General features: G+C 43.0%; 1 protein-coding gene across 2 annotated transcripts; it reads left to right on the plus strand.

Annotated features, from left to right (window-relative positions):
- Positions 1–6766: 6766 nt before the first annotated feature.
- LOC141140513 (sulfotransferase 6B1-like) lies at positions 6767–103426 on the plus strand. Of its 2 annotated transcripts, none has more exons than XM_073627791.1 (8): positions 6767–6880; positions 34119–34367; positions 49738–49847; positions 52115–52204; positions 74222–74348; positions 82273–82367; positions 86095–86251; positions 101465–103426. In XM_073627791.1, the coding sequence occupies exons 2-8, from the start codon at positions 34169–34171 to the stop codon at positions 101587–101589; spliced, it is 903 nt and encodes a 300-aa protein (XP_073483892.1). In that variant the 5' UTR covers positions 6767–6880; positions 34119–34168; the 3' UTR covers positions 101590–103426. The 2 variants fall into 2 exon arrangements, with proteins under 2 accessions (XP_073483892.1, XP_073483891.1); XM_073627790.1 differs by having other exon boundaries at positions 101488–103426.
- Positions 103427–144179: the final 40753 nt, after the last annotated feature.

Here is a 144179-nt window from a genome sequence, read left to right on the forward strand (position 1 = left end):
TATAAACGCCGGGGCTTCTGTACTCCCCCGCCCTATTAACATTTTATAGATCTGGGAGAGCCCGCCCTTCCTATCTTTGTCCATACACATTTTTTCTAATGGGAGTAAATTCTCCCTTGATCTAACTGGTTGCGGTAGAGAATCTATAAAGTGACTCAATTGATTGTACCGCCAAGTATTAATAACAAGTAGGTTTTTCTTGTCTTTTAGCTCTTGGAGTGTACATATTTTACCCTGGTACATTACATCTTTTAACTGTATATTCTCATCCAGTAGCCACCCCCCAAACCACTCCCCTATCCCTGGTGCAAAGTAATCTGAATCTTTAAGTGAAATTAGAGGAGAGTTAAACCCCCAGTGCTCCCTTTTGTGTAAGGTGTCCCATATTTTTATTGCATGTCTATTACGTTCGGTATTAATTTCCTTAAGTGAGGTAGAATGAAAATTATTTTATTCAACTTAGTGTCATTAATTTTCTTCTTCATTTTTACCCAGTGTTTATCTGCTTTATCTTTCGCCCAGTCTATTACTCTAGCGAGAGCTATAGCTTCATAATATTTACAGACATCTGGTGCTCCCCATCCCCCTTTACCTTTGGCTTTTATCAGTTGTGAAAATTTTAATCGGGGTATTCTTCCTCTCCAAATGAATCTTAAAAACATTGAGTGCAATTTTCTGAGGTAGCTTTGCGGGAGCGCTATTGGCAACAACGTTTGATGTGCCTGAGACACAGTTTACAGATCACAACAGTGCGATCTGCTGCAGATGTGCTGAAAATGCCTAGACAGCTGAGCTTTGGGGCATGGGCCGGGAGATAACAACTGCAGAACGTGATGGAATAGGGTCGCTGCTCTCTACTCTTTCTTGATGTCGGCCTCCTTGGGGTTGTGCCGCCTCACCTTCAGTTTCCTCCTCTGCTATATCTGGCACCCAAGTCGCAGCAGTGAACTCATCATCATCATCTTCATCTCCTCCATCTTCATCAATACCACTGGAGACAACATGGCAATACGCTGCGGCTTGGGGAACATGAATGTCAATTTGTCTACCAGTGTTCCTCCCTCTCTCTAGGCTCATGTTCCTGTCATCCTCAACCTCAGAACCAACATCTGAATCCAGTAATAGCTGGGCATCATCAAGGGGCAAGTGGCTGACGCTGTGGTCAAATAACTCAGCTCACTCTTCAATGGCTGATGTTGGGGCTATGGCAGGAATAGATGTGGACAAGGAGGCAGGTTTATCCACTCTGGTAACTGCAGGGACTGCACACTTGTCTCTGCTTGTGTGACAGAGGATGAGGAGGATGAGGAAGTTTAGTAAGCCAGTTCACCACCTCCTCTGCATGCTGTGGCTGGATAGCAAACTCACTAAACAGAGGAAATGATGCCCTGCCTGAGGACTAACCACCACGTCCACCTCTGTGAACACATTTGTTGCTGGTCCCCTTACAGTGCCAAGAAAACATCTGTCTCTCCTTGTTGTTCTCCCAGACATTATTGGGAGGGAGGGGTGGTGCTTATAAGCAAATGTAAAGAAGAAGTGGAAATCTGTACGTAGATGCACTCTAATCAATGTAAAGTGATGTTTGGTGCACTTTATGGATACACTATAATATACTGCAATATAATGCGCCAAACGTACAGCGACACACAGAACTATATGACGTTAAACTGGCAGTAACGCACAATCCTATATGGCGTTAAACTGGCAGTAACGCACACAGAAGTAAATGGCGTTAAACTGACAGTAATGCAAACAGAACTATATGGCGTTAAACTGGCAGTAACGCACACAGAACTATATGGCTTTAAACTGGCAGTAACGCACACAGAAGTAAACGGCATTAAACTGGCAGCAACGCACAAAACTATATGATGTTAAACTGGCAGTAACACACACAGAACTATATGGCATTAAACTGGCAGTAACGCACACAGAGCTATATGGCGTTAAACTGGCAGTAAAGCACACAGAATTATATGGCGTTAAACTGGCAGTAACGCACACAGAAGTAAATGGAGTTAAACTGGCAGTAACGTACAAACTATATGGCGTTAAACTGGCAGTAACACACACAGAACTATATGACGTTAAACTGGCAGTAATGCACACAGAACTATATGGCGTTAAGCTGGCAGTAAAGCACACAGAAGTAAATGGTGTTAAACTGGCAGTAACGCACACAGAAGTAAATGGCGTTAAACTGGCAGTAACGCAATCAAATGGACGGTGTTCAACCGTCACTATACTGACGCTATCTGAACTGTCGCTCCTCTAGCTTTACACTAATATGAAGATTACTGACACTATCTCACTACACTACACTGAAACTATATGAGCTGTCCCTACTCTACACTAAGGTATGTATGAATGACACGGTCTCACTACACTACAGTAAAACTATCTGAGCTGTCCCTACTCTAGCTGCACACTATGCAAACCTGAATGATGGTCCTCCTTACTACACTCACACTATCCCTAGACTGACACTAAACTAATATTCTACACTGACAATTGAAGCAAAATAGCACAGCATAGCACACTAACTAATAGCACTGAACAGAGCCCTGTTCTATTTCTTTCCACGCCTAAATCACACGGAAAATGGCTGTCATTGAAAGAATACTTTTATACTGTGGGGCGGGAATGAGCCATGATTAGATTAAGTCATGATGATCCAATCATGACTTTGACAGTGCTCTGTGCCCTGATTGACTGAAGCTTTCACTGCTTCAGCCAATCAGGGCTTGCAATGCACTGTTCAGCGCCGCAATGCATTGTGGTCTGTTTGGGGGGTGAACAAATGGTCGAACGACCTGTTTGTTTTGATGTTTTATGCTCGGCCGAACCGTTCGCCCATCCCTAGTGACTGGTTCCCAAAAAAGTATCAAGAGTGTCAGGAAGTGTCCGATTGTCCACCACAATATCGCAGTCTCGCTATAAGTCCCTGATCGCCGCCATTAGTAGTTAAAAAATAAAAATAAATAAAACTCATAGTTGGTAGAGGCTACAACTTTTGCACTAACCAATCAATATATGCTTTTTGGGATTTTTTCTACCACAAATATGTAGCAGAATACATATTGGCCTAAATTGATGAAGAAATGTATTGGATGTTTTATAACAGAAAGTAAAAAATGTTTTTTTTTTTTTAAATTGTGGGTATTTTTTTGTTTATAGCATAAAAAGTAAAAACGCAGTGGTGATCAAGTACCACCAAAAGAAAGCTCTATTTGTGGGGAAAAAGGAACATAAATTTAATTTACAGTGTCTTGAAAAAGTATTCATACCCCTTGAAATTTTCCACATTTTGTCATGTTACAACCAAAAACATAAATGTATTTTATTGGGATTTTATGTTATAGACCAACACAAAGTGACACATAATTGTGAAGTGGAAGGAAAATGATAAATGTTTTTCAAAATGTTTTACAAATAAATATATGAAAAGTGTGGCGTGCATTTGTATTCAGCCCCTTTACTCTGCTAACCCTAACTAAAATCTAGTGGAACTAATTGCCTTCAGAAGTCACCCAATTAGTAAATATAGTCCACCTATGTGCATTCTAATCTCTGTATAAATACAGCTGTTCTGTGAAGCCCTCGGAGGTTTGTTAGAGAACCTTAGTGAACAAACAGCATCATGAAGGCCAAGGAACACACCAGACAGATCAGGGATAAAGTTGTGGAGAAGTTTAAAGCAGGGTTAGTTTATAAAAAATATCCCAAGCTTTAAACATCTCACAGAGCACTATTCAATCCATCATTTGAAAATGGAAAGAGTATGGCACGACTGCAAACCTACCAAGACATGGCCATCCACCATCCACTGACAGGCCAGGCAAGGAGAGCAATAATCAGAGAAGCAGCCAAGAGGTCCATGGTCCATGTGTAGGAATTGCAGAGATCCACAGCTCAGGTGGGGGAAACTGACCACGGGACAACTCTTAGTCATGCTCTCCACAAATCTGGCCTTTATGGAAGAGTGGCAAGAAGAAAGCCATTGTTGAAAGAAAGCCATAAGAAGTCCCGTATGCAGTTTGCGAGAAGCCATGTGGGGGTCACAGCAAACATGTGGAAGAAGGTGTTCTGGTCAGATGAGACAAAAATTGAACTTTTTGGCCTAAAAGCAAATCGCTATGGGTGGCAGAAAACTAACACTGCACATCACCCAGAAAACACCATCCCCACCGTGAAACATTGGGGTGGCAGCATCATGTTGTGGGGATGCTTTTCTTCAGCAGGGACGGGGAAGCTGATCAGAGTTGATGGAGATATGGATAGAGCCAAATACAGGGCACTGAATTTGAAAACCTGTTATGCCGCGTACACACGAGCAGGACTTTTGGCGGACTCCCAACGAACGGACTTGCCTACACACGATCACACCAAAGTCCGACGGATTCGTGCGTGATGACGTACAACCGGACTAAAATAAGGAAGTTGATAGTCAGTAGCCAATAGCTGCCCTAGCGTCGGTTTTCATCCATCGGACTAGCATACAGACGAGCGGACTTTTCGATAGGAACTGGGTCCGGCGGAGTTCCGACGTAAAGATTTGAAACATATTCCAAATCTAAAGTCCATCAGACTTTCAACCGAAAAAGTCCGCTGCAGGTCCGATGAAGCCCACACACAGTCGAATTGTCCGCCGGAGTCGGTCCGTCGGACCAGTCCGGTCCAAAAGTTTGCAAAAGACTTGAGACTGGGGCAGAGGTTCACCTTCCAGCAGGACAACAACCCTAAACATACAGCCAGAGCTACAATTGAATGATTTAGATGAAAGCATATTCATGTATTAGAATGGCCCAGTCAAAGTCCAGACCTAAATCCAATTGACAATCTGTGGCAAGACTTGAAAATTGCGGTTCACAGATGCTCTCCATCCAGTCTGACAGAGCTTGAGCTATTTTTCAGAGAAGAATGGGCAAAATGTCACTCTCAAGATGTGCAAAGCTGGTAGAGACATCCCCAAAAAGACTTGCAGCTGTAATTGCAGTGAAATTGAAGCTGCAAAGTATTTTCTCGGGGGGGCTGAATACAAATGCAAGCCACACTTTTCACATATTTATTTGTAAAAAATTTAGAAAATCATTTATCATTTTCCTTCCACTTCACAATCGTGCCACTTTGTGTTGGTTTATCACATAAAATCCCAATAAAATACATTTATCTTTTTTGGTTGTAACATGACAAAATGTGGAAAATTTCAAGGGGTATGAATACTTTTTCAAGTCACTGTATGTACAGCGTCGCACGACGGTGCAATTGTCAGTTAAAGTAACGCAGTGCCCTATCGAAAAAAATGGCCTGGTCATGAAGGGGGGTAAATCTTTTCATGGTCAAGTGGTTAAGCAAAAAAAAATAACGTTACATCCAAGCACATAAAATCACCCCCTCCCCAAAAAAAATTGAGACCCCCCCCCCATACGCACGTATGAATGTAAACACAAGCATCGGGGGAGCCTATGCTTGAAAACCTTGACTGCGATACATATGTTACATATCGCTGCATACCCCAGAGAGCAATATTTATAGCACCAGACCTCCTCCATAGCACTAAAATAAAGACCTATATGGGGCTTTGAAACATTGCCTATTGAAAATATAGGGTACTGAAGTTTGTGGCCATTTCACGTGCGAACACAAATTTAAGGTTTGACATCTTGGGTATTTATTTACTCAATGTCTTTTATATTTTACCACGAATTGGGTAATTTCTTGCGTTTGTTTGCCCTAAAATTCACTTTGGTGCATTTGTTACTGAAATTTTTGTTACTGAAAACCTTTACGCAGGGCCGTTTTTAAGGCAGGGCAAAAGGGGCAGCTGCCCTGAGCCCTGTCATTGTTGTGGGGCCCAAAGCAACTGCCTCATACTTGCCAACTATCCCAGTTTAAACGTCCTTGTCCTTTGAAGTTTTAGTCCTGTGCTGTGTCCCAATATCTCAGTGTGAAGTGATGGTACTAATGCTGCCCAGCTCTGCCTTATTTTTGTGTACCGATGACTCACCTGCAGACCCTGTGTTTACATGTAAATATCGTCATTCATATGTAAATAGCGGCAGCATTCATAAATAAATAGCTGTGACTGGCGGCATTGATATGTAAATAAAGGCGGCATTCATATGTATATCATGCCCCCCTGCAGTGAGAAGATGATGTGCTGTAACCTCTAGCAACCAATCAGTGAGCAGTAATACTTTACAGTAATCTCTAGCAACCAATTAAAAAGCAGAAATCATTTGCTGTAACCTCTAGCGACTAATCAGTGAGCCGTAATTTGTGCTGTAACCTCTAGCAACCAGTCAGTAAGTAGTAATGATATGCTGTAACCGCTGGCAACCAATCGCAATTGCTGCCTGATCCGATACAGTAAACTGATTTTAAGTCTAGCTGCTATTTATTGTATGTCTCAGAGCAGGTGGAGAGTGAAATTGCATGGGGGCGGACCCAAGAATGTTTTTGCCCAGGGTCCAATCAATATTAAAGACGGCCCTGCCTTTACGGTAATATCTTGTGACATAAAAAAATTTAACTACCACTATTTTATTCTCTAGGGTGTCTGCTCTCAGAAAATATATATTATTTTGGTTGGTTTTATGTAATATTGAGGCCTAATATGATTTTTTAAACATGTGTGCAGAAAATGCAAAAATGACTCTGACAGTGAAATCTGTGGAGGACACATGTTTCCTGTGGAGAGTGGAGTTCCAGTCTGCAGCCAGATACCATGTACATGCAGATGTGGCAGGAAACATGTCACCTCCACTTCCATGTGTTGTTTCTAATGTCTATGCAATGTTTATGGAGTGGAGGTCACATGCTTCCTGCCAAACGTGGTGCTCCAGTCATCAGCCAGACCCCTCTCAAATAACAAAAGGTAGGAATCTGCAACAAAGTTTATTAAAGTCCTTGTAATGTACAGAGATCACCCAGAGGGGAATGTTTTTTTGAGTTAAGCTTTAATGATATAAATGTATGTAGTACAGATATACAGTATTGTGCAAAAGTTTTAGATAGGTATGAAAACATGCTGTAAATTAAGAATGCTTTCAGAAATAGAAGTGTTAATAGTTTATTTTTATCAAATAACAAAATTGAAAGTAAATGAACAGAATAGAAATCCAAATCCAATCAATAATTGTTGTGTCCACCCTTTGTCTTCAAAACAGCATCAATTCTTCAATTCTCCTAGGTACACTTGCACACAATTTTTGAAGGAACTCGGCAGGTAGGTTGTTTCAAATGTCATGTAAAACTCACCATGGATCTTCTGTGGATGTAGGCTGCCTCAAATCCTTTTGTTTCTTCATGTAATCCCACACAGGCTCTATGATGTTGAGATCGGTGCTTTGTGGGAGCCAAACCATCACTTCCAGGACTCCTTGTTCTTCTTTACACTGAAGATAGTTCTTAATGACATTGGCTATATGTTTGGGGTCATTGTCATGCTGCAAAATTAATTTGGGGCCAATCACACTCCTCCCTAATGGTATGATATGATGAATAAGTATCTGCCTGTATTTCTCAGCATTGATGACATCATTGATCCTGACCAAATCTTTAATTCCATTTGCAGAAATGCAGCCCAAAAACTTGCAAATAACCTCCACCATGCTTCAATGTTGCCTGCAGACACTCATTAATGTACCGCTCTCCAGCCCTTCACAAACAAACTGCCTCCAGCCAAATATTAAAAATTTTGACTCATCAGTCCAGAGCACCTACTGCCATTTTTTCTGCACCCCAGATCCTTAGTCGCTTAGCCTTGTTTCCATGTCCTATGCACAAAAACATAGGAACTGGGGTGCAGCAGGATAATGACTGCAAAGATTAAGCCAATGTCATTAAAGCGACAGTAAACCACACTTTTTTTTTTTTTTTTTTTTTAATCCTCTGCAAGGTAAAGACATAATATCCTAGTATGCATTGCATACTAGGACATTATGAAATACTTACCTTAGAACAAACTCCTCCAGCAGCTGAGAGGGCTTCCATCTTCACTCGGCCTTCTTTCTGGGTTCGAGTGCTCGGGCAGTCTTATTGGCCAAGGCGCAATGACCTCACTCCTGCGTATGCTTGCAGAAGTCACGGACCGCGGCACAAAGCTCTGAAGGGATGGCACGGTATGTCGTCCCTTAGAGTGCATGTGTCGGTGATATCACTGGCTGCATGCAGTGTGAATATCTCTTAAACAGTGCAAGTTTTGGAGATATTCACTGTACCCAGAGGCAAGCCTTATTATAAGGTGACCAGATTTTTTTTTTTTGGCAAATGGTAAACGATTTTATATGTATATTTTCCTCAAATTACATATGCAGTCAGTGATGTATTGTGGGTTGTCAGCGCCTGGGACAAGGCAAGAAATCTGCCCCCCCCTAACCTGCAGATTTTAGCACTCCCTGAGTCCCTTCCACTAGTACAGTAGTACTGACCAACCTGATTCCTACACTGACCTGCCTGACCACTGTATTAACCTACCTGATTCCTACACTGACCACTACACTGACCTATCTGATTCCTATTCTGACCACTAAGCTGACCTATCTGATTCCTACACTGACCACTACACTGCCCTACCTGATTCCTATACTGACCACTACACTGACCTACCTGATTCCTATACTGACCACTACACTGACCTACCTGATTCCTATACTGACCACTACACTGACCTATCTGTGGTCAGTATAGGAATCGGGTAGGTCAGTGTAGTGGTCAGTGTAGGAATCAGATAGATCAGTGTAGTGGTCAGTATAGAAATCAGGTAGGGCAGTGTAGTGGTCAGTGCAAGAATCAGACAGGTCAGTGTAGTGGTCAGTATAGGAGTCAGGTAGGTCAGTGTAGGAATCAGGTAGGGCAGTGTAATGGTCAGTGTAGGAATCAGGTAGGTCAGTGTAGTGGTCAATATAGGAATCAGATAGGTCAGTGCAGTGGTCAGTGTAGGAATCAGGTAGGTTAATGCAGTGGTCAGGCACGTCAGTGTAGGAATCAAACAAAAAAACAGAAAAGAGAGGGTGCACCAGCCTTGTGCATTATCCTTTAGTACATTTATTCAGAAAAACATAATAAAAACTACTCACAAAAGGTAGAAAGAAAATCATGCTTGTAACAATCTCTGACATATGGCAGTCTGTCCACTGATAACAGTCTCCAGGTCCTAGAGAAAGGTCATGCGAACCGTTACTGACTGACGCGTTTCGAAGGTATACCTTCTTCCTCAGAGCCTAACAGTGTTACTCTCTCGCAGCTACTTATACATGTGTTCATCTGGGAAACACATCCCAGATCTACCCTAAAGCCCCTCCCCCAAATCATGGGTGGTGTTGTAAAAGGTGGACCTTAGCTGAATATTTGCAGTCAACTGCATATTTACACACATGTGTTTACACACTAACCATCACATACACACATGTAGAATGCATGCACCCAGCATCAAACTGGCCCGCATCCACAGACAGATCACACACATGTGTCCGTGCTCATTGCTGACCGCATGCCAACAGATATCACAGGCTGCAGATGGGAGATCTCAGAGTGCTATATAAAGAACAACAACAGTAGTAGTAACAACATCACCTCCATCCAGAGACACCCATCCCAACGGCGACTGCAGTTGATCTATCGCCCAGGGGCGCAGCCATCCTCTTGCTCACCACCTTCTCGATCCCGATGTCCGTCCCAGACAGTATTCCAACCTCAAGATACACCACGGTGTCCTATAGCGGCGGGTGGAATGCACGCCATACATTCTCCTTCCCATTGCGGTCCAAAGGGCGGAAGTGTAATCCTGACGTCACCTCCCGTGCGCCCATGGTCGCATAGGATTGACATCAGCGGTGGTAAACACTGTCTTCCATGCTGTTGGAGATAAAATGTAGAGAACAAGGCGGACAGGTGTACCAGTACATTCACTCCTCTATAGCTTTTCTGACCCCATAAGTGACACTGGGAAAAATACCAACATATCTGATCCACAAGAATGAGGGAACCATCAAGAAAATAAAGGGGGGGGGGGAGGGGAGACCTCCACATCCATGGTGCCCAACACACAAGTGAAGGCAGACATATCTATATATGATTATACATACATACATATGCAAATGCACACATGCATATATGTATACTTGCCCACATGGGGTAATGCCATGGTGGGCAATCTAGAAGGTGCAATATAGCACCGAAGCAATATTTATAACTCACATGTGATATAATGCACACACATACAAAGTGTGCATACACATGTATATATAGGGGTAAAGCCTGCAGGGTATATAAAGGTGTTAATATTGGTATTATTAAATGCCATATACAATAGCATTACATTAAAAATGTATGTATGTGTGCCCTTAGCTAAAGGGGTTGACGTGCACATGTATAAGAGCATAAGCAAGACTCACACAACAGTGTCCGTGTATATGCACAAAGGTGCACAGACTCAGGCACTCGCATATTAACAAGATAAAACCATGTGCACACAAAAAATGCATATCAGATACATAAATGATTGTATACATTATTTTAAATCAGTGATAAAAGAATTCTAATTAACCACTTGACAACTGAGCACTTAAACCCCCCTCGTGACCAGACCAATTTTCAGCTTTCAGTGCTCTCACACTTTGAATGACAATTACTCAGTCATGTAATACTGTACCCAAATTTTTTTGTCCTTCATACAAATAGAGCTTTATTTTGGTGGCATTTGATCGCCTCTGGGTTTTTTATTTTTTGCGCTATAAATGAAAAACGACTGAAAATTTTGAAAAAAACCCCGCATTTTTCTTAGTTTCTGTGATAAAATTTTGCAAATTATTAATTTTTCTTCATAAATTTTGGCCACAATTTATACTGCTACATATGTTTGGTAAAAAAAAAAACAAATTAGTGGATATTATTTGGTCTTTGTGAAAGTTAGAGAGTCTACAATCTGTGGTGCAAATCATAAAAAAGTGATCACACCTGATGTACTGAAGGCCTATCTCATTTCTTGCAACCCAAACAAACCAGGAAAGTACAAATACCCCCCAAATGACCCCTTTTTTTAAAGTAGACATTCCAAGGTATTTAGTAAGATGCATGGTGAGGTTTTTGATGTTGTAATTTTTTCCCACAAATCTTTGCAAAATGAAGATTTTTTTTTCCACAAAATTGCCATTTTTTAATAGGTTATTTCTCTCACATGGTATGTGTATACCACAAATGACACCCCAAAATACATTCTGCTACTCCTCCTGAGTATTATGATACCACATGTGTGGGACTTTTTCACAGTCTGGCCACATAGAGAGGCCAAACATGCAGGAAGCACCATCACATGTTCTAGGAGCATAAATTACCCATCTAACTTGTTGACTACCTATTACACTTTTGAAGGCCCTGGAGCACCAGGACAATGACAGTGACACTGACGTGACACTGATGACAGATGGCACTGATACGTGGCACTGATGACAGATGGCACTAACACGTGGCACTGATGACACGTAACACTGATGACAGATGGCACTGATACGTGGCACTGATGACAGATGGCACTAACACGTGGCACTGATGACACGTGACACTGATGACAGATGGCAGTGATACGTGGCATTGATGACATGTGACACTGATAACAGATGGCACGTGACACTGACAGGTGGCACTGATGACAGATGGCACTGATACTTGGCACTGATGACACGTGACACTGATGACAGATGGCACTAATATGTGGCACTGATGACACGTGACACTGATGTGGCACTGATGACAGATGGCACTAATATGTGGCACTGATGACAGATGGCACTAATACGTGGCACTGATGACAGATAGCACTAAAAGGTGGCACTGATGACAGATGGCACTTATACGTGGCACTGATGACAGATGGCACTTATACGTGGCACTGATGACAGATGGCACTTATACGTGGCACTGCGGACAGATGGCACTGACAGTTGGCACTGGGGACAGATGGCTCTGACAGGTGGCACTGGGGACAGATGGCACTGACAGGTACTGTGGGCACTTTAATTTCCCTTGTTTTTTTTCTTACACTGACGCTTCAGCCGTTCGCTCTCCCTCCTCACACGCTGTCTCTGTGTGAGGAGGGAGAGCCGGTGTCTTGCCGAGAAAGTTCCCTTGGCGGATAAGTTCCCCCCTGTACTGCGCAGGCGCAGCGCCTGCGCAGTACGAACTACTGTCAGCCGCCGGAGATAGCCGAAGCTCAAACTTTTCAATCAGCTGTACACGGCGCCTGCGCCCTGGGTCCAGGTTCCTTCCCCACCATCCAAGTGGACCTAGAGGGGGAATCAAAAAGAGCCGAGCGAAGCGAGGCCGTGCCCGAAGTGTGGCGAGGGGCCCTCTTACAGGCGCCATGTACAGCTGATTTTCAGCTATTCACCTTCGGCTATTTCCGCCGGATCCTACTGCACAGGCGCAGCGCCTGCGCAGTAGAGGGGGGTCCTTATCCGCTGAGCGGAACTTTCTCGGCAGAACACCAGCGATGAGAGATGATCTCATATTACATATGAGATCATCTCTCATTGGACACTCAGATCGAGTGCTAAATGGCCGCTGTGATTGCCATTTAGCACGATCTGTGCTAAAGTCCAAAAAAAACCTAAACACTTTTCATCTATAACATGAGTCAGATCATGACCTTAGTAATTTTTTAGGATATTGTAGGAACAATCCTTTCGGCATAGAATTTACTCATGTTATAGATGAAAAGTGTTTAGTTTTATTGGACTTAGAACTGCAAGGTGACCCAAATGGTGATATTTTTCCAAAACGCATTTTAAACCCAGTGGAGGCAATTCGTACTTACATGCAAAAAGCAATCGCCATCCTAGGTGGATACAGAATGTCCCCTATGCACAACTTTGTCGCTTGAAGCCTACGTGTACTAAAAAAGAAGACTTTTTGGAACAAAGTAAACTTCGTACACAGAAGTTTAAAGAAAAAGGCTATGATGCTAGTCATATAGAGACAGCCCTTAATAAATATTTGGCTCTTTATGATAACCCATTAGGAGAAAACAAAAAATCTTGAAGTCAGACCACCCTCGATACTCAACAGGTTTGATTTTCCACCCAGTATACCAACAAGGCTTTTGAAATTCAGAATATTATCAAAAAGAACTGGAATATTCTTAAACATGACCCTGTGTTAGGTGATACACTCCCTGATAATCCTAACATCGTCTTCCGCAAACCCCGTGATCTAAGGAGCTTGATAGCCCCAAGTAGGGTAAAAATATCTACCAACAAACCCATCAACAATTGGTCAACAATATTCGACCAAAAAGGGAGCTACAAGGGCAGTGTTAAAAACTGTGGCACATGCATGTACATGTGGCACAGAAAGAAAACCATAGTAGGGAAAGATGGAAGGGTTCATAAAATCAAACAATTCATGAACTGCGGAACAGAATAAGTAGTCTATGGTATTGTTTGTCTTTGCGGGCGTCTGTATGTTGGTCGAACCCAGCGCCCAATGAGAGTCAGAATAATAGAACATAAATGTGGTATCATTAATTTAAAAGATAAATATCCAGTCTCTCTGCATTTTCTAGAGGCTCACCAAGAGGATCCTGCAGACATGAACGTTTTTGGAATTGAGTCCATTGGGGGAGAGCTAGACGCAGGGAGGAGACACCAGAGGCTATGCAAGCGAGAGGCCTTCTGGATCCTCACTCTTGGCAGCCTCCCCCCTGGAGGCCTCAGTGCAGACCCCGAAATACACAAAATAGTGTGAAAGCGTCAGAGAGCCAACAGAGAAATAGCCCCATGTCTATTTACTTACTCACTATATATAAAATATATTTTTTAAAATATCTCTCTCTTTTGGAGTGCATATATGTGTGTATGTATATATTTACATTTTTTATATATACACATGTGTATTATAGTAGTTCATTCATTTTTTAAACGTTTTAGAAACAATTTTAAAACTTTTTAATTAGAATTCTTTTATCACGGATTTAAAATAATGTATTCAATCATTTATGTATCTAATATGCATTTTTTGTGTGCACATGGTTTTATCTTGTTATTATGCGAGTGCCTGAGTTTGTGCACCTTTGTGTATATACACAGACACTGTTGTGTGAGTCTTGCTTATGCTCTTATACATGTGCACATCGGCCCCTTTAGCTAAGGGCACACATACATACATTTTTAATGTAATGCTATTGTATATGGCATTTAATAATAATACCAATATTAACACCTTTATATACCCTGCAGGCTTTACCCCTATATATACATGTGTATGCACACTTTGTATGTGTGTGCATGATATCACATGCGAGTTATAAATATTTAAAAAAACCCAAAAAGGGTTAACGCTGCGCTAGAAACCCAATAATTGATTGGTAGCTATAAGGGATTAACCTTTACAAACTAAAAACACATTAAATAAAAAACAAGGTTCTGACCCAAATTACCAAAGCAGCCAGCATAAAAGAGTCAGACACATCCTCTAGATAATAGTATAAATATTATGCAGCGCTAAGGACAGCCAATAAATGAAAATACCAAAATTATTAAAAATTATTAAAACATAAAATCATAATTGATACCGTGAAAGATTACCATAAAAATTTATGACCACTGTAGGATATGTGTATAATGAAATACTAAAATTAATAGTGTCAAAAAAACAAAAAAGAGCACATAAAAAGTCCCATCACAAATAGTGCGATTAAAAAAAATTCCATATATAAAGTTCATAAACGGAAAAAAGAAGAAGAACTAATCCAAAATCCGTGATAAAGGAAATCCAATCTCCCAAAAAGTGAATACACCCAAGTGGATATGGGTTTTGGGTTTTTTTACATATTTTGGAATTTTTTGATACGAATACGTTGCAGCTGAAACCTAAGGAATGGATATCTTTGATTTTAGATCCCAATATAATATCAACACAGAAGGTGTGTTTGATGGCAATACAGAGCAGACTGATGAGATAGGTGGTATATTTCTTAGATTGAAAAACCTCCTGGTTTCAGAATTACACACTAATTGGGATATAGCCTACCTTGAGCAATACGTTGCACAAAAAATGGTACCACGAAGTCTCAGGTGGGAAGTAAGCCCGCAGAAAGGTGAAACCGATTTGGAGGGGTGGTTCACCTATTTCAATGATAGAGGAATTTCATTTCTCCAGTTTCTATTGGATAAGAAGCATGACAAACTGAAATTTCTCAATAATGAAATTGGGCTAGTCAGGGAGAAATTGTCTTTACTTAGAGACCATGAAGTATATAAACAGAAATCAGACCAATTAAAACTATTCCTTGAAAAAGAGGATAGTGAACAAAAGAGTAAAAAGAAAAAAAAGTATAACCGTGATTTGGCGGATTATGCCAATAAAGTGGTCTTTAAGTGGCAGATAAAGACTGATGAACCAATGGTAACTGAAGGACTTGCTTCCTCAACACAAGCACCTATCTCTTCATTGCCAGGTGCAATCATTCCTCCAGTGTCACAAGCTAGAGGTAATTATTCCAATGAACTAAACAGATATGCCCCCCAGGGTGGAGATGGGAATGCTACCAGACCTAAATTAAGAAAGGGAAATAAAAATAAAAATAAAAATATAAATTATAGATATCAAGATTCTGTGATACCTGTATGGGAACGACAGAAAGATAATTATACTGGTAGACCACATGGGGTTCCCTATGGTGACCGCGATTCATGGTTGGCTCATGATGATCGTTATCCGCCTTATGGGACCCCACGTGAGAAAAATTATCAGACTCAGAGGAATAGGAATTTTCCATACCCAAGGACACCACGTAGAAATGATTTTAATAATCATAATACAAGGATTTCTAGAGGTGATCCTAGAGATTTATACAATCATTATAGGGATGGGTCAACCAGACAGACCCCTAGAAGTAACAATATCCCTCTTCATAACAGATTTGCTCCCTTTTCCTATGATCAAGTGGACTGTGGAGTTGATCCTGCCATTATGAGACATCCTTATGACTATCCTCCTAGACATAGAGATGATTTTTTAGAATCACCCTCCCACTATGCCACCGTAGAACAAACTCGTCGTTTTTTTCCCCAGGGCAACATCAGATCAAAAAGGGGACACGAAGAAAAAGAGGCATCAGAGGGGGGAGGAGGATCAGATCCAAAAAAAAGGAAACATTGAAAATTGATGGAGTCTTTAATCTGAGTTCAGTCAAATTATCTGTAGGGGAACAAGCTGTTCTTAGCCAGGGTCTCAAGTTTGCACCCCCCCGTATACTAAATAAATTTGAGACATTCATTGATGTCCACAAATTTATTAGAAAAATGAATATTAAACGTCATTTTCTCCTGAACCCAATAGGTAATCGAAGTCAATTGACCCCTGCTAATGTGTATCAAAATAGTACACCGGATGGTGGCTCCCAGGGTCTCAACTCTGGAGGAGTCTCGGGTGCACCGGGCCTTGGAGAAACTGGTAGAATCCAGATTAGACATACCAATTTTTCTAACGCCTCATTGTTCAACCCACCCGGGCTTGTAGCTCCATCGATTCAAGTCTTTAAAGAGATGGTGGTGAAGGATTTGGTTGCTCTCAAGATGCCGAGATTTGGGGGCAACTGTAGCCTCCATTTTAATTTGAAACAAATTTGTGCGCGTAATGATATTATCATACGCCCAGCAGATAAAGGAGGTGGTGTCGTTATATTGAACAAAAGTGATTACCTGGAGGAGATTAATAGGCTCTTGTCGGATAGTGTCACCTATACAAAGCTGAAAGTAAATCCCACATTTAAATACAAAAAGGAGCTTCTTGCTCTTATTAATGATGGATATCAATTGGGTGTTCTGAACAAAAAAGAAAAGGCATATCTGGTGCCCTCTGCTCCGAGGGTACCAGTGATATATTATCTGCCGAAAATCCACAAGAATCCCTCCAGACCTCCTGGCCGCCCGATTATCAGCGGGATTGATTCTATTACAGCCAGAATTGGTAGATATGTGGATAATTTCTTGCAACCCCATGTGGTTAATACCCCTGCTTTTTTGAGGGATACTACGCAAGTTATTAACCTCTTGGTAGATTTCGGATGGAGAGATGGCTGCATTCTTGCAACTGCTGATGTAGCCTCTCTCTATACCATTATATCCCATCAACATGGATATGAGGCTGCTAGATTCTATTTGGAGCAGGACTCCTCTATGCCATCTATACAGAGAGAATTTATTTTACAACTCTTGCGCTTCGCCACAAGCCATAACTACTTCTGGTTTGGAGGCGATTTCTTTTTGCAAGCTGTAGGCGTAGCTATGGGTGCAAAGTTCGCGCCCAGCCTAGCGAACCTCTTCATGGCTCGTTGGGAAAGTGAGGTCATTGATACCAACCCACCCAAGGAGCTACGCCTCTGGAAAAGATACATCGATGATGTACTCCTGGTGTGGGAGGGTGACCTCCCCTCCCTTGAAGCTTTTTTTCACAGGCTTAATCTAAATGATAGAGGTATTTGCTTGCAATATGAGGCCAGTAGTTCTCACATTCATTTTCTAGACCTAAACATCACGGTCAATGAGGGTCAACTTATTACTACTACATATTTTAAAGAGACGGACCGTAATGCCTATATCCCCATGAGTAGTTGCCATCATACCCCCTGGCTTAAGGCGGTCCCTAAAGGCCAGCTCCAGAGAATCAGGCATAACTGTACCAATTTCCCTGATTATCTACAGCAGGCCCAGATTCTAAAATTGAGATTTCTGGAGAAGGGATACCCTTAAGCTGAGATAGATGATACTATTATTCAGGTGGGTAATTTGGATAGAAATACTATGCTCAGTGGGGATAGGATGGCGAATCATGCTTCTGATAATCGATTTGCCTGTTCTCTAGTAACGAGATACTCTAACCAACATTTCTTGGTCAAAAAGATACTGAATAGACATTGGGGCCTGTTGAAGAATGATAGGGTACTTGGCCCTAGTCTACCGGATCATCCAGTAGTTATTTTTAGAGGAGCACCTACTTTATGGCATATGATTGCTCCCAATATTGTAGATCCTCCTAGGCCTATCTCTTTTTTTCCATCTCTGAATGGCTTTCATCCCTGCAGAAAATGTGAAATTTGTCAGCTTAATGCTTTTAGAGGCCGCAGATGTGAGAGTTTTCAATCAACCCAAACTAATCAAATATATAAGATTGAGTCATTTATCACGTGCACTACTGAATATGTAGTGTACATGATACAGTGCCCCTGTTTAAAGCAATATATTGGGCGCACAAAGCGGGCTCTTCATGTGCGGTTATCTGAGCATGTGGGCAACATTAGGCGTGGATTTACTAAACATAACCTGTCTAGGCATTATGCCAAATACCACGATAAGAAGATTAAGGGAACACTTTTTGTGGCACTAGCCAAACTTCAGTGTCACTGGAGGGGTAGTAATAAAATCAGAGCCATTTCCAGGCTAGAAACGAGATGGATATTCGATATGATGAGTTATGTGCCCTTTGGGCTTAATGTAGACTGGGACATTAATTCTTTTATTAATAATTCCTAATTAGTTGTGAGGTTTTATAATTTATTTCTTATACATGTTTGTATTTTTTTATTTTCATCTGTTTTATCAATTATGTATTTTTTATGTGGAGTTAATTACTCAGATGCACCTTTTTGTTTACTTTGTAGAGGTTTTTAAACAATTTTTTAATTATTGATGCATTTATTATGTGGCGTTCTCCCTGGAATTCCTGCCTGTTGCATTCACTTTTCATCATGTCGATATGATTTTTGGCCGCTAGATGGCGGTAATTGTATTATTTTATATGGCTTCCTTTTCTTAAATATGTTTCCTCTTCCTGGATGGTGTGTCGTCAGTTCGGCGCCATTTTTGTATTTCCCATCTTATTCTTATAGCGGCCAGCACTTAAGATGGCGCCGCGGGTCTATTCCTATAGCGGCCAGCACTTAAGATGGCGCCGCGGGTCTATTTATACCCAGAGCGTGGTGACGGGCGGCACTTGGCCCAACCCCCAGACGACGTCCTATCGTGACGAAACGCGTAGGGTGTGGCCTATGACGCTGACGTCACTACGCTGTTCCTCTTTTGCTGAACTGGATGGGAAGTGTATGCACAGCGGGAAGCCTGCGGAGACGCTACATCATTGAGATTACTCTGACACTCGTTTATTTGAACTACTTGTAAGTGCATCTTTTTATTCATTAAATATTATTGATTGGAACGATTACACTATGGGAGCCTTTCTTGCTTTTATTTCCGGAGCCATACAGCCTCAGCCACAGACCCAGATGCTGGTATAGGTTATTGGGAAACCTGTAATCTCCCATATGCCTGGATAGACCTTTGTTGGTCTTTTGAGTCGGTAAGGAGCCTCATATCCACTTGGGTGTATTCACTTTTTGGGAGATTGGATTTCCTTTATCACGGATTTTGGATTAGTTCTTCTTCTTTTTTCTGTTTATGAACTTTATATATGGAATTTTTTTTAATCGCACTATTTGTGATGGGACTTTTTATGTGCTCTTTTTTGTTTTTTTGACACTATTAATTTTAGTATTTCATTATACACATATCCTACAGTGGTCATAAATTTTTATGGTAATCTTTCACGGTATCAATTATGATTTTATGTTTTAATAATTTTTAATAATTTTGGTATTTTCATTTATTGGCTGTCCTTAGCGCTGCATAATATTTATACTATAGAGTTATAAATATTGCTTCGGTGCTATATTGCACCTTCTAGATCGCCCACCATGGCATTACCCCATGTGGGCAAGTATACATATATGCATGTGTGCATTTGCATATGTATGTATGTATAATCATATATAGATATGTCTGCCTTCACTTGTGTGTTGGGCACCATGGATGTGGAGGTCTCCCCTTCCCCCCCTTCCCTTTTTTTTCTCGATGGTTCACTCGTTCTCGTGGATCAGATATGTTGGTATTTTTTCCGGTGTCACTTATGGGGTCAGAAAAGCTATAGAGGAGTGAATGTACTGGTACACCTGTCCGCCTTGTTCTCCACATTTTATCTCCAACAGCATGGCAGACAGTGTTTACCACCGCTGATGTCAATCCTATGCGACCACGGGCGCATGGGAGGTGACGTCAGGATTACACTTCCACCCTTTGGACCGCAATGGGAAGGAGAATGTATGGCGTGCGTTCCACCCGCCGCTATAGGAAACCGCGGTGTATCTTGAGGTTGGAATACTGTCTGGAACGGACATCGGGATCGAGAAGGTGGTGAGCGAGAGGATGGCTGCGCCCCTGGGCGATAGATCAACTGCAGTCCCCGTTGGGATGGGTGTCTCTGGATGGAGGTGATGTTGTTACTACTACTGTTGTAGTTCTTTATCCCTTTCATGACTAAGCCTATTTTTGAAATTTGGTGTTTACAAGTTAAAATCCATATTTTTTGCTAGAAAATTACTTAGAACCCCCAAACATTATATATATTTTTTTAGCAGAGAATCTAGAGAATAAAATGGAGATTGTTGCAATATTTTATATCACATGGTATTTGTGCAGCGGTGTTTTAAACGCAAATTTTTGGAAAAGGGACACTTCCACGAATTTTAAAAAATCCAAACAGTAAAGTTACCCCAATTTTTTTATATAATGTGAAAGATGATGTTACGCCGAGTAAATAGATACCAAACATGTCACCCTTTATAATTGCACGCACTCGTGGAATGGCGACAAACTACGGTACCTATGAATTTCCATAGGCGACGTTTTACATTTTTTTTACGGTTACCAGGTTAGAGTTACAGAGGAGGTCTAGGGCTAGAATTATTGCTCTCACTCTCACGATTGCGGCGATACCTCACATGTGTGATTTGAACACCGTTTACATATGCGGGCGCGACTTCCATATGCGCTTTCTTCGCTGCGCGAGCTCGCGGGGACGGGGGCGCTTAAAAATTTTTTTTTTTAATTTATTTTATTTATTTTTATTCTTATAAATTGTGTTTAAAAAAAAAAATGTTTTTTTTTTACTTTTATTGCTGTCACAAGGAATGTAAACATCCCTTGTGACAGTAATAGGTGGTGACAGGTACTCTTTATGGAGGGATCGGGGGTCTAAAAGACCCCCGATCCCTCCTCTGCACTTCAAAGTATTCAGATTGCCAAAAACGGCAATTCTGAACACTGTACATTTTTTTAAATTCGGCGCCATTGGCAGCCGAGTAAACGGGAAGTGACGTCATGACGTCGCTTCCGCGTTTACATTGAGAAGGCTGGAACGAAGCCACCCACAGCTTCGTTCCAACCCGCCCACAGCCGCCGGAGGCAGCCGATTGGACACCGGGCCTCCCGATCGCACGGGAGGCCCGGTAAGAGCGGCGGGAGGGGGGGACGTCCCCTCCCGCTCCTCCGGTATAACAGCCGAGCTGTATTGGTTGTTATATGCAGATAGCCGATCGCCCGCTCGAAACAACGGTACCGGGATGATGCCTGCAGCAGCGGGCATCATCCCAGTATAACCCCCGAAAGCCGAGTACGCAGATGTGCGTACGGTCGGCGGGAAGGGGTTAAATAGCACTCTGAGATCTCTCATCTGCAGCCTGTGATATCTGTTGGCATGCGGTCAGCAATGAGCACGGACACATGGTTAGTGTGTATACATGTGTGTAAATATGCAGTTGACTGCAAATATTCAGCTAAGGTCTGCCTTTTACAACACCACCCATGTTTCGGGGGAGGGGCTTTAGGGTAGATCTGGGATGTGTTTCCCAGATGAACACATGTATAAGTAGCTGCAAGAGAGTAACACTGTTAGGCTCTGAGGAAGAAGGTATACCTTCGAAACACGTCAGCCAGCAGCGGTTCGCATGACCTTTCTCTAGGACCTGGAGACTGTTATCAGTGGACAGACTGCCATATGTCAGAGATTGTTACAAGCATGATTTTCTTTCTACCTTCGTGAGTAGTTTTTATTATATTTTTCTGAATAAATGTACTAAAGGATAATGCACAAGGCTGGTGCGTCCTCTCTTTTCTGTTTTTTTGTTTGACTACTAGGATATCCCTATCCTGGAGGGCAGCAAGGCCGAAAACTATTGTCCACTCTGAACTTTGGACTGCCTAGCCAGGAGAGAGGTGGAGTAAGAGTGCCTAGGGAAAGTCCTGAAGTCTGTGTAGGTAGTTGCCAGGAACACACAGGTGGGCAGCTGGACTTGACTGGTAGCAGACAGATCAGATGTCGCAGCTGGCAGGAACGTAGTCAGGTCACAGGCAGATTTGGCAATGGCTAGGCAGATCAGGTACAACAGCAGGCAGGAGAAAAGTCAGGTCACAGGCAGGTTTGGCAGCAAGTAGGCAGATCAGGTACAAACGGCAGGCAGGAGAGAAGTCAGGTCACAGGCCGTAACGGTAATCAGGAGTCAACACAGGTAACAAGAATTCAGGTACACGCTGTAGACCAAGCAGCAACCAGCCAGTACTGAGTCTGTGTTTAAATAGGCCGTCTGGTGCCAGTTCTGATCACAGGCGTGCGCACGCGAACTCGCTCACGCATGCGCATTTACTGATGTGCCCATGGCTGTTCTGTGAATATCCTGTTGGCGCCTGCGCACAGGTGTGCACCTGAGAGCATCAGCTGTACTCTGCGGATGACTTCCCTGACATTGCCCCCCCTTACGGCAGCCTCCGGATGCCCAGTTGGTTCCTCTTCAGGGGATGACTGCAGAAGAAAGCATGTATTAAGTCCATATCATGTACATTTTGCTCTGGTTCCCAGGAGTTTTCCTCCGGCCCATAACCTCTCCACTTGATTAGATATTGCAGTTGACCCCTTCTCCTCCTGCAGTTTACAATTGCTTCCACCTCGAGCTCCTCGTCCCCATTGATCATCACTGGTTTCAGTTGTTCTAGACTCCCGATTAGGGAAGGGATCGGGCAATGCGGGCTTTAACAAAGATACATGAAATACCGGATGTATGCTGAAGGATTCTGGTAGAGATAGTTCGTAGGAAACATCATTAATCCTTCTCCTCACAGGAAACGATCCAAGAAATTTAGGAGCTAACTTCTTTGACGGACAGGCCAGTCTCAGATTGGTTGTAGCCAACCAAACCCGGTCCCCTGGTTGCAGAATGAGTTCCCCTCTCCTCTTTCTATCAAAAGCTCTCTTATTATTCTCTTCTGCCTTGGTCACAGTCTCTTGCAACAGCTTGTTGTTGCGATTGAAGAAGTCCACAGTGCTTTGGATGGCTGGTGCCAAAGACTCAGGGACAAGGTCGGGCAAAAAGGTGGGATGGAAGCCATAATTTGAAAAGAGCAGAGATTGCTTGGTAGCTGCATGACAGGAGTTGTTATAAGCAAACTCGGCTAGTGGTAAGAGTGATACCCAGTCATCCTGCACAAACGAGGTGAAACAATGGATGTACTGTTCCAACGTCTGATTAGTCCGTTCGGTCTGACTGTTAGATTGCGGATGATATGCTGATGACATGGAAAGTATGATTCTTAAGGCTTCACACAGTTCCCACCAAAACCTTGAGGTAAATTGGACTCCTCGGTCAGAGACAATGTCGATGGGTACCCTGTGGAGTCTAGCGATTTCCTTAATAAACACTCGAGCAGGCTCAACAGCAGAGGGTGTACCCTTCAAAGGTAGAAATGGGCCATCTTAGTCAGCCGGTCCACTATGACGAAGATGGCTGTACAGTTTTCAGAGGGTGGCAGTTCAACTATAAAATTCATGGAGATCATGGTCCACGGACTGTCGGGCACAGGTAAGGGTCTGGGCAAACCCCACGCCTTGTTTTGGGTGCTTTTACTCCGGATGCAGGTAATGCAGGTGTCTATGTATTTCTTGCAGTCTCTTTCCAAATTATGCCACCAAAATGTGGGTTGTACTAAATCTATTGTTTTGCAAATGCCGAAGTGACCTGCTATGGGGTGATCATGGCAGAATCCCAGAACTGGTAACCAGACTGCTTCTGAGACGAAGACTTGGTTCCCCTTCCAAAGAAGTCCCTCTTGTGCCTGTAACATCTCCTTGATAGGATCAGGGGGAATTGCGGATGCCTGCTTAAACTGTGACATGAGATCAGACTGCAGCAACAGAAAATTTCCTGCTGGTAGGATGGTGTCAGGTACTGGTAAGTCTTTTGGATCCTCAAACATGCGTGACAGAACATCAGGCAAGACGTTTTTTGATCCGGGTCTATAGGTAATATGGAACAAGAACCTCGAAAAGAAAAGTGCCCATCGGGCCTGGCGGAGTTTTAGTCTTTTGGCAGTCCTTAAATATTCAAGGTTCTTGTGATCTGTATAAATCAATATTGGATGAGCGGCTCCTTCTAACAAATACCTCCACTCTTCCAGGACGTCCTTTATAGCAAGAAGCTCCTGATCTCCGTCATAGTTCTTCTCCGCCAGAGCAAGTTTCCTAGAGAAGAAAGCTACCGGATGGATTGAATCCTTGGGACCTTGGCACTGGAACAGAACTCCCCCGACTGCACTTTCGGAAGCATCTACCTCCAGGATATAAGGTAGTGTCGGATCTGGATGACTTAATACAGGGGCAGTTGTAAACTGTTCTTTAAGAGTCTCGAAGGCAGCCTGGGCTTCAGGAGACCAGCGGAAACGAACACCCTGTTTGGTGAGTTGGGTAATTGGTGTGATGATGGCTGAAAAGTTCTGCATAAATCTGGGATAAAAATTAGCAAACCCAACGGACCGTTGGAACCCTTCTTATCAGTGGGCGCTGGCCAGGTCAGGACTGCAGACACTTTTTGAGGGTCGATTTCAATCCCTCCGGTGGAAATGATCTAGCCCAAGAACTGCATACTCTGCCGCTCAAACTTGCATTTCTTGGGTTTGGCATAGAGTCCATGTAAGCGGAGATGGCAGAGAATATTCTTGACATACTCCCGATGATCAGCAAGGGAAGTGGAGAACACAAGAATGTCGTCTAAGTAAACAATAACGAAAATGTCCAGATAGTCTTTGAAAACATCATTGATAAAGTGTTGAAATGTAGCTGGGGCGTTACAGAGGCCGAAGGGCATGACAAGATACTCGTAGTGGCCAGAACGGGTACGGAAGGCGGTTTTCCACTCGCCCCCCTGCCTTATGCGGATGAGGTTGTAAGCTCCCTTCAGGTCAAGTTTAGTTAAAATAGTAGCAGAACGAAGTCTTTGAAAAAGCTCAGGGACCACGGGAAGAGGGTAAAGGTTCTTCACGGTAATCTTGTTCAGGTCCCGGTAATCTACACATGGCCGTAGTGAATGGTCCTTCTTCTCCACAAAGAATATTTCCGCCCCGGCAGGTGAGGTAGAAGGGCTAATGAAACCTTTCTGGAGGCTTTCATCAATGTATTCCTTTAGAGCTGCTAATTCTTTCTCAGACAGTGGGAAGATCTGACCAAATGGAATAGCAGCCCCAGCAAAGGAGCTTGATGGGGCAGTCGTAGGCCCTGTGTGGAGGTAGGGTGTCTGCTCCCCGCTTGCTGAATACATCAAGGAACTCGTGATAGGCCCCAGGCACCTTTTGGCAGAGCTCAGCATCAACGTCCATACACAACAGAGTGGTGTGTGCAACAGTGGGGTTGGACAGACAGTGCTTCTGGCAGTAAGATGATTGGTACTTGATACTGTCTGATTTCCAATCAACCACCGGATTATGGGCCTGTAGCCATGGTAAACCCAAAATGACAGGGTACAGAGGTGAAGAGATGGCGTCTAGACGCAAAAGTTCTTTATGGCCGGTAGGGGTCGTAGTCAGCAGTGAAGGGGTTTCCCGGGTCAGCAGTCCAGACTTTATACGTGAGCCGTCAGCCAAGAATATGGTAAGTCCCTGTTCTTTGGATTAAAGAGGGATACCTTGTTTGGCAGCAAATGCTAGGTCAATGAAGCACCTGCACGCCCCAGAGTCCACAATTGCGGTAGCTGACACGCTTCTCCCTGGAAGCTGGAAGGTAACAGGAAGTGCCAACTGAGCAGAGGTTGCTGGCAGGACCGCCTGACTTGCTGGAGAAACAGAGGGGAATCCACGTCTCTTAGCAGGGCAAGTCCATACATAGTGACCCGCCCCGTCGCAGTAGAGGCAGGAGTTGCCTTGAAGACGTCGTGTCTGTTCCTCAGGCGACAGTGACGGGAGAATCAGGCCTAGTCGTGTGGGTGTTACAGTCTCGGGTGCAAGAGAGGCCAACTTGACAGATGTCGGCTGAACAGGAACTGGAAACTTAGGCATCATCCATGCAGGTTGGGATGGAAGTGCTGACTTCTCCCGCCTGTGCTATCGCAGACGACGGTGGACCTGAATTGATAATGTAGTAATGTCCTCCAGGGAGCTTGGAGCACCCACACGAGCTAACTCGTCTTTCAAGTCTTCCGATAACCCCTGGCGGAATTGATGTCGCAGAGCTGCGTTATTCCAGCCGGTATCTGCACTCCAGCACCTGAAGTCCATTATATAGACCTAGACCGCTCTGCGGCCTTGTCGGAGTGCATGGAGAGAGGACTCGGCAGTAGTGGTTAGTAGAGGGTCCTTGTATAACCTAAGAGGACATAGTATTTAGTTGTATGTCCTTCTTTTCCAACAGACGATGATCCCAAGTTTGGGGCTCACCTTGAAGCAGGGATATAATGAACCCCACCTTTGTAGTCTCTGCAGAAAAAGCCTGTGGCTGGAGTGAAAAATAGAGCTGACAGGCATCGCGGAACGCTCTGAACTTAGTCCGGTCTCCAGAAAATCTGTCAGGGCTAGGCACTCGTGGTTCTGGGGATGTCATCACCGCAGTGGGAACGGCAGAAGAGAGCTGGACTTGCACATGCTCCACAAGATGCACGTATTTCTCCTGCAGGGACTTGACCGCTTGAGTAAGGCCTGTGAGACATTGGCAGACTTCATGTAGGGGAGAGGTTCCTCCTGCAGGCTCAGTAATGGTTGCTTGGTACTGTCACGTACCTGGTGGCGAGCCTGATGTGTAGAGGAAGGCCTCCCGTACAACTGGGGCTCTAGGGCCGCTGGTAGTGGGACAGCTGGCACTGGAGCACGGTGGAGTAAGAATGCCTAGGGCAAGTCCTAAAGTCTGTGTAGGTAGTTGCCAGGAACACACAGGTGGGCAGGTGGACTTGACTGGTAGCAGACAGGAGCATAGCTGGATCACTGGCAGGTCTCGGCAGCAAGAATTCAGGTACATGCTGTAGACCAAGCAGCAACCAGCCAGTACTGAGTCTGTGTTTAAATAGGCCGTCTGGTGCCAGTTCTGATGACAAGCTTGTGCGCGCGAACGCGCACACATACGCGCACTTACTGATGCGCTCATGGCTGTTCTGTGAATACCCCATTGGCGTCTGCACACAGGTGTGCGCCTGAGAGCATCCTGTCATACCTTTGTCTCAGACGGAAAGACAGCTCCTCAGGCATCTGCGGGTCTGGCACTACCCAAGGACACTTCCTACACCTTCCCACTCCACGGATCAGGCTGTCCCCTGCCCCCAGGGATGTGTACAGGCTGCAGCACTCCCCCGTACTTCCTTGGAGACAGGCTTACCCAACAATCCTGCACCACCAAAAAAGAAATACATATAACTCTCCCACTATACCATAATGTTTGGACGTGGACTGTTATGGAGCTCAGAATAAGTAACTATAGATCACAGGACATACCCTCCTACTAGCCACTCCTCCCCATGTACACATGTCAGCCTACTGGCTCACACAGAGTGTGTTCCCGTTCTCTCAGGCTCTGATGAAGAGGTCACCCTCGAAACGCTTCAGCCTTTTTTAAACATCCCCATTTTAACCTTTCAGTGTATATTTTGTCACCTGTTTTTATGAAAGTATTATTTGTATTATTCAGATGGTTATATTTATTTGTTTGTATTCCATTTATACATTATTAAACCAAATTTGTTTTGATGTAAGTGGTTGATCCATCCACTATCCCTCCATCCACTACACTGACCTACATGATTCCTACACTGACCACTACACTGACCTTTCTGATTCCTACACTGAGCACTTCACTGACCTACCTGATTTCTATACTGACCACTACATTGCCCTACCTTATTCCTATACTGACCACTACACTGACCTACCTGATTCCTACACTGACCACTACACCGACCTATCTGAATCCTACACTGACCACTACACTGAACTACCTGATTCCTATACTGACCACTACACTGACCTACCTGATTCCTACACTGACCACTACACTGACCTATCTGATTCCTACACCGACCACTACACTGACCTATCTGATTCCTACACTGACCACTACACTGACCTACCTGATTCCTATACTGACCACTACATTGACCTACCTGATTCCTACACTGACCACTACACTGACCTACCTGATTCCTATACTGACCACTACACTGCCTTACCTGATTCCTATACTGACCACTACACTGACCTACCTGATTCCTATACAGGCCACTACACTGACCTACCTGATTCCTATACTGACCTACCTGATTCCTAATCTGACCACTACACTGACCTAGCTGATTCCTACACTGACCACTACACTGCCCTTCCTGTTTCCTATACTGACCACTACACTGACCTTTCTGATTCCTTCACTGACCACTACACTGCCCTACCTGATTCCTATACTGACCACTACACTGACCTATCTGATTCCTACACTGACCACTACACTGACATATCTGATTCCTACACTGACCTACCTGATTCCTATACTGACCACTACACGGACCTACCTGATTCCTACACTGACCACTACACTGACCTACCTGATTCCTATACTGACCAATACACCGCCCTACCTGATTCCTTTACTGACCACTACACTGACCTACCTGATTCCTATATTGATCACTACACTGACCTACCTGATTCCCATAGTGACCTACCTGATTCCTATACTGACCACTACACCATCTTTCTGATTCCTACACTGACCACTACACTGCCCTACCTAATTCCTATACTGACCACTACACTGATCTATTTGATTCCTACACTGACCACTACACTGACCTACCTGATTCCTATACGGAATAGATTCACAATTTCGGGCTCTTATCTGGACAAATGTATTGTATTGTATAAAACTTACTACTCTGCAATACCCTAAGGATCAAGGAGGCCTCGCTGTCCTCAGTCTTTCACATATTTCTTAGCTGCACAACCACAACATTTTGCAGGTTAGGATTTACCCTCCATAGTGGACCCCTCTAGAGATTTATTAATTGGTCTGCTGATTACTCAGCTTTGTCATATATGGAAATAGGCTTTCCCAACATTCCTCCACAATGTCCTACGGCCCAATTATTTATGAAACTGTGGAAAGCTACTAAACAGAGATTAGGTCTTACAGGTTTCTTATTCTGTACGCCTATTTGGTGTGATCAGTTCTATACAGATAAGCTTAATTACCAAGCTGGGGTGACAGAGGCTGGATTAAAATACTTCTCCCAATTATATGGTGACTCCGGCTTAAAACTTATGACCAGTTGGTGGCAGAATTGACATCATTAAAAAAATTACTACTTTCAATATTTACAGCTGCGTCACGCTGTGACTAGTCAAAGCAGGCTATCCACTATGTGTTCTGTTGAGTCCTCTTTTCTTGAATTTGTCAGGAGCATCTAGTGCTCCTGCTCCTCATTCTAGCATCCAGGGTTTTGGCTATAGCACTCTCCTGCCCTGTTCACACGGTCGGATTTTCTGACAGAAAAAGTGTGATCGGATTGTGTTGTCGGAAATTCCGATCGTGTGTGGCCTCCATCGGACTTTTTCCATCAGAATTTCCGCCGAACAAAGTTTTGAGAGCAGACTATAACATTTTCCGACAACAAAATCCGATCGGTTAAATTCCGATCGTGTGTACACAAACTTGACGCACAAAGTGCCACACATGCTCAGAATAAATTAAGAGACGAAAGCTATTGGCTACTGCCCCGTTTATAGTCCCGACATACGTGTTTTACGTCACCGCGTTTAGAACAATCGGATTTTCCGACAACTTTGTGCGACCGTGTGTATGCAAGACAAGTTTGAGCCAACATCCGTCGGATCATTGTCCGATCGTGTGTACAGGGCATCCTTGTCTGTCTGTCCACCTGCAAGGTGATTAATGTGATCAGTTTCTCAGTGGAAACCATACCTGTTAGCCAGTCAAACGCTCGCATACCTGTAATAGAGAGTGATACGTGTGTGTTCCTGATCAAGCCCCCTGTCTGTCTGCCCTGCTAGATTGGATTTTCCCTGTGTAATACCTTGGACCGGATTTTGGACTATTCCCTATACCCAACCTGCCTTTTACCTGGGCTGTCATAGAACCATGCTACCTGTCTGCCAACCGCAAGTACCTGTTTCCTTTTCTCAGTTTGCGCCTTCCCTGGCGTGGTAGCCAGGCACTATAGCATTGTGTATAAGACCTGGGGGCAACCGAGTACCGGTAGGCCTGCTTGCCTTATGGGAAAAGGGGCTGCTATAGGTAAAGAACACAGTAGCCACCTATAGTGTCTGACCACCTGGGTTGGGGTAGACGTGACATAATCTATTTTTACTGAGCCGTAAAAGAAAGGTATTATATCTAGGATCTATGCACATTTGCTTACTTATGTGCAGGCCTCTGACATGCTGCCTTGTCGTGAGAAGTGGGAAAGAGATATAGGTCCTATTGATGGTGGACAATGAGAACAGATACTTGGGGCTGGCCACTTGGTGTCAGTTTCAGCAGCACATAGACTGTAACACTTGTTTATTTTACATTTATAACCCCAGTACAGCTTCATTCATGGGGTAGGCGGGAAACCCACATTTGTCCTAAATGTCAGACTCTGGGGACTTCATCCATATGCTCTGGAAATGTCCTAAATTAATGAAATATTGGAACAGTGTTATATCAACCATTAATAACACTTATCAAGTTCAATTGATGGTTACTCATAATGACTCAGCACTTAAGTATTGACCATTTATTTGTCATGTATCAAATGCTTACAGTATTCCAGGATGTTTAGTTGTTGTTATATGAAATCCTATTTTGTACGTGTTTAAAAGTATACAGTGTTTTTTTTTTTATCACTCACAAGAACTGCTTTCTATGTTGACTAATGTACAATTGCTGTGAGATTTCCTGTTTTGATATGCTATGTATTTTCCAGTTGAGGCTAGACAGTCAACTATCTGTATATTGTACCACCTTTTACTTTTACAATAAAAGTTACCTGATTTAAAAAAAATAAAATAAAAAAAAAGAGAAAAGGGGAAGGAAGGAGAAAATTAGAAAACAGAAGAGAGGGGGATGAAAGGGGGTCTCTGAAAACCAATGGAAGGGGCCCAAATAAATTGTATCCCCCCTTTCCATTCTGTAAAACACCTTGCTTCCTTCCCACCTAATTTTTTCAGGTTGCTAATTTTAGACTGCTGACTACTGGATTTACTGCTGGTCTCTGTCCAGTTGAGGAGATTTCCCTTCACTTTCTATTCTGTAGATGTAACAGTACGTTAGAGAAAATCTCTACAAGGTGAAAGAAATTCCCCTCTTAGACAGTTGTCACCAGAACAGACTTTTTTTTTGGAAGATTTACTCTAACCTCTCGTTCTGGTAACAAAGCTGAAATTCAGAAATACAGAAATTCAGAAATTGAGACTCCACTGCCAACCTGTACAAAATTCTAATATGGAGCAGCTTACTTTAAAGCAGAGTTCCACTAGTTTTTTTGTTTATTAAAATTCAGCAGCTACAAAAAGTGTAGCTGCTGACTTTTAATAAACACACACTCACCTGTCCCACAGTCCAGCGATGTGGCCACCTGAAGCCTCGGTTCTCTCCCCTGCCTCTCCTCTGTGTCGGCATCACTAGTGTGGGCACCCGGCTGTGAAAGCTTGCGGCTTCACAGCCGGGTGTGCACTGCGCATGCATGAGTCACACTACGCTGTCTTGAATGGCCGAGCAATCTTCTGGGACCTGTGATGTGTCCCAGAAGTTTTCTGGGAGGGAGGGGGAGAGGAGTCGCCTAGGCGGTACGACCGGAAGAGGGAGCTGGGTAACTGTCAAAACTAGGTACTCACTCCCCCCAAAAAATGACATGCCAAATGTGGGATGTCAAGGGGTTGGGACTCCTTAAAGCAGAAGTTCCACTTTTGAGTGGTACTTCACTTTGATGTTTGACCATGACCAACTGTCAGTCTGTTCAGCTCACATACTTTGTCTTGACAAAGTATTTATACCCCTTGAAATTTTCCACATTTTGTCATGTTACAACCAAAAACGTAAATGTATTTTATAGGGATTTTATGTGATAGACCAACACAAAGTGGCACATAATTGTGAAGTGAAGGGAAAATGATATATGGTTTTCAAAATTTTTTACAAATAAATGTGTGAAAAGTGTGGCGTGCATTTGTATTTCTTTGCTCTGATACCCCTAACTAAAATCTAGTGGAACCAATTGCCTTCAGAACTCACCTAATTAGTAAATAGAGTCCACCTGTGTGTAATTTAATCTCAGTATATATACAGCTGTTCTGTGAAGCCCTCAAAGGTTTGTTAGAGAACCTTAGTGAGCAAACAGTATCATGAAGGCCAAGGAACACACCAGACAGATCAGGAATAAAGTTGTGGAGAAGTTTAAAGCAGGGTTAGGTCATAAGAAAATATCCCAAGCTTTCAACATCTCACAGAGCACTGTTCAATCCATCATCTGAAAATGGAAAGCGTATGGCACAATTGCAAATGTACAAAGACACAGCCGTCCACTTAAACTGACAGGCTGGGCAAGGAGAGCATTAATCAGAGAAGCAACCAAGAGGCCCAAGCTAACTCTGGAGGAGCTGCATAGATCCACAACTCAGGTGGGAGAATCTGTCCATAGAACAACTATTAGTCGTGCACTCTACAAATCTGGCCTTTAGAGTGGCAAGAAGAAAGCTATTGTTGAAAAAAAAGCCATAAGAAGTCCCGTTTGCAGTTTGTGAGAAGCCATGTGGGGGGCACAGTAAACATGTGGAAGTGGAAGAAGGTGTTCTGGTCAGATGAGACCAAAATTGAACTTTTTGGTCTAAAAGTAAAACGCTATGTGTGGTGGAAAACCAACATTATATCACCCTGAACACACCAATCTGACCGTGAAACATGGTGGTGGCAGCATCATGTTGTTGGGATACTTTTCTTCAGCAGGGACAGGGAAGCTGGTCAGAGTTGATGGGAAGATGGATGGAGCCAAATTCAGGGCAATCTTAGAAGAAACCCTGTTAGAGCCTGCAAAAGACTTCAGACTGGGGCAGAGGTTCACCTTCCAGTAGGACAAGGACCCTAAACATACAGCCAGAGCTGCAATGGAATGGTTTAGATCAAAGCGTATTAGAATTGCCCAGTCAAAGTCCAGACCTAAATCCAATTGAGAACCTGTGGCAAGACTTGAAAATTGCGGTTCATAGACGCTCTCCATCCAATCTGACAGAGCTTGAGCTAATTTGCAAAGAAGAATGGGCAAAAATGGCACTCTCTAGATGTGCAAAGCTGGTAGAGACATCCCAAAAAAGACTTACAGCTGTAATTGCATTGAAAGGTGGTTCTACAAAATATTGACAAGGGGGGGGGCTGAATACAAATGCATGACACACTTTTCACATATTTATTTGTAAAAAAAAATTAAAAAGAATTTATCATGTTCCTTCCACTTCACAGTTATGTGCCACTTTGTGTTGATTTATCACAAAAAATCCCAATAAAATATATTTACGTTTTTGGGTGTAACATGGAAAAATGTGGAAAATTTCAAGGGGTATGAATACTTTTTAAAGGCACTGTAACTAAAACACGGTTTAAAAAAAGATTTTGATATCTAAAATAATGTGCAACTGTTTTTAGCTTATATGATTTTTTTTGCAACAATAAAATACTCTAATAAATACATTTTAGAATGAACATTAAGGAATCTAGTGTTCAATTACATACTGTATTTTTTATAGTTTCTTATCTTACGATTACTATATATGTCTGAAAAACATAACATAAGCCCTAGCAAATCTTTCTGCATTTATATTTCACTAAATGATTAAACCTGGTTAAACCTAAATTTGTAACACTATGTGCAGGTGATTGTGCACGTGATTGTGCCCTTTGTCACAATTTACTAACACACCTTTTCCCCTTATATACAGGTAGTTGCACAAGAAATTACCATTCTAACTTTTGTTTGCAAGAGTGAGACATGGCTAAGCAAACAAAAGAGCGGGAAAAACTGATGCACATGTTATTTACACCTGAAAAAACATCACCTGAGGATTTACTGTTCGATTATAAGGGGATTTTGTACCTTCGTACTGTTTGCAGTGAGGAGTTACTAAAATTACTGGAAACATTTGAAGCCAGGGAGGATGACTTATTGATTACTTGCTCTCCCAAATGTGGTGAGTACACCTACTAAATATAACTGTACGATTTTACATTTTAATGAAACCTATTAAGTCCAAACAATAGAAATCAAGTTCCATACCCACAGACATTCACTTCCTATCAGGCACATTAAGATAAAATCACTTTGAGTTCCAAGGGAGAAAAGTGCTATAGAAATATTAATTAATACATCTGCTTATTCAGCTTACCAGCTAGTGTGAGATAGCCCTTACTCAGTCTTTCTTTGGATAACAAGGAATTGTCATGCAAAAGTGGAGCACCTTTTGGATCTTTCCCTAATCGTGCATTGAACACGCCTGGACGGGTCATGGGCTGCCCCAGGACTGCACAATTTTTTGGTTATTAATTGTTGAGGATTATTTTGTTACTACTTTAGCATCTTTGCTGGGTCACTTTGGCATATCATAACATGTGGTAGTCCAGGAGATTCACAATTATTTTTATGTTAGTGTTACAGAATATCTCACTATTTTCACACACACACATACAGTATATATCTTTTTATTTCTATTTATTTTTAGGATGGATTAAAGTCTTTTTTATATTGTGTTATTTATTGATTTTTGCTCTGTTGGACCCAGGTCCTCTACAATAGAAGTTTCTATTTAAAATTCCTATAGGATTTAATCCAATACTATCATGTTTAGCAATTGAATAATATAATCCATGGTTAGTGTCTGCTGGCTCTATTTTGTGTATATTTTGACTTTCTGATATGTTTGTCATTTTGGAGATATCCTCATGTATTTTCTGGGAGATATTAAATGATTGTATGGATTAGGACACCAATGTTGTGCCTTTTTATCATTTTTATATTGTGGTTTTTTCATTTGTAGTGTGATTCATATTCATTTTCGTATTCATTTTGTTGGGGGGTTTTATGTATACAGTTAAAGCGGCACTAAACTCAAAAGAAACGTTTATTATATTGTGGCTTACTAATTCTTAAATGTGATTACTGCATTTATTTTCTTTTTTAGGCTTTCTTTCTTCTATTTTCATCTGGTGATCTGGCTAGTAAGTCTGTTGCTTTTCAAAAGACTAAGCTCTCTTGAAGAAGTATCAGTTACAGCGATGAGACAAACCATTTGTGCCTCTAACACTCCCCTCCCTGCAGGTTAACAATGCTATTGTCCAAAGGTGCCCTGTGTGTTCCATCATCGAGAGTGGGGGGACTGTAAAGGCCTGTACACATGGTACGAAAATTGGATGGAAAAATTCGTACAACGAGCTGTCTGACGATTTTCGGATCGTTAGTATGGTGCTTTCGACAGTCGATTTCGCTTTTTCGGGCAGACAAAAGCTGGATGTGCAGACTATAAATTTTTTGTCAGATGTGAACTCAATGTCTGATTTTCGTTTCATTAGTATGGTTTTCATACGAAGAAAATCGTAAGAGCAAGACTATGCATGCTTAGAAATGAAAAAATACATACAAAACTATTCAACACATTGGGGGCTATTTACTAAAGAAAAATCCACTTTGCACTGCAAGTGCACTTGAAAGTGCACTGAAAGTGCACTTGGAAGTAAAGTCGCTGTAGATCCGAGAGGGACATGCAAGGAAAATAAAAAACAGCATTTTACCTTGCACATGATTGGATGATAAAATCATCAGAGCTTCTACTCATTTCAGATCTACCCCTTAGATTTAAAGTGACTGCACTTTCAAGTGCACTTGCAGTGCAAAGTGGATTTGCCTTTTGTAAATAACCCCCATTATGTCACTTCTAACATTGTATTCTGTTCTATGAAAATTTTCATATTGTGAGTAACCTCTTCACTTTCGACATGAGACTAGCATGCCACAAAAAACGGACATTCGGTCCGACGTTCTTCCGAAAATCTAAGTGTGTGTATGAGGCTTAATACAGGAGGTGTGTTACTGACCAGATCATCAGGTGAAAACACAGGGAAAAAGAAAAATGAATGCAGCCACCACATCTAATGATTGGTAAGCTGCAATATATTACATTTTTGATACAGTATGCTAATTAAAACCAGCATTAGCAGCGCTTCAGAGTCCAAATAAACATAAAGTCCATTATTCCAGTACATCTGTATAATCAAAAACAATCAAAACAGTTCATCCACATGTGTCCCAAACGGCATAAATCCTTATTATTCGACCGTCACCACACCTCATGTGTTATCCCGCTATGGTAATGGACTCACCGGTTAAAAGATAAGTAAATGCCTGTCTTATTCAACCATTCCTGGGGCTCCAAGATCCGTGCTTCCATAAGAAAGATTTGTTTAAAAGGCATTCAGAACATTTAAACAGTCCTTATCGTGATCAGTCAGAACTCTCACCGCCAGATGAATTTCTTGCAGAGCAGCGTACCCGGGTTGAATTCAGCGCTGATCGACAGACTGGATGGCTGCGATGTCATGCCCTTTTTCTGATATTACATTTTTGGCTTTGGGTTTAATGCAGCTTTAATTTGCTTAAAAAATATTTAGCCTAAAAATTCAGTAAATAAAGTGGAACTTAACAAAATAAAGAACCTGACCCTATAAGTTGCTATTATTAACAATTGAATAAAAAAAAAAGTGGTACACCGCGCTAAAGATAAAAAATAGCAGCAACAGACCATGAGATATAACCATAGTAATCATAAATAAAAAACAGAATAGTCGTGACTATTCTGTTTTTTATCTATTATTAACAATGCATTTTGTTGTATTTGCTACTGAGCGTATAGAACCTCTATAACTAATTACTAGGTATGAGCAAAATAAAAAGTTATTTATCTGAATTTTTTTTTGCAAATAATTGGGGGATTTAAGAGGCATTTTTCCATGTTTTGCAAAATGCATTTGGAGTCAATAGGGAAAGTAAAATTAGGGTAGTTGTGGGTGTTTTTGAGGGGGAGTGTAATGGGCTTTAAATAGTTCCTGATGGTTATATATTTTTTGTTTTTTTTCTTATTTATTTTACCTTTTATTTTTTATTTTTACACTGTTTTTTTTTTAAATGTAAACATCCCTTGCAATACAAAAAAGCATGACATGGCCCTTTAAGAGCTGTCAAAACGTCACTTCCGCCCAGCAATTGTAAGGAGACGGGTGGGGGCCTTCTTCCCCTCACTCGTCTCCATACCTAACAGCGGCGGAGGGCACCTGAGCACGGCGGGAGGGGGGCCCCTCTCCCCCCGCCGATAAAAGTGATCTTGCGGCGAATCCACCGCAGAGACCACTTTTATCTTGTAGTGGACTGCCCGCTGAAGAAGAGGGTACTGGGGTTATGGCAGCTAACTGCTGCCATAACAACGATATCCTCCTTCAAACAGCCGGTGTAAAACTGCGGCGGGCGGTCCGTAAGTGGTTAAAAGACTACAGATGACAGCAGTGTAAAACTGGACAAGAGCAGAACAGTTTGAGCAAACTAGGCCCAGATGTACTAGAGATACAGAATACAGATGGGCATTTTACTGCAAAAGAGACCACTGATGATAGAGTCATGTAAAATTGGCCAGCGCAGGACATTCATAATGAGCAAGACAAGGACAACATGTACTAGAGACCTAGAACACAGAGAGGTATTTTTGCTAAAGAATTGGGGGATTCCAGGTGATAAAGCAATGGAAAAATTGGGTGGCAGTGGGATAGTTTTAACCATAGATAGTAGGCCTAACAGGTGTATGTCTAACTTTTATTTTTACTATGGGGATACAAGGAGTTGTAAATGTCAGGTGCTTTATGTGCCAATGTTTTTGCACTTAGTTTTTTTTTTCAAATGATGCTGTGGCACAACATTTATTTTTTGCTGACCAAAAGTAGGGATTACAGCTCACTGCTCTTTTTGACCTGAAGTGCTGGTCTCTACAATGTAGTATTCTGTTTACTTAAAGGAGAAGTACAGCCAAAGCTTCTCCTGTGGATCACAAAATTGCAGTTCGATCTGAAGCCAGCTGTTGGCTGACATCAAAGAGCCAGTCCAGGCTGGGGGAAGATATGGTCGGGATCTACCCTGGACCGGCACCTGGCTCAGCCTCTCAGCACGCCACTGAGAGCGTGAGTCAGCCACTCCAGCCCCACTCCATAGTCCACAGCCCAGTGCTCCACAGTCACCAGCTCACAGAGTACTGAGAACTGAGCGATCAGCAGTCCGCTACTGCATCCACCTAGGAAAGTATGATATCTAACAAAAAACATACTTCTCTTTTAACATGGTTTTCTGTACACTTTGCTGGAGGATTAAAGAGAGTAAATGAGCTGTGTTTTGAGCATTTAAACAGCAAATATGCTCTCAAAAGAAATGAAAACCCCAAAATACCGCCCCTAAAACTAAAACCTTGGAAGCATTGCAGCAGTAAAAAGCACACACTAAATGTAAGAACAAAGCCCCCAGTCAGCAAAGAGTGACTGGTCAAAAAGAGCCATCAGAATTAAAACAAAGATTCCTAACTGGCCCTAATCTTTTCTTAAACAGTATAGTAACTTCCAATACATTGACACTATGGGGTTGATTTACTAAAACTGAACTGTGCTAAATCTGATGCAGCTGTGCATGGTAGTCAATCAGCTTCTAACTTCAGCTTGTTTAATGAAAGCAGTTGTGTACCGCTGGACTTTTTTTCCCCTGCAAGGTAAAGTCATAATGTGCTAGTATGCATTGCATACTAGCACACTATGTGAAACTTACCTTAAAACTAAGTTGTTCCAGCTCCGCGATGTCAGTGCTGCAGCCGCTTCTATCCTCACCCGTCTTGCTTCCGGCATGCGCGCAGGAGCCGCCGTTCACGGCACAGGGCTCAGAAGGAACGGCACGGGTAGCTGGCTGTTCCTTCAGAGCACGTGCGCCAGTGATGTCACTGGCTGAATGTAATGTAAATATCTCCTAAACGGTACACGTTTAGGAGATATTTACACAACCTATAGGTAAGCCTTGCTTCCTCTTTAAGCTTGGAAAATAAAAAACTTGGAAGCTGATTGGTTTCTATGACAAGTTGCACCAGATTTTACGCTCTCCAGTTTTAGTAAATCAACCCCATGGCTGCTCTGAGACACCCTATATTAGGGAGGGGGTTGGCTTATCCAAATGCCTAAAAGCCCCCTTATTTGTGTTTTAAAACCTGGTGGCCATCGTTCAAAGGCTGTGTAGTACATTATGGTTATAAAAAAAACTTACCCCTAGTTATTTGCAGCAAGAGTTTGCTATGTACTATCACCCAAAAGCACAACCAATATAGTTTGCCTATGCAAGCAATATGCAGAACCTGTATAAGAAATGAGTGATTTTGAATGCACCTCTACATCTCTATAAAAACAATAAGGGCATGCATTCAGCTATAAAAGTCCAGGGCTAATACACCACCTCCTTCTCTCCTTCTCAACATCCTACTCTCTTAGGTTTCTATTTGGTTGCAAGAGAAATAAAAAGGCAACATGTCATTACAATAGGAAGCTTTATCCAGGTGTGCCAGACTTACAAGCGTAACAGCATAATACAAATACTATATAGTATCTCACAAACGTGAGTTCACCTCTCACATTTTTGTAAATAGTTTATTATATCTTTTCATGAGGTTAATATATAACCCTGACAGTTTATTGCAAGATTCAGTCTTGTGTTTTACACATGCCATGCTAAATAGGTGAAAGTTAAGCCACCAAAGAGAATGAAAAAAAGAAAGAGTCACCAGTTTATTGCATGCTCACAATCCCAATGCACATCTAGGTTTCAGTAACCACACTAGCCAAGCTTTTAGAAACTTAAACATTTTATTTTTCATAGCTAGCACACTTTCCATATAACACTGTGATGTCCTCTCTTAGATCTGGGGGAATGGTAGTTTCCTATTGTCTGGTAATGTTAATTATCTCTGCAGTAGATGAGCAATTACAGCTCTATTTACTATATATAAAATAAAAACATATTTATATTGATGTGCAATATAGCCAGGGCAACCATATGTATCCCTGTCATCTCTATGATGAAAGAAAAATGCCACAATGTGCCCTGTGGTAGTATGTTCAAAGGTGAAAAGATGTTGGAATTGGGTGTTCATAAGTAATTTATAACTGAGAGTAAATAATTGAGTTGATTTAGCGTGTAACGTTACTCCAAGATTTAAAACTTAATGGCAGTGGATTCCCAGAAATAAGGGTAGTAAGATTGTAAAACATGTTTCTGTTGTGGGATAACATGACAGGCTTATTACATTAAAAGCTTGGTATACTCTAATTGAGTGAGGGATTCCATAATCTTAACAAAAATTGGGTGAAAGGGGAAATCTCTGTCTTTTACCATTAGACATCTCAAATTCCATGGACAACAGTCCATTGGTATACACTCTCATGAAATCTTTGGAATAGAGACATAACTGGCAATAGGGTTAGAGCAGCAAACCCAAACTTTTCAAGACCCAGTCTGATTAGCTAGTGAACTTTGTTGAATGCCCTTTCTGTCCAATGACAGAAGCAGAGAAGGCATCCCAGTGGCATTAGCTTGTTTGATCAAATTTATCAACCTCCTCGTCTCATTAGATGTGTCAGGTTTTAGTGGTAGTGAGTTCCTGTAGAATGCAAACTCAGGGTTCCTCAAGGCGCAGATTCTAAGCCCCAGTCTGCTTCTAAACCAGGGCCCCTGATGGTGGAGATGGACTTGCAAACTGGAATCAGGTGGCGGCCCCCAGGTACACCCATCTGAAGATGCAAAGACCACTCACATGTGCAGAGTACTAATAACAGGAGACAGAAGAAGATCCAGGAAATAAGCTGAGGTCAGGGCGGGTGGCAGGCAAGCACAAGCGGTAGACAGAGCCGGGGCCTGTACACAGGAAGTCAGACACTAAATACAAGTAATATTTGGCAACCGCAAGCACAGAGAACAAGGAAGTTGCTTAGGCAACACAGGGTGCACCTAGCATGTCTTATATAAGGAAGAAAATTAGGAGGCTTGCCAGGACATGATAGAAGGGAAAGGAATATAAACCCACAGTATAGCAGGCGACACCCATGGGTGAACACAGCAGCCAAACAACACATGTAAATAGAATCACATGCCTAGCAGAACCACTGCAGCAAGGAAGTAAAAATTCCACAGGCAGGAAATTGCAGGCTAAGCTGTGACAAGAGGCTTGTTGCCCCTTGACAAAGGCCACCTGATCTGCAGAGATCAGGTTAGGTAGTATGTCCATCTAAAAGGAATTATTTTGGCATACAATTTGATATTTACATTCAAAAAGGATAATGGTCTATAACTAAGGGGGGGACAAGGCGTCTTTGTGGGGGTTTGGAATAATAACCATAACTTGCAGCATCTCCTTGGGAAAAGAGGGTAACTCAGTAGCATGATTAATGCATCTGCAAGATGTGAGGGCCCGAATCTTATAAAACTGTTTGTAGTATTCAAACAGGAATCATTCAGCTCTACAGGCTTTATGATTTGGCAGAGACTTATATGTAAGTATTATTTCAAGCTGGGAGAATGGGTGAGATAAAGGTTGCAGTTACTCTTGTGTCAGGGAGTAATGTTGTAACATATTGATTTTTTTTTTTATCTTCAGTAAGCTGGGGGGGTGCAGGGATCAAGGCAAAGGTTATCTCTGCACCCCCAGCTTACTGAAGATAAAATTTAAAAAAAAAGATCAAACAAAATCAAGGCAAAGGTTATACAGTTAATAGCTACTAAACACATTTTTGAAATACCTTGAGCATTTAATAGTTTCTTGTGGGTGGTTGGGTCTATTATGTAGAATATTTTAGATTTTGATATGCTTTAAATTGAATATCTTGACAAAAAGTAGTTAGAGTTTGAGATATAAAGAGCTGATTACTTAACAGAGAAAAAACAGTTAACAATAAGAATCAACTTGGAAAAATCTTAGGCAATATGTACAGCCTGGAGTGCACCTTAGGTCACTTTAAACAGTGTCACAGTTCCTTCTAGAGTGCCCAATGAGCATTTAACATGAAGCTCTTCCAAAGTAAGTATTTTTTAGAACTGGGAGAATGGGTGAGACAAAGGTTGCAGTTGCTCTTGTGTCAGAGAGGAAAGTTGTAACATATTGATTTTTTTTCTTTTCTTTTTTATCTTCAGTAAGCTGAGGGGGGCAGGGATCAAGGCAATTCCCAGCTTGCTGAAGATAAAAAAAAAATCAATCAAAATCAAGACAAAGGTTATACAGTTAGTAGCTACTGAAGAAATTGGAAATACCTTGAGCATTTAAGCCTAGGTTTACACATATGCGATGCGGGAACCAGCGCATCTCTACCGCAGGCAATTCACACTGCCCTTTGCAAACTGCTGCGGGTGTCAATACAATGTTAATGACACCACATACATACATACAATGTCAATAAAATGTTAATGACACCACATACATACATACAATGTCAATACAATGTTAATGACACCCCCAGATCGGTACCCAGATCGCAGTGCGAACTGTGAACTCGCATAGGAATCGGATCACATGGGTGAGAACACCCATGCGATCCGATTTCAGTGCAGGGGAAAAAAGTCCCTGCACGTTTTTTTCTGCACATCTAATGTGAGTTCAGCCTTACAACTGTATAGCTGAACTCGCATCGCACAGACATCGCATGTGATCGGCACCTGTGATGCAGGTGCGAATCACATGCGATGTCTGAGATCGAATATGTGTGAACCTAGGCTAATAGTTTCTTGTGGGTGGTTTGGTCTGTTATGTAGAATATTTTAGATTTAGTGTGTTGATATGCTTTAAATTGAATATCTTGAGAAAAAGAAAGTAGAGTTTGAGATATCAAGAGCTGATTACTTAACAGAGAAGAAACAGTTAACAATAAGAAACAACTTGGAAAAATCTTAGGCAATAAGTTTGCCTAAGTCTGGGCTGCACCTTAGGTCACTAAACGGTATCACAGTTCTTTTTAGTGTGCCCAATGAGCATTTAACATGAAGCTCTTCCGAAGCTTAGTAAAGTAGATTCAATATCAAGTCCATACAGACTGGATTTTATCAGGTGCTTGTTTTTTGGGAACAGAGGCATCATCATATAGTTACATAGTTAATCTGGTTGAAAAAAGACACTCGCCCATTCAGTTCAACCAACATAGAGAAAACACAGGAAAACACACACACAAACATCTCCGTATATACTATCCTATACCCACAGTCAGGTAGGATACCCACATTTTCAAAAGTTTCAGTCCTGTATCCAGCAGTGAGACAGTAATCATTTTCCCCTGTCCTTAATCAAAAGCTTTGTGGGGTACCCCCACCTGTAGGAAATCTTGTGGTTTCTAAAACTTTGGTCAAAAGGTTGAATCTAGTTCTTGCTTTGGATGGTGAATTGAGAGAAATCTGTATAGAGAAACTTTTTTGTGAGTAGGGTGTTCTATCTGGCAGTTTCTTTATATACCTAAAGCGGAGCTCCACCCGATTTTTCTACACTAGCTGCAGCTGATTACCGCAATGTCCTAATGACAAAACGGCACTTTTTTTTTTTTTTCTGGCTGTACCTTTCTTGTAGAAGATCTTTCTTTTTTGCAGGAAGCACAGGCTGCGGTTAGGGGCGTGTTTAGAGCGGCTAATTAGTCACTTCCTCTTAGCTGCACTGGCTCCTGGGAGCTTGTGTCATTGTTCCCAGGAGTCAGTGCGGCGGCCTGTTACAAGAGTCATCTTAAGATTTCCATAGTGGGAGTGACGTCAACAGCTCCGTTGCCATCACAACGGGGCCGGACCTCCTACGACGCTGCTCGTTGTGATGGCAACCGCAGCTGTTGACGGCGCTCCAATCTCTGTGTAATGCGCATGCGCAAAATCAGGAAAAGAACGGGCGGTGCATGCTGGTCGATCAGCAGCACCGTATCTCGGAAGAGGATGCCTGTGGGCTTCACATGCCCACAGGCAAGATGACAACCATGTAGATTTAATTATCTAAGTTCATTTATTAGGCGAAAACAGACAGCAATGTCACTGAAAAACGGAACAAGTGAGTTCCCTATTGCTATATCGTAATCATTGTCATTTGGCCAAAAAAAAAAATTGATCGGAGAGAGTGGAACCTCGCTTTAATAGAAGTGTGTTTTAGCCAGAATATCCTAAGGATGTACTCAGAAAGGAATTTTGATTTGAGGAGGTGATGTGCCCTGTTGATAATTAGTTCATAACCCTGTGCTTCAGACATGAAAGACTGCAATAACTAGCATAGGTAGTCTAGGAGGGCTTACTGTTTCAGGGGTACCCCTGAATTAGATATTTATTTGCCTGATGCAGTCTACCGCATCGGCCAGTTCAGTTTTCAACCACTGTGTGTCTGTTTCGTAATCATTATGTGCAACTACCAGATCACAGCGGGCCGATGAAAATGTACCATTTTATTGGTTAATCCTGTCTCCAAAGTACTGAATGGACACGTATATATTTGCAACCATATTGGATATACTGTATACTGGTGTAAGGAGCCTTTCACTCAAGGTCAGAAATAGTTTGGTAGGTACTGTAACTGCAAAGCTCTCTAAAGGTACCTGAGACAATGACTTTGTTTGGGATGAGGAACTTATACCCTGTCTGGAGCCTGCAGCACAATCTCTTCCCCCTATCTACTGTCTTTGATTAACCGGTTCAATACAGGGCAATTTCATCCCCTTCCTTCCCAGGCCAATTTTTAGTTTTCAGCGCTGTCGCAATTTAAACGTCAATTGCGCGGTCGTGTGACGTTGTACCCAAAAAAAAATTGACGTCCTTTTTTCACCACAAATAGAGCTTTTTTTTGGTGGTATTTGATCGCATCTGCGGTTTTTATTTTTTGTGCTATAAACAAAAGAAGAACGACAATTTTGAAAAAAACACAATATTTTTTACTTTTTGCTATAATAAATATCCCAATTTTTTTTAAAAAAACACATTTTTTCCTCAGTTTTGGCCGATACGTATTCTTCTACATATTTTTGGTAAAAAAAATCGTAATAAGCGTATATTGATTGGTTTGCGCAAAAGTTATAGCGTCTACAAAATAGGGGATAGATTTATGGCATTTTTTTAAAAAAAATATTTTTTATTTTTTTAGCGGCGATCGCGATTTTTTTTGGTGACTGCGACATTATGGCGGACACATCGGACACTTTTGACACATTTTTGGGACCAATCACATTTATACAGCGATCAATGCTATAAAATTGCATTGATTACTGTGTAAATGTGACAGGCAGTGAAGGGGTTAACCACTAGGGGGCGAGGAGGGGTTAAGTATGTTTCCTAGGGAATGATTCTAACTGAAGGGGGAGGGGACGCACTAGGGGAGGAGACCGATCTGTGTTCCTCCGTTCCGGGAACACAGATCGCTCTCCTCAGAGCTGACAGGCTGTGGATCTGTGTGTTTACACACACAGATCCACATGCCGGCCCGGTTAACGGGCAATCGCGGGTGCCCGGCGGACATTGCGGCCGCCGGGCACACGCACCGGGTCCCGAGGAACGCGGCGGGTGCGCGCGCGCGCCCCCTAGATGGCCGGGAATCCCAGGACGTCATATGACGTCCACCCAGGATGGGAGATCCCATCTGTGGACGTCATATGACTATACGCGGGTATTGAAGTGGTTAAAGTGGTGTTCCGACTGAAATTATACTTTTTAAATAAAAATACCCCTATAATTCACCAGCTTAATGTATTCTAGTAAAGTTAGTCTGTAAACTAAGGTCTGTTTTGTTAGTTTATAGCCGTAGTTTGTTATTTTATAAACTTGCAGCAGGCCGTGGCCATCTTAAGTGTGGGCATCTGAAGCCAGACTGTATTTCTTCCTGGATCTCATCCTTGCAGATCTCGCACATGCTCAGTGCAGCACAAGCAGTGTAATAGGTTTCAGGTCAGGTTTCCATACCAACGGCAGTGTCAGAGGAAGTTCCAGCCCCTTCCCAGAAGGCATTGCAAACAGGAAATGATGTGATGGGCCACGGCTAGGGAGGAGGAAGTGAAAAATGAATACAGCAGATATACAGGAGGTGCTGAGAAAAAAAAATTAAAAAATATCCAATTCGTTTACAGTGCACAGTTTAGTGAGGGATGCTGAAGAGTTGTAAAAGTGGGTGGAACTCCACTTTAACAGGGCTAAAGGCTGAAGGAGGTTCTGGAGGCAATGACTCACCCAAGAAGGTACTATCTCTCTGCCCTGTCAGTAGCTGAGACTGTTTGTCAGACGTGGCAAATCTCATGCTGCCTGGAGAGGGAGAGCACTGAGATGAGCCACATACAAAGGAGCAGGTGCCATCTTTGAAACCAGTCACACCCATTATCAACATGGCAGGAAGTAAGGATGAATTTCACTAATAGTGATTTTAAAACTTGACTTCACACACATTTTAAATGTTATACTGTCTGCCTACCTCATCCTATCTCTCTCACTTCACTTTCATCTTCTACTGCTCTTTTCTCTTTTGATCCTTCTTACTTAGTTATTATTTCTTGTTTTTTTTTTTTTTTGCTTTATTATTCTCCAGTTTTTCTCTTAGCTCTTCTCTACATTTTACTGCCACTGCTCCCTTTTTCTGTGGCCACCTCACATTTTCTCCATGATTTTTCTCAGGGGCTCCTCATCTGCACCTTCTGATCCTTTACTTAAAATTTTCTTTGACTCCAGTCAATCCTTTAGAGCCACTACTCACTCTATTTACACAGTCACTACATTCCTTGTTCACCTTTTGTGTTAAAGCAACAGGTTTTTCAATCCAGACTTGCAGTCCAAGAGGCTGTTGCAGATGAAGGCTATACATGAAGTGTTCAAGGCCAGGACTAGAGGATTATCTTGATAAGGGGGAGGTTGCTTTGCAGATAGTGAGGGTTCAGTCTGCGCAGGCCATGTCTTTCAGCAAGGAGAATTATAGCATTGTGCAAAATGGTGAAATACAGACCATTTATGCCCCCCTACATCCATGTGCAGCTATGGTTCAAGCTGGCAGACAGGGAGTACATATTTGACACAAACATATGATATGTAGCTGTTGTGAACCTCCCCCCATACCATTTAGACTGGAGAGCAGCGCACACTGTGTGCCACAGCGAAAAAGGGGCATAGTTAAAATATGCTGAATATCAGACATACAGTAGCTTAATAGCGTTTGAGCCTACTCAACTATACAACATACACATATGCCACAGTCCTTGGACTCACAAAATACTCCTTACTTACAGTGACACAAATTAGAGTCTTACAGACACACATAAACTTCAGCACTCAAGATCATTTTGAAAAAATTGCAAATCTTTGCAAACTATACATGCCATGTCTCTGCGCAAAATATAAGCAGACAGCTAACATTCTGAACTTCATTAAAATAGTTGGGTACCACATAGCAACCAGCAATTGCAGAGACAAAAATCACCATGCTCATAAATATGTAATATTCTCCACAGGATATAGAGAGCAGCTGTGAGGACTATATTGCATACAATAAAGAATATACCATTCATAAGTAAGTAGTATGTGTAGCGCACCCCCTAAGGAACCGCAAGTGTAAAGGGATTCCCCACCCTGCACAGCCAGGCACGCTGCATCTTCACAGCACACTTGAGTCATTGAACAGTCCAGTGCTTTGTTTTGTGTTTTATTGAGGGTGATAAACTTGGATAGGGATTGGGGTATTATCAGATTCCCACTTGACTTTCAGCAAAGAACTCTTCAGGGACAGAACTATATACAGTCCGTATATACACTTCTCCTCTGCCTCCGGCACAACTCTTGATTGCAGCACTGCAACTTCCAGGACCAGCTGGCACACTGTTGGGTGATCTGACGAAAAGGCTCAATTTAGATAGGTAACAAAATGCCCTTTACAGGCAAAGACTGCAGGCCCCTTGTTTGTGTAGCAAAATTCTAGTGCCCAGCTGTCCTGTGGCTACTGATCCCAGCACGACCTCTTCAGGTACTGCCAGCCTGCCTGGCTGCAGCTGCCCCTTTCTCCAGCCCTCTTGACTAAACTTCCACAGTTCTCCCAGACTGACTCTGCATCCATCCCAGACTGCTTTCTCCCAGTCCTCTCAGTCACGCCTCTCAGTCCTCTCCTGACTGTAACACTCACCAGCCCGACTGGCTGTCTTCCTTCCTGGGGATTTGCCCGGCAGTTTTCCCCTGCTGTCTGGTCAGGACACCTCTGTGTGTTGTGAGGAGGGTCCCTTCCGCACCTAAGTCAAGGCCTGAGTTCACCCCCCAGACTAGGGGGTTACCCTTTAAGGGCCACCAACAGCCTAACACTCCATCTCCAGCTTCCACCTGAAATTCACTCTGCCTCCAGCTGGGCTGACCCAGGGTATCTGAGGGGGCCTGCCCCATGCCAACCCGTTTGTTGGGGATTGGTCAGGGCCCTCAGAATACTCCAGACAGTTCCTCTTCACCTCCACTCCAATTCTTCTGAAAGTTTCCAACAACTTACAGAAGTAGGTGGAGGTCTCAGAGATGCTGCCTGTGAGCCATCCAGTCCTCCCTGAGTCACTCACCCAATGACATTTTGAATGGCACTCCAATGTCCCTTCTCAACACAACTGTGGTACTCTGGGCGGCATCAACATGTTACATAACATTCATTAAATGCCCTTGCATGAATGGGTTCAAAAGGTCCCCACCTTCCATCACCAGAATTTGGGGTCAGTAGATTAGCCCGACTTCTTCTCTTCCCAGGTGTTGGTGGTCACTAAGGATCTCAACTCTCTTTAAAGCGATTCTAAAGTCAAAACTTTTTTTTTTACCTTAATGCATTCTCCCCATCAGGGTAAAAAATGTTCCCCTACCTGTTATGCCCCCCCCCCCCCCTCAGCCCCTTAAACACTTACCTGTCTCCTCTCACTGATCCTGCACTGTCCCTGACTGCAGCTCTTTCTTCCTGATCTCACAGGAGACACATGCAGAAGCAGGAGACAGTCTTCTGCTGCTGTCAGTCAAATCCTGTGAGGAGAGAGCAGGGGGCACAGCTGAGCCACGCTGTGTGTGTCTATGGATGCACACAGCACAGTTCCGGAGCGTGTGTGCATGGGTGCCCCCTTAGCAGCAAAAAACTTAGATATTATCACTTTAAAAGTATTGGTGGTCTGTTGTGTTTTCCCCCTTCCCCCTGAAAAACATTGGTGATCAGTAGTGTTTCCTTCCTCCCCCATGAAAGCTCCTCTTTCTGGCTGGAAATGGTAAATATGAAATATTTTATATTTAACTGGCTAATAGATGAAAAGGTTTTTTTTTTTTTTTGCAACATAATAAACATATAAAGAAGCCTTACGGAGTGAGGCATGTCATAGGGTTTGAAAATTTCATTTAGCTACCTGTATGGATATGTAAAAAACATTTACTGGTTGTGTGACTTAAAGATCCTGATCAGAAGTATTGCAATGTACACAACTGTAAAAGAACACAGTATTCACATGCTCTTTTCCCATTTTCTTTAGGTACTAACTGGTTATTCCAAATACTAAATGAAATGGTGAGCGTACTTAAAAATCAAGAAACAGTGTTAGACCAACTAACACTTGAATTTGGAACCCCAGAACTATTGGAGGTCAGTTTTTAGCAAATAAGTAAAAACTGTGCAAATTGTAAAAACTAATTAGATAAAGTTAGAGGTAATGCAGGAAATGTTAGGAGATGCACCCAAAAAGAAAGTACACAATACAAATGTTACCCTGCTTAAGGCAGCACCATGACATACCTCCTCTACCTTGGGTATGGGTTCTCCGCGGCTTGTTCCTTTTAAACATGCACAATTTCAAGAAGCAAAAGCTATATTTCAAGATTATTATTATTATTATACAGCATTTATACAGCACCAAAAGTTTGTGCAGCGCTTTACATTCTACATTTTATTCTTACTAAAATGTATTGATGTAACACCAACCCAAGCAAACTCCTCCCACTGAGATTTCACTCTAGGTGCAGACGCCAGCATTCTTACTAAGGTAAACAGGAAGTGAAGCCTTGCAGCTTCACACCCTGTTTTCTACAGCGCATGAACGAGTTGCGCTTTCTGAATGGTCCCGTCATATTCTAGGATACTCACAGGTCCTAGAAGGCAACAGATGGGAGGAGAAGGGCAAAGAAATCAACGGAAGTGACGTACGTCGCTGTGGCACCGTGGGACAGAAAAGTAAATATAAAAAAGTAGTTTGCTAAGGAGGTAAATGTTTGCCTGGAACTCCGATTTAATTCAATGTAACTGAATTTGCAGCCACCCTTCCCCAAGAAGGAATGAATGTAGTTTGCTGGGAGGTAAACAACCCAAGCTCAGTCTAGTCTGTACTCACTTGGTGTTCTGTGAACGCAGCATTGCTGTTTCTGCCTTCTGCCATTAGGTGTCACTGGTTCCTCTGGCACTAGAGTGAGAGACCACAGTAATGCTGGGCTATGAATATTCATGTGGCCAACCACTAGGAGGTGTATTTCTGGTGGTGCTTGCTGGAAAGAGCATAAACATTTAGGGCTGACCTTGTGAGGCTCTTCCCCCAGGCTTTGGCCTGGGGAGGTGTGCTGTTTAGTTGTTTGACCTGTTAAAGTGGAGTTCCAACCCGAAAAAAAAAAATTAGTAATGCGTTAAAAAAAAAAATTAAAAAAAAACATTTGTAGAAAATTTTTTTTTTACTCACCTCTAAATGCCTGCTGCTAGGGGGTCCCTCGTAGTCTGCCTCCTTCAGTACCTGGGCTCCTGATGTCACTTCCCTCGGCGCAGGAAGGGAGATCGCCTCTCTCCCTCTCTCTTGTCAATCATCTGGGACACGTGACCGGTCCCAGATGATTGCGAGGCCAGTGACAGCGCGTGGTGCAGCTCGCGCATGCGCAGTGGGTGCCCGGCTGTGAAGCCACAGCCGGGCGCCCACAGTTAGAATGCTGGCGCCGCCGAGCGGAGGGGGGGACGAGCGGGGCTTCGATCCCCCGCATCGCTGGACCCTGGGACAGGTAAGTGTCCAATTAAAAGTCAGCAGCTGCAGTATTTGTAGCAGTATTTGTAGTCCCGTGTATGGGGACTAATATGTGCAGGCCAGGATTTGGGCCACAAGCTATCCTGGCTGAAAGAAAAAGGAAGCATTGAGAGCCAGGATTAGGGACTCTGCTAGAGAAAGGAGCTGGATGAAGCTGGATAAAGCTCAGAGAAGCCTGTTATCCATCTGGATTGTACTGTTTTACAGTGCCTTTTTGAAGTTTGTTTACACAGTATGAGCTGGAAACAAATCTGAAGTCCATAAGTAGCACTTAACCCTCTTTCCCTGTGTATTTGAAGGAAAAAAGTGAAGGGCGCCAAGTGTTTCTCAATTCCCCAATATTATCATTGACTTAACCCTGGGGATAAGGCCAGCCCGCCCTGCCACTTGGGGTTCCTCACTTACCTCCAGGGGTCAGGGGGTGCTTCAGAATGAAAGTTTCGTAAAAAAAAAAAAAAACACATTCTACATTGTTGTTTGCACCACATATAACTGTGTGGACAGCTCCTATGTCATAGTAGCTGTTGGGAAGGGTACCAATCAATATTCCCATATAAGAACCTTGAGCCGTCTCTCTTAGAAGTCAGCCATTCTCTGCACATAGAATCACTGATTCTCTTTAGAGTCTTAGGGACTATTTTAGTGAAATTAAGAGTAATGTAAAATGAAGGTAACAAGTGTAAACAAATGCACCTGTCGTTTTCCTTCCATCATGATTTTGTGTATTAACTGCTGCTCACAATGTGAATAAAGTTGCTGGACTCTGTGCTATTTTAATGGACAAGCCTTTGTATTTCTTTGCTAATGTATTTTGAGTGCAACTAACAGACTTCTTTTTTCAAAATCCTATTAGAAACGTAAACAACAACCTTCACCAAGGATCATGTCAACACATTTGAGGAATCACAATATACCAAGGTCGTTCTTTGAAAAGAAGGTTAAGGTAAGTGTTACCTGAGTGTCTAGCTGTAACCAGAAAGTACTGATATTTAAATACAAGAAATACAACAAAAATAGGCTTTGCGATAGAAATGTCAAATCCAAAGTGATAACACACTGACCAAGAAATTCCTTAATGAGTATGTTTATTGTGAAACAATCTGGCCAGCATCATGCTCATTGCAGCTCAGTGATCAACGGGAAATTGATGGTTGTGAAAACAAAAGGGAATCGGAGAGCACAGGCTCATGGTGCAATAATGACTTTCACTGAATATAAAAGAATAAAATCGATACAATCACAAGTGAAGGTGATTAAACAGCGTCAAACAGTTCCACCAATAGAGAGCCTTAGCGAGGGACACATCAGTGCTTCAGTGTAGATGAGAAGACCACTGGATGGATGGGCTAGTTCCACAGACACAGGCTCATCAAGCAGCTGCCGACAGGCCACGAGTGAGCCGCTCACTGACTAAAGAGACGACCGGTCAGGAGAGGGCTGTGGGGCGCCTCCAACACTTGTCCCAGGGAGAGCTCTGATGAAGCCAACTGATAGAGGACGCTGTAGTGTTCAGAATAACATGTTTTGGAGGGCGTGGCCTCCTTCCTCAGATCCGCCCCCTGTTATTCAGAGAGCCCTTTTGTACCTGAAATTAATTGGCCTGGGTTTTTTAACCCTATAATCAAAATTTATTGAACTTCAACTGAAAAACATATGGGGGATAGTATGACAACTAGATTACATTTAAGAGCAGCATACATACAATATGCCTAAAATATAATTATATATATATAGATATCTATCGATATCTGTATCGATAGATATATTTTATTTTTATTTATTTATTTCAGGTACTTGTATAGCGCCGTCAATTTACACAGCACAGCATACATACAATATGCCTAAAATATAATTATATATATATAGATATCTATCGATATCTGTATCGATAGATATATTTTATTTTTATTTATTTATTTCAGGTACTTGTATAGCGCCGTCAATTTACACAGCACTTTACATATACATTGTACATTCACATCAGTCCCTACCCTCAAGGAGCTTACAATCTAAGGTCCCTAACTCACATTCATATACTAGGGACAATTTAGACAGGATCCAATTAACCTACCAGCATGTCTTTGGAGTGTGGGAGGAAAGCGGAGTATCCGGAGGAAACCCACGCAGGCACAGGGAGAACATGCAAACTCCAAGCAGGTAGTGTCAAGGTTGGGATTCGAACCAGTGACCCTTCTTACTGCTAGGTGAGAGTGCTACCACTACACCACTGTGATATATATATATACATAGATATATATATATATATATATATATCTATCTATATCTATCTATATCTATAGATATCTATATCTATATCTATATCTATATCTATATATATATATATATATATATATATATATATATATATATATATATATATATATATATATCTATATATATATATCTATATATATATCTATATCTATATCTATAGATATATATAGAGATATATCTATAGATATAGATATCTATAGATATAGATAGATAGATAGAGATATATCTAGATAGATAGATAGATAGATAGATAGATAGATAGATAGATAGATAGATAGATAGATAGATAGATAGATAGATATAGATGTATATATAGATGTATGTAGATAGATAGATGGATAGATATAGATAGATATAGATAGATATATATAGATGTAGATAGATAGATATATTTTCCCTTTCTTGGCAATAAAATTAAATTAGAGATAAAACATAATTATATATAGTAATAAATCGTAAATTTTAATAAACTTGTATAGGTAGAAAATAGTAATAGGATTTTTCTATAATTCATTCCTTGGTTCTTTCTATATACATGCATATATATGTACACATACAGATACACATATACTGTACACACACACACACTGATTCTTTTATATATATACATACATATCAAATTGTGTTTTTTAATACATTGATTATTTGTATCGGATAACTTTTTAGTTTCCTTAATTATGATTTTTCTTGCTTTTTAGCCCCTAGTGTGTCATAGAGGGTATTTTGTACGTTAGTTTACTGGTTGAAAAGTAATAAAACTTCAAGATAGGTTGTATTGGGATACAATTGATTAAAAATAATTGAAAACAAAAACTGTAGCCATTTATCGATTACACTAGAAATACATATTTGGTGAATCCATTATAGAGTACAAGTTAATAAAAGATAAATAAAAAGTGAATAGTGCACATGCTTATCGTTATTTCATATAGAAATTATTATAAATTATAAACTAATTGGAGACTTATTATCTGAAAAATTAGTTAAGGATCTGAATGGAATTAAAATAGAGAATAAGATTAGAGGTAGGGTTAAGGATAACCATAATAATTGGTATAGTTAAAAATATGTATACCTGACATATGCTAGATATTTGTAAAGAGAGATATGCATATACACGCGTACACACATAAATACATTTATACACATGTATACACACATCCGCATCACGCACAAACATACATACATATATTTAACAATATATAAAAACACACACATGGGTCCTTCCCTTTCTCCACCCATCAGTAAACCAATGCTGATAGACCCTTGGACACCAACAAGAGAAGAGATTGTAAGCTAAAGGCGGGATAATAAACCCATGAAATGCAATAGCATGTGTATGAAAAAATGACCCCCCCATATAAGTACCAGTGACATCACTGTGATACCATAACAACAATGTGTACTAGTACAGTTGTACACTAACTAATGTACCTGGTGTCAAGATAAACTAGTCTGCCTACAGCACAATAGGACAGACTCAAAATTTGTTGGCAAAGAGGGGTGAAAAAAGAGAATGGGAAAGAAGGGATTTATTAGATGATAGTACTAATCTCCAACTCCTTGTTGAGTCCCCCTGGACTCATAGAGTTCAGGGTGAATATCCAGAAGATTTCACAGTGACATAGTTGCGAAAACCTCTCTCCTTCCGGTAGATGCATTGAAATAGCCTCTATTCCAAACAGCTACAGACAACCAGTGCACCCCATATGGTGAGTGCTGAAGTGGCGCAGCACACTATGCTTGGTGACACCCTTCTCGATGAACCTCATGTGTTCACCGAATCGGGTGCACATAGTAAAGATAGTGCGACCCACATAGCATAGGCCGCAAGAGCACTTCAATCCATACACCACATATTGCGTACCACATGTGATAAATTAATTGATCTGAAAGGATTTTCCATTGGAGTCCTTAAATTCTTTCCGGCCGTGTTTTACGAATATACACGCCATGCAATTGGATTTTTTGCACCTAAAGGTACCTCGAATGTTAAACATAGAAGGAATGTTACTAATTTTAGGTTTAGATTCTTTAATGTTACTTGGTGCTATAAGACTCTTAATGTTTCGTGCCCTTCTAAATACAGTATTAGGTCTGGTGGGCAGTGTCTTGGTTAGAGCTGGATCTTGTAACAATATTGGCCGATATTTCTTTATTGTGTTTTTAATTGGCCAGTGTTGGCTATTGTAGTTAGTGATAAATTTAGTTGTAAAATCTCTGGGTGCTTCAGAGTTAGTGGGATTCTCTGCATCACCTTTTGGTACTTCCAAATACCAGTTGGACGCATTTTGAATATGTTCCTCACTATAACCTTTTTCAATAAATTTCTTCTGTAGGATTTTCCCTTGCTCCAGATAATCTGCTGTATGGGTGCAGTTTCTCCTCAGTCTATGGTATTGACTGTATGGTATATTCTGTTTACAACTTGCTAAATGGCAACTATTCTGGTGCAAATAAGAATTACCTGCGGTATCTTTGAAATGGGTTTTGGATACAATGTTGAGATCCTCATCCCATGATAATAAAAGATCCAAGAATACCAAATTCTTAGGATCAGGAACAAAAGTAAACCGAATATTATACGGATTACTATTGCAATATTCAACAAATTTTGAAAGCACATCTGGGGGCCCCTCCCAGATTATAATGATATCATCAATATATCTCCCATAGTATATCAGATATTGGCTGAAGGGGTTATTCCTCCAGATGTGCCTTTCCTCCCAAAAGACCATAAATAAGTTGGCATAACATGGAGCAAAATGGGCTCCCATAGCTGTTCTGGATTTCTGTAGGTAGTATGAGTCTTGAAATTGGAAATAATTGTGCTCTAATACAAATGCTGTGCAGTCACTGATAAATTGAGCTTGAAGGGGATTCAAATAATCGGTATTGAACAGAAAATATTTTAAAGCCTCAATTCCAGCTGTATGAGGGATTGACGTGTATAGAGAACACACGTCTAAAGACGACCAAGTAAAACTAGACGACCACTTTTGATGTTTTAGTTGTTCCAAGATAATCATATAGTCCCACATATTGGGAAATGTAGCATGTTAACCCATCCATGCTGGCAATAATGGGTCCTCCAGGGGGGTTAACTTTATTCTTGTGTACCTTTGGGATTTGATACTATTTTTTTTCCTTGCTTTTTAAAAGTGAGGTGTTTATAAAACTATGCCCAGCTATTCTAGGTGTATGAATATTCTTAAAAATCGCAGAACACATTTTGAAGAGGAACTAATTGAGGTTAAACAAAGTTTGCTAGAGATTTGGATGATTATGATAAGGGAATTCAACTGGAAAAAGTCCACCAATTTTTTCCCCAATGATGATGATCCCATAGAGTTTCATGGAAATGCGATTAAGGATATACATCCCAGACCTCATGTTCCCAAAATTCCAACAATCGGGACCATCATCCACGCCATCATTGGGTCAAAAATTTGTGGCATATAAGAGAAGGATCTGAGACAGGACAGACATCGGATGGAAAGGGTGGAAGTGTCCACAGCAGAAATTCTCATCAGACCACTAGTCATAGAAATGGTAGAAACAATAATAATAATAAATATAAAAAGAATAAAAACAATAAAAATAAAAAAACAATCAAAATGAACGAGACCAAAATTCTGATAAAAATCCAAAAAATTACAGCAATTGTGTTATAACTTCTGAGGCGGTTCCCCATATTTCTTGTAACGACATAGGTCTTAGAAACTTCTGTTCCAAGAAATTTGGGGAATCTGGTGCTGGCATACACAGCAGGGATGGTGGTGATGTCAGTGCAACTCAGAGATATAATGTTGCAGTGTCAAATCATTTCAAAGCCTTGGAAATAGAAATCCCATCAACTGATATATCTGTAGCAATAGCTAGTATAAATAATGAGACTGATTGAAGGGTCTGAATTTTTTACCTAGTTGTAAAGTAAACCTATTTCAGCTCTTCAAAGATTTTCACAAATTTGTCAGACATTACTGTGAAGCAATTTTTCTCTCTAAAAGACAATAAGAGGCTGATCACAGCTGACACACAGGAATCCACCAATATCACTGAGAAAGATGTCCCATTTGAAGCTTCTTATGATAGTGAAGAGTTAGAAATGTTGGAGATCCTGGAGGATCTATATGATGAGGGGTTAACACAGGATTTTAGTGAGATGGTATCCAACCCCTATAACACAATCCTATATTACATACAAAATTTAGACCAAAATCTATCTTTTACACCCACCATGTAAAGAGTTAGTACATTAAAACTTTCTATGCAATGGTTTATGCAGAGTTTGTAAAACTCAACAGCAGCTCACAACATAATTGTCCATCTAACCTTAATCCACAAGAGAAAAAAGCCTTGGAGTGTCTTGAAACTAATAAGGAGATAATCATGCGTACTGCCGATAAAGGCGGGGGTGAGGTTATTCTCAATAAAAGATTACATACAGGAAGCCAATAGGTTATTGTCGGATACACATACCTATCATAAACTGAATAGAGAACAACTAATGACATATAAACCACTTTTGTATAGTATGGTGAATGAGGCATATAAAGGGGTGTGATAAATAAATAAAGCTGAGAAAAAGCATTATAAAACACCAAATCCCAAAAGTACACAAGAATTAAGTTAACCCCCCTGGATGACCCATTATCGCCAGCATGGCTGGGTTAACATGCTACATCTCCCAATATGTGGAAAATAACTTGCAACCTATAGTGAGATCCCTTCCAGCCTATGTACGCAATTCTTTGAATCACCTTCAAGCTCAATTTATCAGTGACTGCACAGCATTTGCATTAGAGCACAATAATTTCCAATTTCAAGACTCATACCACCTACAGAAATCCAGAACAGCTATGGGAGCCCATTTTGCTCCACGTTATGCCAACTTATTTATGGGCTTTTGGGAGGAAAGGCACATCTGGAGAAATAACCCCTTCAGCCAATATATTATATACTATGGGAGATATATTGATGATATCATTATTATCTGGGAGGGGCCCCAGATATGCTTTCAAAATTTGTTGAATATTGCAATAGTAATCTGTATAATATTCAGTTTACTTTTGTTTCTGATCCTAAGAATTATTTGATATTCTTGGATCTTGTATTATCATGGGACGAGGATCTCAACATTGTATCCAAAACCCATTTCAAAGATACCACAGGTAATTCTTATTTGCACCAGAATAGTTGCCATTTAGCAAGTTGGAAACAGAATATATACTATACAGTCAATACCATAGACTGAGGAGAAACTGCACTTATACAGCAGGTTATCTGGAGCAAGGAAAAATCCTACAGAAGAAATTTATTGAAAAAGGTTATAGTGAGAAACATATTCAAAATGGGTCCAACCGGTATTTGGAAGTACCAAAAGGCGATGCAGAGAATCCCACTAACTCCAAAGCGCCCAGAGATTTTACAACTAAATTTATCACTAACTACAATAGCCAACACTGGGCAATTAAAAACACAATAAAGAAATATCGGCCAATATTGTTACAAGATCCAGCTCTAACCAAGACACTGCCCACCAGACCTAATACTGTATTTAGAAGGGCACGAAACATTAAGAGTCTTATAGCACCAAGTAACATTAAAGAATCTAAACCTAAAATTAGTAACATTCCTTCTATGTTTAACATTCAAGGTACCTTTAGGTGCAAAAAATCCAATTGCATGGCGTGTATATTCATAAAACACGACCAGAAAGAATTTAAGGAATCCAATGGAAAATCCTTTCAGATCAATTCATTTATCTCATGTAGTACGCAATATGTGGTGTATGGATTGAAGTGCTCTTACGGCCTATGCTATGTGGGTCGCACTATCCGTACTATGCACACCCGAACACAGGAGGTTCATCGAGCAGGGTGTCACCAAGCATACTGTACCGCGCCACTTCAGCACTAGTACACATTGTTCTTATGGCATCAAAGTGATGTCGCTGGTACTTATATGGGGGGGGGGGGGGGGGGCGGTCACTTTTACGTATCCTATTGCATTGCATGGGTTTATTATCCTGCCTTTAGCTTACAATCTCTTCCCCTGTTGGTGTTCAATGGTCTATCAGCATTGGTTTACTGATGGGTGGAGAAAGGGAAGGACCCAAGTGTGTGTGTGTGTGTGTATATATATTTTTATATATATGTATGTATGTTTGTGCGTGATGCAGATGTGTGTATACATGCGTATATATGTATTTATGTGTGTACGCATGTATATGCATATCTCTCTTTATAAATATTTAGCATATGTCAGGTATACATATTTTTAACTATACCAATTATTATGGTTATCCTTAACCCTACCTCTAACCTTATTCTCTATTTTAATTCCATTCAGATTCTTAACTAATTCTTCAGGTAATAAGTCTACAATTAGTTTATAATTTATAATAATTTCTATATGAAATAACGATAAGTATGTGCACTATTCACTTTTTATTTATCTTTTATTAACTTGTACTCTATAATGGATTCACCAAATATGTCTTTCTAGTATAATCGATAAATGGCTACAGTTTTTGTTTTCAATTATTTTTAATCAATTGTATCCCAATACAACCTATCTTGAAGTTTTATTACTTTTCAACCAGTAAACTAACGTACAAAATACCCTCTATGACACACTAGGGGCTAATAAGCAAGAAAAATCATAATTAAGGAAACTAAAAAGTTATCCAATACAAATAATAAATATATTAAAAAACACGATTTGATATGTATATATATATCAAGATAATGATAAAAGAATCAACATGTGTGTGTATATATGTGTATCTGTATGTGTACATATATATGCATGTATATAGAAAAAACCAAGGAATGAATTATAGAATAATCCTAGTACTATTTTCTACCTATCCAATTTTATTGAAATTTTTGATTAATTGTTATATATAATTATCTTTTATCTCTAATTTAATTGTATTGCCAAGAAAGGGAGAAATATATTATATATATATATGTATATATATATATATATATATATATATATATATATATATATATATATATGTGGTTATATCTTAAGCATATTGTATTATTGTATGTATGCTGCTCTTAAATGCAATCTAGTTGTCATACTATCCCCCATATGTTTTTCAGTTGAAGTTCGATAAATTTTGATTATAGGGTTAAAAAACCCAGGCCAATTAATTTCAGCTACACAAGGGCACTCTGAATAACAGGGGGGCGGATCAGAGGAAGGAGGCCACGCCCTCCAAAACATGTTATCCTGACAACTACAGCGTCCTCTATTAGTTGGCTTCATCAGAGCTCTCCCTGGGACAAGTGTTGGAGGCGACCCGCAGCCTTCTCCTGACCGGTCATCTCTTTAGTCAGTGAGCGGCTCACTCGCGGCCTGTTGGCAGCTGCTTGATGAGCCTGTGTCTGTGGAGCCAGCCCATCCATCCAGCGGTCTTCTCATCTACTCTGAAGCACGGATGTGTCCCTCACTAAGGCTCTCTATTGGAAGAACTGTTTGACGCTGTTTATTCACCTTCATTTGTGAGTGTATCAATTTTATTCTTTTATATCCAATAAAAGTCGTTATTGCACCATTAGCCTGTGCGCTCGTATTCCCTTTTGTTTACGGATATTTAACCACTTGCCACCCGCCATATAGCAGAATGGCGGCGGCAAAGTGGTTTCATCATCCTGACTGGGCGTCATATGACATCCTCGAGATATTAAGCCGCTACGCGCCCCCAGGTGCGCGCATTGCGGCGATCCTTGTTGTGGTGTGTCAGTCTGACACACCATAACTCGATCTAGGTAAAGAGTCTCTGACGGAGACTCTTTACCACGTGATCAACCATGTCCAATCACGGCTGATCACGATGTAAATCGGAAGAGCCGGTGATCGTTTATCAGCACAGCCCCCCCTCGGATCCCGCCCAGGACCACCAGCCACCATCATGCCGCCCAGGACCACCAGGATGGCCATCCACACTAGACCACCAGGTATGCCCCCCCTAGACCCCCAGGGAAATACCAATCTGTGCCCAGGCAGCTGCCAATCAATGCCCAGGCAGCTGCCAATCAGTGCCCACTCACAATGCCTACCAGTGCCACCAGTGTTGCCTATCAGTGCCGCGTATCAGTGCCTATCAGTGCCACGTAGCAATGCCCATCAGTGCCGCCTATCAGTGCTCAGCAGTGCCGCCTATCAGTGCCACCCATAAGAACCCATCTTTACAGCCTTTCAGTGCCCATCAGTGTCGCCTATCAGTGCCCATCAGTGCCCACCAGTGCCACCCATGAGTGCCCATCAGTGCCGCCTATCAATGCCCATCAGTGCTGCATATCAGTGCCACCCATCAGTGCCGCCTACCAGTGCTCATCAGTGCTGCATATCAGTGCCCATCCTCAGTAACCCATCAGTGCCCGCTCATTGGTGCCACCTCATCGGTGCCACCTTATCAGTGCCTGTCAGTGCCGCCTCATCAGTGCCCATCAGTGAAAGAGAAAACTTATTTACAAAATTTTATAACAGAAACAAAAGCAAAACTTTTATTTTTATCAAAATTTTCCATCTTTTTTTATTTGTAATAAATAAAAACCGCAGAGGTGATCAAATACCACCAAAAGAAAGCTCTATTTGTGGGAACAAAATGATAAAAATTTAGTTTGAGTACAGTGATGGATGACCACGTAATTGTCATTCAAACTGCGACAGCGCTGAAAGCTGAAAATTGGTCTGGGCAGGAAGGTGTATAAGTGCCCTGTATAGAAGTAGTTAAATGACTACTAATGTTATAGGTACAATTATTCAGCACGCAGAAAAGAGATTAAGCAGATTAGTACTGCTCATTAATTCATAAACTGAGGCAGGGCAAATTTCTTTCAATTAGAAGATAGCTGTTACTGAACTGCTTTACTGATATTACCATATCTATATGCAGCCTAAGTAGCTTCTACTATACAGAAATTGCAATACAAAGGCAATACAAAAAAGCAGTGGTGATTTATGTACAAAGTAAGCTCTGAAGAGCAGGGCCCTCCTAACCAAATTGTCTTGCACTATATTGTACTTTCTTTTGTAAAGTAATGTGCAAAATGTTGGCGCTATACAAATTTTTTATAATAACAATAGAAAAGATACATTTTCAGTTTAGTATTATCAAAATAATGCAAAAATAGAATTTCTGTACTCATCAAAAATATTTTTCTCTGCATTCAGTGGAGGATACAGCTCCTCCCAGCGGGGTATGGTGTGATCTTCAGGAGTTAGATGCTAGGTGCAACTAAAAAAAACCAGACACACTGGGAACAACGCAAATAGCATAGCAGCGCAAACAAAAACTACATTTACACACATGGACAGTGGAGGGCCAGGTGCAGTGTCATCTAATGAACACAGAGAAAACAATTGTATTGTGATTACAAAAGTTCCTCTTTTCTCATTCACATATTGGAGAAGGTGATTGTAGTCGTATCGGTGCATTTGCGACAGAAACAAGAGTACTGACTGTGATACTTTTTTTATTTGCACTAACATACATTTTTTTATGACAAAGACCCATTTTAGATAATTAGCAACAGAGACGTCCCATGGTAGTCTCAAAGCAGGGCAGGCAAAAATAGGGTAGAAAAAAAGACTAATTGCCTTAAATAAAACTTGACAGGCCAGTCAAACCGTCGCCTGCAAAACTGCCTAAAACTGACATCAGCTGATGCTGCCACATCCACCTTTTAAAGGCTGGTGAATGTATGAACTCACAACCAAGTGGCTGCTCTACAAACCTCCCAGATACTTTATCTGAAAGCCCAGCATGCACTTACCACTCTTGTAGAGTGTGCTGTAACTGGAAACTATTGTTCTCTGTGATTGATGACGTATGTTTGGACCATAGGTGTGCGCAGCCTCTTGCATTAGGGTGTGCACCCCAAAGCTCAAATACATATGCATGTGTATATGTACTGATGGTGTCAGTAGGGCAGTGGACAGTGTCAGTAGTTTTATTTTTATTCTTTTTAAAGTATTTTATTTTGTAACTTTTTTTTTTGTGATGAAATATCAGGGGTCTAAACAGGGGGGAATATGCACCACACAAGGCGATTAGGGTGTGCCCAGGCACACCTGGCATATATATATATATATATATATATATATATAAAATCAGGAAGAAATATCATATTATCTAGAAAAGGACTAAAAATGAAGCAATAATCTTATCATTTTTTGTTTGTTTTATTCATTATCAATATTATTCGAAGTATGTGTGTTATAATTTATCCATATTCAAATAGTAGTTCAACGTATACAATACAAATGATTTTATTTATTTTATGTGTATCATCAATATCTTAATCATGGACTGAAATGTATGAAAATCCACCTCTTTATAGTCAAGAAATGGGGAAAGGGGTGGGGAGGATGAAAAAGGGGGGGAGGGGATGGAAAAGGGGAAAGAGGATGGGGAAGGGGAAGGGGGGGGTATAAAGGTAGACAAAAGGGAGGGGGGGGTTAGTGTAAGAAATTAAAGGAAAAAGGGGGAAAGGGAGGAAAGGAAAAAGAAAAGGGAAAGGGAAGGAAAGGAAAGAATGTATGTCATTTTTATGTAATAAATTGTTTTTTATATATCATCTTTCTTGTCTGTTATTAGTACCGAGATAGTCCATCACTTTTTTGAGTCTGGGATTAGAATTACGGCCAGCTTCAGCAACTGTTCCATCTTCCCACCCTTATTCCCCATTTCTATATATCAATTTGGATGATGGTACTTTGTTAATTTTGAATAATTAAAATTCTATAGGATGCTATACTCTAAATTCAATATATAATCTCTTTATAGTCAAAAATTTTCAATGCTGCTACAGCCAAAGAGTTAAAGCTGCCAGACCCTCAATGACATTTAATTTTTTTAAGGTAAAATCACATATTTGAATCTGTTATAGTAAAAGATTAATTTATCATACAACAGATCAGTTACTAGAAAATGAATTTCCCCTGATAACCTGAAGATAGACATGTGTAGTCTCGAAGTGCCACCTGGTGGCCAAGTGAGCTAATGTTTTTATAAACACAAAATTGATTATTAAATGAATCCACCAATAAGAAAAAATGTTACACTTTCTGGGCCAGGTGTCTGGAGGCTTTTATGAGTTGTATTGTCTGCAACTGAATAAAATGGCAAGTCAGATACACAGATGGGACACACATCATAGATACATACATCAGATCACACCTCATCAAGAGAGAGACTCATTGCTAACACTTTTTACTGAAGCCTCGGACATACAGCTCCAACATAGCTAGACACCATTTTGGGAAAATAATTCCACCTATTGGTCGGTAGCCATTTGAAAGGTCTGGTTGGCAGCCATCTTAAAGCAATCTATTCACAGTCTTCCGCTCTATTGCTTCTGAGGGTAAATATAACATATTATTCTCCTATGATTTGTGTTTAGGCCAATTGCAATAATCATTGCTGTAACTATTTCTCCCATGATAAAATAACCACAAGAGCTATTTTTTTATTGATTTTTGTTAATATTTTTCTTTTCTGTGGCCGTATTGGTGCACAGTTTTACAGTTTCCCACGCTTATCCTTTCTGTAGGAGAATAATGCCCTGTACACACGGTCGGACTTTGTTCGGACATTCCGACAACAAAATCCTAGGATTTTTTCCGACGGATGTTGGCTCAAACTTGTCTTGCATACACACGGTCACAGAAAGTTGTCGGAAAATCCAATCGTTCTGAACGCGGTGACGTAAAACACGTATGTCGGGACTATAAATGGGGCAGTGGCCAATAGCTTTCGTCTCTTTATTTATTCTGAGCATGCGTGGCACTTTGTCCGTCGGATTTGTGTGCACACGATCGGAATTTCCGACAATGGATTTTGTTGTCGGAAAATTTTATATCCTGCTCTCAAACTTTGTGTGTCGGAAAATCCGATGGAAAATGTGTGATGGAGTCTACACACGGTCGGAATTTCCGACAACAAGGTCCTATCACACATTTTCCGTCGGAAAATCCGACCGTGTGTACGGGGCATAACAGTCAGATGCCATAAAACACAGATTGTCTGCTAGGTAGTTGTCAATTGTTATGCTGTCTACAGGGGGAAATTGAATCCAATGTATATACTCTGCTGTAACAGATTATTTTAGAACTTCATTGCAAATATCTTAGTGTCTATGCATATCCCAATCTGATTATTATATATAGTGACTTCTGTCAAATAAATATTAATTTATTTTTGATAGTCTCAGTCCATATTTACACCCAGTCTTATTGTGTTAATCAAAGAATTTCTGCATGGGCAAATTATCTCAAACATAATTAGTTAGTCATTTAAATTATTTTTACACTTTTTTTGATATTGGAGGCACTGTGGTTTATCTATTGGTTAAACGACCGATATAACTGACTAAACAAATTATTCAGACATTCCCTGACAGCACAACAGCAGATTATTTAACAAAAGCAACTACAGCTGACACCTGGCCTTTAATTGGGCTTAAGACCATTTAATGCTCTACTACACGCTGGAGCAAAGCCAGAAGACAGGCAATGGAAAAAAAACTAAAAAATATCCCTAGGGTTTCACACCCTGAAAAAATACATCTTTCAAGTACAATGATAAATCTTACAAGGTGTGGCCTTGCAAGCTTTGAGCATGATACAGATAAATGCATCTGATAACCCCCTATCCCTCAAGACCAGCAACTGTAAAGCAGGGTGGTAAACAGTTCCTTGAGACAACAGAACTTCTCAGAATATTAGATGTGAAGGATCATCAACTACCATATGAATGATTTTCACACACAAGGACCTGCAAGGCCAATCCAGAGCCACCAGAATCACCTGAATCCTCTCAACCCCTATGTGGCCTGATAGCCGTGTCAAAAATTTTACTGGCAGGTCAACATATATCAGAGTGTATTAATCCCATGGAGCTACCAACAGGTCCACCACAACTGCCCAAAGGCCCCACTCTCTGACATGTCTCCCCCGAGATGCCCAAAAACTCTGGCAGTGTAGGGTAGGGGTACTTTTGAGCATCAGTGATCAGCAGCGTGCAGCCACATGCATGGTGCTTTCACAGCAGGAAATAGCAGGTTGCAGAGTCCCTAGCCTGTGTTGGAAGAACAACATCAATTTGCTTATGTACTGCGACTGTATATATGCATTATACGTGTCTATGCAGCAGACGCTGTAGTATTATAGTGTACTGTGGATGTAACTCTATTGTATGATGTAAGGAAAAGAGGTTCTTTTCTTCAGTGTTCAGTTGTGTTCCTGTTTCCATGCTGCCTGGCTATCCTCCTTGCAAGTTTTATGCTTCATTGCTCTTTTGATAGCCTGGTTCCATGGGAGTTTTCACTTTCTTTGCATCTTGCATATGGAATTGATACAAGGTTTTGGAGATTTTCTGAGATTGGTTGAGAAGAAGATAACTTCCAGATAACTTCCATCTCTCTATTTGGATTCCCAGATAGTAGCTAATGTTCCCTAGCTCTTTGATTTAAAAAAATTCTTTCAGCTTTTGATCTGATTGTAATGTCCTTCTTGTTCAAAACAGGTTATAATTTCATCGACATAGATAGGAATGTATACCAATCTGTCTTCTTGATTCCTGGAGTAGAGACGGGGGTCTGCTTTACTTCCTGGAATCCCTCTCTGGTAAGTGCTCCATTCACTTTCTCATTCCACATCCTTGCAGACTGCTTAAGACAGTAGATGCTCTTCTGAAGTTTACACACAAGGTTGTCTCCTAGCTCAAACCCTGGTGGTTGCTCCATGTAGAGGTCTTTCTTAATGTCTCCATATAGGAAAGCAGTTTTAACGTCTAGGTGTTTTACTTGCATGCCCTTCCCAGCAGCAATGCTAAGAAGCGTTCTGATGGTGGAGATTTTACGACAGGAGCGAATGTTTCATTGTAATCTTCACTGAATTTCTGGGAGTAACCCTTGGCAACTAGTCTGACTTTGTATTTGTAGATATATCCCTTCTGTGTCTGGCTTTACTTTGAAAGTCCACTTACTTCCTATAGTTTTGCGGTTAGGAGGGAGCTCTGTGAGTGACCAGGTTTTATTTTCCTGAAGTGACTTTAATTCTTCTGCTGCCTTTCTCCATTTATCGGCTTCACGTTTTGGCAGTTTTTCTATGTCTTCCTAGGATGTTGGTTCAAGTATGTTGTGTGTTTTGACTGTGTATGACAGCTTGTGGGGTGGTATCCCCTTTATAGTCCAAGTGGATCTTCTGACTTTAGGTAGTTCAGCAGGATCTGGTGGGGAACTTGATTTAGGCACTGTGAGTTCCACCTCTTGTTCTGACTCCTGCACAGGTTTGCTTTGTTCAACCTTTTTTTTTGGTTTGCTGAGCATATTCACTTTACAGCTTTCAGGGATCGGTGTTTCTGGTGATGGGCTCTCATCAAAATAAACACTATGGCTTATTGTCACCTTGTCAGTCTTTGGGTGTATGATTCTGTAACCCTTTGTTTGCTCGCTGTAGCCTACTAGAATGCCCTCCATGGCTTCATTCTCCAGCTTCGCTTCTCACTTGGAATATAGGCATATGCTTTACATCCAAACATTCTGATGTTCCCTCTGCTAGGCTTTGATCCATGCCACATTTCGAATGGAGTTCTTCTAACAGCTCTTGAGGGTAGTCTGTTCTCTAGGTAGGTTGCAGTCACGACTGCTTCTCCCCAGTACTTGTGAGGTAGGTTGACATCCGACAACATGCACCTGGCCATTTTTATAAGAGTGCAATTTTTCCTTTCTGTTACACTGTTTTGTTCAGGAGTGTATGGTGTGGTTGTCTGGTGTACTATTCCTTGTGTCTTCGGTATGAGGCCATGTCTTTGCTTATGTATTCTCCCCCATTGTGGGTGCATATTATTGCTGGTTTCTGTTGGAATTTGTTGCTAGACATGGCAACAAACTTTTGAAGTGTCTCTGATGTTTCATTCTTGTGTTTAATCAGATAAACAGTTGTGTAACTGGAATAATCATCAATGAGAGTCAGTAGATATCTGTTCCCGCCTAACGTGGGAGTTTTCATTGGGCGGCATACGTCAATGTGTATGAGCTGCAAGAGGTGGGTGGTTTTTGTTTGAGAGGCCTGTGGAAGGGGAACATGTGTGGCTTTTGCGTCAATACAGCACTTACATTTCATGAACACTTTGCAAGGCACTATTGTCAAATCTTCTGATAAGCCTCTGCTTATATAGTTCTGTATAGCTTCTGGACTTCTGTGTCCCTGCTGCCTGTGCCATAAGTGAATACATTTGTTGTGTAGATCATTAGAGACTATATTGGCTTGCTGGTCTGTGGTGGTGAGCCTGTATAGGCGATCATCGCGTTTTTCTTTTGTGAGGAATCGGTTATTATTGTGAATTGTGTATTCATCACCCTGGAGCTTAACTGTGAGGCCGTTGTTTGCAAGACTTTTCACTGACAGAAGGCTACCTTCTAGTTCTGGAACATACAGCACTTTCTTTAAAAGGATACTGTGCTTGCCTCCTTGTGGTGTAATTTAGGAAGCCCTGGCCTTTACCTTTTGCAGTGATGCTTTTCCCGTTTGCTAGGAAAACTTTGTCTTTTGCATTGTAAGCAATGTTTTTGAAGAATGTCTCATCGCTAGTCATGTGGCTTGTCGCACTTGAGTCTAAGTACCAGCCACATGGCTTGCCGCACTGTGTCACTTTAAAGGTGACACTCCATGATGTGTCTGTACATTCCTTTGTGGCTACTTTGACTCTTTCTTTTGTGGATAGCTCTAGCTTTCACTGCTCGGCTTTCCAGATAGAACAGTCCTTTTTTAGGTGACTGGTACTTTTACAGTGAAAACAGGCTCTCATTTCTTTGTTGTGCTTTGTGCCTTTGTACATCTTAAGAGCTTTGTCATCATGTTACGTATTTTCTTTCCTTCTGTCATGTTCATAAATTAATTTACCTTTGACATATTCTAGCGTTAGCTCCTGCTTGGGACTGATTTCTAAAGCGTTAATAAGAGCAGGATATATCTCTGAAAGGCTGCAGAGGAGCAGGGAAACAATATGGATATCTTTGACGTCCTTTCCGATGGCACGCAGCTGCTCTGTGATTTCCAGCATAGCTTTTACGTGGTCACACATTTGCTGGCCATTTTCTAGCCTTATCCTATACAGCTTTCTTAGCAGAAACAGCTTGCTGTTTAGGCTTGAACGCTCATGTAGTTTTTGTAATGAAGTCCACATACCTTTGACCATTTTCTCTGTTCTTATGTGGATAAGCTGCTCATCTTTCACTAGCAAGCTTATAGCTTGCCTGTCTTTTTTGTCCCATTACTCCGCTTCTTCGTTTGTGGATCTGTCTGTATTGAGCACTTGCCACAAGTCAGCCTTGCTGAGAAGCATTTCTAACTGGAACTTCCACAGCTGGTAATTTGCATTGTTCAGCTTTGTGATTGCAAACTTCACATCTGAACTGCTTGCCATCTTTCAGCAGCTTGTATACAGTACTCACTGACTTGTAGTATTCTCTCCAGTGCCTGGGCCCATAACCTGTTGGTTGAGTATTAATATGATGCGCTGGAAGCTTCTTGAATACAGGAAAACAACTTTACTTGCATGGAGAATAGCAGAGCATATCTTCCAGTATGGGGAAGGAACCATAAGTTGGTCTAGTCGAAAGCTGGTAACTGTTGCTCTATCTTCAACTAAAGAATACATTGCAGAAGCACACACGTGTCAAGAAGCGATATGGATTCTTCAACTTTTTGTGGATATTGGGGTAGACATGTCAAAACCAATTCTCATTTTTGAAGACAACCAGGGATGTATAAAGCTTATGCAATCAGAAAGGGTCAATCCTAGGACCAAACACATCAACATCAAGTATCACCTACTGAGGGATAATCAAGAGCAAGGTATTATTGACATTCAATACTGCCTGTCAGAGATGACTGCTGATGCACTCACCAAACCTTTGTCGAAGGAACGTCATAGTTATATCCAGAAGAAGCTGAATGTAATTTGACAAAGCACATGCTGTTGAGAAGGGGCGTTGGAAGAAGTTGCTTATGTACTGTGACTGTATATATGCATTATACCTGTCTATGCAGCAGGTGGCACTGTAATATTATAGTGTAATGTGCATGTAACTCTATTGTATGATGTAAGGAGAGAAAGTGCTTTTCTTCAGTGTTCAGTTGTGTTCCTATTTCCATACTGTTAAAACGAAGTTCCACCCAAAAGTGGAACTTCCGCTTATCTGCTTCCTCCCCCTTTGGTGCTATATTTGGCACCTTTCAGGGAGAAGGAGGGAACAGGTACATGTTTTTGACAGGTACCCTTCCCCACATCCGGGAGACGGCGCCGTCTCTCGGAAGTTCGGCCCCCCTCCTCATTTCTCCACCGCCTGGCCAGTTAGAAATTACAGCATGCTTCACACATGCAAAGCAGGGAACCGGCTGTGAAGCCGAAAGGCTTCACTGCCGGGTTTCCATAGTGGAGATGGCGGCGGCAGCACCCGACAGCCGATCTGAAAATCGTCTGGGGTGCCGACATCGCAGGCTCCCTGGACAGGTAAATGTCCATATATTAGAAATCAGCAGCTACAGTATTTGTAGCTGCTGACGTTTAATTATTTTCTCCCAGGCAGAACTCCTCTTTAAGATACGCTCTGCTATCCACCATGCAAGTAAAGTTGTTTTCCTGTATTCAAGAAGCTTCCAGCACATCATATTAATACTCAACCAACAGTCTGCACACACATGAAGAATTAAGCTGTCAGGGTTTTTGCTGCAGAAATGCCCCTTCCTCATCCTCCTTCTGGCTGAGATACAATGTAGTATTCAGGGCAGAAGCCTTAAAAAAACATGCCATCATAGCTCCTCCTACTCCCTCAGGGGGTTGCACCCATCACTGCCTTTCTCCTCCTTGGGTATAGCAGCCATCCATAGCCCCTGCACAGCTCACAGGAGACCGGAGCACTCACTTCCTGTGCACAGAGCGGCCTTAGTATCCCCCAGGCTTGACCAGAACTAATAAAGGGGCAACATGAAACACACATGACTTCCCCACTAGTACTAACACTAATAACCTTCGTAGGAAGAAATCTTTATCACCACTCACCACTAATTTCAGAAATCACCAGACCCCAGGAAGGATGGAGCAGTAAAAAATGGGGGATGAGATGGGAGGGGGGAGGTGGGGGCTGACCAATGGAATACTACCAGGAGCCACAGCTATCCATCATTGTGACTAGAGATGAGTTTGACCCAAATTCGAGCAATTTCCAGTCTGGGAAAATAGCAAACATATGTGATCACTTGCCTCTGTAGCAACCTATCATGCAATTTCGGGTCTTTGAACTGTGGTCAGGTGGTGTAGATGGGCCAATAATGTTTTTTTATTTCAGTGTTCTCTAAAAGAAATCAGGGTTCCCAGGAGCCTTTTGTCAGTATTTGTGGAGACTTGGAGTAGATAGAGATAATGGACAGAGCATTTTTAGTTTTTTAGTTTTAGTTAGATACTGCTATACATTGCTATACAGAGCTTTGTTGTGTTACATTACAGTGAATTCCAGTGTGGTGGGCTACATAGTGTGTATTGTACCCCCTTCCCCCTGTATTCACTGTGCTGTATTGTGCTACATTACTCTGAATTGCATTGTGGTGAATTAGGTATACACTATATTACCAAAAGTATTGGGATGCCTGCCTTTACACGCACATGAAGTTTAATGGCATCGCAGTCTTAGTCCGTAGGGTTCAATATTGAGTTGGCCCACCCTTTGCAGCTATACCAGATTCAACTCTTCTGGAAAGGCTGTCCACAAGGTTTAGGAATGTGTCTATGGGAATGTTTGACCATTCTACCTAATGTCCATTAAGACATGGATGGACGAGTTTGGGGTGTCCTGACCACAGAGTCCTGACCTAAACCCGATAAAAAACTCTTGGGATGAATTAGAGTGGAGGATGCGAGCCAGGCCTTCTCGTCCAACATCAGCGCCTGACCTCACAAATGTGCTTCTGGAAGAATGGTCAAACATTTCCATAGACACACTCCTAAACCTTGTTGACAGTCTTCCCGAAAGAGTTGAAGCTGTTATAGCTGCAAAGGGTGGGCCAACTCAATATTGAACCATACGGACTAAGACTGGGATGCCATTAAATTTCATGTGCATGTAAAGGCAGGCGCCCCAATACTTTTGGCAATTTAGTGTACATAACCCTTTGGGGGGGAGATTTACTAATACTGGCACACACAGAATCAGATGCAGCTGTGGATAGTACTCGATCAGCATCTATGTTTTTTTCGTTTTCAAGCCAGGCCCTGTGCCTTTATAGACACACACACAGCAGGGCTTGGCTCCACACTTGCTTCCTCCTCACAGGCTTTGACTGACAGGTGCAGGAGCCAATGGCTCCCACTGTTGCAGAGTCTCCTGTGAGAAGAGAGAGAGGAGAGAAGAGGCGCTGCAGACCGGCACATAGCTAGATCCTGTTCAGGCTCAGGTAAGTGTTTAAGATCAAGATCAGGCTATGGTAAGTGATTAAGATTGAGATTGGGCTTAAGTAAGTGTGAAATGTTTTTTACCCTAATACAGAGAATGGCTCCTACTAGCAAATTCACCAAGCAAAGAATATGCAATCACAGGCAAGGAAAATAAAAAAGCACTATTTTTGCTTGCACATGATTGGATGATGGAATTCAGCAGCACTTAGTAGCATACTTACCTTTCGTAAATCAACTTCAATATATTGATGGCAAAGAGAGATGGGAGGGACAAAAATTGAGACCTTAAATGAAGCTCCTGGCTGCAAAAGAGTACAATGATTGTAAAGAAATACTGTATTTATCGGCGTATAACACGCACTTTTTTCCACTTAAAATCAGGGGAAAATCGAGCGTGCATGTCATACGCCGATCCCCCGTCAATTGTGAGCCTTTTGGCGGCTCTCGGCGGGTTTCAGACGTTCTCGGCGGCTTTCGGCCATTCTCGGCCGCTCTCGGCGGCTTTCGCCCATTCTCGCCGGCTCTCGGCCGTTCTCGGTGGCTTTCGGCAGCTTTCGGCCATTCTCGGCAGCTCTCGCAGTCCCGCGTGAGGCGGCGAAAGCCGAGTGTGTCCGAAAGCCGCTGAGAACGTCCGAAAGCTGCCAAGAGCCGCCGAGGATGGCCGAAAGCCGCCGAGAGAGCCGCCGAGAGCAGCCGAGAACGGCGGCGCCATTTTTAAACGCCAGATGTACTGCAAACAACACAGGGCAAGGCTGCAATGGGCTGCAGACTACTGATGGACACTGACAACGCTGCAATGGGGGACAATAGGGGACAAGGCTGCAATGGGGGGCAATGCTGCAATGGGGGACAAATCTGCAATGGGGGACAAGGCTGCAATGGGGGACAATGCTACAGATGGACACTGACAAGGCTGCAGATGAACACTGATGAGGCTGCATTGATGGGCATTTAAATGTAAGATTTTTCCTTAAACTTCCCTCCTAAAAGTTTTTTTCCTTAAAATTCCCTCCTAAACTTGGGGTGCGTGTTATACGCCGATAAATACGGTATATAAAAATATATATTTTTTCTCAATAAATTAATGTTTGCTCCCTGTTTGGGCTATGAAAGCTAAAGGTAAATATTCATCATTAATAGAGAGGAAGGACTGTAAAGTGAAGTGAAAAAAAGACAGTTTAAAAAAAATGTTTTTTATCTCTACAGATATTGTTGGTCCTTCGCAATCCAAAAGATGCAGCCACCTCTTATTACAGATTTCATAAAAGCTTGCCTTCGCTTCCCACTTATGAATCTTGGGACTTGTTTTTCAAGGATTTTATAAATGGCAATGGTAATGTATGTTCTAGCATATTAAGGTTCCTTTTTCATTAAAAATAATGACAAATTCATTTTCTTTTCTTTTTTCTTTTCATAAAAGGAAACATTTAAATCAAAACTGATTATCATAAATGTATAACAAGTAGCAGGTGGCCACTGATCATGATTAGAGGAGCTGGTGACTCTGAGTTGTGTAGACAATGAAACCCAGGTCAGATATTTAAAATGAAAACCAGAAGCACTGTCAAACATAGGTATGTAGCGCCACCCCCACAGGATCCGCTTGGTAGATTGGATTCTCAGTTCTCGACTCAGAGAACAACCTCAACCCCAATGACACACCAGGTTAAGCAAATAGACACTGCACTGCTATTGGGAGCACAAATATAGATACCCTGCACGCAACTAAGGTTTGGTGTCAAAAAACATCAGACTGGTTAGTGGTAATTATCCCAACATAATTTCACGGGTTGCAGAAAACAGCAGCATGCACATAAAGCAGTAAATAAAGGATTAGGTTAATCATAGTTCACTAGACAATATACAGTATCTAACAAAAGTGAGTACACCCCTCACATTTTTGTAAATATTTTATTATATCTTTTCATGTGACAACACTGAAAAAATGACACTTTGCTACAATGTAAAGTAATGAATGTACAGCTTGTATAACAGTGTAAATTTGCTGTCCCCTCAAAATAACTCAACACACAGCCATTAATGTCTAAACCGTTGGAGACAAAAGTGAGTACACTCCTAAGTGAAAATGTCCAAATTGGGCCCAAAGTGTCAATATTTTGTGTGGCCACCATTATTTTCCAGAACTGCCTTAACCCTCTTGGGCATGGAGTTCACCAGAGCTCCACAGGTTGCCACCGGAGTGCTCTTCCATTCCTCCATGACGACATCATGGAGCTGGTGGATGTTAGAGACCTTGCGCTCCTCCACCTTCCATTTGAGGATGCCCCACAGATGCTCAATGGAGTTTGGATCTGGAAACATGCTTGGCCAGTCCATCACCTTTACCCTCAGCAAGGCAGTGGTCGTCTTGGAGGTGTGTTTGGGGTTGTTATCATGTTGTAATACTGCTCTGCAGCCCAGTCTCCGAAGCGAGGGGATCTGCTTCAGTATGTCACAGTACATGTTGACATTAATGGTTCCCTCAATTAACTGTAGCTCCTCAGTGCTGGCAGCACTCTGGCAGCCCCAGACCATGAAACTCCCACCACCATGCTTGACTGTAGGCAAGACACACTTGTCTTTGTACTCCTCACCTGGATGCCGCCACACATGCTTGACACCATCTGAACCAATTAAGTTTATGTTGGTCTCATCAGACCACAGGACATGGTTCCAGTAATCACCTGGATGCCGCCACACATGCTTGACACCATCTGAACCAATTAAGTTTATCTTGGTCTCATCAGACCACAGGACATGGTTCCAGTAATCCATGTCCTTAGTCTGCTTGTCTTCAGCAAACTGTTTGCGGGCTTTCTTGTGCATCATCTTTAGAAGAGGCTTCCTTCTGGGATGACAGCCATGCAGACCAATTTGATGCAGTGTGCGGCATATGGTCCGAGAACTGACAGGCCGACCCCCCGCCCCTTCAACCTCTGCAGCAATGCCGGCAACACTCATACGTCTATTTCCCAAAGATAACCTCTGGATATGATGCTGAGCACGTGCACTCAACTTATTTGGTTGACCATGGCGAGGCCCGTTCTGAGTGGAACCTGTCCTGTTAAAGCGCTGTATGGTCTTGGCCACCACGCTGAAGCTCAGTTTCAGGCAATTTTCTTATAGCCTAGGCCAGTGGTTCTCAACTCCTGTCCTCAGGACCCACTAACAGGCCAGGTTTGCAAGATTACTGAAATACATCACAGGTGATATCATTTGCTGCTCAGTGATTGCAGTATTCTAGTCTGCATCTCCCCAAGGTAATACTTAAAATCTGGCCTGTTAGTGGGTCCTGAGGACTGGAGTTGAGAACCACTGGCCTAGGCCATCTTTATGTAGAGCAACAATTCTTTTTTTCAGATCCTCAGAGAGTTATTTGGGATGAGATGCCATGTTGAACTTCCAGTGACCAGTATGGGAGAGTGATAACACCAAATTTAACACACCTGCTCCCCATTCACACCTGATACCTTGTAACACAAATGAGTCACATGATGCCGGGGAGGGAAAGTAGCTAATTGGGCCCAATTTGGACATTGACAAGCTGTACACTCACTACTTTACATTGTAGCAAATTGTCATTTCTTCAGTGTTGTCACATTAAAAGATATAATAAAATATTTACAAAAATGTGAGGGGTGTACTCTTTTTTGTGAGATACTGTATTTACTAGGTTATAACAGCATACAACTCTGGAAAAAGTAGGCTTTATTCACTTTAGAATGCACTCTATAAGAATGGCAGCAATGAAATTTAAGATATATTGAATGCCTCAACTCTCCAAACAAAAATAAAGACACTAGCAGCGCTGCATAAGTTCAATTAAATTAGTCCATGTGTTGTTTCAAATCACAAATATCCTAATCCTTCATAATCAAGGCCAGTTGAATAATAAGAATATTGGTAATCCGGGTCTGTTAATTAAATCCCATCACCACACCTCATGGGGCTCCACACCCCATGGATATTCAACTCACCAGAGCTCAGATAAAATTGCGCCTTCAATATCCCACCGAAGTAAAAAAAAAATAGGAGCCTCCTCCCATCTGAATATAGATATTAGATATTATAGCTGCATATTACAACCACTAACTAGGCAGGACTCGTTTGGCTGCAAAGCTGGAACATGAAACTGTTTATTTGAATAGAGGCACACAGAGATATATACTCAGAGGACAACCCCCCTCCTTTGCATAATGACAAGGGGGGGGATAGACTACATTCAGTAACAGACACACAGGTGTGTTCAAACTTCTCATCAGTAGACTGTCCTATCAGCATAGAGAGCTGTTGGAGGAATTCCCCCAACCCCCCTAACAGCTAATCCACATACACATATACATCCCATAATACTTTTCTCCCAAGGCAGACAGACACAGTAGAACAATGGGATACAGGCATTTAACAAACACATAGCAACCCCCATCCCACCTCAAACCATCGAGCAATGGTCTCTGATGAAAGGGGGACTTTATCTTCATATACTCTTGAGGGATATTGTTCAGAAATATCACTGTCCCAAGTGAAAGAGCCCCCTTCATTCCTTCAGCACAAACCACACATATAAGACCCTGGATAACAGGTAAAAGAAAGTGCTGAGTCTGGTGTGGTTGTACGGTGAATCTGATTAGTGCAGATCAGACTGGGGTTCTCGGTCATCCTGTGCCCCTAATAGACACAGGGTAATTTACACATAGGAAGGGCCAGGGGAGCTGGACAAGGAGTTTCCAGAGCTCTCCAGGGTGAGCTGGGTTCCACAAGCCCCCCCCGCCCAAAGTGACTCCTGTCACATCTTCTTCTCAGTAAACACTCACAATAGGGGTGTACTCCTCATCGGCAGTAGTATACATATAAGGAAAATGGTCTCGTAGCGTGATTGATTCGGTTTGGTAAGTTTATTCAGACAAAACATCCCCCCAATAGTATTGCACTTACAAAGTATAAAATCTTTTAAAAGCATGTAAACAATAGGTCATCAGGCTGAGTGTATCACTCTCACTGCTCCTCGATTGTGTTGGTCACGGGTTGAACTCCACACTCGTACGTCTGAATAGAAGGCCATGTGGATATGCCCTAATGCAGTGATGGCGAACCTTGGCACTCCAGATGTTTTGGAACTACATTTCCCATGATGCTCATGCAGTCTGCAGTGTAGTTGTGCATCATGTGAAATGTAGTTCCAAAACATCTGGAGTGCCAAGGTTCACCATCACTGCCCTAATGTATTTCATCATTTGACTTTATCAGAGAGTGTCTGATGAAGTTATACGTCGAAATGCATTAGGGGTCTATTCTTAGGATGGTGCACATGAATACAGGCCAAGTAAAGTCTGCATGCAGTAAATCATACTGGTATTTAGATGGCCAGTCCCCATGTGCTCAGTTTCTGATAGCAGCAACAGGTTAATGACAGCAATGTCCTCTCACCATTCCCATGGAGCAACAGGAGTCCAGCTGTTTAGATGTCAGCTCACTTCTAGATTTGCCTGGAGTGACTCTGGTCCTGTGCACAGAGAAGCAGCACTGTGCATACCTCGGTCTCCTTGCAGAACAAAAGGAAATCCCTCAGTATTCAGCCAGTGAAAATACAGCTCTTTTTTTCAGTATACTCAACTCACACTGGGAATTGTTGTTCTATAGTCCATTGACTCTCATAGTATGATCCTTCCCCTGCACTATTATCTCCCATGATTCAGTGCTGCCTACCATCATATCTCTTGAGTTCCTTCTGCTTGTATATAACTATTTATAGCAGGCTTTCTCAATGTACTTTATTTAAAGTGATATTAAAGGCTTAGCTTTTTTTTTCTTTTTAAATAACAAACATGTCATACTTACCTGCTCTGTGCAGGAGTTTTGCACAGAGCAGCCCTGATCCTCCTCTTATCGGGTCCCCCATTGGCGCTCCTGGCTCCTCACTCCTGCCGAGTGCACCCAGAGCAAGCAGCTTGCTCTGGAAGCACCCGAGCAGGATCGCTCCCGAGCCGCTGCCCTGTGTGTTCATTCACACACAGAGTCATGGCTTGGCCCCACCCCCTCTCTCTCTCTTCATTGGCTCACTGGCTTTAACTGACAGCAGTGGGAGGTAGTGGCGTCAACTAGTGAGGAGGGGGAGTCTCCGGAGAGCCGAGGCTCTTGGGCACATCGCTGGATCAAGATGGGGCTGAGGTAAGTATTGGGGGGCTGGGGGGAGCTGCTGCACCCAGAAGGTTTTTATCTCAATGCATAGAATGCATTAAGGTAAAAAAACCTTCTGCCTTCAGAACCATTTTAATAATTATTCCCAGAATGTTAGGTGAATATAAACTCCAAAAATTAAAGTGGTAGTAAACCCAAAAACATTTTTTTTTTTAATTGCAGCTCATCAAATCTCAGACGTGGTAGCTGCCTTGGTTTTCCTTTTTATCCTTTATTTTCACCAGGGGATCCATCCAGTAGGTCTGTTATTTTCACCTTCCTTTAACAGACCAAGCTGTCTAGACAATGTAGCAGCTAGAGGGTTGAGACAAACCATTTACCACCGACAGGGCTGCTTACAATGGTCAGCTTTTATTCATTTATGTAAAACCTTTATACCAAAAGGAAAAACAGCAGTTTGCTGTTGTAATTGCTTATATAGGGTTAGCTGGAATTTAGCTTCATATTGTTCATCAAATCCGTCTAGATCTGCTAATCTAACACTACCCTCTCTGCAGACTGACAGTGCTGCTGTCCAATGGTGTCTGCTTTACCAATTCATCCAAAATGCAGACACCCTAATATGGGAGGTGTGTATAGTGTAATACAGGAAAACTTATGCAGACACCATAAGGATTGTCAATCTGCAATAATTTTGTTTTTGGGTTTAATACCACGTTAACGTCTCTCAGTTGCTCCCTCTTTGTCTTAAAATACCACTGAAACCGTTTTGATAAATTTGTTCCACAAGTGCATGTAGCACACCCCACATAGGAGCTGCTGGATCAGGATTCCCCACTGCTACACGACCAGGCACACAGCATTTCCTTCATGCATTCCAACACAGAAAACAGTCATTGGCTTGTATTTTTGTTGTTTTATTAGGGGTTGATAATTGGATTGGGTAGGGAATTTATGGGATCCCCAAGTTGGAAAATGTCCAGAACTATGAACAAGGGGACAACTCCTTCCTTATTTACAAAAGTCCTCTTTTTGCTTCCTCCTGCACAAACGTGGTTCACATATACAGCTCCTGCTGATCACTCCAGAGGGGAACTAACAAGTGTTACTAAACCCACAACAGTAATATCAGTCTGTATATGCAGTAAAGCATGCTTGTTTTACTCACTGTGCAACCTCAGGGGTTAATCCTCTGCATTGTGTAAAACGGCTGTTTGATCCTGTCTTCTCTGATCCTCCCCTTCTTTCACTGTCTCCAATCCATCTCCTGACAAAACAGAGCCTTGGGAGCACTCTGCACATGCTAATTTTAGTGTGCATTGCTAGAGTTTTTTTTTTGGGGGGGGGGGGAGGGTGCATGTGATCAGCACAGGGCCAATCATCACTGTCCAGACATAGGGTCAGGGGTCCTGCAGCCTCATAGGTCAGTCAAAGGAGAAAGAAAACTGCTCCTAAAGCTTTAACCAGACACTGATAGAAGTCACAAAAATTCTATATACTGCTGATGAGAAAAGGTATTTATCAGTTTATATTTACAAAAATAATTGCATTTTCATGTTAGGTGTACTGTGGGAGATATAGTGAATGTAGGGTCACTTTAATGTTAATTCAGTGATTACTCATTACTTGCTGGGAGCATCTGTCCCTTTGTAGGTTAAATGGCACAATGTGGAGTGAACAGCATCTCCTTATGCCTTGTCCTGTAGATCCTGAGCCCAGTTCTACTGCTGCAGAAGATACCAGCCCACCTGGTGCTTGCTTCCCCAGTTCTCCTGAATGGCACATTCCTCCAGTCCTTCCTGACTGGCACACTACCATGGAGATTTCCCAGGGCAGGGATGAAGACTTGAGCAGAATTCTGTCTTCAGAGAGCACTGCTACATCTGGCAGTCTCTCCCCTTGTGTTGTCCCTGTACTGTGCTGATATTACTCACTGTATTACTCACTGCTTGCTCCTTCCCACTGCCTCTTCCAGCATGAATCCCTCCAGTTGCCTCCTTTGGTGGGATCCTTCCAGGCCAGCTTGCCGGAGCCCCAGCCTGAGGCAGAGCAACCCCCCTAGACTAGGGGGATCACCTCAAGGACCACCGACAGCCTCTCCTCAGCACTGCATTTCCATCTTTCACTCGACTCCCCCTGCTGACATGGCCCATGTCTATTTTTGGGATTGTCTCAGCCGCCTGCCAGCCCACTTCTGGGGATTGGCTGAGATCCCACAAATATTCATGGCAGCTCCTCCTAACCCCATCCTCTAGCTCTAGAAGGTTCTCCAACCTTCCAGGTAATAGGGGGAGGAACCAGAGAACTGCCAGGATGAGTCACTGACCTCCAGTAAAGCCTGACCCAATTAAGACTCACAGATTTAGAGCATGAGTACATTTTCCTACACTTCCAATACTAGTATCATATACTAGAGGGTGCTACATGCAAAAATACCTTTCAATCCTATAAGTCTTGTGAAGTGATAACTCCCTGTGCACTGTGCGCTCTGCCTTTCTGCATTCTTATTTAGCATTGTCCCTAACTCTCTCTGACGACTACAGAACCCCCACCCCCCTGGTTATAGAAATGAGGAGAGGGGAAGGTGTTCTGTAGTCCTGTTATTGGGTGACAAAGCTGCTCTTCCATAGAAATAATATTGCATAATATGGCATAATGGAACTTGTAGTTCCGCAACAGCTGGAGGGCCACCAGTTTGAGGACCCTGCCCTATACTTACCTTACCTGTGCTCCTTCAGAGATGCTCCATGCTTCTCCACAGCTGCCACTAAAATTGGCTGTGTCTGAGATCCACGGGAGTGTCAACTTACCTTCCCCGATCATGTGACACTGCTCAGGCCTAACCATTAGCTGCTAGGCACAGGCACCATCGAGGAGGAGCAGTTCAAATGTTCCTCTATATTTGGAAGTGCTGAGTATTCTTGCCAGCTGTGAAGGAGCGCAAGTAATGCAAGTCTTCATAACTTGGGAAAGGTGATTGTATAACTCTAACATAATACTGTTATTGGTTCATAACCCTATTTCTGTTATTTATATGCTTTACATTTCTGTAGTCTTTCCAACAGAAATAATTTAATATAATACTGTCAGTTTATACCTACATTTTTTCTGTGTTTTAGTGTGTTTTGGATCATATTTTGAATTTCTAGCTGAGTGGAACAAACACATTGATGAAGACAATGTAATGGTAGTTAAATTTGAAGATATGAAAACAGTAAGTTTAGTTTTTACAGTCACTCTGATGCTGTCCACGATGAACATTGTGCTGTTCTGTAACACTACATGCACTTTAACATATCTCCCAAACCACTTACAGGTGGCATAATGCGTTTTTTTAAATTGTAATTTTTTCACGATTTTTGGGAAAAAAAAAAAAAAAAAAAAAATATATATATATATATATATATATATATATATATATATATATATATATATACCCATATTTATCAGCGTATAACACGCACTTTTTTCCCCTTAAAATCAGGGGAAAATCGCGGGTGCGTGTTATACGCCGATCCCCTGCGATCCTGAGCTGACAGATCTAAAAAATCGCCGACCAAGATTTGAAAATGGCGCCGCCAGCGCCGAAATACACAGAGCCGCTCAGGATCGCAGGGGATCAAACTGCGAGCTGCAAGGCTGCACTGGGGCAAGGCTGCAATGGACACTGGGGAAGGCTGCACTGACAAGGCTGCACTGACATGGCTGCACTGGGGCAAGGCTGCACTGAGAAGGCTGCAATGATGGGCATTTAAATGTAAGTTTTTTTCCCTTGAACTTCCCTCCTAAATTGGGGTGCGTGTTATACGCCGGTGTGTGTTATACGCCGATAAATACGGTATATTGCATACTGTGACCAGAGCAGTGCATTATTACTATATTGACATGGGGGAATCATCGTGTTTTTGTTTTTTTTTACACTATGATTGCTTATAACAGTGATGATCATATAAGCAATCATTTTATGAATGGCATCTATTCATTCAAAGGCATTTATTGTGTACTATTGTGCTAGCTGTGATTGGTCACAGCTGTCACATGGTACAGATGCACGGTGAATGGTACCTGTCTGTACTCTGTGATCACTGTGACCAATCACAGAGAGCATCACAATAGTACACAATAATGAATGAAAGCCATTCATTGTGTACAACTGTCATGTGATCACTGTGATTGGACACAGCAATCACATGGTACCAGGGCCAGCCTGGTACAATGATTTGTCATCTGCTGTGTCTAGTGGACACAGTGGGTGACAGATCACGATGCAGCGTGGCCCTAGAGCACTTTCAGGGCGCATGACCATAGCTCCCAACTGTCCCTGATTTGGAGGGACTGTCCCTGATTTGGAGCAATGTCCCTCTGTCCCTCTTTCCTCCTCATTTGTCCCTCATTTTGGTCTGATTTATGTAGTTGTATATAAAATGCACTATTTACCTTTCAAAAAGTGTTTCCCAGAGCTAAACCTTTCATCCAAATGCAAAATTTCTACATTTGTAAATTTGCCAATATAAAGGAATAGTATTGGTAATAAAAGCACTTGTGGGTTTAACTAATCTTTTTCTGGGGGTTAATTCTCCTTTAGGGGGTCGTGGTGGTGAGGGGGGGGGGGGTGTACTATGCCTACATACTTTTGCTAGTAGGTGTCCCTCATTCCCAAAAAGTTGGGAGGTATGCACGTGACTGGGAGGACAACAAATTACATCCACCTGGAACTGTAGTGCCCCTGCTCTGCCATAATTTGCTGATAGGCCGGGTGGGAAGCATTTAACCGGTTCCCGACCGGCTCCTGTACTTTTCCGTCGGCAGAATGGCACGGTTGCGCAAAGTAACATACCCGTACGTTACTTTGAATTTGCCGCCGTGTGCGCGCGTTCGCCTGCCGCGATCTCCGTGAGTCGGGTCGCGGGTCCCACGGACTCGATCGCCGCTGGCATACCCGCGATCGCTTCACAGAGAGGACGAACGGGGAGATGCCGTTGTAAACAGCATCTCCCCGTTCCGTCTAGTGACAAGTGTCACACGATCTCTGCTCCCTGTCATCGGAGCAGAGATCAGTGACGTCACACACCAGCCCATCCCCCTGACAGTTAGAAATCACTCCCCTAGGACATACTTAACCCCTCCCCACCCCCTAGTGGTTAACCCCTTCACTGCCAGTGTCATTTATACAGGAATCAATGCATTTTTATAGCACTGATTTCTGTATAAATGACAATGGTCCCAAAAATGTGTAAAAAATGTCCGACATGTCCGCCATAATGTCGCAGTCACAAAAAAAATCGCTGATCGCCGCCATTACTAGTAAAAAAAAATTATTAAAAAAATTGCCATAAAACTATCCCCTATTTTGTAAACGCTATAACTTTTGCGCAAACAAATAAATAAATGCTTATTGCAATTTTTTTTTACCAAAAATATGTAGAAGAATATGTATCGGCCTAAACTGAGGAAAAATTTTTTTTTTTATATATTTTTTAGGGATAATTATTATAGCAAAATTTAAAAAATAATGCGTTTTTTTCAAAATTGTCACTCTTATTTTGTTTATGGCGCAAAAAATAAAAATCGCAGACATGATCAAATACCACCAAAAGAAAGCTCTATTTGTGGGAAAAAAAGGACGTCAATTTTGTTTCGGAGCCACGTCGCACAACCGCGCAATTGTCAATTAAACCGACGCAGTGCCGAATCGCAAAAAACTCTCTGGTCAGGAAGGGGGTAAATCCTTCCAGGGCTGAAGTGGTTAAAGAATTTGTGTATCTTCATTGTAGTCCTCAAAGCATGAAAATTACCTTCCCCAGCTTTATGTTAATTTTTATTTTAATTTTGTTGTAGTAAATGTCCCCAGTGGAAGTGTCTTGCTTCCTGTGCCTTTTTTGACTATAGTTTGTTTATTAGTTTCACAAAAGGAACAAGTTGAATTTCAAGAATCATCCCCCAAAGACTGCAATGAGGTTCAGGGAAAAGTTGGGATTTGAGAATGTTTTATTAAACTGTCCGTGAATTGAACTTGGGCAGATTTGTAGATATTCACCATAAGCTCAGTGAGGGAGGGGATACTCTCTTTTAGTAAATGGGAAGATAATCTAGAAACAGCGGATTTTTTAGGACATCTTTCAGCCTCTGTTCACACTGGGACGACTTGTCAGGCAACCTACTCGCCTGACAAGTAGCGTCCTGTTCTGTGCAATAGAACCATTCTAATTGCGTCGTTCCGACTTAGAAAAAGGTTCCTGTACTACTTTGGGGGCGACTTGCATTGACTTCTATACAGAAGTCGTTTTGCAAGTCGCCGCTGAGTCGTGTCCTGGGTCGCCCGAGGCAGTCGCACTGCAAGTCGTGCTGCCTCAGTGTGAACCGACCCTAAGGCTACATTCACACAGGTGATTTAGGCTGGTGTGTGGATTTTAGTGGCAGGAATCTTCTGATTGATGCTGCAGTTCCAAACGGCTAGGTGCAGTTTACTATAATGACAGGTCGCCGGTGAACCCAGGTATTCACGGCTGTCCACACAACCAGCAATTACCTGCGGTGATCACTACTGAATGAGCTTCAAACTTCAGCTTGTTCAATTTATCTTTGACAATAAAACCTGGAAGCTGATTGGTTTCTATGCAGAGCTGCACCAGGTTTTGCACTCCCCAGCTTTAGTAAATAACCCCCATAGTGTGTCCAGCAGTGATCACCACAGATATTCACTGGCTGTACAGAGAGCCGTGAATATCTAGGGCCCCTGGCGACTTGTCATTATAGTGAATAGGGCCAGCGGCTGCACTTAGCCGCTCAGAATCGCAAATGGAATTTAGAAGATTCCTGATGCTACTATTCGAACAGGCCTAAATCACCTGTGTGAATGTAGCCTTACTTTATGAACAAAAATTGTAACTACTCTACCTATAGTTTAAAACAACCAATCATTTGTTTCTTTTCACTTTAAGGATTGTCTAACTCATCTGAAAGAAATTTCAGAATTCCTTGGATTTTCTCTGACAGAAGAGCAACTTTGTGAGGTTGAAAGACGAACTTCCTTTACATCGATGAAAGAAAAATCTGAGAACACACATGGGAAACTTAATGAAGCTTTCTTCAGAAAAGGTAACAACACTTCTAAAATTTGGGAGAGAATATAATATTAGAATTCATTAGGTCTTGAAACTGGTGCATTGTTAAAGCTGAATTCTTTGTCAAAAGAAGTTTATTGAGTATACAATGTTATAAAGATACATAAAGTAAGTTTACAAGGATCTATAAAGTAAGCTCATTGTTTTACAGTAGGGTTTATATAGGTAAATATCATGAAATTTCAAATATTAAACATTGGGTTCACGTAAACCTAAATTAAAGATATATATCATTTCCTTAGTTACTTTTGTAGGTATTTAAATGATTTATACCTACTATACATATTGTTTACAAGTAGAGTGTATATAGGTCAAATAAATTCTGATAATGAGCTTTAATCGTAAGGTGGAGAAAAGGAAAGAGAAAGAAGAAAAAGGATTGAAAGGTAGAGGTATGGTCCACAAGGTTGTCCCGCTCGTCATTTAAAGCTGAATTCTAAGCAGATATAAAATTATTGCAGCTCTGCATTTATCAATACACGACTCATGATTTTTTTTAAAGGCAAGCAGTGTAAGTAGCTGAAATTGACCTTGTATCAGTTGTTCCAAAACTGAACACAGACTCTCTGCCGGTTCACACTAGACGCGGCAAGACTTGCAGGTCGCCTCACCGAGGCGACCTGCACACGACTGCCGGGGCGACTTGCAAGACGACTTCTGTATAGAAGTCTATGCAAGTCGCCCCCAAAGTAGTACAGGAACCTTTCTTCTAAGTCGGAGCGACTTGCGTCGCTCCGATTAGAACGGTTCCATTGTACAGAACGGGAGGCGACTTGTCAGGCGGCTAGGTCACCTGACAAGTCGCCCCCGTGTGAACCGGCCCTCAGAGGAAGAAACAACGCAACAAGCCAGGCAGTTGTGCAGCAGTGTTATTGTACCAACAAGGAACATGTTGATAGGAGGCGAGAGAAGAGGGACAAGAGAGATGAGACTATCAGCCTGCTGTTTTTTTTTTCACTACCCAATCACAGGTAGAGTTGCCACCTCATCCCCTCAAAACTGAACACATATTAAATTCACAGGTTCTGTGGCTGATTAAGGTGGTAATTAAACTCACTTGGTGCTTTATCTCCATTAAATTAGCTTTAGAACCTGTGTAATTCATATGTGTTCGGGTTTGAAGGGATGAGGTGGCAACCCTAGTCACAGGCTGGGGGAGGCACAAAACCTGCAAGTGTTACCTAACCTCAGCAAAATCAGGTCTTATGTCCTTCCAGACAGGGCTGTGCTGTGTGGCAGAACTGTAAATCAAAGGACTGAATAGACAGAAATGCAAATCCTTTAGCTGGAAAACAGCCACCATATATGTATTTCATCTGTATATCAAGCTGTATAGTTGGAGTTCAGCTTTGGCAAACTATAACAAAGATGAAATCAACCCTCTCAAGACACTTGCAATGTGATACACTGCATTGCTGAAAATGTCGTACACATGATTTTTGGTCCATTGTGGTATATTGGGAAGCCCGTTCAAATGTAATGCAATGCACGTTAACATGCAAACCAACGCACATTCACTTCCATGTTTAATACACTGCAGCAGGCCGGGCTAGAGTGAACAGGTTCTTCCTGACTTTTTGTTTGGGTATGTTTTTTTGCATATACAGGGGGTCCCCGGGTTACAAACAAGATAGGGACTGTAGGTTTGTTCTTAAGTTGAATCTGTTTGTAAGTCGGAACAGGTAAATTTTTTAAGTGTAGCTCCAGCCAAAAAATCTATTTTTAAGTTTTGTAGATAGCATAGGGAAGGGTTATCACCCCTGTAACATTTGTTTTGCTGTCTGTGCCCCTGTTCAGAAGATTTCACCTCACTTTCTGTCCCAATGACAATTGGATTTTGAAAATTTGGGGTTAATAGGGAAATAAGGATAGGTGATAAAGCATCAGTGGAGACACCTTTTACCCATATTAACTCTTACAGGAGTGAATTTCCCTTCCTAGTGGTAGATTTCCTCTCACTTCCTGTTGTCTCCCTCCGTTTGTAAGTAGGAGTCGTTTGTAAGTCGGATGTTTGTAAGTAGGGGACCCCCTGTATATGTGATGGTGATTTTCTGCATGTAAGTAACCTTTAAAGTGTAGAACTGTTTTAAAAATAGTAATTCTTAGCATACTTTGTAATTCTTGACATAGGGGTTGCCATATCTGCTTCCTGCTTAGCTTGAAGCTTCCCATAAACATGAAATGACAGTCACCTGATTTGGATGTTTTGCTGCTTGTCTGTCATCACCCACCCACTGTTAAAGTGGAACTAAACCCTCCTATCGTTTTCAGCCAAGGAAGCTGCCATCTTGGCCTCTGTTTAATCTACAACTGCCATGATGCTGCACATGTGATCAGTTATGACACTAGCCATTGGATGGTTTGACAGTCTGGTTGAGAGCACAACCAGTGGGAGGGTTACATTCCTGGCATGTGCTGGAAATGTAACTGTTATTTAAAACGGTTAAATGGATGGGTTTACTTCTGCTTTAAGGGGAACAATAAATTGGGCAGAAAGCCCCTAATTCAACTACTGGGCTGCTGCTCACTCACGGCTAATCAGACAGTTTGGCCCGATTGCCACTTTTTCTCCTGAAATAATTGAAGCCTGACCCAATCACTGTTTAGGGAAACAATCTGGTGGGCTAAATACCTTCCCTTAGTCTGGGTTTACACTGGAGTTCACAGCAACTTACAGCAGGAGTCTGGTGCATCTCCATTCACTGTTTATGGTCTGATTTTAGCCCGAATTTTCATCTGAATTCAGATATGAAACGGACCAAAAGACGCACTGGACTCCTGTGCAATTCGTACTGGAGCAGCTGCAGAGATTTGTGAACCGGCTCCATAGAGAACCGGCGCATCCAATGCGCATAAGTGTGAAACCAGCCTTATTGCTATTGTTCACTCTAAGATAATTGAAGCTTCAACTCACCTATTTGCCTGCTACAATTAATCTGACAGGTGTGCTAGATTAAACTACTCTGAGAAGGTTAACAATGGTGGCTGCTACTGAGAAGACTTGCGCTGCTCACCTACCCCCTTGTGCCCTCTCTGCCATTCACAGAATTTGTTTTACTACACTTCAGTCAGGTGCAAGGCCTTGCTTAATCCGGGCACAGTGAATGAAAAAAAAACATTGCCGGCAATTCAAAACTATGAAAAATAACAGCGTGGGGGTCCCCCCAATCCATACCAGTACTTCGGGTCTTGTGTTTGTGTCAAAAACACAAAATCTTATGTTTTTGAGAGGTAAAATATACTCTATGGAGGATTTTAAATTGAATCAATCGATCCCTGGTAGAGACCAATTGTTGCATGGGATATTCCCAAATGTCCTCCCAGTCCTCAGAATTCAAAAAACGCGAACAACTAGATGGGTGTGAGGGGAAAATCTTGTGCAGTTTTTGAAAGGTAAAATATACTCTATGGAGGATTTTAAATTGAATCAATTGATCCCTGGTAGAGACCAATTTGGAACCATGCAACCAAGTTGCATGAGATATTCCCAAATGTCCTCCCAGTCCTCAGAATCCGACTCTGGGACCTCCCTGCTCCAGCCAATAAAAGTTTATCAAGGCCTTCATGTATAGTAGGTTCAAGGGCTACAAAGGGGTTTCACCAGGGAGTCATCCCGCAGTAGACACTCAATCCCTGAGACTGTAAAGGAGAGGTTAAGTAGAAAATTGCAAATGAAAAGCATGGTGCAACTGAAGGTATCAGAACATAAAAGAGTTAGGGACAGAAAATTGTGATTTTAAGGAGTCAAAGCTTTGAAGGGTATCTCCTGCACATACGGTATTTGATTAAAATACTTGATTCTCTTTGAAGCCCATGTGTTGGGAGCTGAAAAAATATAGAAATGGTGAAGAGGGGGATTCAACCAGAGGGGTGTATGGGGTGACCAGTGCGATGTCACAGGGTGCTGTGACTGCCAAGCTTTGAGAACAGCCTTCATGGACTGTGTGATGGGAAGGGGACTGAAGAACTTCTATATAATAAATTATGCAATGCCTCATAGGAACCAAGGTAGGTTGCTTGTAATACAACTGCTGCATTAGTCTTGTCCACCATCAACCAATTATGTGCATGTGTGAGCAAAGCAGCAGTGTAATAGGCGTAGAGATCCGGACATGTTTCCTTGTGTCCATGGTCTTTGAAGTACTACCAATCTAAACCTGGGTTGACTAGAACTCCAAAGGAAAGATACCATGGCAGAATTAAATTGAATGAAATATTTCTTTGGAATCTCTTCCAGAGCATGGCAGAGAATATACTGTATAATATAGAGGGGAGCAGTTCCATTTTTATAAGATTGATCCTGTTAATAAGGGAAAGCGGGAAATGCGCCCGTGCTGCCATACGTTGCTTCAGCCACCTGCAGTAGTGGTAAAAGGTTCAAAAAACAATATTCAGAAGCTTAGAGGAGACCTAAGACCTACAAATATTTAGCAGTGGAAGTCCACCTTAGGGGCAAATTTGGGTCAGATACAATGCGTGCTGTGAACGGACACTATTTGGGATTTATCCTAAATGACTTTCAGACCAGTTTTAGGGGAAAAGAGGATATTAAGGCTACTGCCTCCTTAAGTGAAGGACCTGGGTCCTTAAGCAAGAGGACTAGGTCGTCAGCGTATAACGCCACTTTTTCTGTAATGGAGCCTACCTGAATATTCTTGATAAGAGGAGCTCTGCGAATAGCCTGGGCTATGGGTTCCATCATGAACATGAATAGTGCCAGGGATAGTGGGCACCCCTGTCTCTTACCCCCACCAATGAAAAATGGTTCTGATAACATGCCCCCCAACTTAATCTGGGCAGCAGGGGTCTTATACAGTATTTTAATCCAGTTACGAAAGCCCAGCCCAAAACCCATCACTTCTAACACAGAGGACATATCCCCCCAGTCAACAGAATCAAAAGCTTTCACTACATCCAGGACCAGGACTAAGACCTGTGAAGCTCATTTGTAGGTGTGTTAAGACTACGGAAGTTAATGTCTCTGGATTTACCTGGAATAAAACCTGTTTGATCAATGCTTACTAATAAGGGTAACAACTTCATCAGCTTTGTAGCCAAGACTTTTGTCAACACTTTTAAGTCATAATTTAAAAGAGAGATTGGTCTGTAAATGGCACATTTCTTAGGATCCTTTCCTGGTTTGGGTAGGAGAAGAATGTGGGCTTGATACGTGGATGGAGGGAGGTCCTGAGCTTCACAACTGTCAGGTGAACACTCTGCAAAGACTCTGAGCCAAATCTTTAGCATGCAGTTTATACCATTCCCCCAGTAAACCATCAGGTCCCAGGGTTTTATTAGGCGGAAAAGAGTTGATTGCTGCTTCTATTTCAGCAACGGAAAGTTCTCTGTCAAGGAACTCAGCTTTGTCCTCCGACAAGGACAGTAAAGAGAGACATCAGGGGAGGGGATTGGATGATATAAGGATTGAAAAAAAAGTTGAAATTCTTGAAGGATGCCAGAGGGGTCTGTAATGGACACCCCAGCATCTGTGATCAGCTCAGAGACAACCGTTAACTGTTTGGAGTCTACAACTAGATTGGCCAGTAACCTGCCATTTTTATCTCCCAACTCAAACAAACTCCTCGGCTGTAGGGCCGCAGCAGCAAGAGCCTGTGCCAGGTGGGAATACTTATTCCCACCTGGCACAGATTAAACGCAGTGGCTGTCTCCAATTCAGCTTGGTCAAGCACAGTCTGTTGTGCATTATGGTCAACTCTGGCTGATTTAATGGCAGAGATAAACTGCCCACGTGTATATGCTTTGAAAGTGTCTCACACACACTGGGGGGGATGCAATGGGTTTTCTTTTCAAGAAAGCTTGCAGCCGGTAAAATCAATGTAAATGTATTTTTTTTTCTTTATATTTGTCAGTTTTGCTGAAGCAGGTTCTATACACGGTACAAATGCGCCACTTTACAGGCAGACTAAGGGGACACCCCCCCATCCCCCCCCCCCCCCCCCGGTACTATATTTAAAGGAATTTTTCATTTTTATTGTTTCACTTTAAGCATCATTAAAATCACCACTCTTTTAACCACTTCAGCCCCGGAAGGATTTACCCCCTTCCTGACCAAAGCGTTTTTTGCGATTCGGCACTGCGTCGCTTTAACTGACAATTGCGCGGTCGTGCGACGTGGCTCCCAAACAAAATTGACGTCCTTTTTTTCCCACAAATAGAGCTTTCTTTTGGTGGTATTTGATCGCCTCTGCGATTTTTATTTTTTGCGCTATAAACAAAATAAGAGCGACAATTTGGAAAAAAAACGCATTATTTTTTACATTTTGCTATAATAAATATCCCCCAAAAATATATAAAAAAAACATTTTTTTCTTCAGTTTGGGCCGATCGTATTCTTGTACATATTTTTGGTAAAAAAAATCGCAATAAGCGTTTATTAATTGGTTTGCGCAAACGTTATAGCGTTTACTAAATAGGGGATAGTTTTATGGCATTTTTATTAATATTTTTTTTTTTTACTAGTAATGGCGGCGATCAGCGATTTTTATTGTGACTGCGACGTTATGGCGGACATGTCGGACATTTTTGACACATTTTTGGGACCATTGTCATTTATACAGCGATCAGTGCGATTAAAAATGCACGGATTACTGTGTAAATGACACTGGCAGTGAAAGGGTTAACCACTAGGGGGGCGGGAGGGGTTAAGTGTGTCCTAGGGAGTGATTACTAACTGTAGGGGGATGGGCTGTGTGGGTGATGTCACTGATCTCTGCTCCGATGACAGGGAGCAGAGATCGAGTGACACTTGTCACTAGGCAGAACGGGGAGATGCTGTTTACAATGGCATCTCCCCGTTCATCCGCTCCGTGAGCCGATCGCGGGTATCCCCGCGGCGATCGAGTCCGCGGGACCCGCGACCCGACTCACGGGGCTCCCGGCCGGCGCGCACGCGCGCCGCCGGAGGCGCGCACGCAATGGCACGGCGGGAAATTCAAATGGACGTACAGGTACGCCCATTTGCCCAGCCGTGCCGCTCTGCCAACATACATCGGCGTGCGCCGGTCGGGAATCGGTTAAAAACAATCTTTTTAAAGACATTTTTTTGCAAAGATATATGTCCTTCAGGGCAGTACCTAGGCCCCCATACCCTTTTTATGGCCAATAACTTGCATATAAGCCTTCAAAATGGGGACTTTTTATTTTTCGAGTTCGGGTCCCATAGACTTTAATAGGGTTCTGGGTTTGGGTCCAAACTTTTTCCATGTTCAGGTGTGCTGGTGGCAAACCGAACTGAGGGTTAGGCCCATCACTAACTGTAAGTGTACCTGGCTGTGAACTGTTGCTGCATCAGTTCAAGACAGGTTTTCTGTTGCACCCTACTGTGTGAATCATTGTTGTCGACCTCGCTGCACCCCAACTTCAAGCAGAAAGTTAGTGCCTTGGCAACCCTGGTAGTGAGAAGGTTGGTGAGCGTGACACCCTCCCTAGCGATTGGTACCCCATGCACGGGCATTGTGACACAGGGAACCTATGGATCTAGCTTGAAGGAAGTGGATCCAAATAAAAGGTTAAATCTCCTTAGCAGCAGAGATCTGCAGTATGTATAATGAGGCTTACTACGTGCATAGTTTAGGAGATATTCACTATATCCGCATGTGCCGACGTCATCGGCACATGCGCACTGAAGAGACAGCCCGCTCGTGACGTCATCACGGCTTCGGCCAATCACAGCACTAGAGCCCGCGATCCCCGAAATAAATCCAGGAGACATGTCACCGGTCACAGCGGTTTGCAGGGACCGCTGCAACAGCTTTGATCTAAGGTAAGTATTTAATAATGAGCTAGTATGCAATGCAGGTTTTTTTTTTTTTCAGAGTTTATAACCACTTTAACCACTTAAGGACCGCCTAACGCCGATTTACGTCGGCAAAGCGGCACGGGCAGGCAAAATCACGTACATGTACGTGATTTGCCTTCCGCGGGTGGGGGGTCCGATCGGACCCCCCCCCCGGTGCCCGAGGCGGTCCCGTTCTGTTCCCCGGCGATCCGAGATGAGGGGGAGGCCATCCGTTCGTGGCGCCCCCCTCGCGATCGCCGCCGGCCAATGGGAACATTCCTTTGCTGCTGTATGCTAAACAGCAGCAAAGGAAATGATGTCATCTCCCCTCGGCTCGGTATTCCGTTCCAGCGCCGAGGGGAGAAGACATCAATGTAAGTGCACAACACACTACACACACAGTAGAACATGCCAGGCACACAAAACACCCCGATCCCCCCCCCCGATCGCCCCCCGATCCCCCCCCAATCACCCCCCCCCTGTCACAAACTGACACCAGCAGGTTTTTTTTTTTTTTTTTTTTCTGATTACTGCATAGTGTCAGTTTGTGACAGTTACAGTGTTGGGACAGTTAGTATTACCCCCCTTTAGGTCTAGGGTACCCCCCTAACCCCCCCTAATAAAGTTTTAACCCCTTGATCACCCCCTGTCACCAGTGTTGCTAAACGATCATTTTTCTGATCGCTGTATTAGTGTCACTGGTGACGCTAGTTAGTGAGGTAAATATTTAGGTTCGCCGTCAGCGTTTTATAGTGTCAGGGACCCCCATATACTATCTAATAAATGTTTTAACCCCTTGATTGCCCCCTAGTTAACGCTTTCACCACTGATCACCGTATAAACGTTACGGTTGACGCTGGTTAGTTCGTTTATTTTTTATAGTGTCAGGGCACCCGCCGTTTATTACCGAATAAAGGTTTAGCCCCCTGATCGCCCGGCGGTGATATGCGTCGCCCCAGGCAGCGTCAGATTAGCGCCAGTACCGCTAACACCCACGCACGCAGCATACGCCTCCCTTAGTGGTATAGTATCTGTACGGATCAATATCTGATCCGATCAGATCTATACTAGCGTCCCCAGCAGTTTAGGGTTCCCAAAAACGCAGTGTTAGCGGGATCAGCCCAGATACCCGCTAGCACCTGCGTTTTGCCCCTCCGCCCGGCCCACCCAAGTGCAGTATCGATCGATCGCTGTCACTTACAAAACACTAAACGCATAACTGCAGCGTTCGCAGAGTCAGGCCTGATCCCTGCGATCGCTAACAGTTTTTTTGGTAGCATTTTGGTGAACTGGCAAGCAAGCACCAGGCAGCGTCAGGTTAGCGCCAGTAGCGCTAACACCCACGCACGCACCGTACACCTCCCTTAGTGGTATAGTATCTGATCGGATCAATATCTGATCCGATCAGATCTATACTAGCGTCCCCAGCAGTTTAGGGTTCCCAAAAACGCAGTGTTAGCGGGATCAGCCCAGATACCTGCTAGCACCTGCGTTTTGCCCCTCCGCCCGGCCCGGCCCACCCAAGTGCAGTATCGATCGATCACTGTCCCTTACAAAACACTAAACGCATAACTGCAGCGTTCGCAGAGTCAGGCCTGATCCCTGCGATCGCTAACAGTTTTTTTGGTAGCGTTTTGGTGAACTGGCAAGCACCAGCCCCAGGCAGCGTCAGGTTAGCGCCAGTACCGCTAACACCCACGCATGCAGCATACACCTCCCTTAGTGGTATAGTATCTGAACGGATCAATATCTGATCCGATCAGATCTATACTAGCGTCCCCAGCAGTTTAGGGTTCCCAAAAACGCAGTGTTAGCGGGATCAGCCCAGATACCTGCTAGCACCTGCGTTTTGCCCCTCCGCCCGGCCCAGCCCAGCCCACCCAAGTGCAGTATCGATCGATCACTGACACTTACAAAACACTAAACGCATAACTGCAGCGTTTGCAGAGTCAGGCCTTGATCCCTGCGATCGCTAACAGTTTTTTTGGTAGCGTTTTGGTGAACTGGCAAGCACCAGCGGCCTAGTACACCCCGGTCGTAGTCAAACCAGCACTGCAGCAACACTTGGTGACGTGGCGAGTCCCATAAGTGCAGTTCAAGCTGGTGAGGTGACAAGCACAAGTAGTGTCCCGCTGCCACCAAAAAGACAAACACAGGCCCGTCGTGCCCATAGTGCCCTTCCTGCTGCATTCGCCAATCCTAATTGGGAACCCACCACTTCTGCAGCGCCCGTACTTCCCCCATTCACATCCCCAATCAAATGCAGTCGGCTGCATGAGAGGCATTTTCTTTATGTCCTCCCGAGTACCCCTACCCAACGAACCCCCAAAAAAGATGTTGTGTCTGCAGGAAGCGCGGATATAGGCGTGACACCCACTATTATTGTCCCTCCTGTCCTGACAATCCTGGTCTTTGCATTGGTGAATGTTTTGAACGCTACCATGCACTAGTTGAGTATTAGCGTAGGGTACAGCATTGCACAGACTAGGCACACTTTCACAGGGTCTCCCAAGATGCCATCGCATTTTGTGAGACCCGAACCTGGAACCGGTTACAGTTACAAAAGTTAGTTACAAAAAAAGTGTCAAAAAAAAATATATATATATAAAATAAAAAAAAAAATAGTTGTCGTTTTATTGTTCTCTCTCTCTCTATTCTCTCTCTATTGTTCTGCTCTTTTTTACTGTATTCTATTCTGCAATGTTTTATTGTTATTATGTTTTATCATGTTTGCTTTTTCAGGTATGCAATTTTTTATACTTTACCGTTTACTGTGCTTTATTGTTAACCATTTTTTTGTCTTCAGGTACGCCATTCACGACTTTGAGTGGTTATACCAGAATGATGCCTGCAGATTTAGGTATCATCTTGGTATCATTCTTTTCAGCCAGCGGTTGGCTTTCATGTAAAAGCAATCCTAGCGGCTAATTAGCCTCTAGACTGCTTTTACAAGCCGTGGGAGGGAATGCCCCCCCCCACCGTCTTCCGTGTTTTTCTCTGGCTCTCCTGTCTCAACAGGGAACCTGAGAATGCAGCCGGTGATTCAGCCAGCTGACCATAGAGCTGATCAGAGACCAGAGTGGCTCCAAACATCTCTATGGCCTAAGAAACCGGAAGCTACGAGCATTTTATGACTTAGATTTCGCCGGATGTAAATAGCGCCATTGGGAAATTGGGGAAGCATTTTATCACACCGATCTTGGTGTGGTCAGATGCTTTGAGGGCAGAGGAGAGATCTAGGGTCTAATAGACCCCAATTTTTTCAAAAAAGAGTACCTGTCACTACCTATTGCTATCATAGGGGATATTTACATTCCCCGAGATAACAATAAAAATGATTAAAAAAAAAAAAATGAAAGGAACAGTTTAAAAATAAGATAAAAAAAGCAGAAAAATAATAAAGAAAAAAAAAAAAAAAAAAAAAAGCACCCCTGTCGCCCCCTGCTCTCGCGCTAAGGCGAACGCAATCGGCGGTCTGTCGTCAAACGTAAACAGCAATTGCACCATGCATGTGAGGTATCACCGCGAAGGTCAGATCGAGGGCAGTAATTTTTGCAGTAGACCTCCTCTGTAGATCTAAAGTGGTAACCTGTAAAGGCTTTTAAAGGCTTTTAAAAATGTATTTATTTTGTTGCCACTGCACGTTTGTGCGCAATTTTAAAGCATGTCATGTTTGGTATCCATGTACTCGGCCTAAGATCATCTTTTTTATTTCATCAAACATTTGGGCAATATAGTGTGTTTTAGTGCATTAAAATTTAAAAAAGTGTGTTTTTTCCCCAAAAAATGCGTTTGAAAAATCGCTGCGCAAATACTGTGTGAAAAAAAAAAATGAAACACCCACCATTTTAATCTGTAGGGCATTTGCTTTAAAAAAATATATAATGTTTGGGGGTTCAAAGTAATTTTTTTGCAAAAAAAAAATAACTTTTTCATGTAAACAATAAGTGTCAGAAAGGGCTTTGTCTTCAAGTGGTTAGAAGAGTGGGTGATGTGTGACATAAGCTTCTAAATGTTGTGCATAAAATGCCAGGACAGTTCAAAACCCCCCCAAATGACCCCATTTTGGAAAGTAGACACCCCAAGCTATTTGCTGAGAGGCATGTCGAGTCCATGGAATATTTTATATCGCGACACAAGTTGCGGGAAAGAGACACATTTTTTTTTTTTTTTTTTTGCACAAAGTTGTCACTAAATGATATATTGCTCAAACATGCCATGGGAATATGTGAAACTACACCCCAAAATACATTCTGCTGCTTCTCCTGAGTACGGGGATACCACATGTGTGAGACTTTTTGGGAGCCTAGCCACGTACGGGACCCCGAAAACCAAGCACCGCCTTGAGGCTTTCTAAGGGCGTGAATTTTTGATTTCACTCTTCACTGCCTATCACAGTTTCGGAGGCCATGGAAAGCCCAGGTGGCACAAACCCCCCCCAAATGACCCCATTTTGGAAAGTAGACACCCCAAGCTATTTGCTGAGAGGTATAGTGAGTATTTTGCAGACCTCACTTTTTGTCACAAAGTTTTGAAAATTGAAAAAAGAAAAAAAAAAAATGTTTTTTCTTGTCTTTCTTCATTTTCAAAAACAAATGAGAGCTGCAAAATACTCACCATGCCTCTCAGCAAATAGCTTGGGGTGTCTACTTTCCAAAATGGGGTCATTTGGGGGGGGTTTGTGCCACCTGGGCATTCCATGGCCTCCGAAACTGTGATAGGCAGTGAAGAGTGAAATCAAAAATTTTCACCCTTAGAAATCCTGAAGGCGGTGATTGGATTTTGGGGCCCCGTACGCGGCTAGGCTCCCAAAAAGTCCCACACATGTGGTATCCCCATACTCAGGAGAAGCAGCTAAATGTATTTTGGGGTGCAATTCCACATATGCCCATGGCCTGTGTGAGCAATATATCATTTAGTGACAACTTTATGCAAAAAAAAAAAAAAAAAAAGTGTCACTTTCCCACAACTTGTGTCAAAATATAAAATATTCCATGGACTCAATATGCCTCTCAGCAAATAGCTTGGGGTGTCTACTTTCCAAAATGGGGTCATTTTGGGGGGTTTTGTGCCACCTGGGCATTCCATGGCCTCCGAAACTGTGATAGGTAGTGAGGAGTAAAATCAAAAATTTACACCCTTAGAAATCCTGAAGGTGGTGATTGGTTTTCGGGGCCCCGTACGCGGCTAGGCTCCCAAAAAGTCCCACACATGTGGTATCCCCATACTCAGGAGAAGCAGCTGAATGTATTTTGGGGTGCAATTCCACATAGGCCCATGACCTGTGTGAGCAATATATCATTTAGTGACAACTTTTTGTAAATATTTTTTTTTTTTTTTGTCATTATTCAATCACCTGGGACAAAAAAAAATAAATATTCAATGGGTTCAACATGCCTCTCAGCAATTTCCTTGGGGTGTCTACTTTCCAAAATGGGGTCACTTGGGGGGGTTTTGTACTGCCCTGCCATTTTAGCACCTCAAGAAATGACATAGGCAGTCATAAACTAAAAGCTGTGTAAATTACAGAAAATGTACCCTAGTTTGTAGACGCTATAACTTTTGCGTAAACCAATAAATATACGCTTATTGACATTTTTTTTACCAAAGACATGTGGCCGAATACATTTTGGCCTAAATGTATGACTAAAATTTAGTTTATTGGATTTTTTTTATAACAAAAAGTAGAAAATATCATTTTTTTTCAAAATTTTCGGTCTTTTTCCGTTTATAGCGCAAAAAATAAAAACCGCAGAGGTGATCAAATACCATCAAAAGAAAGCTCTATTTGTGGGAAGAAAAGGACGCAAATTTCGTTTGGGTACAGCATTGCATGACCGCGCAATTAGCAGTTAAAGCGACGCAGTGCCAAATTGGAAAAAGACCTCTGGTCCTTAGGCAGCATAATGGTCCGGGGCTCAAGTGGTTAACAGAGGAGTTTTTAGTGTACAAAGTGGAATTGTGCAAGGCTCGCTTCTAAGTTGTGGTGTTACCTTAATGCTGATTTTCACATGACCACGGCCCCCGTGCCTGTGTCCCAGGCATTAAAATCACTTTCGTGAGTGTCTCCAGTGGGCACATTAAGCCCACGTGCTGATGATGCCTAATTTGGCCTGGCATCTAGGCATCAATCAAAAGGTTGATATAGTTTCTGTAGCTGTACTTTTTTGCACCCTATGCACTTTATTTACAGTATGTTTGGTTTTTCATCATAATTGGAAGGATTTTACATGCAGAATAGTGCTGTATATTGCATACTAACAGATACTGTAATTAATAAAGTGATTGTAAACCCTTATGGCCTTTTTCTGTTTTTCTTTTTTTTTTAAATAACAAATAATTTGCTTGGACAGCAAGCATGTAAAACTGGGACGGAAGAAAGGAACAAATTACTTTAAGGAAAACTTTTTAATATTAACTTGTATGATTGCAATAAAAATACATTTGAAATATGAAGCAACTTTAGATATTTTTGCAAAATTGCCCAAATGACTACATGAGGAAATTGTATTTTCAACAAAGGGAAAAAACACATCATAAAAGCATATAGGGGTGTCTGTTTTTTGTTTTTTTGTTTTTTTATGGTCTTCAAAAACGAGAGTGGGGCACTTACAAAGATCATTACAGTTTATTTATAAAATTTGCAGAACAGAATAGTAATTTTGATCTCTGTTTTAACGATACACTTCACATCCACATAATATGGGTAATGTTCAATAAGATGCAGGCTATGGCATGCTTCTCCCTAATATCTATCAGTACTGTCACTGCAAATGACCTATACGGTAAAACCTTGGATTGCGAGCATAAATCATTCCAGAAACATGCTTGTAATCCAAAGCACTTGTGTATCAAAGCAAATTTCCCCATAGGAAATAATGGAAACTCAAATGATTCGTTCCACAACCATTTATTCATAGGTCCTTATAGTTTATAGTATATATAAAAATGTTAGCAATGTAACCAGGTTGTGTAACCATAAAATGTCCATCCACAAATGGAAGCCTCCACAAGGGGATTAGAAGCAAAATCCAGCAGGAGCTACAGAGTATAAAAGAGAAGAGAGGTACCTCCAAGTATAGCAATATGTTGCTAAATGTTGTACCTTCATTAAATGTAACCATATTGCTACACTAAAGCACCTCTGTTCTCTTTTATGTGACAAAACGCTACTTGTATATCAAGAAATTGCTTGTATATCAAGTCAAAATTTATTAAAACATTTTGCTTGTCTTGCAAAACGCTCTCAAACCAAGTTAATCTCAAACCAAGGTTTTACTGTACTGTATACCACAGGCAGTCCTGTGCCTTCATAGACACACATGTGTTTCTTTAATTATTCACCAATTTCTTCATTCTCTGCTGGGCTAGTTCTATTATGAAATCTAGAAATCATTTTTGTTTTTGAACAGGACAAGTTGGAGACTGGAAGAGCCTCTTTACCGAAGAACAGAGCAAAGAGGTGGATGCAAAATTCCAAAAATATCTTGCTGGAACAAAGCTGGGAGATATGATGAACTATTCTAAATACTGCAAGTTTTAGACATTTCAATCAAACTACCAAAATTAAAATAATACACCACTTTCTCCAGCATTACTCCAAATAATAATTAACATAATTCCAACATACTATACCACTAAAAACTACATATAATAGAATATAGAATACTGACATGGAAATATACAGTCAGGTCCATAAATATTGGGACATCAACACAATTCTAATCTTTTTGGCTCTATACCTTTAACTGCAGACTTTCAGCTTTAATTTGAGGGTATTTACATCCAAATCGGGTGAACAGTGTAGGAATTACAACAGTTTGTATATGTGCCTCCCACTTTTTAAGGGACCAAAAGTAATGGGACAGATTAACAATCATTCATCAAACTTTAATTTTTAATACTTGGTTGCAAATCCTTTGCAGTCAATTACAGCCTGAAGTCTGGAACACATAGACATCACCAGATGCTGGGTTTCATCCCTGGTGATGCTCTGCCAGGCCTCTACTGCAACTGTCTTCCGTTCCTGCTTGTTCTTGGGGCATTTTCCCTTCAGTTTTGTCTTCAGCAAGTGAAATGTATGCTCAATCAGATTCAGGTTAGGTGATTGACTTGGCCATTGCATAACATTCCACTTCTTTCCCTTAAAAAACTCACTGGTTGCTTTCGCAGTATGCTTCGGGTCATTGTCCATCTGCACTGTGAAGTGCCGTCCAATGAGTTCCAAAGCATTTTGCTGAATATGAGCAGATAATATTGCCCAAAACACTTCAGAATTCATCCTGCTGCTTTTGTCAGCAGTCACATCATCAATAAATACAAGAGAACCAGTTCCATTGGCAGCCATACATGCCCACGCCATGACACTACCACCACCATGCTTCACTGATGAGGTGGTATGCTTTGGATCATGAGCAGTTCCTTTCCTTCTCCATACTCTTCTCTTCCCATCATTCTGGTACAAGATCTTGATCTCATCTGTCTATAGGATGTTGTTCCAGAACTGTGGCGGCTTTTTTTAGATGTTGTTTGGCAAACCCTAATCTGGCCTTCCTGTTTTTGAGGCTCACCAATGGTTTACATCTTGTGGTGAACCCTCTGTATTCACTCTGGTGAAGTCTTCTCTTGATTGTTGACTTTGACACACATACACCTACCTCCTGGAGAGTGTTCTTGATCTGTCCAACTGTTGTGAAGTGTGTTTTCTTCACAAGGGAAAGAATTCTTCGGTCATCCACCACAGTTGTTTTCCCGTGGTCTTCCGGGTCTTTTGGTGTTGCTGAGCTCACCGGTGCGTTCTTTCTTTTTAAGGATGTTCCAGACAGTTGATTTGGCCACACCTAATGTTTTTGCTATCTCTCTGATGGGTTTGTTTTGTTTTTTCAGCCTAATGATGGCTTGCTTCACTGATAGTGACAGCTCTTTGGATCTCATATTGAGAGTTGACAGCAACAGATTCCAAATGCAAATAGCACATTTGAAATGGACTCTGGACCTTTTATCTGCTCCTTGTAAATGGGATAATGAGGGAATAACACACACCTGGCCATGGAACAGCTGAGCAGCCAATTGTCCCATTACTTTTGGTCCCTTAAAAGATGGGAGGCACATGTAGAAACTGTTGTAATTCCTACACAGTTAGATGACCCAATATTTATGGACCTGACTGTATGTCATGTTGGTTGGCTTGTTACTCTGTATACCCTTTTCTATTTGACTTTATTTAACCTCTTGCATGCACTTATCCAAAGGCTTAAGTAAATAAGAATTCATAAACAAAAAAAATGTTAGCTACACTAATTGTATTTTTTGTCTTTGTTTAAATAATACAAATAAACACATATACTTCAACTTGCATAGTTTATATAACAAAGTCTATGTAAACCTGTAGTTTTTTTCTGTTTGGCATCTTACCTCACTACATGCAGTTTTCTTGAAGCTAAAGTTGGGGGGCATTTTTTTACATTGGACAGTTTGGACCAATGTAAGTATGTACAGTATCTCACAAAAGTGAGTACACCCCTCACATTTTTTGTAAACATTTTATTATATCTTTTCATGTGACAACACTGAAGAAATGACACTTTGCTACAATGTAAAGTAGTGAGTGTACAGCTTGTATAACAGTGTAAATTTGCTGTCCCCTCAAAATAACTTAACACACAGCCATTAACCACCTCAATACAGGGCACTTAAACCCCCTTCCTACAATTTTCAGCTTTCGGTGCTCTCACACTTTGAATGACAATTACTCATTCATGCAACACTGTACCCAAATGAAATTTGTGTCTTTTTTTTCACACAAATAGAGCTTTCTTTTGGTGGTATTTAATCACTAATGGGTTTTTTATTTTTTGTGCTATAAATAAAAAAAGACCGTAAATTTTGTGAAAAATTGCCTTTTTCTTTGTTTTTGTCATAAAATCTAGCAAATTAGTAATTTTTCTTCATAAATTTTGGCCAAAATTTATACTGCTATATATCTTTGGTAAATATAACCCAAATTAGTGTATATTATTTGGTATTTGTGAAAGTTATAGAGTCTACAAACTATGGTGCCAATCACTGAAAATTGAAAACATCTGATCAGGCCTTCAGTACATCGGGTGAATCTCATTTCTTGAGGTAATAACAAGTCAGAAAAGTAGAAATACCCCCCAAATGACCCCTTTTTAGAAATTAGACATTCCTAGGTATTAAACAAGTAGCATGGTGAGTTTTTTAAAGTTGTAATTTTTTCCCACAATTCTTTGCAAAAGGAAGATTTTTTTTTTTTTTTTCAAAATTGTCATATTAACTGGTTATTTCTCTCACAGAGCATATGCATACAACAAATTACACCCCAAAATACATTCTGCTACTCCTCCTGAGTATGGGAATACCACATGTGTGGGACTTTTACACAGCCTGGCCACATACAAAGGCCCAACATTGAAGTAGCACCATCAGGCGATCTACAAGCATAAATTGCACATCTCATTTCTCAACCACCTATTACACTTTTGAAGGCCCTGGAGCACCAGGACAAAGGAATTGCCCACAAAATGACCCCATTTTGGAAAGCAAACACCCCAACGTATAATCTATGAGGCATAATGAGTCTTTTGAACGGTTATTTTTTTTCCAGATGTTTTTGGAAAATGTGGAAAAAAAATGAAATCGCATTTTTTTTTACACAAAGTTGTCCATTTATAAGATATTTCCAACACATAGCAAATACATAGCAAAAATGACACCCCAAAATACATTCTGCTACTCCTCCTGAGTATGGCGATACCACATGTGTGAGACTTTTACACAGCTTGGCCACATACAAAAGCCCAACATTAAAGTAGCACCATCAGGTGATCTACGAGCATAAATTGCACATCTCATTTCTCAACCACCTATTACACTTTTGAAAGCCCTGGAGCACCAGGACAATGGAATTGCCCACAAAATGACCCCATTTTGGAAAGCAAACACCCCAATGTATAATCTATGAGGCATAATGAGTCTTTTGAATAGTTATTTTTTTTCCAGATGTTTTTCGAAAATGTGGAAAAAAAATAAAAACGCATTTTTTTTTTACACAAAGTTGTCCATTTATAAGATATTTCCAACACACAGTAAATACATAGCAAAAATGACACCCCAAAATACATTCTGCTACTCCTTCTGAGTATGGCGATACTACATGTGTGAGACTTTTACACAGCTTGGCCACATACAAAGGCCCAACATTAAAGTAGCACCATCAGGCGATCTACGAGCATAAATTGCACATCTCATTTCTCAACCACCTATTACACTTTTGAAGGCCCTGGAGCACCAGGACAATAGAATTGCCCACAAAATGACCCCATTTTAGAAAGCAAACACCCCAACGTATAATCTATGAGGCATAATGAGTCTTTTGAACGGTTATTTTTTTTCCAGATGTTTTTGGAAAATGTGGAAAAAAAATGAAATCGCATTTTTTTTTTTACACAAAGTTGTCCATTTATAAGATATTTCCAACACATAGCAAATACATAGCAAAAATGACACCCCAAAATACATTCTGCTACTCCTCCTGAGTATGGCGATACCACATGTGTGAGACTTTTACACAGCTTGGCCACATACAAAAGCCCAACATTAAAGTAGCACCATCAGGTGATCTACGAGCATAAATTGCACATCTCATTTCTCAATCACCTATTACACTTTTGAAAGCCCTGGAGCACCAGGACAATGGAATTGCCCACAAAATGACCCCATTTTGGAAAGCAAACACCCCAATGTATAATCTATGAGGCATAATGAGTCTTTTGAATAGTTATTTTTTTTCCAGATGTTTTTCGAAAATGTGGAAAAAAAATAAAAACGCATTTTTTTTTTTACACAAAGTTGTCCATTTATAAGATATTTCCAACACACAGTAAATACATAGCAAAAATGACACCCCAAAATACATTCTGCTACTCCTTCTGAGTATGGCGATACTACATGTGTGAGACTTTTACACAGCTTGGCCACATACAAAGGCCCAACATTAAAGTAGCACCATCAGGCGATCTACGAGCATTAATTGCACATCTCATTTCTCAACCACCTATTACACTTTTGAAGGCCCTGGAGCACCAGGACAATAGAATTGCCCACAAAATGACCCAATTTTAGAAAGCAAACACCCCAACGTATAATCTATGAGGCATAATGAGTCTTTTGAACGGTTATTTTTTTTCCAGATGTTTTTGAAAAATGTGGAAAAAAAATGAAATCACATTTTTTTTTACACAAAGTTGTCCATTTATAAGATATTTCCAACACATAGCAAATACATAGCAAAAATGACACCCCAAAATACATTCTGCTACTCCTCCTGAGTATGGCGATACCACATGTGTGGGACTTTTACACAGTCTGGCCACATACAAAGGCCCAACATTGAAGTAGCACCATCAGGCGATCTACAAGCATAAATTGCACATCTCATTTCTCAAACACCTATTACATTTTGAAAGCGCTGGAGCACCAGGACAAAGGAATTGCCCACAAAATGACCCCATTTTGGAAAGCAAACACCCCAATGTATAATCTATGAGGCATAATGAGTCTTTTGAACGGTTATTTTTTTTCCAGAAGTTTTTGGAACATGTGGAAAAAAAATAAAAACGCATTTTTTTTTTACACAAAGTTGTCCATTTATAAGATATTTCCAACACATAGCAAAAATGACACCCCAAAATACATTCTGCTACTCCTCCTGAGTATGGGGATACCACATGTGTGAGACTTTTACACAGCTTGGCCACATACAGAGGCCCAACAACAAGTAGCACCATCAGGCGTTCTAGGAGCATACATTACATAGATAATTTCCTGGCAACCTATCATTTTTGAAGGTCCTTCATATTTCTAACACATAGCATGTACATACCAAGAATTACAATACAAAATAAATTCTATTGCGGAAAGGGGAAAAAAAAATATTACCTGTGCTTTTAGTGGTGTCCACAGAAGAGAGCACTGGTCCAGGCAGCAGTCTATAGTCAGCACAAGGATATTGTCAGCACAGCCAAAGCATTTGTCCATAGAAATTGTCCAGGCAGAGACAGCCAGCACAGCCATAATATTGGTCCTGGTACACTGTTACCTGCAGACACTCATTATTGTACCGCTCTCCAGCCCTTCATAAAAATTGTCCAGGCAGAGACAGCCAGCACAGCCATAATATTGGTCCTGGTACACTGTTACCTGCAGACACACATTATTGTACCGCTCTCCAGCCCTTCATAAACATACTGCCTCTTGCTACAGCTAATTATTTGCATAGTCCAGGTAGCAGGCAGAGGTGTGGTCCATTCATGCAGCAGGCAAAGGCATGATGGCAGTAAGTCAGCAGCAGGCTGAGGGCCGCAATTGGGTAAGACCTGTGCACAGGGGCGCAGGGGTAGAGGCTTCGACCCACCCAAATCTCTATGAAGCCTCCGGACTCCAGACCCTAATCTGGAAATTACAAAACCCGGAGAAAACAAAAAAAATTGTTTTCTCCATCTGGAAAAACTATTCTGGAGCCCCTCACATATGTGAGACCCCTGTGTACTATAGTAGCAGGGCAACAGATCAGTCCAAGTGGTAGGCAAAAGCATAGTCCATAAAACAGGCCAGGGTCAGTTCACGTGCAAGCAGTCCAAGCGGTAGGCAGAAGCATAGTCACAAAACAGGCCAGGGTCAGTTCATGTGCAAGCAGTCCAAATGGTGGGAAGAGGCATAGTCAAAACAGGCCAGGGTCAGTTCATGTGGAAGCAGTCCAAACGGTAGGCAGAGGCATAGTCAAAAAGCAGGCCAGGGTCAGTTCACATGGAAGGCAGTGGCATGGTTATTTGGGGTAGCATGGAAAATGATCAGCGAAAATGGGGAAAATATGGGCTAATAATTTAGGGATGTATGATACAGTTCGAAGCATTCACCAATGCAAAGGCCAGGTTGGGAGGGACACTGGGGACAATGGAAGCTGGTATCTTTTCGAAAACCTCTTCTGCTGCACACGCGACATCTTTTTTACTGTCTTTGGCCTGCTTCCGATGGTGGAATGTTGTACGGGAAGTGGCGTTCATGAAGTCGGCTAACAGCAACAGAGCGAAGGTCTTCTGGGGGGGGTCTTTGTTGATAGATGAGGGACGTGACTACTGCTTCTATGAATTTTAGGAAGGAGGCGGGGCTTTCTGTGGATTTTGTGTAGACTATGTAGGAATTGTAAACGGCCAAATGGATTAGATAAATTGGTACCTTCTTGTATCAGAATCGGGACCTCCTTATTGACAAATAGGGCTGAATCATTTGGTCATTGAAATCCCCCCCCCCCCATGTAGAGATTATAGTCTTGGACACATGTCGGTTTTTCAATGGGACCTCGTCTTCGCTGAACTACAACTGTAGTGCCATCGTGAATGGTGGACATCATGTGCACGTTCCTGTTATCCTTCCACCTCAAGGCCAGCACTTCATTGCATCTCAGTGTTGCTCTTTCCCCCCTTTGCAGCTTTTTGTTCACTATGGATTGTGGGAAGCCCTTCCTATTTTTTCTTGAGGTTCCGCAGGCCAGGGTTTTTTCGATATATAGGTGTCTGAAAAGGGGCAGGCTGGTATAAAAGTTGTCCAGGTATATATGATATCCTTTTTTCAAAAGTGGGTAAGCCAGGTCCCATACAATTTTTCCAGTTGTGCCCATGTAGGCCGGGCACTCAGGAGGCTGGAGCTGGGAATCTCTTCCTTCATATATGCGGAACGCATACAGATATCCCGTGGCTATCTCACAGTAAAATTTTACTCCGTATTTGGCCTTTTTGCTAGGAATATATTGTTTTATTCCTAGCTGGCCTGAGAATGGTACCAGGGACTCATCCACACATATATGCTTCTCGGGGACATAGAGTTCTGCAAATCGTTGGGAAAATAAATTTATCAGTGGGCGAATCTTGTATAATTTATCGGAATTTGGATGATTGCGGGGAGGGCACTGGGTGTTGTCGTTAAAATGAAAGAATCTCATAATCCTCTCATATCGGGACCTGGGCATTGTGGCAGAATACATGGGCATATGGTGGATGGGGTTGGTGGACCAATAGGTATGTCCTTCATTTTTTTTTGTAAGCCCCATGTTTAGGGTGAGGCCCAAAAACAATTTGAACTCCTCCAAATTCAAATCTCTCCACTCAAACGGACGGGCATAAGATGATTGGGGGTTGCTGGCAATATACTGCTGGGCATACAAATTTGTCTGGTCCACAATGAATTGCAGCAAAGTGTCGGGCAAAAACAGGTGAAAAAAATTGATCTCTGTGAAATTTTGGGTGTTGGCCTGCACACCTGGCTGTGCTGTGAAAGAGGGAATAATTGGTGATCCCGGGTTGGAAGGCAGCCATGTTTGGTTGGCAAGACCATCTGGCTTGTATGTAGCAGCCCTGGCTCTTGGGGGACGTGACACTCCAGTAGTTGGGGAAGTTGAATTTCCTGTGCTGGTACTCAGGTGTGATGTGGCAGCACTGGTACTGGGCCTGGGCATTTGTGCGTGTGGCCTATCACTGGCGGCAGCACTGGTACTGGGCCTTTGTTCCTGGGGCATATTGCTGGCGGCAGCACTGGTACTGGGCCTTTGTTCCTGGGGCCTATTTCTGGCGGCAGCGCTGGTACTGGGCCTGGGAATATAATCCTGGTTGCTGGCGGCTTCCTGGTTTCCAAAGTGTCGTGCCCTTTTAGGAGGGACCCATTCTTCATCCGAATCATTACTACTCTCGATTGGTTCAAATGCTGAATTTGATTCGGAATCAGAATTGGAATCTGATGAGAACTCCCCGGTGCTCTCATCGGTCATGGAGAGGATCTGAAACGCCTCCTCACTAGTATAAACTCTTTTGGACATGGCTGTGTGGCGGGTAGCTGTGCGATGGGTGACAGATGTGTGGCAGGTGACGGTCACTGATGGGCTGTGCGATGGGTGGCAGGTGACGTTCACTGAGAGGTGATGATGGTGTGATGGGCGATGGTCACTGATGGGTGACAGGCCACAGACGGTGACGGGTAATGGTCACAGATGGTTGGCAGGCGACGGTCACTGATGGGTGACAGGTGCACCGCTGATGGTCACTGATGGGTGACAGGGCACAGTCACTGATGGGTGACAGGTGACAGGGCACGGTCACTGATGGGTGATGGGTGACAGGCGATGGCCACTGATGGGTGACAGGCCACGGACAGTGACAGGTGATGGTCACAGATGGTTGACAGGCGACGGTCACTGACAGGCGACAGTCACTGATGGGTGACGGGTGCACTGCTGATAGTCACTGATGGGTGACAGGGCACGGTCACTGGTGGGTGACGTGTGACAGGGCACGGTCACTGGTGGGTGATGGTTGCACCGCTGATGGTCACTGATGGCAGTCTCTTATGTGACAGGTGCACTTTTATGGGGTGACTGTTGGGTGACAGATGACAATTGGGGGGGCGATGGGACAGGTGTGGTGTTGGTGCAGACACTACTAAACATAGACCTGTAACTCACTGCTCCTGGCTCTTCTCTCCTCACACTGGAAACGGTGTGTGAGGAGAAAAGAGCTAGTAACAGCTAGTGACAGCTCTTTGTTTACATTTAGTGATCGGCTGTGAATGGATCACAGCCGATCACGTGGTACACAGCCCTGGCCAATGGCTGTGTACTATCGTCGGTGACGAGCAGTGTTCCCGGGACGTGCATGCGCCGTGCAATGTGGGGAGTTACCATTGTAATCGGCCGTGACTTCATCACGGCCGATCACGTGGTAAACAGCCATGCCCAGTGGCTGTTCACCCCTGTCAGTGACGAGCGGTGTCTCGGTGACACGCCGCCACCGACAGTACAGGGCTGCGCGCACACGTCATATGACGTCCGCCCAGAACAAGAGGCTTACCGTCCCGCCGTCATATGACGGCGGGGCGGTAGGCTAGTGGTTAATGTCTAAACCGCTGACAACAGAAGTGAGTACACCCCTAAGTGAAAATGTCCAAATTGGGTCCATTTAGCCATTTTCCCTCCCCAGTGTCATGTGACTCCTTAGTATTACAAGGTCTCAGGTGTGAATAGGGAGCAGGTGTGGTAAATTTTGTGTTATCGCTCTGATTCTCTCATACTGGTCACTGGAAGTTCAACATGGCACCTCATGGCAAAGAACTCTCTGAGGATCTGAAAAAAAGAATTGTTGCTCTACATAAAGATGGCCTAGGCTATAAGAAGATAGCCAAGACCCTGAAACCGAGCTGCAGCACGGTGGCCAAGACCATACAGCGGTTTAAAAGGACAGGTTCCACTCAGAACAGGCCTCGTTCTTGTCGACCAAAGAAGTTGAATGCACATGCTCAGCGTCATATCCAGAGGTTGTCTTTGGGAAATAGACGTATGAGTGCTGCCAGCATTGCTGCAGAGGATGAAGGAGTGGGTGGTCAGCCTGTCAATGCTCAGACCATATGCTGCAAACTACATCAAATTGGTCTGCATGGCTGTCGTCCCAAAAGGAAGCCTCTTCTAAAGATGATGCACAAGAAAGCCCGCAAACAGTTTGCTGAAGACAAGAAGACTAAGGACATGGATTACTGGAACCATGTACTGTGGGCTGATGAGACCAAGATAAACTTATTTGGTTCAGATGGTGTCAAGTGTGTGTGGCGGCAACCAGGTGAGGAGTACAAAGACAAGCATGGTGGTGGAAGTGTAAAGAAAGAAATTGCGCTAGGTGTGTGATAAAAAAATATAAAACGCATAAATTACTAGAAATTAAACCGTGAAGGATATCCTGCTGCTAAGCACTATAACCCTGATATGGGGCACAAAGAAATAAATGTAAATATAAAAGCCGGATAATAAACCAATGATTTACTAAGTGAACATAATATATATGTTTGCACTTAAGTGAAATGTGTGTCATAATCAAAAATATCCAGTGAAAAAAATCAGGTAAAAAAAGGTCCATGATAGATACAATGTATTACAGAAAAAATGTGCTTAATAAACACATAATATGACAACAAAAAAGTTTATAAGTTTATAAGTCAATGAAAGAATTCTAGTACAGGAACCAGGGTCTATATTCTACACTGCTTGTGCTGCCCGTCACCTTACAATAGATAATGGAGGCTTACCAGAAAGCCTGCGACCGCCCTTCTCAGGGGGGTCAAAACAGGCTTAGTAGAAACAACAGGGACACTGTTAAGGATTCCCAGGTGACCAGCTGGCATCATTAAGGAGTAACTTCCATAGCTCACTTCCAGGAGATAAGTGCTGCGCACCAATGGATGACCGAAGGGGCAAGAGCGCACCAATGGATGACCAATGAGACAGGAACTGCGCACCAATGGATAGCCACTTCCACAGCATACAATGGATTATCTTTGTGGTGGTTTGCTGGGAGGAGAAGATGTTGGTGGTGGGAGTGTCATGGTCTGGGGCTGCATGAGTGCTGGGGAGTAACAGTTCATTGAGGGAACCGTGAATGCCAACATGTACTGTGACATACTGAAGCAGAGCATGATCTCCTCCCTTCGGAGACTGAGCAGCAGGGCAGTATTCCAACATGATGACGACCCCAAACATACCTCCAAGACGACCACTGTCTTGGTAAAGAGGCTGAGGGTAAATGTGATGCACTGGCCAAGCATGTCTCCAGACCTAAACCCTATAGAGCATCTGTGGGGGAATCTTCAAATGGAAGGTGGAGGAGCGCAAGATCTCTAACATCCACAAGCTCTGTGATGTTGTCATGAAGGAGTGGAAGAGGACTCCAGTGGCAACCTGTGAAGCTCTGGTGAACTCCATGCCCAAGAGGGTTAAGGCAGTGCTGGAAAATAATGGTGGCCACACAAAATATTGACACTTTGGGCCCAATGTGGACATTTTCACTTAGGGGGTGTACTCACTTTTGTTGCCAGCGGTAGACATTAATGGCTGTGTGTTGAGTTATTTGGAGGGGACAGCAAATGTAAGGGGTGTACTCACTTTTGTGAGATAATGTATGTACTATACCTGTGGAATCCTTGTGGAAATCATTTTAGTAGGCACCGAAAAAGATGGAGATTGTGATGCCACTGCACTGCTCCTCAAGTTCGTTCAATCAGAGAATGCTTTGCATTTGTTGAGAAAATGCAAAGTGTTCCCTGAATGGTGTCCATGCCAAACAAGTAGCCTCCTGTGTTCACAATACAGCAGAAGAGCAGAGAACCCAGAAACTAGTGGAGATCACTGTAGTGGTGCCTACTACAATGATTTCCTGCTTCCATGGGAATCCAACACATATGGCGCATACATACTTTCATTGGTGGAAAATGGGCCAATGCAACTATGTAAAAATGACCATATCTGGAATACTTCTTTAACCTCTTCCCGCCCGCCGGCCGTAAAATGATGCCTGGGCGGTGTGGCTCTCATTCTGGGTGGATGTCATATGACGGCCCTCCAGAACGACCGCTCTCGCGTGCCCCCGGGGCGCGTAGTGCAGCGATCGCGGCCGTGCCGTGTTGCGCGCCCCTGGGGGCTTGCAGCGACCCCGATCTGTGTAACGAGCCGCGGCTCTTTAACCATGTGATCAGCTGTGTCACAGCCAGTCACATGTACACACAGAGATGCCGGTAATCGGCGCTCCTCACCTTACACTGACAGAGTGTGAGGAGAGGAGAACCGATCAGCGGTATTTCCTCACAGAGGGCATGTAGGGATGTAATCAGGGCACTGATCATCAGTGCCCTGAATATAATAAAGTGCCAGAAATGCCAGCAATGCCACTGCCAGCAATCAGTGCCAACCAATGCCCACAATTGGCACCAATCTGTGCCCACAAGTGCCAGCAATCAGTGGCCATCAGTGATGCCAGTCAGTGCTGGCAATCAGTGCTGCCCATCAATGCCCATCACTGGTGCTCATCAATGCTCATCACTGGTGCCCATCAATGCTCATCACTGCTGCCCATCAATGCCAGCTATCAATGCCCATCAGTGCCACCCATCCGTACAGCCTATCCGTGCCCACCAGTGGCGCCTATCTGTGCCCACCAGTGCCACCTATCTATGCCCACCAGAGCCGCCTATCTGTGCCCAGTGCCCACCAGTGCCACCTAACAGTGCTCATCAGTGCCACATATCAGTGCCACCTATCAGTGCCCATAAGTGCGGTATATTCGTGCCTCCTCATCAGTGCCACCTAATCAGTGCCCATAGGTGCCGCCTCATCAGTGCCCATAAGTGACACCTCATCAGTGCCCATCAGTGCTGCCTCATCAGCGCCCATCAGTGTTGCCTCATCAGCGCCCATCAGTGAAGGAGAAAAATTACTTATTTACAAAATTTACTGACAGAAACTAAGAAATAATTTTTCTTAAAAAACTTTTGGTCTTTTTTTTTTCTTAGGAAAAAATAAAAAACCCAGGAGTGATTCAATACCATGTAGCATAACTGCATAATTGTCATTCAAAGTGTGACAGCGCTGAAAGCTGAAAAATGGCTTGGACGGGAAGGGGGTGTAAGTGCCCTGTATTGAGGTGGTTAAGGTGCATTTGCACCATTGTAGCCAAATTAGGATAACGTCTACTTGAAGCAGAACTGTACTCACCTTCTCTCCAGTGCTGCAATCTCCCAGAGTTCCATTTAATTATATCTTATGTGCTCCCATTCACAAAGCATAACTTAAGAAAAATATTTAAAAAATTGCTGGGTACCTTTTTACGTGTTTTTTTCTGAACACTCCAAAATTGTAAGAAAAATACTTTGCTCTCCCCTCCTGTAATGTTTTTTAGGAGGCTGGGGAGGTGTGCTTACCATAGTTAACCCTGTCTGTACAGTGCGGGCAGATATATTTATTATCAGTTTGTGGGTGGGGCTTAGGTGCCCTAGTGGGGACAAGTGGAACTGCAATTACTAATGCCTAAACCCAAGGCAGGTAGCTGCGGTCCAGTGACAGTCAACCTTAAGGCAGATCTCCCAAACTTAGAAGTGAGCGGAAACTGCACAGTTTGTTGTAATCTGTGGTTGATTGCATTACACTGATGACACTTAAACACTTCAGACACACTCTCGGTTAAAGGACACCACTTCCCAAGTGTGCAGCATTTAGGGACCAGTACCTCTGAGCCTATACCAGAACACACCAATCCAGCAGTACATGTCACCTCTCTCCCAGTGACTAGTCTCATGGTTGCTATGGAATACAGGAAATGATCTCCCTTCTTCTCCAACCACCATGCTGTTACTCTCCTGTGACTCCAGGCTGAGTCCCTAGGCACTTTGTGCCACGAGACCGGTCCCAAAGAGTGGGGGAAATGGCTGCTAGTGGAGGTGCCAAGCACTTAAACCCCTCCACTACCAGAGTGACCATCACCTCTGCCATGTCACCCATCTCCTGGCTCATTGACTGCCTTTCATGTGACACAGATACTGTAGTCCTTAGCAACAAAACATTATCTTCCTCTGGATAGCATTTTGTTTGTTAGACCCATGTACTGCATCTTCCTCTAACTCAGTCCCGTTGTGTTGCAAGCCCTGTTCTTTTAATACGCTGTGCATGCACACCTTTAAAAGAATTCGGACCAGGGAAAGCAAGTAAACAAATGATATCCTTTACTGAGGTAGTTGCTGATAATAGTACAATTCTCAAGAAATGTTCTCAACGCAGTTCCTATAGAGAGCTCTTCTAATATCCCATAAAATGTTTATACATTATGCAAGAGGTTAGCCCATAAGCCAGTCCCTTTTAAGACAAGGGCCCAATTAGGCAATTATCCAAATCCTCAAAAAGCAATACCAGTCCATGATTAACAGCTACAAGTTTATAGTGTCCCCAGGCTCACGATCCTTACCAAGAACCCCGATTAGCCTCCTATCACCCCCACCCCCCTTACTCCTGCTTCATTTTGGCAGTATTTCCTCATGGACCCCTCCTAGGGGCTTGGAGCTAGCCCCTTTTATTTTGGAAGTCAGCAAAACTTTACCCCATTCACTAAGCTCAGGGAATAATTCCCTAGTAGAGTGTAACTGCCTTTAGTAATCAACCCCAAAAGATTGCAGGCAGGTGCTTTACTAATGACATATAATTGTAATGCAATGTAAAATTGACTAGCAGCAGGACAATTTTAAATAGCAATTTCATGGCCAATTTTTCCTGGAAGCACAGATAGGGGTTTTACTACAAGAATTAAAATGATTGTAAATATATAAATGTTTTTGCTTTAAAAAAACAAATATGTCATACTTACCTGCTCTGCGCAATGGTTTTGCACAGAGCAGCCCTGATCCTTCTCTTCTCGGGTCCCCAGCTCCTGGTTCCTCCCCCCCGTGTTGAGTGCCCCCATAGCAAGTGGCTTGCTATGGGGGCACTTGTGCAGGCTCATTCCATTGACACACAGAACTTGGCTCAGCCCTGCCCCCCGCTCCCTCCTCACTGGCTGTGATTGACAGCAGTGGGAGCCAATGGTTTGCTGTCTCTGAGCCAATGAGGAGGAAGAGAGTGGAGAGGGCCTCTTTTCTCATGGACTGCACTGGATCGAGATTGGGCTCAGGTAAGTATAAGGGGGGTTAAGAAAACCTGTTAGATTCTACAAAAGACTTGAGACTGGGGCAGAGGTTTACCTTCCAGCATAACAAGACCCTAAACATACAATAGAATAGTTTAGATCAAAGCATATTCATGTGTTAGAATGGCCCAGTCAAGGTCCAGACCTAAATCCAATTGAGAATCTGTAGCAAGACTTCAAAATTGTTGTTCACAGACACTCTCCATCCAATCTGACAGATCTTGAGCGATTTTGCAAAGAAGAATGGGCAAAACTTTCACTCTCTAGATGTGCAAAGCTGGTAGAGACATCCCCAAAAAGACTTGCAGCTGTAATTGCAGCGAAAGGTGGATCTACAAAGTATTTACTCAGGGGGGCTGAATACAAATGCACGCCACACTTTTCACATATTTTATTTGTAAAAAATTATGAAAACCATTTATCATTTTTCTTCCACTTCACAATTATGTGCCACTTTGTGTTGATCTATCACATAAAATCCCAATAAAATACATTTACGTTTTTAGTTGTAACATGACAAAATGTGGAAAATTTCAAGGGGTACGAATACTTTTTCAAGGCACTGTACACCTCCTGTATTAGAGTACCTACACTCTGGATGAAAGAACACAGGGACACCTTTTGACAGCAGCATTGTCAGGCTGAAGGGAGAGGCGGGTTGTTAGATGTATTAGCAGATTGAGATACACTAACAGACTTAAGCTAAGCTCATGTGCGTCCACAGACCTTTTATCAGGGGGGGGGGCCTTATTTTAAGATCACCCATGCTCCGTCCCTTTTTCGACAATGTCATGAAGGGGAGGGGCTTAGTCATTATCACATAAAAACAGACGTGTGCCCATCATATGCAGCCTGTCTGTGCTCATCAAATGTGGCCTGTACAGTACGGAGGGTGTACAGTATGTGTATATAGAGGGGGTGGATGATATTAGTATATACAGGAAGGAAGGTGGGTGTATATAGCTGTATACAGGACAGATGATGTATAGCTGCAGTCAGTGATGATGGAGGAAGGTCGCTATATACAGGAAGGAAGGTGGGTCTATACAGCTATATATACACCCACCTTCCTGCCTGTATATAGAGTCCTTCCTCCATCATCACTAACTGCAGATATAAATCATCTGTCCTGTATACAGCTATATATACAGGACAGACAGTGGCGGAACTACCGCCATAGCGACCCACGCGGGCGCTATGGGGCCCGCAGCCGAGTGGGGCCCGGTAGTGGCGTACTAACTGGGGGGCGGGGGTGGTCCGCACAGGGTAGCACACGTTGGGGGGATGTCAGGTGGCGTATGAAACAGTGACAACGGGCAGGCTTGCTAGCGGCAGTGGCAATGTGCGCAGGGAGATCCCAGCTCAGGTGGACTGACCCATCAGACATAAATATAGGGATGTCGGCTGTACTTGACACACTGCTGTGCATTCTATATTACATTCTAATAGCCCAGCAAGTACAACAAGTAGCCGACAGCAACAGAAGCTAGTGTGAGCATCCTGGGAACATCCAAGTGAGTTAGCAGCACTGTCACTGTGTCCAGACTCCGCCCTCTCTCTACCAAATCTCTTTCTCTCCCCCTCTTTCCTCTGTTGTCCTCCAGCAGAATCTTTCATTAACTCTATCCAAGGCATTTTCTTTTAACCAGCCCATACTAATAGATGGCCACATCATGTTCCTTTAGCCAGGGTTTTCACTTTTGCGATCACAGACATTGCTGTGCAAATCACATGCGCAATGTCTGTGCAATGCAAGTTCAGCCATACAAAATGTATGGCTGAAATCACATTGCATTCGCTCCAAAATGGTACAGGACCCTTTTTTTGGTCCGCGCTGGAATCGGATCGCATGGGTGTTCACACCCATACGATCCCATTCCTGCACCATTTCACAGTTCGCACTGCGATCTGCAAACTGATCTGGGGATGTCATTAACTTTACATTGACACCGGTAGCATTTTGCAAAGGGCAGTGTGATTGCCGGCAAGCGACATGCAATGCAGGAATCCGCACTGGAATTGCCCTGATTCCTGCATCACATGTATGTGAACCAGGACTCAAGTGGGTTCACACTGATGCGCTGTGGTTCATTTGCAGTGCTGGTGTATACACAATTTTCATGCATTTAACTCCATTTTCACTACAGTCCTACAGACTTCTATTAGGTTACACATTTTTGCAACATTTTCTGAAAGCGCACCAAATGTCCTCTATACTGCAACTTTTGTGTGCTTTCAGAAAACACAGTGACATTATACAAACTAATAGAAGTCTGTGGGACTGCAGCTAAAAATGGGGATAAAATGCAGAAAAACTGCGTATACCCCAGCACTGCGACAAACTCCAGGACACCAGTGTGAACCCAAAGGCTTCAGGGTGCAGGGTGCTGTGTAATGTAAAGGGGTCCAGATGTGCAGGGGGTTGTGTAATGTAAAGGGGTCCAGATGTGCAGGGGGTTGTGTAATGTAAAGGGGTCCATATGTGCAGGGGGTTGTGTAATGTAAAGGGGTCCAGAGGTGCAGGGTGCTGTGTAATGTAAAGGGGTCCAGTGATGCAGGGGGTTGTGTAATGTAAAGGGGCTCAGTAGTGCAGGGGGTTGTGTAATATAAAGGGGCTCAGTGGTGCAGGGGGTTGTGTAATGTAAAGGGGTCCAGATGTGCAGGGGGTTGTGTAATGTAAAGGGGTCCAGAGGTGCAGGGTGCTGTGTAATGTAAAGGGGTCCAGTGGTGCAGGGGGTTGTGTAATGTAAAGGGGCCCAGTGGTGCAGGGGGTTGTCTAATGTAAAGGGGTCCAGAGGTGCAGGGGGTTCTGTAATGTAAAGGGGTGCAGGGGTTGTGTAATGTAAAGGGATCCAGAGGTGCAGGGTGCTGTGTAGTGTAAAGGGGTCCAGTGGTGCAGGGTGTTGTGTAATATAAAGGGGTCCAGAGGTGCAGGGTGCAGTGTAATGTAAAGGGGTCCAGTGGTGCAGGGGGTTGTGTAATGTAAAGGGGTCCAGTGGTGCAGGGGGTTGTGTAATGTAAAGGGGTACAGAGGTGCAGGGGGTTGTGTAATGTAAAGGGGTCCAGTGGTGCAAGGGGTTGTGTAATGTAAAGGGGTCCAGAGGTGCAGGGTGCTGTGTAATGTAAAAGGGTCCAGTGGTGCAGGGGGTTGTGTAATGTAAAGGGGTACAGAGGTGCAGGATGCTGTGTAATGTAAAGGGGTCCAGTGGTGCAGGGGGTTGTGTAATGTAAAGGGGTCCAGTGGTGCAGGGGGTTGTGTAATGTAAAGGGGTCCAGGGGTGCAGCGGGTTGTGTAATGTAAAGAGGTCCAGTGGTGCAGGGGGTTGTGTAATGTAAAGGGGTCCAGTGGTGCAGGGTGCTGTGTAATGTAAAGGGGTCCAGTGGTGCAAGGGGTTGTGTAATGTAAAGGGGCCCAGTGGTGCAGGGGGTTGTGTAATGTAAAGGGGTCCAGAGGTGCGAGGGGCTGTGTAAAGTAAAGGAGTCCAATTGTGGCGAGGGGGTACAAAGTAGTGACAAAGAGATATTGGGGGATGCAGAGGTATGCAGGGGGCACAGTGGGGTGTTTTTACATTTTAAAGTGGGGGGGTGCCAGATATAGGATCCGCCCCAGGTGCCAAATGCTCTAGGTACGCCCCTGGGGCCCAGTGAGGATGAGGAATGTAAGTTCACTCTTAAGCCTCCCGGGCCCTGCGAGTCCGGCCGTGTTCCGACACACGCAGCCGCATAAAGCAGGAGGCAGGAGCAGAGAGCAGAGTAGGCGGGGCAGAACGCTCGAACGCGCCTGTGAAGGGACATCGTTTTCGGCACATGAGGAGGCTCTGGAGTCTGGACAGGAGGTAGGAAGGGAGTGGGAGATTGTTATCTGTTTTGCTATTTTTTGTGTGTGTGGGGGGGGCATATAACATTTTGCTATGGGGCCTTGTGATTTCTAGTTACGCCCCTGAGGACAGATGATGTATATCTGCAGTCAGTGATGATGGAGGAATACAGGAAGGAAGGTGGGTGTATATAGCTGTATACAGGACAGATGATATGATCTTTCCAGCAATAGCTGTTCCACTTCCAACTTTCCAATATATATTATGTTCATCCTAATGTAACTGCTGTTCCCTGTGGTTCTTCACTGCTGAAAGGTATGCCACTTGACTTCAGGATTTCCTGTGATGAGGACTAGGCAGCGACGAGTCCTCCTTGCTCCCTCCTCCTCCAGTCAACCATAAGCGTTTCTACACCACTCCAGTCCAATTGAGTGGGCGGCGCCAGCCGGATCTATATCTGACTGTCTGCACTCTGCACAGGGACTGGAGGCTGGAGCCGAGCGGCCAAGCCATTGCATCGGATGATCGGGGGTGAGGGAGGGATGGACGATCAGAGAGCAGCAGCCAACAGTCACTCAGCAGAGTCTGCGGCGGCCGCGGTGGACCCTTGCAGATTCCAGATGCCCATGGCCAAACTCCAGCTTATGCTGCAATTACACCAGCAATTACAAAAACTGTTTTTTTGGGTTTTTTTTTAATACTTAAAAGCTGATCACTGTAAGCTCTCTTGCAGTGGTAAATGGTTTGTCTTAATCCTGTAACTGATACATTTGCTGGAGATCTTGTTCCATTAAAAAATAATAGATTTAGTTTCTGGATTAGTAAATGAAAACAAAGGAAAGAAATCCTAAAGAAGAAAACTAAGGCAGCCAGCACATTTAAGAATTGGTATGCTGCAATATAATAAATATTTGCTTTTGGGTTTAATATTGCTTTAAGATATTACAGATAACACAGCAGTATAAAATTGTTCAGGAGAAGCCTACTTTTTAAAAGGAAAGCCTTGCAGCAAAAAACAAAAGCAAACAAAAAAACTTTAACGTTTATAAGTCTGGGTTTCCACTGGTATGACAAATGCTCTGACATTGGGAGCACATGTCGCATGACGTTTTTTTTAATCAATGGTTCCCTATGAGAGCTGTCTTAACTGGTCTGACACAAGTCGGTCCGACTTTGAAAAAGGTTCCTATACTACTATGGTCCGGATCAAAGTCGGATCATCATCTTAATTGATCTGAATTTGGCATGTGACATGTGCTCTGAGGATCTTGAAGGGGAACCCCACGCCAAAATTAAAAAAAAAAACGCATAGAGTTTCCCCCTCTAAGACCATACCAGGCCCTTCGGTCTGGTATAGATTTTAAAGGGAACCCCCGCGCCAACAAAATGGCATGGGGTCCCCCCCAGAATCCATACCAGACCCTTATCTGAGCATGCAGCCTGGCAGGTCAGGAAAGGGGGTGGGGACGAGCGAGTGCTCCCCCTCCTGGACCATACCAGGTCACATGCCCTCAACATGGGGTGGTTGGTGTTTGGGGCCCCACCCCAAAGCACCTTGTCCCCATGTTGTTTTAACAAGGAGGCCTCCAGATCCCGGCCCCCCACCCTATTTGAATCAGTACCCCTACTCATTCACTCAAAATAAGTGTCAAAAAATAAAAAAGGTACACAGGTTTTTGACAAAGTAATTTATTAAAGCAGCTTATACATCTCTTCTCCTTCCGATTTCTTCTCACTCCACTGATGACTTCAGTTCTCCTCTCTCCGCTGTCTTCTCCCTCTGTTCTTCCTCCGATCTTCTCCTGGCGCTTGCTCCCGCTGCAATGCTAGGTCCACCGTATGCCATTACTTATATAGCCATAGGGCATGGCCACCCAGAGGCCCCACCCATTATGATGTAACCAGCCATCGTGCCTTGCGTGGTGACGTCACAAGGGCCTCCAGATGACATCGCCAGGTGGCCGCGCCCCATGGCTTTATAAGTAATGGCACATGGTGGACCTAGCATTACAGTGGGAGCGAGTGACGGGAAAAGATCGGAGGAAGAACAAAGGGAGAAGACAGTGGAGAGAGGAGAACCGGCAGCGGAATAAAGCATCAGCAGAGGGAGAAGAACCAAACCGGAGGAAGTCATCAAAGGAGGGAGAAGAAATCGGAAGGAAAAGAGACGCTGGAGCTGCTATAATAAATGACTTTGTCAAAAACCTGTGTACTGTTTTTATTTTTTTACACTTTTTTTGGGGTGAATGAGTAGGGGTACAATGTACCCCATGCTCATTCACATAGGGTGGGGGGCCAGGATCTGGGGGACCCCTTGTTAAAGGGGGCTTCCAGATTCCAATAAGCCCCCGCCCACAGACCCAGACAACCACCGCCCAGGGTTGTCGGGAAGAGGCCCTGGTTCCCATTAACATGGGGACAAGGTGCTTTGGGGTGGGGGAAGGCAGAGCCCCTCCGCCCCAATGCACCCACCACCCCATGTTGAGGGCATGTGGACTGGTATGGTCCAGGAGGGGGTACTCGCTCATCCCCACCCACTTTTCTGACCTGCCAGGCTGCGTACTCAGATAAGGATCTGGTATGGATTTTGGGGGGGACCCCACGCCGTTTTTTTTGGCGTGGGGGTTCCCCTTACAATCCATACCAGACCAAAGGGTCTGATATGGTCTTGGGGGGCGATCTTACGCTGTTTTTTTTCTTTTAATATTTTGGCGTGGGGTTTCTCCTCAAGATTTATACCAGACTCAAAGGGCCCGCTAATGTCGGGATCAAAGTCGGATCCCGTTCATTGAAGTCGGACGGGAGTCGAACATGAAGTCGCAGGGCAAAGTCGGATCCACATTCGTACAACTGTCCTGTCGTACCAGTGTGAACTCAGCCTAACTTAAAATAAAGGCTCTGTTTTAGAGGGATGGATCGTTAGTGTAAGGACATGTACATACTAGATGTGGTAACATAAAATAAAAACAACTTACTCCCAAAAATAAATGAAACTCCCAAAATCCTGCCCCCTAAACAAAAGTCAATTTTTTTACAGGGAAAATATGCTGCTACGAAAAAAAAGTTTGCTATAGACAGGACCCAAATAATGCCGCATACACACGGGCAGACTTTTCGACCGGACTTGTCCGGCGGACGCCGACAGACCAAATCCGGCGAACAATCCGATCGTGTGTGCTTCACCGGACCTTCAGTGGACTTTTCCAGTCGCAAATCTGACAGACTTTAGATTTGGAACATGCTTCAAATCTTTACGTCATAACTCCGCCGGACCCAGAAATCCACTCGTCTGTATGCTAGTCCGATGGACAAAAACCCACACTAGGGAAGCTATTGGCTACTGGCTATAAACTTCCTTATTTTAGTCTGGTGTACGTCATCACGTACGAATCCGTCGGGCTTTGGTGTGATCGTGTGTAGGCAAGTCCGGTCGTTAAAAAGTCTTTTGAAAGTCCGCAAAAAGTCAGTCGAAAGTCTGTCGAAAGTCTGTCGGACGGGCTGTCGGACTTTTGTAGCTGAAAAGTCCGACCGTGTGTACGTGGCATAAGAGTAAGCACTTACCATAAATCAACTACAAAATTAAGGACAAATAAATAAACCCAGAATAATAAAAACAAAAAAAGACACTGGGATTGCGAACCTTAAACACTCTGGGTTTATCTTGAACAAATGGTAGTGTGAATCGTATTTCTAATGGGGCGTACACACGGTCGGACTTTTCAGCTACAAAAGTCCGACAGCCTGTCCGACAGACTTTCGACGGACTTTCGACGGACTTGCGGCGGACTTTCTAACGAACAGACTTGCCTACACACGATCACACAAAAGTCCGTCGAATTCTTACGTGATGACGTACACCGGACTAAAATAAGGAAGTTGATAGCCAGTAGCCAATAGCTGCCCTAGCGTGGGTTTTTGTCCGTCAGACTAGCATACAGACGAGCAGATTTTTCGACCGGACTCGAGTCCGTCGGAAAGATTTGAAGCATGTTTCAAATCTAAAGTCCGTCGGATTTGAGGCTGAAAAAGTCCGTTGAAAGTCCGGAGAAGCCCACACACGATCGGATTACCAGCCAGCTTTAGTCCGTCAGCGTCCGTTGGACTTTTGTAGACGAAAAGTCCGACCGTGTGTACGCGGCATAACTGTTGACTTTGTCAACATGAGGTGTCATCCAGTCATAGGGATGCATCAATTTTTAGTTTAACAATCACTAGCTATATAAACTGTTTTGTGTTTGTTGAGTAAGTCTCTTATGATGTTTAAGCAAACGTAAATGCATTTATTTGATGGACTGCAGCCAGATGTATTATGTCAGCTTTAGTCAGAGAAGAGATCAATAACATAAATAAAGCACAATGTGTTACCACATCTACTACAAATCATTGCATAAACGATCTTGTCATCTAAAACTATTTACCAAAAAGATCATCATATAAAGTTTCTACAAATGAGATATCACTAAGAGCCGGTTCACACTGGAACGACTTGTCAGGCAACCTAGCCGCCTGACAAGTCGCGTCCCGTTCTGTACAATGGAACCCTTCTAATAGGAGCGACACAAGTCGCTCCGACTTAGAAAAAGGTTCCTGTACGACTTTGGGGGCGACTTGAGGCAACTTGCATTGACTTCTATATAGAAGTCGTTTTGCAAGTCGCGGCTGCTGTCGTGTGCAGGTCGCCTGAGGCAGTCGCGCTGCAAGTCGTGCTGCCTCAGTGTGAACTGGCTCTAACAGTGCACAGCCTATAAATATTATATGAGCTAGTATGTTGTCTTTACTGTCTTTCCTTCTACCACATGGACCATGAAACAATCTGTAGCTGATTAGCACAGAAAAAACTATCTAAAATGAATTGCTATTACAAAAATGGTTAAAGTCCAATCCCAAGTACATTGTGACATACCTCTATTTGACAAAAAAATTACTACTATTACAAAAAAAAATGGTTAATGTCGAATCCCAAGTACTTTGTGACCTCCCACCATTGGTCATTCATCCTGGAAAAAAGGCACAGCACTAGAGTGGAGGTGAGAGGGGTAGCAAAAGTGTCATTCTTCCTTTTTAAAAGTTAAGGACAAATTCCCTGAAGCTGGACTAATGCCCCATACACACTATAGGATTTTCCTACGGAAAATGTGTGATAGGACCCTGTTTTGGAAATTCCGACCGTGTGTAGGCTCCATCACACATTTTTCCATAGGAATTTCCGTCACACAAAATTTGAGAATTGGCTCTCAAATTTTCCGACAACAAAATCCGTTGTCGGAAATTCCGATCGTGTGTACACAATTGCGATGCACAAAGTTCCACGCATGCTCGGAATCAAGCAGAAGAGCAGCACTGGCTATTGAACTTCATTTTTCTCGGCTCGTCGTACGTGTTGTACATCACTGCATTCTTGACGTTCGGAATTTCCGACCACCTTTGTGTGACCGTGTGTATGCAAGGCAAGTTTGAGCCAACATCCGTCGGAAAAAAAACATGGATTTTGTTGTCAGAAAATGCTATCGTGTGTACAGGGCAGTAGGCTATAATGCTGATGCAAACATGTGCCCCTGTGTTTTGTTTTTTGCCAATTCACAGATGTGGAGTTAACCTGATATGTATTCTCAAGCTATGCCTTATACAAGAAGGCCATAGCACAAGGTTGATATTTTGGGCAGGGCCAAGTAAGTACCATATTTATCGGTGTATAACACGCACCCCAATTTAAGAGCGAAGTTTCAGTAAAAAAAATATTTTTTTTAAATAAACCACTTTGAAGCAAAATAATGGTCAGTGACAGGGCCGGATTGGGAATAAAAACCAGCCCTGGAAATAATTTCATACCAGCCCCATAGCATTATTTTACCAGCCCAACAGCATTACGTCATTATTTTCTTGTTCATAAAAGGGAAAACCATGCGTTTTAAAGCACATTTGAATAGTGTATTATATATATATATAGATAACACAGATATGAGAGCACATAGAACTAGGGATATATATACTGTATCTATCTATCTATATATATATATAGATCTATATATATCTCTATATAGAGATATATATAGATCTATATATATAAAACAGCTAGTTTCAGTTAAAAGTAGTAAAAGTGGAGCAATCATTAAGGGGGACACCTGGGACTCTGGGAATGTGGGGGGGGGGGGACTCTGGTGACCAGAGACCACCGTCCACAGAAAGAATACACTAAGGTAAGGGGGGGTGGGTTACTGATATAGGGGGGAAACCTTTATATCAGTGTCCCCTTACATTATTGTATTCACTCCTCCTTACATCAGTGACCCCCCCTCAGACTGGCCTGGCAGCGCTGTATATGTTGTGGAATGCTGCGTGTAATAGGGTTTACACTGCTGTGTATTGAGTGATTTTGTGCTTACTGTAATGCCGGGTACACATGGTCGGACTTTCCGACAACAAATGTTCGATATGGGCTTGTTGTCAGAAAGTCCGACCGTGTGTATGCTCCACATTTGCTGTCGGAATTTCCGAAAACAAATGTTTGAGAGCAGGTTCTCAAATTTTCCGACAACAAACTCTGTTGTGGGAAATTCCGAGCGTGTGTACCCAAGTCTGACGCACAAAATTCCACGCATGCTCGGAATCAAGCAAAAGAGCCGCACTGGCTATTGAACTTCATTTTTCTTGGCTCGTCGTATGTGTTGTATGTCACCGTGTTTTTGACGTTCGGAATTTCCGACAACATTTGTGTGACCGTGTGTATGCAAGACAAGTTTGAGCCAACATCCGTCTGAAAAAAATCCACAGTTTTGTTGTCGGAATGTGCAATCGTGTGTACACGGCATAATGTGTTTCATAACACACAGAGATTATTGTAACAGAGTGCATTCTGCAGTGTGTTGAGTGGAGTAGGGTGCCATGGTAAAAAGTGCTGAGCATAATAGGGTGTATACTGCTCTATGCTGTGTTTAATGGGGTATATTATGTTGAAGGGTTAACATAATGGGGTGCATTGCATGTCTGTTCTGCAATAAAGAGCCTCTCTGCTTGCAGTTTTTTTAGGCATTAGTTCTGCTTTTGTTACATAGTTAGTCAGGTTGCAAAAAAAAGACACAAGTCTGTGTAGTTCAAACTATTAAAAAAAAAATAAAAAATCATACACTCTCATATACACAATCCTTCACCCACAAGTTGATCCAGAGGAAGGCAAAAAAAACCCCAAGCAAAGCATGATCCAATTTGCTCTAGCAGGGTAAAAAATTCCTTCCGGATCCCTCAAGAAGCAATCGGATATTCCCTGGATCAACTTTACCTATAAATGTCAGTACCCAGTTATATTATGTTAATCAGTGTTTCTCAACTCCAGCCCTCAAGGCGCCCCAATGGGTCATGTTTTCAGGCTCTCCATTATTTTGCACAGGTGATTTGATCCGTTTCACTGCCTTAGTAATTACCACAGCTGTTTCATCTGAGGGAAATCCTGAAAACATGACCTGTTGGGGTGCCTTGAGGACTGGAGTTGAGAAACACTGATGTACATTAAGGAAAGAATCCAGGCCTTTTTATAAAGCAATCTACTGAGCTGGTCAGAACCACCTCTGGAAGGAGTCTATTCCACGATTTCATAGCTCTTACTGTGAGGAAACCTTTCCGTATTTGGAAATTAAATCTTTTTTCCTCTAGACGTAAAGAGTACCCCCTTGTCCTCTGTGATGACCTTAAAGTAAATAACTCAACACCAAGTTCACCAAATGGACTCCTTATGTATTTATACATGTTGATCCTATCCCCCCTTAATCTCCTCTTCTCAAGAGAGAATACATTCGGTTCCTCTAATCTTTCCTCATAGCAGAGCTCCTCCATGCCTCTTATCAGTTTGGTTGCCCTTCTCTGCACTTTCTCCAGTTCCCCGATATCCTTTTTGAGAATTGGTGCCCAAAACTGAACTGCATATTACAGATGTTGTCTTACTAATGATTTGTACAGGGGTAAAATTATACCTCTTTCTCTCTGGAGTCTATACCTCTCTTAATACAAGAAAGGACTTTGCTCGCTTTGGAACCACAGCTTGGCATTACATGCTATTATTAAGCTTATGATCTACCAAAACCCCCAGATCCTTCTCCACTATGGATTCCACCAGTTGTACCCCCCCAGTATGTATGATACATGCATATTTTTAGCCCCCAAGTGCATAACTTTACAATTATCAACATTAAACCTCATTTGCCACACAGTTGCTCAATTAAACAGTGCATTGAGGTTGGCTTGTAAGAGAAACATATGTTACTGATTGATAATTCACACTCCACTTCCTTTTAACCATACCTTGTATGTTTTATACTGCCAACTATGGGAGGTGTTATATTGCTAGTATGGGAGGGTTGTTATGCTTATAACATGTATTGTAGACACTGAAAGGTTTATCCCTAAATGGTCACCCACATTTTGCCTGGTCAACAACTGACATTGTGCACTTTGGTCCTGTGCTGCCACAGCAACCTGTTTATTCTTTATTTTGTGTGTTTGGTATGCTCCGCTGTACTAACTTCTGCTATGTTATCAGTAGTACAGTCACCTAGTTATACACTCCCAGCTTTTTCATATTCCAAGTTTGTTTCAGTTTCACCCTCACTGTGTTAGTAGGGCTTTTAGGGATTAGATTTGATAGATTCACCTTCTGAGTCTTGACATGGCCTGTTGATCTGGTCAAACCACAAAGTTATACTGTCTATAATAAAGAATTTTTATTCATTTATTTCAACATATTCAATTTTGCTTAAACTTCATTTAGTACAACTCTTATTTATGGTTTATATCTACGTACTTTCGACATTTCACCATCAATACTTATACATTATCAAAAAACAGACACATTAAAAACAAAAAGAAGAGAAAGGAAAAAAAAAAACCCCCTCACACAAAATTTTTCCCCCCATTACCACATTACCTTCCCTCTTCTTCCCCTCCCTCCCCTCCCCCCCCCTCCCTCCCATATTTATTTGCCCAACACACTTTATCTTCCCCCATTTCCCCTTAAACCTTTTCCTCCACCACTCCTTCAAATTTAATCACACCATCTCAAAAAAACCCAAAGAATCTCCACTCTGCATCACCACCACCAAAAACATTTTCCTTCCTCTATGTATATATTACCCCCTCCCTCCCCTTCCTCCCCATTTATCTTCTGTGTTCTTAAACCTACCCCTTTAGTTACCCCAGTGATTCCATAATTAACATTTTTACTACATTGTGATCACATTATTTCAACGTTCAGCAATTCTTTCCCCAAATCAGTGTACTCCCCCCTCCCTCCTTCCCCTCAGTTATCACCTGTGTTCTTAATCTCCTTCCCTCTCCCACCATTATACTTACATTTAAATTCAAATATTTCCTTAAGTGTCATCAAAGTGAAACCAAATATACCTTCCCCTTTGTGCCCAGAGGGTACATATGTCTTCCTCCCCCCCCCCCCCCCCTTAATTATGGGGTTGAAGAGAGGATGGAAGAGAATGAGGGAGAAAAGAAAAAAAAAAAAAATAAATTACATTCCCCACCATACCCTCCCCCCTCCTTCATCATTCATCAAGAGTAAGTGGGTGGGTTGGGGGCCTGCCTCATCATTAACCCCCCCACCCCTCTCCCCCAGGCACCTCTCGGCAAGAAAACTTTTCCCCTTCTTACTTTTAATAAGAACGGCACGGCAGTATCCAGCATATCTATTCCAATCTATGATATTTCATGTGAGTAATATCTCCATGTTTCCCATATGTCCTTAAATTCCTCATGTCTATCCTTAATCCTATATACCCATTCTTCTGCTTCCATTGTTTTACCTACCTCCTTTTTCCACTCAAGCAATGTCGGGCACTTAGATTGTTTCCAGTACCTTGGGACCAATACCTTTGCCGCGTTCAGCAAGTGTGGGGTAACACTTTTTTTATATGTTTTATTCGAGGATGGCATTCCGTGGAACAAGAAGTGCATAACCGAGAATCCTATAGGTTTTAAAGTCAACCTCTTGATCCAGGGGGCTACTGCCTCCCAAAATTTTTTGATCTTCGGGCATGTCCACCATAAGTGGAGGAATGTGCCCCTCTCCTCACATCCTCTCCAGCAGCATGCATCTACTTTTGGAAACATTTGTGCTAGGCGGGCAGGGGTAAGGTACCATCTGGTCAAAAATTTATATGCCATCTCCTGGGTATAAGAGCTTATTGAGGAGCTATGAGTTGTTTTAATCAGCCTTTGTGTCTGTAAAGTTGAGAACCTCTGCCCTATTTCTCTTTCCCACTCCTTAATATAATAGGGTGTTGATGTATTCTGAGTTTTAAGGATCAATTTATACATCCTAGATAATAGATGCTTAGCCTCTGGATTCTCTATGCACCAATATTCAAACGTGGTGATGGAACTCAGAGGTCTAATCAAAGATTTCCTTTTATTGTAAAAATCTGCAATTTGGAAATATCTCCAGGTAGACATTGGAATGTCTCCCCACTCTAATATTAAATCCTTTAAAGGTACCAATGTGCCCGATGGGGCTATCCTAGCACTTGTTACCCCCCCATCTCTACCCCATCCTTCTAGGTTTCTTTCATCTTCCCCCGGTTGGAACCATGGAAATCCCTCCATTGGGGCCAATGGGGATATTACGGGGGCGAACTTTCCAAGGGCATTTAACTTATCCCAAACTGATAAAGTAGTTTTGGTTATTGGTGATGTCCATTTCGATATCCTCTATTCCCAACTGGAATCCAGGGTGCTCCTTCTAGGTTCCTGACAGCTATTGTCTTCTCCAAGTTTACCCACAGTTTATTAAAGGAATTATGGCGCCAGTTCATTATTCGTACCAAGGCCATAGCCTTGTAATACAAATTCATGTTTGGGAGTCCTAACCCTCCCTCCGCTTTATGTCTCCTTAATATATCATATGAGAGTCTTGGGTGCTTATCTCCCCACACAAAGTTCGAAAAAAGCCTTCTCATCGGCCTAAAAAAGGATTGTGGAAGTGTCACAGGTACCGTGTATAAAATATAAATAATTCTCGGCAATACATTCATTTTTAGCGCATTCACCCTTCCAAACCAGGTCAACAAATGGCCCTTCCAGCTTTGCAAATCTCTTTGTATATTTGCTAACAGAGGGCCATAGTTGAGTTCATATAACTTATTTAAATCTGCTGTAATATAAATCCCTAAATATACTAATGAGTCTAAGTTCCAAATAAAAAGGAAATTATGTTGTATGGAGTTCCTCATCTTAATAGGGACATGGCTTGGCATCAAAATTGATTTTTCAAGATTTATCTTAAAATTGGACAGGGCTTCGAATCTATCTATTTCCTGCATTAATTCTTTCAGTGATTCTTGGGGTTTAGATAGATAAAATAAAAGGTCATCCGCATATGCCGACACCTTATGCTCCACTGCCCCAATACGTATCCCGGTAATCCCTCCATTCCTCTTAATTTTACATAAAAAAGGTTCAAGGATCAGGGCAAATAATAGGGGTGAAAGTGGACACCCCTGTCTGGTCCCATTACGGATATTAAAATAATCTCATAACCCTCCATTTACCTTAACCCTTGCTTTAGGATTGTTATATAGTGCCAAGACCCAGCCCATCATGCGTTCTCCCAGACCCACCTCCCTCAGGACCTCGGACAAAAAGACCCAATTAACCCTATCAAATGGTTTCTCAGCATCCATTGATAGCACCACCCTTGGAATTTGCTCTGGTCCATTTTGGGCCCAATGTAATATTTGTAAAGCTCGAATTGTATTGTCTCTATCTTCCCGGCCTTTTATAAATCCCGTTTGATCTAAGTGTATTATTTTTGCTATGTGATCTTGCATTCTAAGGGCCAAAATTTTTGATAGGATCTTCGTGTCCGAGTTCAGGAGGGAGATGGGCCTGTAATTGACACTTAACTGAGGGTCCTTCCCCTCCTTCGGGAGGACCGTCACATGCGCCATTAGTGCTTCCGGGGGCAAAGGGCTAGATATTGTTATGGAGTTGAGGTAATTGCATAAGGGATGTATTAGCACTAAGAGAAAATTTTTATAGTATGCATTCGTAAAGCCGTCTGGGCCCGGGCTTTTACCCAATGGTAATCCCTTTACTACTTCACTCAACTCCTCCACAGTAATTGGTTGTTCCATTTCCTCAAGTGCTACAGTTGGAATAGAGGGTAGTTCTGAGTCCCTTAGGTATTCTTGAATCTCATTCCTCACCCCTCCAACCCCAGCTCCTGCTGTACCCACATCTATATTATACAAAGATCTATAATAACTTTGGAATTCCGCTGCTATTTTTTGGCAATTGATTACCTGTTTATTATTTGCTATTAACTTATGAACATGCCTTGCCTCTTGTTGTTTCTTTAGTTGTCTCGCCAGCAACTTTCCCCCTTTGCTACCTTGTTCATAGAAGCGGTGGGCATAATACCTTTGCTTATTTTTGACCTTCAAATCCAAACATCTGGTTAGGATAGACCTCAACTCTACCAACCTATTGGCGTCTTCTGGGTCCTGACTATTTTTATGTTTAATTTCTATTTTATGTATCTCTTCTAAAAGATCTGTAATTTCCTTTTGTTTCTCCTTCTTAAGACGCAAACCTTGTGCAATCATTTCCCCCCTAATAACCGCTTTATGCGCTTCCCACACTGATTGATTGGACACCTCACCTGGCATATTGGTCTCAAAATACGATATCAATCTATCCCTCAGGGTTTCAAAGATTCTTTTATCATCCAAAATGAACTAATTTAGTCGCCAAGTCCTTTCCTTCTTACTTACCCCACTCATTCGTAAGTTCAAAGCTACTGGGGCATGATCAGATATCGTAATTGAACCAATTACTGAAGATTGCACAAGATGTAAATCAAATTGATCAACCAGAAATAAATCAATCCGTGAGTAAGTATTGTGCATTCTTGAGTAATAACTATAATCCTTTTCTCGGCTATGTAACACCCTCCAACTGTCCACCAGATGGAGCGATCTAAGACTCTCTGAGCCCTAAAGGATAATGTTGTCTTACCGGATGAGGTTTCCATTTCAGGATCCAGTGTGAGATTAAAATCCCCCCCAATACTAAAATGCCCTCTCTAGTCCTTTCCAGTTTCTTTAATGCTTTTGATATAAAGTCTACCGTACAGCTATTAGGGGCATAAATTGAGGCAAACGTATAACACTGACCCTGTTTTCTCCCCTTTACAAACAAAAAACGGCCCTCAGGGTCTGTTTCCACTTCCATAAGTGAAAATGGGCATGATCTGTTAAAGGCTATTGTAACACCTCTAGCTCCACGAATAAGAGAGGTCGAATGAAACCATTGATTGAATGGAAAACAGGCCATTCGGGGGGTCGACCCTGCTGTGAAGCGCGTCTCCTGGAGAAATATAATATCTGCTCCCAGAGTACGCAGTTCACACCAGAGATGTCCCCTTTTGCTCGGCGCTCCTAGGCCCCTTACATTATATGATACTATCCTCACCTCTGCCATTTAATCCTATATGCATATACTTTCCTGTATCTACTGCCGCGCCGTTCGCGGGGTTCCCCTTGTCCTCTCCTTGTATGTATCCATCCTGAGAAAAAGGTGCCTGGGCTGGAGAGAAGAGTGTGGGAAGGGGAAGAGAAGAGAAAAAAAAAACAAAAAAAAAGCCCACAACAACAATTCCTATTATCTCCCCTAAATGAAGGACCAATCCCCCTAAGGGCGTACCCCCTATCCCTGAGATTGTCCTCCCTTCTGCCAAATGCAGAATAAAAAATCCTCCTTTTGGGACTTTCCTATTGGGGTAAAGATGTTTCATAGTATGAGTAAGGTACCCGGGTTCTCCCTGGGCTCCAAGAGCAAGAGGAGCATTTGCAAAATAAATGAAAAAACTATATATATAGAAGGAGGAGGGGATAAAGGACGGGGGAGGAAAGGAGAGTGAGGAGAGAGGAGAGGTGGAAGCAGGGAAGAAAAAAAAAAGGGAGAAAATTTTTTTCCCCTTTCTCATCCCCCCCTTTCCAAAGATGACACGTTTCCCTCCCTCTCCCCCCCCCACCTCACCCCACCCACCAGCCTCCCCTCTACTTAGGATCCATTCAATTTTTATCAATGCCCATCTATAGCTATATTTTGTCCATCTTTATTTGTCTTCCTCCCTCTGCTTCTAATTGGAATTTGATTCCAATGCTCTGGACGGGGCAAATGAGATCTAATGGTGTTCATTCTCCAATCAGGAAAGTCCACCATCGGCAAGCCCAGTACTTCTGTAAATTTTTGTAGGTCGTCTTTGGATCTAAGGACTGCTGATATTCCCTCTCGAGTGGCCTTTAAACAAAAAGGGAAACCCATGTATATCTCACTTCCGCGGCCCGCATAGCTTCTAATAGGGGTCTGACAGTCCGGCGTTGCATTAGTGTTCGATATGATAAATCCGAGAACAGAGAAATCTGGTGACCTTCATACTCTATCCTAGGGTTTTTGCGGGCTGCATTCATAATCGCCTCTTTCAGTGTGAATTTATGCAATTTACAAACGGTATCTCAGGGTCTGTCCCTATTCTGATTGACAAAAGACAGTGAGCGGTGTACTCTGCCTATTTCAATGACATCTGGGGCATAAGGCCCCAATATTTGGCGAAACAAGTCCGTCACTAAGGCTATTGGCTCCTCTCTGAGCCCTTCAACCATTTGCTTACAGGACAATTCCACTGCAGAGATAAGTTGTTGTATGTCATTCTTAGTAGGGAGAGATCTCAGATGTTCACTGAATTCCTTATCCAGATCTATCCGTAATATTTCTGTCTGGGGTGTCGCTTGGTCTGTATTGGGGATTTGGGTCAGGGCCGTCAATTGCTGTATCTGTGCCGCTCCCTGGCCAGCCGACTTAGAATCTCCACTATGGGGTTCACTCCCATATTCATCCCTCAAAACATTCTCCCCCGAGGCACCTCTGGATTCCACCCCTCAACTTCCGCCTGTGTCTTGTCCCCACAGTCTACCGTCAGGCTTATTACCTGCTCTGGGATATTCTTTGCAGCTCAGTCCCGCCATACAATGTCCCTCTCAGAGATGACCTCTCTTTCAGCCCTCTCCGATCCACCCACCGCCAAGTCCTCTGTCACTGTTGGACTCCTCTGACTTTTCAATGGCGTCTCCTCACCTTGCCTTTGTTTATTTTGGAGGTCAGGGAGATCGGGCTTTATCCCACCATATTCTGATGTCCTCCGCTCCGTCCTTCCTCGGTCCGCGCTCTGCGGGGATAGATAGGCTCTCAGGCCTCCAGTCTGTGCCTTCTTTTGGGGCTGTGTGGTGTTGCGCCGTCGTGCCGACATCTCCGGCTATTATCCCCCGGCTGAGTGAAGGATGAAGGGTTAGGATAGGGGGAGGCTATCACTGGAGCTCACTGCTCCTCGTGTCTCTCAGAGCCCGGGATCAGCCGCACGCTCACGCAGCGCGCCCTCTCTCCATACCATGCCCCCGCCTCAGCTACATCCCATCTTCAAGTTATACTGTCTATAACAGGGGTCGGGAACCTATGGCTTGCGAGCCAGATGTGGCTCTTTTGATGGCTGCATCTGGCTCTCGCCACTCGATCCGCGGATCGCGTGGTGTCCCAATCCGTGGATTGAGCCCATAGGAAAGGCCTAGCTCCAGAGCGGTGGCCATCTTGGTACACCCGGCAGCGGCCTAGGTGAGCGGCACGCTGACATCATCATCACCCGCCTCAACTGCTCGTGGATCTGCCTGCTTGTGTAGTGGTATGAAAGCAGACAATCATAGGGGAGATGTGGATATTACAGTGGGGGAGATGTGGATATTACAGTGGGGGGGAGATGTGGATATTACAGTGGGGGGAGTTGTGGATACTACAGTGGGGAGATGTGGATATTACAGTGGGGAGAAATGTGGATATTACAGTGGGGGAGATGTGGATATTACAGTGGGGGAGATGTGGATATTACAGTGGGGGAGATGACGTGGATATTACAGTGGGGGAGATAACGACATTACAGTTATAATTAATTGAAATTAGTCGATCAATTGATTAAAGGTAAATCGATTAATCGAACACGAAAAGTCGCATTAATGGTAAGAAGTACTTTATTCATCATTGGTTAGCAACAGCATAACAACGTTATTAAAAAGAATTCAGAGACTTATTGTACTTTAAAAGTGTGGGTCTTACATAAAATGCACACATTTACTTTAGTTTTAAACATATTGTATGGCTTTCACAGAATTACATTTTAAAATATGTGGCGTTCATGGCTCTCTCAGGCAAAAAGGTTCCTGATCCCTGGTCTATAAAGACTGGGTCTCAGCAAGTACTGTATGTTTTTTGTATAAAACAACATTTCAGAGAGAACAAAACCTAACTGTTCATATTCATTTTCAGCCTTTCATTCAGTTGTATAATACAAAAGTTCCCTGGCACATTTTCAAACTAATTAGACTGGTTTACCTGCTCAGGTTAAAAACAGGTTTTTGTTGCACACATTTGCAAATACTTGTGAAAACCACACTGCTGGTCAAAGCACCTATAATATGTGTTATCTCTCTAATGCCCCGTACACACGGTCGGACTTTGTTCGGACATTCCGACAACAAAATCCATGGATTTTTTCCGACGGATGTTGGCTCAAACTTGTCTTGCATACACACGGTCACACAAAGTTGTCGGAAAATCCGATCGTTCTGAACGCGGTGACGTAAAACACATACGTCGGGACTATAAACGGGGCAGTGGCCAATAGCTTTCATCTCTTTATTTATTCTGAGCATGCGTGGCACTTTGTCCGTCGGATTTGTGTACACACGATCGGAATTTCCGACAACGGATTTTGTTGTCGGAAAATTTTATCTCCTGCTCTCCAACTTTGTGTGTCGGAAAATCCGATGGAAAATGTCCGATGGAGCCCACACACAGTCGGAATTTCCGACAACACGCTCCGATCGGACATTTTCCATCGGAATATCCGACCGTGTGTACGGGGCATAACTCTTAATTATCTGAAGATCTCAACTCCATAGAAAACCTTTGGAGGGAGTTGAAAGTCCGTGTTGCCCAGCGACAGCCCCAAAACATCGCTGCTCTAGAGGAGATCTGCATGGAGGAATGGGCCAACATACCAGCAACAGTGTGTGATAACCTTGTGAAGACTTACAGAAAATGTTTGACCTCTGTCATTGCCATTAAAGGATATATAACAAAGTATTGAGATGAACTTTTGATATTGACCAAATACTTATTTTCCACCATAATTTGCAAATAAATTATTTCAAAAATCAGACAATGTGATTGTCTGGATTTGTTTCCACATTTTGTCTCTCATAGTTGAGGTATACCTATGATGACAATTACGGGACTCTCTCATCTTTTTAAATGGGAGAACTTGCACAATTGGTGGCTGACTAAATACTTTTTTGCCCCACTGTACATGTTATAACACTATGCGATTAGGCTATTTATCATTTTATACCCACCAGTCACTCCCTGTTCATGTTGTTCAATTTGGCCGCCTGTTTCACACAAAGTCCCAAACTCTCTCCTTATGTCAACCATATGTACATGTTCCATAGCTGGGGAGTTCAGAGTTTGGGACTACATTTGTGGACACGTGGTAGTAGGGTTGCCACTTTCTCTTCAAGCCAAACCCGAACACTTTAGCGACGCACAGCAATTTTTTATTTTTTTTTTAGTATACACTAAAGAATTGTAACAGACCTGGGACACCATTCTGTGCTCTGAAGAAAACAGTAATGTGGCACGAATAGTGCCCCCTCACCCACCTGTCAGGCCCTGTTCTTGTCTGAATAATGTAGGACAGTCCAGGTTTTGAATCATGGGTCCGGGTTTCAGTCGACCCGAAACCCGGACCCATGATTCAAAACCCGTACTGTCCGGGTGAATCCCGAATGGGTGGCAACCCTACATGGTAGGCCTGCTTTCCCTTGTGCAAGTGAATAGAACGTAATGTTGCTGGTTGCAGGGCACTGCCCAATTGTGTTACTACCCAGTTACAACTACCAAAACTCAATTAAACACAGGCTTCAGTTATTTCTTTCCCCAGTAAAACTTCCACAGTCCATATATTGTTTTTTCACTGGCTTGCTTGTGAATTATTTCAAGGATTCCATGCTCCATTAACCCAGGCATAGCATGTGAGTGAAATCTTGAACACTCACTTTATTCCTTTAGGTCAAATTAGACAACAGAATTTTCCAGTCCTGTCTGCACAACAGTCCCCACACTGGTGCCGAACACCCCATACACTCTCTTTTTTACCTCAACAAGTGGAAATCCCCTCATGGAATCCATCAGAGGAATTAACTGTCTGATTGTATGTTGCAGCTGTTGCAATTTCTGTTTTTAACCATTAGTAGTAATTGAAACCATTTAGATTAGAAGGTTTTTGCTAATTTGAAAGTTTGCCAAGGACATTTTGCATCGTTTTGTATGTTGTCCTGTCCATGTGTACTTTTGCATTTTTTGCTCATTTCAAACAGATGCAGAGCGTCTGCCATTAGCGGTTTTTGGATTTGGTGCAGACACACACTAGAAGTCCTGGCTGCAAAAGTGGTGTCTGGGCCTTTGGTGTGTTGCTGTGTTGCTGTTTTGGGGCTGTCGCTGGGCAACACGAACTTTTAACTCCCTCCAAAGGTTTTCTATGGAGTTGAGATCTGGAGACTGGCTAGGCCACTCCAGGACCTTGAAATGCTTCTTACGAAGCCACTCCTTCGTTGCCCAGGCAGTGTGTTTGGGATCATTGTCATGTTGAAAGACCCAGCCACGTTTCATCTTCAATGCCCTTGCTGATGGGAGGAGGTTTGCACTCAAAATCTCACGATACTTGGCCCCATTCATTTTTTCATGTACACGGATCAGTCATCCTGTTCCCTTTGCAGAGAAACAGCCCCAAAGCATTATGTTGCCACCCCCATGCTTCACAGTAGGTATGGTGTTCTTTGGTTACAACTCAGCATTCTCTCTCCTCCAAACACGACGAGTTGTGTTTCTACCAAACAGTTCTACTTTGGTCTCATCTGACCATATGACTGTCAGGAAAGGTCCCCTCCGCTGGTAATATTGATCATTTGGAGTGCAGTACTGAGGTCCACCAGCAGGTGTCTCCTGGCAGTTTGGAGCTGTCAGAAGAGCTTTTTCCTGCTAGTATTCTGTCACCTTTGGGCCGCAGTACTGGCGTCCACCAGCGTAGGAATCCTGGCAGTATGGAGCAGGTATTCCCCTCTGCAGACAGGTGTCACCTGACCTTAATTAGCAGCTGCAGTATAAATACCCAGCAAGTACACACTCATCTTGCCCTGGTATCTTCTTTGAGCCCTGACCTGCAGCCTGCATCCTGTTTACCTGATTCCTGTTGTTCCTGTTCCCTGTCTGTTTCCTTGCTCTGGACCCTGAGCCTTGTATCTGACCCATCCCTCCTGTGATCCATCCATCCTCTCTTGTCCTGTTTGTTTCCCTTCCCCAGCTGCTGACCTACTGTTGACGACCCTGGCCTGGCTCTGTTTATGATCTCAGTATTTCCCTTACTTGTATATATTTGTTCTGTTATTATTATTTGTGGGGTTCTGTTTTGTATTGGTTGTGGTGCACTAAGTGATATTGGAGGTGGTTGTGTTATATTTATTCATTTGTCTTTAATAAATCATTTATATTTTCACTTATACACGTCTGGGTTGCCTCTGTTGCAGTCCACACAGTTCTGGTTTTATCTGGTACATGACAGAATACCAGGGCAACCCCTGTCCAGAAGTGGCTGCACAGAGGAACCATCTTGGTTCTGCTGGCTTTGCTGGAATGAATCCCAATGTGATCCCATATTATGATCTGCTCTCCGCCAGTCACTAAAAGAGTGGACCAATGACCAGCTACTTGAGCTCATCCGTTTGGCTCACTCCCTGGTTGACCAGGGCTGTATGTTGTTTGGGGATGTGCAGCCTTTGATCCAAATATGTGCTGAGCTAGCCCTGTCCTGTGTTCCTAAGACCAGTGGTGATTTTTCTCCCCCTTTCAGTGCTGATCAGGTGGAGTCTCTGGTGTGGCTGTTTGAGGATGATTCTGCATGCTTTTTTGAGCACTATTCCATCTGTTCTCAGCAGGAGCTTTTGGAGTGCATTCACTCAGTACAGACCCTTGTTAGACAGGCAGCATGTGATCCATCCTTTGTCCAACCCATACTCTCAGCATGGTCTGATATGTTACAACCAGCCCTAACCAATCCACAACAAACCACCTCTGCAATTAGACACCTACCTGCCCACAAGTCTGTCTCCCCATCACCCACACCAAACTCAGTTGCAGCTCAGTATACATTGCTCCCAACCAGATACTTATATTCGGTCTCTGCTCCCTGTACCTATCCTGCATTCAATACACCTGCCTCTTCTTAGCTGCCTACTAATCCACAAAAACTTCCCCCAGCCACTGTTATCTCTTCTCCACCATATCCCAATCCTCCTTTCCAGTCTGCTGCACCCCCACCTACAGAGCCTCAGTGACTAAACCCAGGAAAAAAACGAAAGTTTTTTCCAACCAAGACGATCCTGCCAGTAACCCAACCTGCCTCCACACCAGCTAATGCAATCCAGTCTGACGTCCCAGTGCCTGTTATCCAGTCTGATGTCCTGATGTCCGCTTTCCAGCCTGATGTCCTAGTACCCGCCTTCCAGCCTGAGGTGCCAGTGTTCCAGCCTGAGGGGTCGGTGTTCCAGCCTGAGGGGTCGGTGTTCCAGCCTGAGGGGTCGGTATTCCAGCCTGAGGGGCCGGTGTTCCAGCCTGAGGGGCCAGTGTTCCAGCCTGAGATGTCAATGTTCCAGCCTGAGGGGCCAGTGTTCCAGCCGGAGGTGCCAGTGTCCCAGCCGGAGGTGTTCCAGCCTGAGGGGCCAGTGTTCCAGCCTGAGGGGCCAGTGTTCCAGCCGGAGGTGTTCCAGCCTGAGGGGCCAGTGTTCCAGCCTGAGGGGCCAGTGTTCCACCCAGAGGTGCCAGTGTTCCAGCCGGAGGTGCCAGTGTTCCATCCAGAGGTGCCAGTGCCCACTCTCCAGCCTGATGTGCCCGCCTTCCAGCCTGATGTACCCGCTCTCCAGCCTGTTGTGCACGCTTTCCAGTCTGATGAGCCCGCTTTCCAGTCTGAAGTGCCCGTGCCTGCTGCCCAGCCTGATGTGTCTGCTGCCCAGCTTAAAGTGGCCATGCCTGCTGCCCAGCTTGAAGTGCCCGTGCCTGCTGCCCAGCCTGATGTGCCTGCTGCCCCGCTTGATGTGCCTGCTGCCCAGCCTGATGTGCCTGCTGCCTAGCCTGATGTGCCTGCTGCCCCGCTTGATGTGCCTGCTGCCCAGCCTGATGTGCCTGCTGCCCAGCTTGAAGTGCCCGTGCCTGCTGCCCAGCTTGAAGTGCCCATGCCTGCTGCCCAGCCTGATGTGCCTGCTGCCCAGCTTGAAGTGCCCATGCCTGCTGCCCAGCTTGAAGTGCCCATGCCTGCTGCCCAGCCTGATGTGCCTGCTGTCCAGCCTGATATGCCTGCTGCCCCGCTTGACGTGCCTGCTGCCCAGCTTGAAGTGCCTGTGCCTGCTGCCCAGCCTGGTGTGCCTGCTGCCCAGCTTGAAGTGCCCGTGCCTGCTGCCCAGCTTGAAGTCACAGTGCCTGATGCCCAGCATGATGTGCCTGCTGCCCAGCTTGAAGTGCCTGTGCTTGCTGCCCAGCTTGAAGTGCCTGTGCCTGCTGCCCAGCTTGAAGTGCCTGTGCCTGCTGCCCAGCTTGAAGTGCCCGTGCCTGCTGCCCAGCTTGAAGTGCCCATGCCTGCTGCCCAGCTTGAAGTGCCCGTGCCTGCTGCCCAGCTTGAAGTGCCTGCTGCCCAGCCTGATGTGCCTGCTGCCCAGCTTGAAGTGCCCGTGCCTGCTGCCAGCTTGAAGTGCCCGTGCCTGCTGCCCAGCCTGACGTGTTCCTGTTTGCTGCTCAGCTTGATGTGTTCCTGTCCGCTGCTCAGCTTGATGTGTTCCTGTCCGCTGCCTAGCCTGGTGTGTTCTTGTCCGCTGCCCAGCCTGGTGTGTTCTTGTCCGCTGCCCAGCCTGGTGTGTTCCTGTCTGCTGCCCAGCCTGGTGTGTTCCTGTCTGCTACCCAGCCTGATGTGCCACTGCCCACTGCCAAGCTTGAGGTGCCCTCTGCCCGGCTGGACATCATGGACTTTCCCCAGCAATGGCTAGTTGGAGCGTCCGGAGGTCGCTCCTTCAAGGGGGGTACTGGCAGGAAAGGTCCCCTCCACTGGTAATATCGATCATTTGGCGTGCAGTACTGTGGTCCACCAGCAGGTGTCTCCTGGCAGTTTGGAGCTGTCAGAAGAGCTTTTTCCTGCTAGTATTCTGTCACCTTTGGGCTGCAGTACTGGCATCCACCAGTGGAGGAATCTTGGCAGTATGGAGCAGGTATTCCCCTCTGCAGACAGGTGTCACCTGACCTTAATTAGCAGCTGCAGTATAAATACCCAGCAAGTACACACTCATCTTGCCCTGGTATCTTCTTTGAGCCTTGACCTGCAGCCTGCATCCTGTTTACCTGATTCCTGTTCCTGATTCCTGTTGTTCCTGTTCCCTGTCTGTTTCCATGCTCTGGACCCTGAGCCTTGTATCTGACCTGTACCTCCTGTGATCCATCCATCCTCTCTTGTCCTGTTTGTTTCCCTTCCCCAGCTGCTGACCTACTGTTGAAGACCCTGGCCTGGCTCTGTTTATGATCTCGGTATTTCCCTTACTTGTATATATTTGTTCTGTTATTATTATTTGTGGGGTTCTGTTTTGTATTGGTTGCGGTGTACTGGCTTAAGCAGGGGGACACGCCTGGCACTGCAGGATCTGAGACCCTGGCGGCGTAGTGTGTTACTGATGGTAGCCTTTGTTACGTTGGTCCCAGCTCTCTGCAGGTCATTCACTAGGTCCCCCCTGTGTGGTTCTGGGATTTTTGCTCACTGTTCTTGTGATCATTTTGACCCTACGGGGTGAGATCTTGCGTGGAGCCCCAGATCGAGAGAGATTATCAGTGGTCTTGTATGTCTTCCATTTTCTAATTATTGCTCCCATAGTTGATTTCTTCACACCAAGCTGCTTGCCTGTTGCAGATTCAGTCTTCCCAGCCTGGTGCAGGTCTACAAATTTGTTTCTGGTGTTCTTCGACAGCTCTTTGGTCTTCACCATAGTGGAGTTTGGAGTGTGACTGCTTGAGGTTGTGGACAGGTGTCTTTTATACTGATAACAAGTTCAAACAGGTGCCATTAATACAGGTAATGAGTGGAGGACAGAAAGAAGAAGATACAGGTCTGTGAGAGCCAGAAATCTTGCTTGTTTGTAGGTGACCAAATACTTATTTTCCACCATAATTTGCAAATAAATTATTTAAAAAATCAGACAATGTGATTGTCTGGATTTGTTTCCACATTTTGTCTCTCATAGTTGAGGTATACCTATGATGACAATTACAGGCCTCTCTCATCTTTTTAAGTGGAAGAACTTGCACAATTGGTGGCTGACTAAATACTTTTTTGCCCCACTGTACATAATAACATAACACGAACCAATTGCATGATTATATTGTAACATGAAAGTACATAACATTAACAACATGATAGAAAGGAAACCACCAGACTCTAAAATCTATGTTCAAATAATGTAACAGGTCCATGACAACTTGGTAAAGGCCAATAAAACCAACATAACAATGTACATATTGTTTGATATCACTCTTGGGTTATAA

This window comes from Aquarana catesbeiana, linkage group LG04 (genome assembly GCF_042186555.1).
Source record: "Aquarana catesbeiana isolate 2022-GZ linkage group LG04, ASM4218655v1, whole genome shotgun sequence".
Lineage (NCBI taxonomy): Eukaryota > Metazoa > Chordata > Amphibia > Anura > Ranidae > Aquarana > Aquarana catesbeiana.

What these genes read in the sequence shown, in the direction of transcription:
- LOC141140513 (XM_073627790.1), top strand. Translation starts at nt 34,169, where the DNA reads ATGGCTAAGCAAACAAAAGAGCGGGAAAAACTGATGCACATGTTATTT. An exon ending in GAACCCCAGAACTATTGGAG is followed by an intron (nt 49,848 to 52,114) that starts GTCAGTTTTTAG and finishes AAATCCTATTAG; the next exon opens with AAACGTAAACAACAACCTTC. An exon ending in TGAAGCTTTCTTCAGAAAAG is followed by an intron (nt 86,252 to 101,487) that starts GTAACAACACTT and finishes GTTTTTGAACAG; the next exon opens with GACAAGTTGGAGACTGGAAG.